This window comes from Athalia rosae, chromosome 3, assembly GCF_917208135.1.
Source record: "Athalia rosae chromosome 3, iyAthRosa1.1, whole genome shotgun sequence".
Classification (NCBI taxonomy): domain Eukaryota; kingdom Metazoa; phylum Arthropoda; class Insecta; order Hymenoptera; family Athaliidae; genus Athalia; species Athalia rosae.
The window spans coordinates 10,096,463-10,218,358 of record NC_064028.1 but is presented as its reverse complement, the minus strand read 5'-3'; the positions used below and the strand labels follow the sequence as shown (position 1 = coordinate 10,218,358).

Sequence of the window (121,896 nt, the reverse complement as noted above, 5' to 3'; positions counted from 1 at the left end):
ATACCATTAATTTTCATATTTTATTCCTCACACTCGTCCTCACATTTATTTCAGCGCCTTTGAATTTTCCTTACATTTGCGCGACATTGTTTTCTCTAAGCGAGGAAGATGCGACCCTTCCGCAATTTTCAGCTTGGTATCTCTTCCGCTTCACGAGTTACGACTTACGGCCGGTCGATTTTAGTTAATTTTTTATATCGCCAACCTTTTTTTTTTTTTTTTTTTTTTTGTTTTTTCACGAGGTACCACAAGGATAATTTTTTTCCTCTCCGTTTTTCGTTACCCATAAATTTCTCCTCTCACTTCCCGCTTATACCAGATGACGAATTGATAATCGTTATCTCACGGTTGTTAACATTTCATCTGGTCCTCCATCGAAATTTCTGGACCAATCGACACGCACCTATAAAACGACGTTGAATTTCGGAGTCGGTTTTGAATCGGACTGGACTGGACACCGACCCGTCGAGATCAAATCGAACGCGTTTACGTGCGTGAAAAGATTGAATCAATTTTCATTCGACTCCGCGCGATGAAAATACCGCGGGTATATGATAACGCAACGCGGTCGAAGAAAGAAGTGAACGAACGGTGGAATAAAATGCGAAGAGAAAGTGGACGTTCGGAAAAGGGAAATGGGTGGAAGAGCGCGTGGGAGATGTACAGTCAATATTTCAAACAGCCAAACGCAGGGATGTTTGCAGGGAGCACGTTGCCTCCGGGGTTTAAATAAATTAAGGGAGGCTACCCCAGCCCGATCGAAATACCCTTTGGCAATTTTCTATTCGTGGTTTGGCTAACACGACACAACGGATTTGACTGCAGAATGACGACTAAACGGACGGATTGTTTGTTATTTATTGAGCGCTTTGTGTTTACCTATGCTCCATTCGTCATGTATGAATATCGTAGGGTAAATTTCGGATATACTTATAATATGGATTCCGATCGTATGATAATACTCCACCTTTACACGATATCGCTCGAATTTCACCGATCCTCATATACATATATCGGTACACGTATACCTCCTCTCTACCCATGATACTTCCTCTGCTTTTTACATTTTTTATATCGTTTCCACGAATTAGTTATATCTTCCAAACTCCGAGGGAGGTTCGCCTTGGGGGATCAATTTGAAAAACATTCTGCCATCTCGGTGAGTTTTTTTTTATACATATACGCTTGAGGAAGAATCTGAGAGATATACGTGGTGATTTTATAAGATAACGTTATAGCCGGCAACTAGCCATCCTTGATGACCGCGCGTTTCTCATTTTTGCAGCACACAGCTTCTAGTTTTTCTTCCTTTTCTCAGTCGTTTTTCGACTGCACCTAGCCCTGCACTTCTACTCGACCGCAAGTTTAGAGTTAAAGTCACGCGCTCCTAAGCTAGCAATTTAGCGACAGATCCTCTTTCTTTTCCTCCTCCATCGTCGTACGGTAAAGTTCTCTATTCTACCTCCTCCATCTTTCTCATTTCATTGCTGCACGAAGTGCAATACCAATCTTCCGCAGCGAGGAATAGGGATGTCCTTCTTTCTTTGTATGGGAAGTCGGTGAAGGATCCGAAGTCAGTACTACATCTTTTAATTAGTTCCTCTGTCTCCCATCCTAACTGCACCTTCGGCAAACTAGAAAAGACGTATGTGATCCTAAGACGTTTATTGCTTCTAAAGTATCCCGCTAAGAATGTTTTCAAGTGCAGCAAAGATTCTGTCTCCTCGATATATTAGCTTTTTTCTTTCCCCGCGCACCTTCGATTTTTTATCCCACGAGGAAATTGTCCTCGAATCACTTGAGCTGACGCGGGTAAATTCTCTGATTTATACACACCTATGCGCGTACACCTAACTTTTTTTTTTTAACCGTAGTAACGATCCGCGTAGCAATTCTATAGCCGTTAAAAAATTACCTGGGTGTTATTAAAAGAATATTGCTTTCCATTTTTGTGTTCAGGTTTTATAATATAGCCGGTACACGTACGCATGACCCATTTACGTCTGTGGCACCCGTGTGGGTGTGAGTAAAAATATAGGTGTGTCCGAGGGATGAAAAATTTAATTGGCTCTTGAAAAGGTTGAAGCGTACGTGTAACCTGGAGGGATATATACCGCTATATGCCGCTGCTGCTGCCGCTGCTGCTGCAACGGTGATCAAATACGAACGAAAAAATATTGAAAAAAAAAAAATCAGGAAGTATATATGAATAAATATAATAGCTGCAGGCCTGCCCTGAACGAAAAGCAATTGCAAACGTGTTCGAGGTATAAAGGAAATTTTTAAACGCTGCGCAAACTTGTACGGTACGAACCAACTATAGCTTTTTCACCCGGCTTCTGAATGACGACGTTGAAAACAAAATCGCCAGAGAAAAACGGAATTAGCATAAGATGGAAAAATAATCATGATTCATTTTATAAAAATACATGAAGGAAACTCATTGTAAAACAAATCGCGATTATTTATTTATACGTTTATTTGTAATAAGAGATGTGCGTGCTGACCTCGATGTCCCCTATTATACGATGAAAATATGTATTTTTTCTCGTAAATTTTGAAGAAATATATTTTTTCGAATCGGTTATCGATCTCCTTGTTAATTAAGAGATAATTTCAATCTGCGACCTTCGCGAACCTCAACAACGGTATTGTCGGTAGTACCTAACAACACAGCGGCTGGTCGGCTTTGGAATGAAAAATAAATTTTCAAACCCAATTTAGAGATAGGTGAAATTGTGTTGCGTGATAATCGGTGAGTAAATAACGTTCAATTTATGAATTTGTAGAATTTCAATAGAACTTGAATGCGGCCTCGACGAATTAAATTTTGTTCTTTTTTCAAATGAAATACCAGATGGATCTGTAGACTAAAAAAATGACTTATTCCAGGTAGATATTTGTTCTCCATTGATAATTTGTCAATTTCAACATGTGCGCATATCGTTGATTCGGATTTGAATTGTATTACAATTCAGCAAAACAGATCGTAACATGCATGATTAAAGTTATCAGCTAGTCCGTTCTCTTGTCCTCGCTACATGTAATCGGGTGGACTTTGATAATGGATTGATAAAATAGAGTGGAGTTCGATTTGGAAGGAATGTTTTAGAGCAAGTCATTGGGTATTATCACATTATACTACCGTTTGGAGAAATAAAACTCTCGTACATGAATTCATGCGTGGCTCGAGGACGTTGACTTTTCTGCGAACATATGTTGCATCGATTTCATCTGCAATGTTTCTGAATGAATTATGAATAATTCATACAAAGTTATTATCCGAGGTCAATATTAGTAGTAACGTTATGTAATAAATCTTGTTTACTTTATACGATTTCTTATTTCCCATTATTGAGACACTCGACGTGTTAGCGAGAACCTCGTGACACTCATCGGTTTCAGTTCAATACCAGCTTTCTTATAATCGCTAGAAGAACGTTAGGACGTTGTATGTACGGACACAAATAGGATCAATACGTAACAGTTTATTCAATAATGACGACTCGTATGATGATTATGGCATAATAATGATGATGTACCTATAACGTGCGAATGTATCTAGATATCGCAAATATACACGCGTTTTAACAGATACATTAATGTTAATTGAATGCATTTCTGAAACTAATGAAATTGCAATCTCTAACAGCAGTTCATACTCCATCCCCCACGCGGTGAACCGCAGACATTTATTTAATCTTTTTAATAACTGCCCTCGTGGTCGTGTTGTACGTCTGGTGCATGCAGAAACTTCCATGTAAACTCGTATGTGGAGAGAAGAAAAAGGAAATATCTCCTCTGCATCAATTCAGTTGCACGACAACGTTCGTCGCGATCACGTATACGTGTATCACAACTTTCAAAATGCAAACCTGTCTTCCTTCGAGCCGTAAAATTGGCTCGTTTTAATTTCGCTTGGATAAATACAGTTTTATTTCCAATCGCGAAGTGAAAGTTATGATAGAATCGATGAGTCTTCAATGAGAATACCCGAGTGAAAACAAACATCATCTGAAATTTGACTTTGTATTGGACTCGGGAAATGTTATCGCTCATCGTATATTCGGAGAGCCCAGTTGTCTTCGAATGTCGAGCGTGTGAAGACGTATTTTTTTGGACTCTCGGCCGTCAGATTGTCCATCTTTCGACTCAACCGAGACGCCAAAAGAAGGCGTGAAAGTGTCGGATCTTTTTAAATTTGCCGGTTGTAACGCCGCGCAGACGTAACACGTTTCTATTTCGCAGTTGCAGTATTGTTAGTGTAAGCTGTTCTACTACAAACGTGCCTTCTATATTCTCTCGAATAGTTAACACGTCTATTATTATCAATGTGTGCAGGTCGATGTGTTTAAAAGACCAAAAGTGCAGTGGTCGTTGTGAACCGACGTTCAAACATACGCAATAATACGAATACACACTAACGTCCCTCCCGCATCATGGGCGACCAAAATGAACCGGAAACAACCAGAGTACGTTACAGACGTGCCAAAAGCGTTACTAGAGCCGAGGAAATTCAGATGGCAGAAAAACGGGCGCGATATTCACAGCCGGACAAACCGTGAGTTGAATCAATTGTGAATAAGCTAAGTCGCTTTTGAGCTTTTTAGGAGCGAATACTCATCGAGAAAAGGATGAGACACTGTTTTTTTGGCGAACACGTACGATGGATTACAATTGCGTTTACTGTGATTTTTCGACTTGAATAAAGATTATCTGTATCCAAACAAACGCACACTTTCGGTTTTATAACCCAAACCAGTGGAATGAGCCTCGGGAATCCATTTCGCAAGTTGTGCGGAGAAACGCTGACTGGTTTTCTGGTGCCGACCGGCTACGGCGCAACTCCGTCGAGCAAATTCAGGTCGCATATGTATAGCTTCTCCTATACTACTGTTTTGTTAAGAGCGGGGGAAATATCTCTCCCACTACTAAAAACGGCTCTTGTATCGTAAGCTCCAACTGTGAGACCTTGCAATCGATTCAAAGGTCAACTGTTGCCCAGATGGTATCCTATTTTACCTACGGTGCGAATTGAAAGCTCACATTATATGTATATTTATTCCTTCGTAATGGGAGGATCGAGAGAAACACAACTGTGGAACGATTGATTTTTTTATTTGTCTTGTGCTCCGATAGATCGACTCGTCATATTTCTCCAGGATACATTTTGTTATCTCGGAGTGACCAGTTCTTACGTCTTTCATTGTGAGATAACTTATCAGTTGTATGCGGATAACGTATCTTCCGGAGTTTTCTCCTTTCTTCATTGAGGTTCTTGAATCCCGAGTCAAGCTCGAAGATAGTTTTTTAAAAACTGTCAAGTCTTAGAAATCTTCTGGGACGTTGCGTTTTTCGCAATTCTGTATGAATTTCCAAAAAAATTTACGGAGTTTCGCCAGTATCTCCATAAAGTTCGGACAAAATTTTACGAAATCCCGTAAAAAATGTTCAGGAAGTCTAACGAAATCCGATGTCGAAATTGTTGAAATCCGGTCAGGTAGCGGAAGCACGGAATGATCCGGAGTATCGACCTCTCATCGAGCGTATGCGTCACCTACTTGAATTCGGCAAAGTCAAGTGCTCGCGACCTCTACACTTCCAGGACGTCGTTGCATAATTCATGGCGAACATTTCGTATGGAAGAGAGCTATACAGTGGTCAGTGGTTCAAGGTCAAAGGGCCAGAACATGTAATATACATGCACGTATTTCCACATAGCTGTTCGCAGGTGAAACTCATATTCCGATTTCCATACTACCACCTACCAACGTTCCATGGATGTCCCCCATTTGCATATCTGAATATTACTCATTAGACGAGATAATTCTATACTTGCGATACTGCGGAACAAACATCGTTGTATTATGAATAAATAAGCTATTATAAATAACCGACGTTATCGTTGCGAGTACAAATTCACTAAATACATGTAAATTTGATTTTTATTTTATCTAGATGCAGCGGCACGATACGATAAACTACATGGCATACATTTCCACAAAACTTTTCGTAACCCCGTTTCTTTGATTTTTTTCTCCCCTCTCAGCCTTCTCCGGTAATTTTCTTGCACGCCCATTTCTCACGAGATAGGTATATTCTTTATATTGTCAGAACTCTTCAACTCTTTTCTTCACTTTCTATTCTTTTTTTTCCTATTTCTCTAGCGATGTATTTTCTCATCTCGTTGTTGGACGTTCGTTTGTCTTCCTTTTATTAACGCGCGGGGATTGTACGAACCTATAGAGTTACGTTATGCCGCTGCTGCTGCTGCTGCTGCTGGTGCTGGTGCTGGTGCTGCTGTTACACTGAAGGGACGCTAAGAGAACAGTAAAATCTTTACCCCTCGACACGGTATAACGATCCACAAACAAAGGGATCCTTTACTAAGGCAAACTTTCTTCCTACTTCTTCTCGAAAGAAATAGAGAAGAAAAAGGAACGGTAGAACGGAAGAGGGAGAGAGACCGGTAAAAGGAAATAAAAAAGCACAAAGTCCGAAACGATCTTCGCACCTTAGTTTGTTAGTTACGAATTAACGAATTTCGTTGCCTATAGCTGTTTAGTAAACTATATGGGCGATATTACAACTACTGCTACGTATAAATACTGGAGGAAAGAGAGGAACGAAATGTTCACCGGAATTAAAAGAACAGCCAGGTGCACCTGCACTCCTACTTAAGTAAAGTGAACGAGGAGTGAACTAATTATTTCTAAATTATGCAGTATACATAAGTATATATACATCTTCCGTCAGAGTTCCTTGTTCTTAAAATCCTTCTCGCTTCCTTTCTCCTCTCGCAGATGATTTTTTTAGTACGATTCTTTTTATATTGCACTTACGATTGTCAGTGTTCGCTCGAAAGCTATACTTCAGGATTTAATTATTCCGTGCATCAAATTTTAATTATTCTAATACGATATTACTGCACCTATATTTTTCGTTTTATTAGACGGCACTCTCTCTATCCATGGTCGTTCGGATTCTTTGCTTGTTTCCTTTTCATTACAAATAAACCCTTATTTTTTCTTTTTTACTTGAGTCGTAAAAAATTTGCAAGATTATACGAGGTGTGAACGCCTGCCGTATAATATTAACGCGATAAATGCGAAGTCATATGATTTCTGCTATGGGTACGTCGTTCCGTAAAAAAGCGATGAAAAAAAAGGGGATATTCTCATAGAATATCTGTATATCTATACGCGCGTGCGATAATATGGATTTTCTTTTTTATCGTTCGTGGATTTTAATTCACCCAACTGCCCTCGCTCTTTTTTACGCTGCAGCCTGCGACCGAACCGTCACGAATAAAAACAAAATGTGAAAGAATTTTTATACATTTTTTTTTCTTCAGATACGGCTTTCTGATCTATTACTATTCGATGAAACGCAGTCGAGATATTTTCCGCCAGTTTCGTCTACCATATTTCTGATTTATCTGTGCACAAAATTTCAGTCACCGGTAAAGTATGTGAACGAAATGAAAAAAAGAAAAAAAAAATGAAAAATTGAAAAAAGTGGCGTCGAAATTTCGGGGGCTGATTTCTGGGTTCGATGAAAGAGTAGAGAGCACAGGCGATGAAAAAGACGAGGTAAAATAAAAGGAGAGGAATTTTAGAAGAATTACGTAAGACCATATTCGTGGCTCTTCCGCGTATAATAATTTTTTATGCTTCGTACGGTTTTATCTGCAAATAGTACCTACAATGTTTTCTCTCAGCTAGTTTTATTTCTTCGATAAATACTTTGTGTAAAATTTTGCGGAAGTTCGAGATATTTTTTCCGGGTTTTTTTTCTGTTCGTTTTTTTATTTACTTATTTTTTTTATTTTTTCAACGAGGGGATATATTTGGAAGTAGGGAACGCGATTTAAAAAGTGGAAGAAAGCATTAAGAAATTTCGCTTTTTCTTGCCTTCTTTATTTTCGCAGAGTCACAAAGTTTTGCAAACTAATTACCAACTGGCTTTTAGGTACGAGCAGATGTTTGACGATTCTATCTCACGGTTCACTCAGTTGCTGCGGTTCTCGGTTTTTCCTATCTTCTTAATTTGCAAGATATATAAAAAAATTTGTTTTTAACATTCTTGATTCATGTTTTTCTCGTTTTGTCGTAAGCTTATTACTCAATTGTCTGGGACTTTATAAGGTGCAGTGATTCGATTTAATACCCGCGCATTCCGCAGCAGGTGTTTTTTTTTTTTGTTTTTTTTTGTTTTTTTCCATTTTTCTTCTTCGTCAATTTACCTTGCACCGCAATGTGTGCAATTTCGTTTTTATTTCCGTGCTATCAATTCCCACCCTAATTCCTGATTTGCATAATTAATCACCCCCGTACCTGAGAAATTGATTTGATCGTCTTTTTGGGTATAACACAGTCTGTACCTGGTGAATTCGGCGGGGTTTGTATTTTATGCATAAAGGCTACTTATTCCAAAAGGCGAAAAAAAGTATACACGGCGAACTAACTATGAGGGGCCGGACGAAATAAATAAGAAATGTTAAAAGGTCGCTTAATTTCCCCTTGTGAATCATGCATCGCAAGTCTATGTGCGTACATACCTAGGTATATACTTATGCATTATACGTATGGCTCTTGAGTTGGAGATTCGAAAACTTGCCCGGCAAGTCTGCCACCGAACACCGTAGGTACACCGACCGACGCCCGACGACGACGACGACGCCGACGCCGACGCCGACGCCCATTACATACGTAATACTGGTGTATCCGTCTATCATTTAAATATTCAGGTTCTTCCGGTGTCAGGAGAATTGCCCTGCGGTTCTGTATGTTCCTTCACCTGCACACGTTTTCGTGCATATATAATGTGTAAATACATACCTTTATACACGGTGTGATATATTTATTCTCACTTTGTAGGTGAAATTTTTAATAGGTACTTTTTTTTCGATGTTTTCTTCTATGTTACACCGATTTAGGGGTGCAATGGGAATCACAGAAAAAAAATAATTTTCCCTTCACGTTCGATGAAATAATTAGAAATTTTTTTTTTCAATTCCTGATTTGATTTCATCCAAAATTTTTGGTTCGTTTCATTTTCTCGAGTGTTATTTTCATCGCCGGACAATAAGTTGTAAGAGTTAAATATAATATTATTCCGTTCACGGATAGTTCTAGATTTTTCGTCAATCTATTTTAAAATGGTGACTCGGTCGTTTATCGTTTTTATCATTTTTCAAAACGACACCCTTTACACGTATGTCCTGCGGTGTGATACATATGGCACCAGGAGACGTGAACGCGGACTTTAAACTTACGTATGCCGTATATAGCTGTGCACCTATGTACGTGCACTCACCTGCACACTTACATAGGTAAATACATAGCTATGTATGGATATATTATACATGTGTGTTCAGTATTTCGAGTAGGTACATGGGACAGGTTTCTCCTTCTCTGTTTCGCTCCACTTTACGCTTCTTTTTAGTCCCGGAGTCGCGCGGCGTCGGTCGCGGCGGTGGGGAAAAATCCCCCTTTTGTGGACTCAACCCCCGTGAGCCCTTGCAACTCTCGAGACGATCCGGAAACAAAAGATTTCGCACCTTTATCTTTTACGAGGACCGTTTTCAGATTCCCCTATATCCTCTTTTATATATATATCTATATACGTGTATAGGTATACCTATCACGTCCCTATATACAACACCCTCCAGATCTGGAGACTCTCCACTTTTATTCTTCCCGCTTTCTTCTATTTTTATTGTTTTTCCTTTTTTTTTCACGCTTTTTTCTCACTTTTATATCCAAATTTTCCCGATTGTTTTTTTTTTTTTGCCAACAAACCGAATTACAATTACAGGAAGGTGAGGCGTTACTCTTGAATTTTAGGGTACCAAATCACCTCGCAAATCACTTCGTTTTCTCTTCTTAATTTCATCTCGCTGCTTGCTAACGCACATTTCATCTCACTTCACACACCTACACAGTTACATCATTGCGCTATTGTACGGCACGTGCAAGTTCCGATCTGACCGGAGCGCGATAATCGTGACGTAATTTCTCATCGGTGACGTCATTCCGTCAGCTAGACCCCGCGGTCAGTTGTTAGCTCCGTTCTAATACCTCCTCGCTTCATGCTGCTCGCGTACTCAAACTTATTTTAGTTCTATTCCCCTAGGGCCCAGATCTATAAGATATACATATAGTGATAGTAAAACGGCTGTATCAACTCGCGTAACGTTCTGCCCCCTCTGTCGCTATTTTATTTTATTCCGCAACGGTCGTATACTCCGTACACTCACGTACAATGTATAATGTATAATACCCCAAATTGAGAATTTCTCGATCGATATATTCCGTGGATATCGATCACCCTCGGTTTTCCTTTTATAAATTTTCCTCATTTCAGCCGAAACAAAAGCCAGAATAAAGAAAAATAGAAGAGTTTCCGATTATTTATCAAAAAATTATTATCATCATTGTTATTATTACGTTATTATCGTCGTCGGACAAAAGAACGAAGCTGGAGAGATAAGCCTGGGGCTAGCTGTGTTGTGTACGGTATAGAAAATAAAGAAGAAGTAGAAGGGGTTTGCAGTGTGCTAGCTTATAGCCGCATTGTCGGGGGTTGCAGAGGCTTTTCAAAATTCATCAGGAAAAGACGAAGCATTGTTGGAGCGCGATGCGGCCCACTCTCGCCAAAGTCGAGTCACAAGCCGGCCGGCCAGAAAACACAAGCGAGGGAGTACGAGAAACGAGAAAGTATAGTAAGATAAGGGAAAAAAGGAAAAGCGGAGGGAAAAAAATACGATACCGATTCGAGGTACGTCGTGCTTTGATGCTGTCGGAGGTCATTATTGTCGTCCAGATTATAAAAGGATTTCGTGAGCGATCGAGGGTGGATTTGTATGAATTTTTGATGAGTTTTAACGAGTCGACGTATAGCTGCGCAGTCGCGATGACCATTGAAATGGGAGTGAAATTTTGTTTGGTAAATAAATCGTTTATTTTTTCTTCTTCTTCCAGATGTCACAGGCCGAGGGACAGCCTTTTTTCGTGGACTTCGGAATTCGACAATTTCACCGGTTTCATAAACTGGGGATTTTTGTTACTCGGTATCGGAGGATTCAGACTCCTGTTGGAAAATTTCATAAAGTAAGTATACCGTACAAAAATAACATACAATCCTTCCGATATTGGGAAATACATTTATAGAGTACGGATTCGATACACACGTAAGCTTCGGAGCCGGTCATCGACGAGGGAAGAAAATCGTATTATTTTATTCAATTTATACTTATTTTTATTTCACGTTCTTTTTTTCCATATCGTTATTCCCGATCCCGTTAACTACGTAAATTAATACGATATCACGAGCGTTGGGTAAAAGTTCTTTTTTCGATGGGCAAAAACACCGATACTTTCATATACTTGCGGGAGTGTAAAAGTTTATTTATTCTTCATTCAAGTATATTGTCTTGTTTTTTGCAATACCTTTTTTCTTCCTCTTCTTTTTCCACCCTATAAGGGTATGAGAACTTTTAAGCTGATTAATTAAACTCTTGATATATTTCTCTAAGAATCTCTTATACTCGACTCTTATTTTCTCTTCATACTGTTTCCAGCTTACCTCACATACCGAAAAGTTGTTTTTTCTGTTTATTCATTTTTTTTTCTTGTTTCTCCTCCGTTGAATGTCTATAGTACATACCTGTACACAGGTATAACGTAGGAATGAAAATTTTCGAAGCCCATTACGGTCGTTATTAATGATAATAAAACTTAGCTGCCCTTTACAAATTGCTGGCAGATTTGTTTTATTAAAATCTTTGCGAAAGGAGAAAAAAGATCGGAGTTTTTTCTACTTATGATTTGTTCATTCGTGTGCGAAAATATAATTAGAATTCGGAAGTCACACGTTGATTTTTTATCGGGGTCAGTTGAAAAATTGGATCTTTCGACGTGGAATTCGTGAAATTTTCACCCAAAGTGTAACGGTGCTCTCTTGTAATTACAATATTATACTTGCTCTTTAGTTTAGGCTCGACTTGCTGGCTCGCTGCACTACACAATGTACTATAGATGCTCCGACATTTAATTATACCACGCTTAAAAGTTCCTCGAAAAGTTTTTGAATTCCTTAACAAGAAAGATAAATTTTTGTTAAAAATGGAAACCTTAATATATAACCTATTCAAGACCAGCTCCTGCTGGTGCAACCTAATTTCTAACTATCACAGCTTAACAACTGCGATAAAATATACTTTAACTAATTATCTATTATTCATTTTTTACACACTCGTTTCACCGAACCAAAAAATTCGCGTAGTAGATGATAAAAATTCAAAGTTCAGCGATGTAAAGTGTAGACATTTTATTTTCCAAAAATTGTCAACCCCCCTACCAGATAAATTTTCACCAATTCTTTCGAATCTTCATTTCGACGAAAGTAGAAAAAAGTCAAAAATATTATTGCCATTCCAAAAATCTTGACGCGCGCTACATCTCTAACGGTAGAGGTATACGGTATCGGTCAATTACTTCGTACAGCAATGCGAGCCACTCCGGCCACTTACGGACCGGCATGTCCTCTATGTCACCGATAACAATCCTGCACGCGATCTTGAGTATGGCAGCGATTTCCGCAACTCATGATGGAAATTATCCTCATGCAGGAAGCCGTCTGAGTGATCTGCGGCAAATGCTTCAAATTCACAAATTCCCCCCCCCCGTAATTTCACTCTGTTGCTTTTGCCCCAGCCGTTCGCGCCCCCATTCTCCTACCAATTTCACAAGCCACACACAAGCCGATCTGATCAATGAAATCTCCAAACATGGTTAACCCTAGCCGATCATACGCGGGCCCTACAATCGCGCGCTAATTAAGCGGGTTAAGTTAAGACGGGATACAACCGATCCGGCTCTGATTTCTTTTCGTATACTCTGCGTCGTTCGATCGATTACAGTGTCGACGGGTTGGTAGTATTTCTCATCATTTTTGAAAACTACTTTTTCGATAACGATTTGCAGTTAATTGCGCATGCGGTATATCGGTCGTAATCGTTGGACCGTTTAAAGGTCGTCAAAATAATCCATGACATTGCAGCTTTGCTGAAAATACTTTAATTACTCGGAACAATAAGACTCATTTATCATGATTAGCTTATATAAAGCCTATGTTTAAGCTTTTCTTCTCCATTAAATTGCGCCTTCCTTCGCGCTTTCGCGTTACGTAGCTCTTGTTCTCACGCTAGCTAGCGCCGTCTCCTCATCCCATTTTTTTTTTTTTTTTTCTCTCATTTTGTTTCTCTCCTTTTTTTTTTTTTGGCTCTACAGCGAGGAAGATTCTTTCACATTTTCGACCGAATTGGACGGGACAAAATTTATTATTTATATACCGGTATATGAGAGAGGTAAAAAAAAAAAAAAAAAAGGAGAGAAACACAAGAAAATCGCGAGAAAAAATATAAAGACGAAAATGAGAATGTTCTTAATCTTTTATCATGAGTATAATAATGATATCTTCCGTGATAAATGAGAGAATATTAATTACTATAAGGCTATCCAGATTTACCAGATTTTATTCATCGTGTTATATTTGACTTGTGAATTTCAGGTACGGAATCAGGGTAGATCCTCGACAGTGGTTTTTTTTCCTGAGCGGAAGTAGCGACGGCAGTACAGAATGTCCTTCCATCGTCCTCATACTGTGTAAGTAAACGTGAATTGTTATTACTATTTTTATATCTCAATGCGGGAAGTAAGTCGAACACCGCATCGTCAAAAATCTCTTGACGAGCGAAAAGAAGTCGGACCGAACGTGTGACTGAAAAAAAAAAAAAAAAAAATAACTAAAATTCGAGAAAATTTTGCAACAATACAACGTACGTATAGATACCCGACTGATTGTGAGTTGTTATAATAATGGGGGGGGGGGAGGAAAAGGTGTTGCCAAGAAATCCAACGCCGTTTTCAGTCAGCCTCGCCCCGTAGGATTTTTCTTTTTTCCTTTTCCTTTCATATTTTTAATCTTTCCCTCATTTCACTCCGAGTCTGGTGGATCGGTGCCAAAAATCCATGCAAGAATAGTAGCGACGATGCGATACGGTCGGTGTTGTCGTCGTCGTCGTCCTTGTGCAGACGTGTATTAAGTCTCACATTCGCATTGTGTTTATCCTTCGCCGTTATTTTCTCTCTGCATGCCGGTATAATATTGCGAAACAGACACTCTCCGGTGGGTGGATAGATTTTTCAGCTATATATGGAACAGCGTCCACGTATAGGGGCGGGGGGCGAAATGGGGTGTAACGAACCTATCATTGTTCCGATGTAATTCGTCACTTGCTTTCTTTGTACCTTTGTTTTTGTTTTTTTTGTCTTAAACTATGGTGGACCTGGTCGCTAATTACGTACAATATTTAGTTAGCTTCCTCAGTCGGACGAACAATGAGATGCCATCGATAATATCAATACATAGGTAAACGAGTATGTCAATGAAAATAAGCGGTACGTAACTGGTATGAGATGTGATGTACAAGAGAAATAAATCATGTAAATAATTTGGCACGATAAAATACAAACAAGTTGTGAAGTAAAAAATGACGGGGTTTAGCAATAAAATAAAATCCCCAAAGACGGGCTCAATCTCCTGGACGTATTAACATCTGGTAAAGTAAAGAGTTCGAGCTACTTACCTCTTAAGTTTTCGTGCGTTCTTCGCGACGGCTCAGGAATAATAGGAAGAGTTCGCCCAATGTCCAGTTCTTCCGGATTCGCATAATTACCGAATGGAACCGATACTCCCCGATTTACCCTCCACCCTGGCATCGTATCATTCTTTCACAGGAGTAATCCAAAAATTTATTGAAAAAAATAACTAGAACAGGTTGAATCGAAAAACGCATCCTCAAAATTTTTGCATATCATCCAGCGAAACGGAGATTGAAAATAGAAAACGCAAAACTTCCGAGCGTTGCGATGGAAGCGATATTCTTGGGAAACCCTATCGCGTATATAGCTGCAGAGTTTCAGAGTTTCGAAATCACTGCGAAAGGTTTCTTGATCATTAGAATTTCGTCGCTGATGTTTGCATTCGGAGATCAGAAAATTTTCCAACGATAAGTCGGTCTGAAATTAACTATAAATAATTTGTTGTTATTATAGATTTAAATAATGGTTCGAAATTTACATAATAGCTGCAGTAAAGTTTACATCTAGTTTGTACGGATTAGTCGATATATAATACCTGTATTATAATATCGATAGCCGCGTGTATAACTTTCGTATAATCCTCGTGGCAATCAATATCAATTTTCACCCATAGTTGTTCGGCATAGTTATAATTATATATAAGGTTTTAACAATAAATTAAGCATTGTCGCGTATATAAAACCTACCAACAGTAGGTTCTCAGCGGCGTACATATATAAGCCATTATCTCGTCGTGAATAAGCGACTTCATTTATGAATTTATCGGTTAATTTAACTCTCGGAGGTGTCTCGTGGGACTTTCTTACGCATACACGTGCATACGTACCTCCCCTACCTACCTACCCGTGTAACCGGGTATACGCGTCCTACGTGTATGGGGTAGATATTACGACAATGACAACGATGCCCCCGACGCGACGCTCTCTCCTCTCAGTTTTATACCATGAAAATATATGTACGCACCAGCTGGCGTTCCCTCACCGATCGGTTAGCCGCTACCTGAATTAGCCGAGCTTACTTTTTCCTTTCCACTTTTCTCCCGCGTTTGAGAAATGTAGAGAAAAAAAAAAAAAAAAAAAAAACTTATTAAAAAATCCTGACAGAGTTTAGAAACCAGCGTGCATCGCATCAAGGTGCAGAATATGAATTCATTTAATAGCATTTCCGCGAGCTTCTCCCCCCACCGTAGCTGAAATCACATTACATGAGCCATAAAATGATTCAATTTTTTTTATTCATCCGTTTTTGATTTTCGTGTGGTTCTCTTCTACAGAGATACGATTCGAATAACGATTTTATTTCATCCAGTCGGTAGTTATATACTCTTTAAAATTCAACAATATTCCCTGTTAATTAACAACTATCTATTTAATTCGTGTGTAGATAGATCCGTGGGTATATATGTGCACGTACGGATGAGGTTATATTGCTCATATTCCTGTGTAACTTATTATATGATGTTTGTGGAATAATTTGCGCTCGTGAAACGCGAATAATTTTATTACAATAAAACGTGCAACTCGAATTGCAGCATCGCACGGTTAATTAACCCAATTTGCCGCTCGAATTTTCCCACCAAATGTTTTATTTTTCTCCAATTATTTCCTCCTTCCAGATCGTTAACCTACCGATTCGGTCAATTATAACTTATAATGCGCCACACACGTGTGTATGGATTTGAAAAATTGCTTAATTCGCGAGAATAATTAGCGCTCGATCGTAATCGGACCCTGTAAGGTAAACGTCCGTTTCTTCGAGCTTTCGTTTCGTTTTTTTTTTTTTGTTTCTCAATTTCATTTCCTGCCACAATTTTTCATCGAACGAGAATTACTTCGGCTTCGTTTAATCATTTACATATAGGTATACGTACGTACAATGCAGACAGAGTGCGTGGGAAGAAAAATTCGCTGAATTATGCAGGATGAAGTAAAAGAAAAACGGAAGTCTATATATTCCGGTGTTACAAAAAATTCGTACAAGTTCCATTCCTTGGTTTTTTTGTGCTTTAATTTATCCGTATGTATATCCTACAAAATGATGTTGTACATGAATTACAAAAATGCGCGTCCGCAAAATTATTATTACTAATAATATTATTTTTCAATCTCTCTGCGATGTAATCAAAATATATACACGCACATGTACGTGAACATAGGTTTCATGAATAAAGTGAAATGAAGCGGAGACGAACGAAAAAAAAAAGAAAAAAAAAGAGATTCATACGTGAATATTTGATAAGAACAGGAAAAAAAAAAAAAATGGAGGAAGCAGTCATCGGTAAAGATAGCGGACTGGAAGTACATTTATCGTATCTATGTGTAACAATATATACATGTATATAATAAACATTGTGCGTATATATATGGGGTGAGATAAGCCGAGCGCGTTTTTTTCACAATTCGTATATAAAGTATTATATCATATGAGTGTATATACGTGTGAATAACAGTGTGCGTACATAGGTGCGTGCATTGTACATCCTTTACGTGTGCTTTATTCAGATTTTATTTACTCGAAATTTTTTCTTATTCTTCTACTTGAAGTTCGAACAGTTATGCACACATAATCGATATATCTATGGTATCGCAACACTGCATATCGGTTCTCGTAATAATTAAGAAAAATTGGAAAATAAATAAATTGAATATAATGCGATTTGCACATACCTACACGCACGTTATATGTATGTATATACATAAGTATTATATTCCGCATGTGCTTTGCCTCCGTACGCGGCAGTTACCTACATTGGAAGCAATTATTTCTTATGGTAATTAGACAGACACGATTGCATCCATTTGTTTCTAGTTTAATTCAAAATCGTAAATCACCGATGTCGAGCAGTCTTGTTGCCGCTACTTGTTACTCCCTTTATAACGAATACATATACCACCTGTATAGGTATATATTCATACGTATACAGAGCGGACAACGTGAAATTGCGCACCCCATTTGCACATGCGCGATCGTCGGCATTTGTTTCGCAGAATGTCCAACAACACTCCGCTTTCAGATTTAGCTGTCAAATACAAGGACCTAACCTGAACTTTTCGATCAGTGTATTTCTGTCGACATTTAATTAATCTCTCATTCAATTGATCAATTTTATTTGATGCTATGCCACCCTACTTATCTGTGTCTGGTTTTGTGTCGCATTATTCACCTGACACAACATACCTCAGTCATATTTAACTACGGCGATCTCAGCTGTATTGGTGATCGACAATTTGACAGCTACAGCTGAAATCTGAGGCTGTTGGTACAACGCGCTAGCAGATGATAAATTCGACTGCCGTTTTGATTCACGCTTGCGCACAAAATCTGGGTGCGCAATTTCACGTTGTCCGCTCTGTATACATACGTATAAAATCTATACAAGTATGTACAAATACATACGAACGCCTATTTTATGTCGCTAATCCTAGAAAACACTTTCTCTATGTACGTACAATACAAATATGCTCCGGTGAATTAATTACCGTACCGCACAAGGGATAGATAGAACGATAATGAAATAATACCATGTACGTACGTACGTTTCGCATGTGTAGATACATACTTATATTCGTCGTAGAGAAATTGAAATAAAATAAATTTACTCCGGATAAACGTCCTATTGAAATATGGAAAATATTTTACCTGCGTGTACAGCGGATAATATTGTTTTATTAAAAAACTCTGTGACATAATTGATTCGGTATACGATATTCGCTCGTACGGACGTATACGTGAAAATGATATATTTTTATTCGAAATGGAACAACGAATTTTTCCCACTTCTCTTTTTGGTCACGATCACGATATTCGGGTAGGTAGGTACGCTCCGCGCGCAATATCTGATTACATATGTTCATATTTAACGATTAACGCTCAGATTAACGCCTCGCTGAAGCAATTCTACTTTTAATTCGATTACTACGGTATACCCCCTGCTACGTAGCAGATTAAGTAATCCGTATGCGGAATCACAAACGCAAATCTCTTTCACGTTTCGGGCAATCGTAAAACGAAGGGAGGAAAATATCGCGTTATATTTAAAGTTCACTCGAAACTGCAAACTTTCTGCTTTTTGTAGTTTTTCCAATATTTTTTTTTACTATCTTTCCCTATCAATATCACGTTTATTTTTTCAATAATCGTACGATATTCGATTCGCAGATATACTTTAAGTATGTATACGGGGATGATATGTATCGGATCTATGAAATAATTTCTGGATAAAGCAAAAATGATTTTTGCTGGGTTTTTTTTTTTTTTTGTCAAAATTTTAATTCAGAAATTTTCAGAATAACAAAAGTGTCTCATAATTTACGGTATACCAAGGGACCGTGATAAGTCGCGAAGCACGGTTTTTTCGATGTACAAAAATGATCGCTGTGCGCCATAGACAACTAGTGTATGCAATATAGCCGCGGTTAACGTGACGTGATAATAATTGAAGCGTGTTTTTCGCGCTTCGGAGGACGTATCGCAGTGTATCTAATGATCGCGTCAAACGCGGAGTGACGCGTTGTCGCTGATCACTCATCCCATCACGTACTGCACTCTAGTGTAGAGTGACAGACGCTGGCAAAAAATGTCGCGAATTAAGTCGACTGAGGCTGTACCGCAGTTTTTATTGAAAAAAAGAAATAAAGGAAGAGTAAAAAAACTCGTACGGCTCTCGCGCAATTTTTGAAATTCTATAAACTATTCGAACCTGGATTACGGAGGGACGAGTAGGAGTTTTGGTTTCCCAAGAGTTTTGTGTCTCGAAAGCGGAGAGAGAGAAAAAATAGATGCAAAGATCGAAAGATTCTCACAGATTTTCTTTCGAGGAAAAAAATGTGATAATGTCGCGTGCAGGAAAGAAAGCACCGTCCATAATGTTGATATATATACCCGACAACGATGTGTGCTAATTACGAATAATTATGTTCGCTAATTAATAAGCTTTACTCAACTACCTCATTATGTCTTACCTTCGGGGTTCTATACGTACACTAACTTTTAATGGCTAGAAAGATGTGATAAATTCGGTTAAATAATTACGAACTTTGATTCTTATTCCGATCTTATGAAAATTTCAGAATACTAGTATAGAATGTAATCACGGCTTGACTTTTTTCGATTTTGGGCTGAAAAATCAACATTTTTTTTTATCGGAGTTTATGCAGTGTATTCTTGTATATTTTGAACTCAGGAATCCAAAACTGAAAGTCAAATTGATGCTTCTATAAAATCGATTTAGTTATCCGCAATTTTTTCCCTTTTTTGGTACAGAAAAATTGAGTTGTCTCGATGGGATTAATTCGTAGCTCAATTTAATCAACAGATTCGTATTCTTAAAGTCAAAATAGGTAGGAAAAGCGTCCTCGATGTTTGGGCCGAAAATCTTCAATATTCTAAGACTTGTGATCAAAAAATTGTACAACGTGTTCCGAAAGTTTTGAGCAGTAATAAAAGTTCATTCGAGATTCAATTTCACGAACTCGAGTTCAACAAAACCCTTATTTCTGGATTTCAACCTCACGTTCTGAAATAACAGTACCGATGCGAGGCAGGGTCGTGTTTGTAATTTGTCTCTGTTTTTATTTATTTATTTTCCCACCCTCGGAATCGTTAATTTTATTAATTTCGTTGTATGATTTGGCTTTATGTTAGTCGAGTGGTTTTCCAAGTTCCTTAGTTTGTCGTTCCCACGAAGCTTCTTAATAACTTTTAGTATACCTACTTTTACATTATTCAGAGCTAGTTTAAAATGGTTTCGAAATTTTCGTGTTCCGTTGTAGGTACAACCTCCCTTCCGCCCTTCTCCCCCATCTCCACCCCTCACCCCACGTCTTCCATCCCTCTAACATAGCCACCGCCGCTGCTTTTCCTTCCCAGTGGCTCAGTCGAGTCAACGCGACGTTTTCATATCGCAACTTGTATCTTTTAAACTTATTTAAGTTTTGCAATATTTTAACCCGCTCGAACCGAGTTTTCTCTTTAGTTTAATATATATAATAATACATAACATGTATAATGCACATATACACATCATGAATATATACACGATACCTCTACGCCTTGAAAATCTACGGAAACTTTTTTCTTCTTCTTTTTTTTCTTCTCTTCTTTGATTCTAATATTCCAGCACAGCGCGAAGCAGGCGGAACTCATTGTATAGATTCACTTATATACATATTCTTGACACTTTTTTCACCATCCAATGCACACGTGGAACCGACTTTCTATATTTTTTTAATATTTTCTGTTCCAGACTCCACAGTTCCCGTAGTCCTCTGTTTACTCATCGAGAAAGGATTGGCAGTGGTAAGTAGCGGGAAAAAGAAAAAATGAAAGAAAAATCGATTGCGTTTATATACGCGATTAGGGATCAAAAAGCTCTGGAAGTACGTGACTTCAATTTAGTATACAGGAAGACATACGTATATATACATATATATATATTTTTTTTTTTATACATCCCCGGTGCTTGCTAGGGCGTTTTTCCCTTGCGCAGAGTAAATATGTGCACACATAGTATGTATATAACTATGCATATAGCGTAGTTTCGGGCTTTTATCAAGACGAAAGTGAGCTTCGGGAAGATTTATTAAGTGTGTAAAAGTTTTGGTAGTAGGTACGTATAGGCTTCGCGAAGGTACCTTATATATTTTCGACGACCGCAACTTTGCGTTCGTACCGCTGCTGCTGCTGCACGTGTAGCTCCCTATACCCAAAAAGTTGATAGACGCTCTTTTCGATTGTTTTTCCAGCACAACTTTTTTCGTTCGATCTTATAAATGTGTGTAGGTACGTCACACATACGCGTATACGTATGCCGATGATGATGATAATTTTTATCTTAAATTTTTATTGGACGAAGATATCGTTTTGACTGAAAATTTTATTCGCGGTTTTTTCTTTCATTGATTTACAGATCTTACTTCGATCGGATCGATGAATTTTTTTTTTTTACCATTTCGCGTGTGTTCCGTGCCTTTCTTTAGATTTAATATACGCTGTTTTATTAAGTGAGACTTCACTTTATTAATATACAAAGTGAAAATTCCTCCTCAAACGAGAATCCGATATCCAATAAACGACCCTTCGTCCCTTAATCTGATTCCGATAGCTTAATATCTACACTTCAAGCAGACGTGGACCGCAAGCACAACTTGCTTCTGCGATATTTCCTTGCAATTTACTACCTTAAAAGTTGTGGGAAAATTGCTACCTATCGCAAAAAATTGATTACAAGGTGTATACGACTAAACGTGAGATTTTTAGCGATTTTGGAATTTGAATCGATCGTTTTGAAGCTTGCGCACTTCAACCCATTTGGAAACTGATTAAAATCTAATCCGATTAGCCCATTTGAAAAGTCATGTTTTAAATGGAATACGTAGAAATTGTACAATACGTATATTCCGTTGGTTGCTTTAAACTTCCTATACTCGACGTATGGATTTATTCATTTTGAGGGTTATTACGGGAGATCGAGGCAGATATTCCAAATCTCGAGCAAAATCTAGAATAATTACAATTCCGAATACATTACGAGCAGGTGAAATATTCCCGTTAAAAATATTCAGTTTTTAATACGAAACCTTTAAACTCTGCATTCGTTCGTTAGGCACAGCTAGGAGATCACGGAAAAATTCCGAGCTTCGATATTAAAAATTAAGTTTTCAAAAAAGTTGTTCCCCTTCAGATCTTGAAACTTTATTTGCCACGGGAGATTCTAACTTTCCGATGCTGTAGTGGAAGCTACGCAAAGTTTGTGTCATATTTTTTCAAAAAATTCCCTTTCGCATTGAATATTGGATGTCTTTGTAAATATGTTAGGATCGAAAGCGCTGATTGACGGAAGAGCTACTTTTTTCTCCGTTAATTTTATCATTTTCAATCGTTGAACAAGTGAAAGCAAAAATTTTTTTAACCCCAGGTGTTGAAAATTGAGAGTTTTGTGTAAAAAAAAACTTGTCGATCGCTTGTATAAATACTGTACACGTCGAAAATAATTCAATGGCGAAAAGCTGACCAAAAAATAACACTACGTTCATAACTTCGTGTGCGTGGCCGTGTTTGTATATATATGCATAGAACACATGTGTGATGCGGCAGACTATCCAATCAAACAAACCGATCAAATATTGGCCTGACAATTGACCCCGTTAACCAACCTACGATAAAACAATATGATTCTGGCACTGGACCAAAATCAATCACGACTTTACCCCGCTGATGTTATATACATATATATAATGTGGTAAAAGTAAATTTTATGTATGTAGGGCGATATTAACGCAATTGCCAAATGCCTTTTTAATTTTTTCACCATGTTCTTTTCCGCTTCGCATAATAGCGCTGATTTTTTTTCATCGAATTCATTTGATTTTCAGGAAATCATCGCTCACGGACCCGGCATGGTATTCCACGTTGTCAATCTCATAGTCATGGTGCTGATGCCGATGGTGGTTATCCACGTCAAGGAGTCCGGTTTCAGCTTGAGTAAGTACGGAGACGGAAAGAATCCATCCGTGTTCGCTATTACGTTTGTTGCAAAATCGCTCTCAAAAAATTACAAGACGTCCACGCTGCGCACTAATTATGACACGAAGCTTTCTTCTCCTACGCGGATACGACTCCGTCGGCATTTTTTTCCAGCTTGAAAATATTTCATAGAAATTCTTTCGCGCGTATTTATCAAAGATCAAGGTAAAAAAGTACGAAGTTGAAGGGTTGTTCGCGACGTTAAAAGTCGTAATTAGAGGAAGAAACATCCGAAATGATACCCACGTTGCGCGTCTGTGTGATTTCTTCTCATCTGCCGGCGTCTAATCGTTCAAAGTTTTCCCTTATCTCGAGTAACTTTAAAAGTCGACGCTGTATTGCTACGCGTTTTTTTTTTTTTTTTTTTAAAACTTGATATCCAGCGGAGGAAAATATTTTCTTCTTCGTACAAAAATAAAATATTCACGTAATAGGTATACGTATATGGACGTATGTTGTGCGTTTATTATACATTTGAAAAAATATGGCATTTGAGATTTTTTTCCGCGAATAAAGTAGCCGTTGTCGCTTTCACATCCTGGCCGGTATAAGGTTCCTATAGATATCCTGGTACGTAAGAAGCGAGCAAAAGAAATATAGTGCAAAGATTTGTACCAACTATGTACCCAACCTTAAGCGCTTCTTAAAAGTTACGGAGTCCCGCACGACGGCGACGGCTTTGGCTGATACTCCATATATATGTACATCGCTGCTTTTACTTCTTCTTCTTCTTCTGCTTCTTCTACTCTAGAAGAAGAATATTTCTAGTGCATTTCCGAGAAGAAAGTAAAAATATGTTGCAGTTAGATTTTTACGAATTTATTTAAATCCATTTCGAATGTCGTCATGATTCAATTAACCAGACCTAAATTAAATTTCTGCACTGCCACTCCTCGTCCGAAGTAATAAGAAAAAAAAAAACAAAAAAAAAAAAAGAAAGAACGAAGTGTGATAAATAAAAATTTTCAAACGAGAAAGTCAAAGGTCGGAATTATAAAAGACGAAGTGTAGGATAAATAATTGAATGAATAAATGAATAATTATATAAATAAATTAGCACGCTCTTTTGAGAGGTTCGGATAATTTATTCCATCGTCACGACGCGGATTTCGCATAGTATCGTAATGATTTTTCGGTCTACCTGTGTACCTTAAAACCTTACGTACTTTTTTTTTTGCTACTTTCGAACGTGCCTTAAACTCTGGAGAATTTTTACACAAGGGTAACAGGTGTCGTCGACTTCGACTGCGGAATTCGTCCGGTGAAACTGAATAAATAATTCACCGTAAATCCAACGATTTGGAATAGGTGCAAGGAGCGCGAATCAAGTGGCACGAAAAGAAATACATTAAAAAAGTGGAGATTGTACTTCTTTGTGGCAGCTGACTATTTTTTTTCATGTACAGAGCTGGCTGCTCAAAAAGCTTGAAACGATGGGTGAAATAGAAAATAGGAAATAGTTTCCCAATTTTCTCTCGGCATTTGTTCGAGAATCGTTCGGTACGTGTATTATACATATACAGTGATACAAAGAACTTCGCAGTTGTGCATAGCTCTTCCAACAATATTTTATTCTATTTTATTTTCTTATCTATTTTATTCTATTGTCAAAAGGATTTTCTGAAAACCTTTCACGTTCTTGTATACACTCATCGCCTCCGTTTCATCAACCTTATACGAACCTCTATATCTCATATCGCCACTACACGTCCAGACAAAGACCTCGAACGATCAATGATCAATCAAATATATTCACTTTACTTTTTCTCCCCCTTCGTTTCATATTTCTCCAGTGATATCGAAAATCCGATAATGAAAATTCTGAAAAAAAGGATTTTAAATTTCGTCAAAGTTTTTCAAGCCTTCGTTAAATAAAACGTAGCAGCCGTACGGTTTTATTATAACACGTGTCTAAATATCGCGGGGCGTGGACTATATTTTACGGAGAGCCAACAAGAAAAACGTAAAAAACGAAATAAAAAATAAATAGGAGAGAGAGAAACAAGTTGCACACGGTTATGTATTCGTAGGTATAAAGTTGTAATGGCCAGTGCAATTTCCTGATGCTGGCGCATATATACGTAGGTGTTTTCATACACGTGCGCTCATAATCCTCTGAATTCCTTTGCCAGTTTCTTAACGTCAAAAATCCTGCGGATCCTGGCACCATGGACCCGTGTACACTCGCGCATGTGTATGCGTTCACCAATGTTGGCACAAAGGTGCAGTAATACTTATCGAGGTACCCCATGCGTAAATGCAAAACTTGGCACGAGTTCCGGGCAATCGCGCGACCTTTATTTGAATCGGAAATATCACTTTTTTTTTTTTTTTTTCTTACAACGCCCCCTCCGTAAAAAGTCGAAAAATCCAAACAACAAATGGTTGTAATTTTTCGGAATGGAATCGCGCATCGATTCGTCGTATGGTCATTGAAAATGATGAAAGAGAAGAGAAAAAGTTTTTTTTTGTAAATTCGCGACGGTGAGATTAAGTTTTAAAAGTTGCATCGAAAATTTGTAGGTTGACGCCCATTGGAGTTTGTACGTTGTTTGGAGGATATAATTTTTTATTATCCCAGGCGGATTTTCTGACGCTGCAGCATATCATATCGGTTATATTGTGAGTTCGGTTCAAAGTTCAACTTGAAACTAATTTTGAAAGGATTATCCGGTGTAAGCGGTGTGGCGTCTGCGTTTGCGGAAACGAGCCACTTAACTTAACAGGCTGGCTGTACTCCAGATATGCTTCTCGGTTACCTATACATACACACGTATAATACATCTATATTCAAATGTCATATATATGTATACGTAACGCGTACGTGTGTACGTGTGTACGTGTGTATAGAATTTCTCGTTGAAATGAACACGGAGGATCTGGAGTCCAGGTCGTATAGATTATATCGTTTTGCGGGATATGGCTGGATGTGCATTCTTACAATTCTAGCAAGTTGCATACCATGAAAATCTTGTACACCGTGCAGTTACCCACTTCTTCATGACGTTATGGACACAAAGCGAAAACTTGGAAACGGGATGCATTTTGCCGTCCCTTATTCCCTCCTACCTCCCTCTCGCACATATCGCGAACCTCGGGGGCTACTTTGTGGGCGTTTGGCTCGGTGATAAAAATCGACTTTCGAGACATCAGCGATATCATATGCTAAGATATTTTTGGTACGGAGGAAAATAGTTTTTGCGGAATGACGAACGAGATAAACTACATGTTGTACAATCGTAACTTTTTTCGGTCGAATTTCACCAACGGAAATTCTGAAAATTTTCAGTGTTGCGCAAGAAATTACGCTAGAGATTCGAATCAACGACCAGAGCTTTCGCAAATCGCGTCAGCTCTAATTTGGATATTTTGTGTTCGTAATCTGTCCAGAATATAGAAAATTCTTAAATTTTTTTACTCAATTTTTATTTTTTCTCTATTCGGAAACCTTTATAATATAGGTTGATAATGGGCTTGAAAATGGAGAAGAATCTATAAGTCCGCGATTTAATTAAGACATAAACAATGCAGGGTACAGAAATTTTCCCCCGTTAATGGAAATATCGGAAAATGTGCGAACGGTGCAAACTTCGAAGGCATACGTATATATGTATATTATATACTATGCGAAAGAACGTGCAGCATTCATTAAATCGCATAATACGAAATCCCCGCTGAATAATTAATTTATGATATCCCACCATAAGGAATTTCTTTCTCTCCTTACCCCCTTTACAAGATATATATATATATATTTTTTTTATTTTCTCTCTGATCACCGATTCCTAAGTCCAACGAATTCGAAGATATTTTTAAATATTCACGTATATGTATACCTATTACGAGATTTAAAGTTTTTTTTTAAATCTAATAAAATATTTATAAAAATATTAATTATTTCTTTTTTGCATCATTTTCAGTCGGAGGAATGTACGTTTGTATGCTGTACGCAATTTTATTTTTAAAATTGTGGTCGTACGTTCAAGTGAACATGTGGTGCCGAACAAGTAGGCGAAGAAATGGCAACTCTCAAGGCAGAATGCGGAGGCAATCGCTCTCCTACAACAATTTAAAAGGTCAGTACAAATTTATCGAGTAAAAGATCAAAGATGGTAAAAAAAAAAAAATGGCAACCCCCTCCTTCAATTTCTTCTGGTCAAAAGAGTGTTTCCGGAGCTGAGTTCGCGGAGCGATAACAGAAGGTAAAGAACACGTTTCAAGCGATGGGAATTTTTCACGCACAAGAAATATAAAGTTTGAATAATTTTTTGTTTTTTTCTTTGTCGGTTTTCTCCCCCTCCCCGCCCCAAAGTTTCATCCGGTTCAATCGTCGATTATTAGTGAAAAGGGTATTTATGCAAAAGTATTAGATAGTTTACGTATGCGTGCGGAGCCAAACTCATCACTTACTAGTTCATTCCCTGAATAACCCGTAATCGCGGGCTCTGGAGTAAAATTGCTTGTAAAATTACACGTTTTCATAATAATTCCTTGCGAGAAGTCGATAGTTCGCATGGTGGTTAGTGCACGGGGTGGTAGTCGGCAAAGGGTTTTCATCACGTGATTGACAGCCACCGTGCTTCTCATACCCGCAGCATTTGCGAGCATTATATGTTAGCTGTGGTGGATTTTGTGAGGACAGAAGGATCGAGTCTGCCGAAAATACCTTACGTATACACATACACGTATACGTATACACGTATTATACTTGGGCATATAATACAATTATTACATACTAGACCGTAGTGATAGTTTATAGAATCCATCAGCCTAAATGCGTTTTCGTCACGCGAGGTCAGTGTAGTTTGGTTTTGCGCTATTATAGTTACGAGACATTAAAGCTCAAATATATTTACCTATACATATAGCCCTCGTCGTAGACTGCGCTGTCAAATTACGTAACGATCGTTTCACCCTCCTAACCACGATACCCGCGGCCAACGGTTGCTGCGAAAGTATCACAATTGCTTATTTCATTTCTCTGCGGATAACAGGTGCGATCGGTGCGCGGAATTCCGCACAGACTTTTTACCGCGGAATCGATGCATGCGGAATTTCGGGTTACTGTATGTGTATATAGGTTCGTCTGCGCGGGGACGGACACGGCGGAAACGACTATACGTATACGTCCCGTGCAGAATCCGTGTACTTCCGGGATGTACTTTTTATCCACAGCTTCTTACGAGATTGAACAAATCTCACAAGTTCACCCTACCGCTCTCATTCGCTAATTGTAAGTATTTATGGGGCATTCCGAGATAAAAGGAACAAAATAAGGCTGAGGATAAGAAACTCCGACTTAGCGTTATACCTAACGACGAAATTGCGCGGGGCAATTTTCACCAGCCAATTATTGCCGCGTCGATAAATTGTTGTGTCCCACATAAAACGGCGCTGATACTACCGATTCAGCTTTTTCTAACGCGTCTTCGCAGGTTTTCACTCTGCTTTTTCGTTCCTTAATTAATCGCTTTCTATTTCTGATTTTCGAGGATCCCTATTTATATATCAGCCGTGTGGGACAGTCGACTCTTTTGTAATAATTATCGCAAAGATAGGACAACGATCATGATAACAATGACAATAATAATTTTCTGTTTAACCCGCTATAAGCTCTCTTTCCATCAATCGCGCTACACATTAGCTTCAAATGCGTACGATGGAAGGCAATTTTGAATATTGTTGGTATAATTGCGAATCGACACGCCGAGCGTTGAGTTTACTGCATATTCTGTATAATAATAATGATTAGATTATTATAATAATGATAAGCATCGCCCGTCATCATCATCGCCCAGAATTTCAGAGAATTTGATTCATTTTACACGCTACGCCCATTATACCCGATGTATCCAAGACGTCAAAACTTAACTTCTGTACCCACACCTGTAACTGTACTTATATTATATCATTACAGCACATCACGAGAGCACTTTGAAACTCCTCTGTATACATATAACGTCTCGTAATATCTCTAACCAACTGTGCTGAAGTAATTATCGAAGAGTAATTATTATTTACAATTATCAGGTATCCGTACTTCGCTCCGTTCAGCCGGAGACCTGCGATAATTATTCGTTTTTGCGTTTCATTTGTTCCTTCGTTTGTCATTTGTTTACTCATTTGTCCATTATTATGAAAAACTCGTATTTCATAATCGTATTAACGTACGGAAAAAGTAGAAGGTCAGATGGAATGCGAATATAAAATATGAAGAACCAGTGAAACGTACGGTGCGTCGGGTATGGAGGTTTTGGTACAATTCAAAAATTACATATGAAAAAGGGAAAGAAATTCTATATCATGTTTATGTAGACTACAAAAATTCCACGCGAAACAACATTTTGCGCGTTCATTTCAATACACGGTCGTACAGATGCATTCTGATAAAAATTCCTCCATATGTTTGTTTTGTTTTTTTTGTTTTTCTTTCAATTCGAATTTGCTTATTGTTTATATCGCTATTTTGCTAAACTTTTTTGCGCCCGGTTTCCGATATAACCGTCGTAAAAGGATCGTGAAAACCCGGTGAAAGTCGCGTGCGAATGGCGCGAATGGTGAAAATGCGAATTCGAACGACGCGAACGTGAAGAGGAATATATGCAAAATGTACGCGGAGGTATAGGTGTACGTATGTGTGTGTTATATAGCAGGGGTTTTCTCTCCCTATCTTATTTGAATTCCAGATTGGATTATCTATCGGATTTGGATAATTGAAGGAATTCTATCAGTTCGCCTAGTCAGTTTCTCTCATCTCTTCTCTGCAGTTTTCTATTTTTCGTCCGTCTCTGTCTCCGCTTTTGTATGTGCTTGTCTTCCTTCTTCTCGTCCCTCTCTTCTTGTTCTTTTCTTCTCTCTTCTTCGCATCTGCCACGCGGATCACGGTTATATACTCGAATGCAGATTTGATACGATGCAACGTATATAACTCCGATGTTTTTGTCTCCTAGTCAGCGTTTCCATTTCCAGTAGCTATTGCGTCACTTTAAATCTTCGCCTATTTCCTGTCCCTACGACTGCGACTCCAGATGCAACCGAATTCCTGATCCTTCTACCGCGTGTGCAACGCCTCTTTTTTGGCGGAATATGATTTTATGCCTGACATCTGACGTTCGAGTATATTGTACATGTGTTATATTCTACTATACAAATCAAAACGATATTAGATATTCCGAAGTTTCGACGTTTCACGATTCCCAGACTCTCCTCCTCTTCATACTCCATTTCACGGTTGAATGGATTTGAATACCTTCGCGTCTCTCGTTATGTTGAAAATAATTATATACCCTGCCAACTATTTTCTGTTATTAAGCAAAACAGCGAGAAAAAAAAACAAAAAAAAAAAACACAACAAAACAAAACAAATAATCAATGAACCAAAAGGAAGAAAATGCAGAAACTAATTAATAACACAAGAAACGTGAATAAAACGAATGTGTGCATAAGTAGTATCTGGAATACAGTCGTTGAATATAAATTATTTTTGTTCTCTTCGTCCGATAATCGATATCGCGTTATTTTTTATTTATTGTTAGCCATTTCTAACGATTCCGAAGTGTATAGGGCATACCTATTTATATCGTACAACATCGGCGAAGCTGCCATCAGATACATCGCGTCGTCGCCGTCGTCGCGTCGTCGTCATACTTGAAAACGAGCAACGCGTCGACTTATATCAGATTCTCACTTACAGCTGCTATGCTGCCGCTGAGGAGCTCCGCCGTGAATCGATTCGTGATCTTAGGACGAGTGGAGAGCGCTCTTCTGCGTTGTGCTTCTACTTCTGGTTCTAGTTCTACTTCTACTCCTACTTTTCACTCTTTGCCGGTGAAATTGAATGGGGCCCCGAGTCTACCGGAGGAAGTACTTACCCGCCGGTTCTTCCGAATAAAATCCGATATTTTTCGAAACTGTTTTCACCTCCTTTTTTACGATTTATTTATTCATCTATTTATTTTATTCATCGGTCGGTTTTCATTTGTCTATTTTTCGCTTCGCAGATTCGACCGTGAATCGAGTCGCTAGATTTTTGCCCGCGAAAAATTAATTTCAAAATCTTATTCGACCCGATCCCTACGCTGATAATAATGATCGATTTTCGAATCCAAAAGCGTTTCGAAATCTCAACTTTTCCAGCGTAAAGACGAACGCGTTCCGACCTAGTATGGTAAGAAAAAGCAAGTTGTTGGAAAGAAAAATCTACAAGAAAAAAAAAAAAAAAAATTAAAAAACACCGAAAAAAGCTAGGTAAAAAGTTGGCACAATGCGGACGAGCTGCAGTTCTCCCAGTTGCGTTTGAAACAAATATTTTTTAGTTTTTACTTTTCATAACTTACGTTTCTGTTTTCTGTCTAAAGAAATGTATAAGATTCTAAAAATGCATTCGTACAGCAGTATGCACTTGATACGTACAAAGTACGTATACGTGTAGCTGTAACTTTCTTTTGAATGGATATTTTACTCTCAAAGATGTAAAAGTAGCAGCCTAGCATCGGCGTATAGGTATACCCCGTACACATAAAACTAAATTTCAGGTGCTTCCCTTTTCTTTCCGTAATTCCAACTGAGTGGTTCTCCTTCTACTTATCGTATTATACCGAAAGTAAATGCACAAACAGAACGAGTAATTAATACAGTATAGACTGATAAAAAACTTTACAACCAAAAAATAAAGTACAAGTATACGCGAATATAAAAAACAAGCAAACGCAGCTTGCGGATTTGGACTCGGTTTTGAAATAAAATCAGCCTACGGGGCGCTCCGCGGGATATCGATATACCTCGTCGCGGAACGTTTGTAAAAATAGAAGGAAAAGGTACCGCCTCAAAAAAGGAATCGAAATAAATAGACGAAAAAATGTCGGATATCCAAAAAATAAAACAGAGCGGCGATGCACCGAGATTAACTTCGATTATTTTTACACTAGAATTCGCTTTGCCTCTATACCTGCAGTTCGTACGGTACATACATGGTGATGTCGTGTACACGTATACCGTGGTGCTTCTGACTAAAAGGCAGGCTTTGTTTTGTTGTTCCGTTAACAAAATTGAAAGACCTTCTGCCTCACTCTTTTCAGCAACGTACGCCGGAGCTCTCTATCCTCTGTATCCTCTCTATGCCCAGCATATGCGCGCTTTAAAGGTAAAATTCCACCCCGTTCGTTGTAACGTTCGAGAAATTTACTTGATCTTTTAAAATATTTCTCTATTTTTATGAATTTTATTTTTGTTTTCTTTTTTTTTTTTTTTTTTTTAATCGTCGGTTTTAAAATATCCCGTCATCACAGTCGGGAGCTAATATCACAAGCACAACCACGGGTTTCAAATTTTACAAAAATTACATCGTCGTCTTATTGTTAGCGGCGAATGAGAATTTTGTCGAACTTATTAATTAATGCAACAAGATCGTTCTCATTGTTATCGATTCATCGATCGGTTGTCATCGATTTACCGCTGCGATAATTCTATGCGAGGAGGTGAGAAAAAATTTTCCTTCAAAGAAACGAACAATAAAAGCAAAAGAGATGAGAATTCTTAGAATATATTTATGGATCACGGCGTTGGGGAAAGGTATTGTTAATTAAATATTTGCGTCTTTTTTTTTCACTCTCTATCTCGCGCGCAGCGTCCGAGGCGAAGCAGAACGGAAAGTCGGTGAAGAAAAATGGAGACGAAACCGACGGAAGTACGGAGCTGGTTCAGTATCCGGATAACTTGAATCTGGCCGACGTCTACTACTATATCCTGGCGCCGACTTTATGCTACGAGTTAAATTTCCCGAGGACTCAACGTATCCGAAAACGGTAAGATACTAGGATGCTGCACATATCATTTCGTGCGTGATATTCCGAGTGTGAGATCGTCGCGTTCAATTTCTATCCTCACGCCATAGATTTGAAAAACGAAGAAATTAAAACTGATAAGAGAATCGGATATTTTTTCGTTTTATTCCTTTCATATTCAGTTCTTTTACCATTTTATTTCCTATCTCGTTTTATTTTATTTCTGGCTCTATCAACATCAGTATCGGGACGACGTTAACTGTTGAGGAAGGCAATTTATTACCTCGCAAAGCCCGTTCGATAATTCAATTTTGTTTACACGGAGTAAAAAATCGCTTATTAAACCCGACGCCTCACTTTACAGTTTTTTTCAAGCTCGGAAACTAGATTTTCTTCCATTTTTTTTTTTCTACTTGCAGTATGGCATTTGATGTCAATTTTCCGAGACCTTGTTCTTTGATTTTCGCCTATAATTTTTCGGAGCGCGGTAGATTCGAAAAAAAATAATAAGAACTGTATCCATTGGATCGATTCGATAAAATTGTGGTTCAGATTCTGACATTCTGAATATTCAGATAAAAGTTTAGAAATATCTTCCCGATTTTATCCTCATTTCTTTCTTCTTTTTTACGGTTTGAATAACAGTTTTAATTGAAAGTTTTTTTCCTTCCAGATTTCTCATTAAACGGATTTTGGAAGTTGTCGTCGGTTGTCAAGTGGTGATGTCGTTGTTTCAACAGTGGATGATACCTTCGGTTAAAAATTCATTGATTCCCTTCAGTGTGAGTCTTACTTTTTTTGCTTTTCTTCTCTATACTGTACACAATATACCTTTCGTTCGCTTCCTTTTTTACACTTTTTCCTTGTAATCAATTTTTCACGTAGTCTTTCACTTGTCACTTGGGGGAAAAAATGTTGAAAAAGGAAGAAAAAAATAATTACCCCGTATAACATTCTTATTATACAGCGAAAATTTTTTCCATTCAATGGTACATCAAAACGTGCGCGGTAAGGGGCGAATGGGGATCAATTAAAACAAAAGACGACGAAAACAGGAAATTTGTTAAACAAAAATCGAATAGCTACCGAGTCATAGACAAACCAGGTATCTTATTCAGTCTGAAAAGTTTTCAGGATGAATCAGAGGTGCAATGTTCCTTCTAAAATCCGTGAAAGGAAGCCTCCTAGCGCTACTCTTTGAAATACTGAACACGACCTATACAGCACGCGCTTCTTTTCTCTCTGGTTCTCTATCTTCCGAAGGGGGATGAAAAAAAATGAGTGAAAAAAACGAGGAAGAAAGTAGGAAGCGTTTTCCAACCTTGATACGACAGCTGCTGCTCGTCTCTTTCATCTTGTTCTCTCTTTACCTTTTCACCTAACATCACTTTATCTCAATATATAAGAATTCTTTCCCCCCCCCCCCCCCTCCCTTATTTCGTATAGATGCGTTTGATCAATGAATTTTCTTCATGTCTTATGAATATCACGTCTTCTATTCGCACCTATTTTATTGGCCGATCGTTTCGAATAAAGTACGAGAAAACTGCAGTGCAGTAAAAATTTATATCTTACTGAGACCGGATTTTACGAACTTCTTTTATTTTTACTTTTTTAATACTTTTTTATTCAGTCCTTTGATCTGAAATATCGTTGCATCACCTAGTTTTTTGACTTCCTGCTCAAGTTTCAAGTACCCCCAAAATGGCAAGTTGAATTCCGCCGTTGTTTTTCGATTTTTTCGGTTTTCACCTATGAACTCATGGAAATGGTTCATCGGATTTCGTTGAAATTCATTTTTCTTTCTATTTTTTTTTTTCAAATTTAATTAGTCCTCATCCAATATTCGAATCAACACATTCATTGGCACTGCTCATAGGTAAATCTATTTTTATACGTTTATCGGAGCATCACCGATTCGATAACTCGAAAGGGTAGTGCGTGTAACTCCGCGAGTCGCCCGAATCGAAATTAATTTTTTACTCCGTTTTTTCGTATCCCGGTAGGTTCGAAATTCAAAGTCGAGTTACTCATAGTTATCGTTTTGCTCTCCTCCGTCTATACGGACGCTTAGTTGATTGTCATCAAGGCTTTAAATTGATGACAGAAAACCCGTCCGAAGGTGGTATAGGTTGCATATTAGACCTTAGTACGTACAGTTTGAGAAAGTTGTATAGGTTTTGCTGTTTCCATACAGCAAAGATATTAACCACTGTACACGATGCCCTTCCCATCCCCCGTACAATGTCAGCTTGAAGAGAAGATAACTTGTAAACTAGAAACTATTAACTATCAACTCACCACACCATCTTTGTTATAGATATACGTACAAAATTCTCGTTCACTGTAAATTCAGACAACCATTATATCCAAAGATTGATTGCCCCTGCGCGTGTTTCCTAGAATCCAATTAGCGTTTGTATGTATTATAGATTCCCACTGTACGTAGTCCGTGTCCACGTGCGCTAAATAATTTGTACTATCTAGCCGTGGGTACGTGAAAAATTAACCGACTCTTTCCCAAATTTTACATTTCCATTCACTTATTATTTAAAATCTTTTTTTCTACGCTTATAAATCGCCGCACACAACGAACCTTATACGCCCAGTATATTTTAAACCTTGCTGGGCGGCTAACGTGCAGAAATTGTGAAGCTTTGAGCTAATGGAAAGCTTTCAGGAAAAGATTTCTAGTATCGTAATAGTAGTAGTAGTAGTAGTAGCGGTGGTGGTAGGAGTGGTCGTCGTAGTGGTAGTAGAAATAGCAGTGGTATTACCAGCTACCGTGGGATTTCGAACAACCCTTTAATTATTTACGTTACTTACCACTTGAACACGAAGTGTCCGTGTATATGTGTACGTATAAAGTGCATTCAGCGTAGAAATGAAAAAGGAGGAGAAAATTCAACACGGTGAATGAAAAAAGTAGAGGAAGCAAAAACGGGAAATGGGGCGAGAGATTAACGGATATATACGCACATAGAAAATCCCAGCTAATGATTGACGCTCGAATGAATTGAAGGATTGAAAAAAGAAGGCGATCGATTAATTGATCACATCTTTCACTCTTTCAGCCCCCTCTTTGCCGCTCGCTGCATGACGTTGCTTAGAAATTTGATATTTATTTCTTAGAAGCAGCACGACGACGACGACGAGCGGTGGCGGCAGAGGAGGGACGAGGAATGTCTTGCTTCTTGCCCTCTTTTCGATTTATTAAATCGTCTTATTTCTACCCACATATACACCTAGATTGGTGTATACGTACGTGTATAGTATATATTACGGGATACGTACACATCAAATATGTCATGGAATATCCTTTTATTACCGACGTGGTGAAACGCGATATTAAACTCGGGAATATTATATGTATAATAGAATTTCGTGTGCCATCTTCCAAGCATCTCCCTGATGCGTGACTTACATTAATTTTATTTATGTATTCTATATATATATATATTCATCAATATATATATATAACATGCTAGGGTGTTTCATTTTTAGGCGAATTTTTTTTTTTTTATTTTCCTACCCGAAAAACTGATACTTTATAGAAAATGAAAAATATCCCCGTTAGAAAACAATTCTGAGCGAATTGAAGCCTTCGCTCATCCAAAAATTCGATTTCCCGTTTGAATAATACGACAATTTTTTGTTTTTGGTTTTAACTCGATGTTTCGGTACTAAAAATTGTTTTTCTCGAAAAGTGTGTATAAAGCTTTTGCATCACATTAATTTCGCTACATAAATGTTCCAATAAGCTTAAGCTCTACGACCAATAGTTTTCAAATTACAGAGGCTCGAAAGGTGAATGTTAATAAAAATTGACTCCAAATCCCCTGTAATTTTGAATTTATTCATTTTACGTAACGAATTAACTTACAATAGACAATGCAAGGCTCTTGAATTATTGATTTTGAAAAGTACTTATTCATTTACCCCAATTAAATATAAATTTTCAATCAATAATTACTGTGGAATCATAAGACACATGGAGAAAAAACACACATGGAATGGGTGAAATTTAAATTGGATTAAAAAATGAACGGGCTACAAAAATGGCGCTTTCTGAAATCATTAATTTAAGCGCCTTATAGTTTCCATTATGAGTTAATTTTTTATGTAAAATTAATTAATTCAAATTACAGGGGAATCGATGTCAATTTTCATTAACATTCACCTTTCGAGCCTCTGTAACTTGAAAACTATTGGTCGTAGAGCTTAAGCTTATTGGAACATTCATGTAGCGAAATTAATGTGATGCAAAAGCTATATACACACTTTTCGGAAAAAACAATTTTTATTACCGAAAAATCGGGATGATACCAAGAAATTTTCTGTCCCTGTTATTTAAACGGAAAGTCGAATTTTTGGAATCATCCACTTGGAATTTTTTTTACAACGAGGGTATTTTTCATGTTTTATAAAGTATCAGATTTTCGGGTAGGAAAGGAAAAAAGGATATTGCCTAAAAATGAAACACTCCACCATTTGTATATGCACGTATGATATTGTGCAACTTCCACGTCACACATCGTCGAATGTCAAATTTGAATGTCATTTCTTCGAAGCAGAAATTTGGTGTCATGAAAATCGGGTTCAACGCGCGAATTCACGTGATATTCTATTTACTACTAATTTCGTTCGGATGGAAATTGAACGACTGCTTCATCAATATAATTAGGTATTATACGCGCATACGGTATCATTTATACCTTGATAGAAGCTCTTTATTAATTATCCGCGACAAAGGACAGGTTGTAGTACAATATGATCTAATAAAAAATATCTCAAAAGATCAACGCCAATACATATCCATCTGCAGGTGTCGGTATACATTTGGTACATTTCTATTACGGGGTGAAATTATTATCATTATCGGTATCTTCGCGACTGCTATTATCACGCACACATTCAGTTTCAATCTGTCTCCCAAAGTGCATTGTCTCCTTACTCTAGCTCTTACAATCGCATGCTATTGAATACCTAAATTATACACGTATTATTAAAATTATATTGTTATTAATATTTGTAATTCCTTTTTTTTTTTTTTTTTTTTTTTTTTGCTCTTAATTTAATTTTTACTTTCCGCAAAGTAAATGATGTATTCGTATATATTATGAGAGTACATACCCCACGTCCGGGTTGGGGATTTAAAAGATTTGCATTAATTTACCTCGACTAACCAAAAAATAACTTGCAGATTAGGTGTACAGTAGGTATGACGACAACCAACAAACTTTTCTCGTACGTTCTGGTACCGTTATACCAAATCTACCTTTCCTCCCCCTTATTTTTCTCTCTCTTTCTTCGCCCCTCTTTACGTTAGCATCTAAAAGACGACGCGACTGGTACGGAAAAATAAATAGAATGAAAAGCACTTTAGACAAAGCTTTAAGCAGTGCAGTCTTCGGTACCATCCCCATTTTTTGTTTCGTCTTTCCGTTTGGTTTAATTTTTTTTTTTTTTCTCCACTCTCCACAGTCCACAGGGTGAAAATTGCCTGACTTAATGCTAAAAAAATACATCGCTCAGGTAAACACGGGAACAAAGATCTCTGATTATTCCGAAGTTTTCCTCCCTTTTTTTTTCCAATTTATTCTCCGTACTTTATCGATACGTACAACTTGCGAAATAATTTTGCACCTTCAACTGTGCTTGTTGTAACTGTATTATTATGGTCGTCGTCATTATTATTATTATTATATATTATTGTTGCTGTTGAGAATTTTCCGGAATTGTTTTGTGTTTCAGAATATGGACGTAGCTAAAGCTTCGGAACGTCTCCTTAAGCTTGCTGTAAGTATTTTCAATTGTTTCTATATGTTCTATCCCCGCAGGGAACAAATATTTGTCAACTCCTTGTCGAGTTAATTGGATTTGGTGGTTCGATTCCTCTACCCCCGAACGACTGCGAAATCTCGAACAGTTTACTCGAAATTTTATACGTATTTGTGGGGTGTCCCATTTTCATCCCCAGCAGAAAAAAAAAAGAAAAAAAATCATCCGTTCATAGTCGTGTAAATCCCTCGTTCAATCGTTTTAAGCAAATCATGTTGTGAAGCTGAAAATCCTCATCCTGATTCTGCATATGGAAATTTTTGTCCGGACACGAGTTGTGGTAATTTCTTGTTTTTCTGCGGCAATGTTGATGGTTTCAGTCATTTCGGGCGTCGATTTCACCCCATCCCTTCTGCAAAGGGTTTAATAATGTTGCATCGACAAAGGAACGGTCAACTTTTGGTGCCGGAGGCGGTTTTCTGTACTCTTTTCTATTCCTTCTTTTTTCTTTACTTTCTTCTTGTTCTTCTTCTTCTTTATTTTTTTTATTTTTTTTTTTTTTTTTTATCTATTTTTCTTTCGGCCACATACACACGCCAAGATCGCGTATAAAAAGACTCGGCGCGGTTTCCAAGAGCTCGATCTTTTCCCTGAAGCGAGAGAAACTTACTTCTCTCATACTCGCCCTTCCTTGTCTACCTATGTGGTTTTAATTCTGTTTCCTTGCCGTATCTATACGTGTGCACGTACGTGTGGTACATACATACGCGTCTATTGGTATACCTTATACAGTAAACGCGGAAGTTATTTGAACCTCTTCCTGCACATTCCTTTTTCTTAGTTCTAGCTCAAGCTATTTTATCCAGACTATCATCCTATACGTATATGTATGTGGTACCTACTTCTTCCCTTAGCGACATTACAATTCTTCTACACTTTGTACTCTTCTTGAAAGTTTTCTTTATGTAATATATATAGGTACGTGTACGTATGTATACGTATACCTCGTGTGTTATATGTATGTACGGTGTAACGGGTTTACCTTAACTCCGTTTTAAAAACTTAATTTTTCTTTTCAACACCCTCTGGAGGTTCGGTGCTAAGTTTTATGGATGATGAAAATCTATGTTGGAGTTTAATTTTTTTTTTTTTTTTCTTTCTAAATGGTAATTAATTTTCTCTCGTTTTCGGTTCGCGTTCATACAGATTCCGAATCATTTGATGTGGCTGTGTTTCTTCTACCTAACTTTTCACTCCTATTTGAACCTGATGGGTGAATTACTGCACTTTGCCGATCGTAACTTTTACGGTGACTGGTGGAACTCTAATAACATAGACACTTTTTGGAGGAGTTGGAATTTACCGGTACACCGATGGGCTGTGAGGTTCGTACACGTATACCTTATTGATTCCCTTCTTTCAAAATTTATTGAAAATATTCGTGGATATTTTGGTTCGATGAATTTTCCTTTTCACTCTCCATCGTCATTGTTTTTCGTTATTCTATCCCCACGTGCGCTCCACGAATAAACGGCTCAGCTAATCAGCCTGAAAATAACCGCGAGCTTTTAACTAAATTAAGTAAAAGAGAAAAAATTGAATACACACGCCGTAAAAAGAAACAAAGAGAGAAGAAAATGATTTTCGTTTCCTTTTATGTTTTTTTTTTTTTGCTTTTTCCTTCTTTCGGGATTCTTATTCTTCTTATTTGCTGGTGGAACTCGAACGTGCGATATAAAAATTAAGGGCAATTTTACCCAGTCAAGTTTTCTGGCGACGCAGTTGAGACCTCTTAAATGTTGATTGCCGGTTGTTATACCCACCCTGGAAAACTGGGTAATCGTTTTGGGTTCCTAGACTATACTGTGCTAAACTATGCTATTATGTAAGCCTGCAGGATGAAAAACAGATAACGATGACGATGCAGCACTAGTGGCGGAAACAGAAGTGAATTATTTTTTTTTTCTCCAAATTCAAAGTTAAATCAGAAAATTATTTTCGCTTCGGTGGGCGAATTTTTCTTTTGGTTTTACTATTTACGAAGAAGCTCATTTCGGGACGTAAGTCGTAACGAGCAGCGAGTGACAGCGATGATTCTGAAAGTCTTGTACATTACAAGGTAAACGTCTTATTAAAGTGAAAGAAAAAAAAAAAAGGAAAAGAAAGAAATGGCAAAAACGTTTGTTCCGCATTTTTTTAACAAGAAAATACTCGTCTCCGTAACGTTGTCATCGTCGTTGCCTTAATATATAAATTCGAGAAGAACAAAAAAAGGGGAAAGAAAATTAAAAAAAAAGTACTTCCTGGTACATAAAATTATACATCTACCTTGTACTCTGCAGTACTTCAGAAAGGAAATAGAGCAGCCCCGAAGAAGAGAGTCTAATTATTCTGATTTGTTGAGGGATTCGTTCTCTTTTTTTTTTTCTACATTACTTTTATTTTCTATTAATTTTTTCTTATTATTTCGAACCCTCAGACATCTCTACATACCAGTGGTTGAAATGGGCTATGGAAAGACAACTGCCAGTTTGACCGTCTTCTTCATCAGCGCTTTTTTCCACGAATATCTGGTCAGCGTGCCGTTGAAAACATTCAAAATTTGGGCGTTCATGGGAATGATGGGTCAGGTAATAACTTTAAAACAAAGAGCAAACAAAAAAGAAAAAAAACAACTTAATTTGATTTATTTGCGAGGATTAATTCCGCGGAATGGAACTTGTTGTACAATATTGATGTATTTTTCCGTTTCTTTTTTCAGATTCCGTTATCGGCTGTCAGCAGATTCGTAGAAAAACGTTGGGGTGCTAGATGGGGAAACATTATTGTTTGGTCTGGTCTTATCATCGGACAACCACTTTGCATTATGATGTATTATCACGATTACGTTGTCACGCATTTCGGCGAGGCATTGATCAACGACTATTCCATTGTCTAGCGGAGAGTGAAATTTCCTTTTTTTCACACGCGAGTTAAAAAATTGTCAAAACCAGCGTCGCTGTAATATGAACACTGATATTTCCTTTGAATTTTTGTTTCTCTTTTTTTTTGGCAAATTAAAAAATGCGAGCGATAATTATCGTTTATTTATCATCGTATATTATATCAAATCCCTAAAGAGATGGATCATTAGCGTTAAGGGATGACCAATTGTGTTTCTGGTTTATAGGATTCGAATAATTTATCGAGCTTTTGAACAAAAGTGCCTTTTATAACGACAAATTTCTGTACACTTTATTGCAAATTACGTGCAAAAGCTCGCGGTTACTTACCATTTATCATATCAATTCGTACATCGCTGCAAAGTTTGATTTTGTAATCGTTCTTATTTTTTCGTTCGTTTTTGTTTTATCAGTTTTTGTATTCGTTATATGTACAATGCATATACTGAAATAGGTATGTAATAAAAATAAATTTTTTGTACATCGCGACATTATTAGCAATTGTCAGCGTCTGCGTGTACGCCTGTTTGCAGGGGTAATATTTTGTGGTGACCACGTACGTACGTACCTACGTATGCGGTTGTTATGCAAGTGCTTTTTGCAAGACGGTATATTATTTCTAATTGCGAGATGAATCTTATTCGTATTTCGCATTTTGTGCTTTATCGCGCTTGCGTTGAATGCGACGAGAACATCCCCTATATGTATATACAGTGGGGGTGGTGGAACCAGTTCGGATAGGTATAAGGGGCGAGTGCGCCGCGACGCCTCTGCAGTAAACGTCGCGACGCCCTAACGTATACGAACACTGTTCGGAGGGTTCAAATACTATTGGTAAACACGAGGTATAATAAGTGCCTGTACATTCATTGATAACTGCGATATCGATATACGTTATGTGTTATAAATTGTGAAAATATGAAGAAAATATCGTTGTACTTATGTTTCTCTGTACATCCCTGTAGGTTTATACGCAAAAATTGTTACGAATTTTGCGAAATATAACCGGAATTTATTTATCTCTTTTAATTTATTTCTTCGCCATTCATATGGAGTGACCATGTTAAGCTTACGATTAATAGTTTAATTTAGAAAAATGTGAAGATTTTTTTTGAAAAAATCTCTCGTCTACTGGACTTACACACCACTGTTGCAGTGCTTCGAATTTTTCGATTTAGGTCAGTATCAAGTTTCAGAAGACACACAATTTTCATGGTACGCGGCGAAGTTCTAGTTTTCACATTCACTTTGTCTTTTGCTTTTTTTTTTTTTTTCTTTTCATTGTTCAGAAACTCTTCGCAACTCGCTGAGCTAATGAAGGGCTCAAGCTGATTAGCTTCTTTTCTTCTCTTGCGGCGTCTCCAACCTAATTGTGATTTTTCTCTCTTTTTTTTTCTTTCTTTCTCTTTCCTCTTCAAGCTTCTGGTGCACGTGTTGAAGTTCTTCTGCCGGCTGTGAATAATTTCTGCAGTTCTACTTCTACAATCAAGAAATAGAAGATTCCCACTTATTGCCTTATATTGATCGCTGATTATTAATTGACCTCATTTTTCAGAATTAAATTTGTTGGATTTCATCTAAATTCATCCTAGGCTTAAGGGTAGGAAAAAATGAAGCGATAAAAATTTAATATCGTCAAGCCGTTCGCGACGTTCGTTTCAGCGCAATTGATCGTTCTAATCTACATATATATCTCAACGACAGGAATCGAGTTTCACGTGCTCTTTACGGGTAAGAAAAAAATGATAATGGTAATCACTGTCTGACGAGACGGACTTGATAAATTATTTCGAATCAATCAGGTTATTTCCGAGTAAGATGATAACGAGAATTCCGAAAAGAAATTCACCCAACCTTCCGCTGGTCGTTAATAAAATTTTTCAATTTAGACACCTCCAAATTACGACCTGCTCGTATTTCAACGTCGTTTAAGAATGTTTTATTTCATTTGACAGTAAACAAAATGACACTTGGAATTATTTATCCTTCTTTCACGTTACACCACATTCCTCTATTTTATTACACCAATTTACGAAAAATAGGGTCAACTTCTTTCTTCTCCTTCGCAATTTTTTGATTCCTTTATTTCTATTTTGAAAGTAAGTATAGAACAGAACAATGAATCGGATATAAAGAAAGAGATCAGGAAGAGGGTTTGATATAAGGGTAAAATAGAGGGAGAAAAGTAGCTAACGATAGCGCGTGCTCAACACGTGTTCTCCTTATCTGCACGTTTATTCTGAGCCGTTAGGAACTTCCTGTAAGAAGAAAAAGGGGGAAAATTTGAAACCGAGTTTTCACTGATTTATTTCTTTCCTCGGCATAATTTCTTCTATTTTCTTTTCAGATGTGATTATCGGGATCTTCAGTCTCTTTCTGAGGCTTGCTTTTCATTTCTTTTCTTTTTTTTTTTTTCAAACCGGTATTTGCTTTTTACCAGAAAACGCGCCCATAATTTAGCAGAGTTTTTCATAATTATTATTTTGACGATATTATTCTTATTATTAATAATCTTTTTTTCTTGTCTTATCCTAAGCTGCTTTTCGAGCTTTCCCACCGTTATATCCGTATCATGATACCACTCAGACAATTTGAACGAGATTTTAGGAAAGTAAAAAAGGAAGAATAATTCGGTATAAGCCGCTTACACCAAGATCTTCGAAATATATCAAGGTGCGGTGAAAAAATAATGGCAAACTCTGCAATACGCGAACCGAACAAGACAAGGAACAAACAAACGGAAAAAAAGGAAGAAAGAAATGAAAAATTGAAAACGACTCGAGGTAATTTGATTTTATTCTTTTATTTTCCGGTTGTCAAGGCATTCGAACAGCTGGACCGCTTTGATCCGGCCACAGGGAGTAGGGTACCGTTTTTCTGACGTTATATGGTTATTTGAAAATGAAATTGTATAGGTACCGCTATAAATAAATACGATGCTGGATGATTATGATTATCGTTATTTATTATACATTTTTTCTCTCCGTCTCTCTTTCTCTCTCTCTCTCACTCCTTCTTTGGTTTGTTTTTCGTTGGTAGAATTTGTCAGTCGAGTTCAAGCGCTGATCGGTTGACATTTTTCTCCGAGTAAATTCACGTATTCATATCCCATAACGTATAACGTTAAATAATAAAATTTTTAGTTGCGCAGGTTTGAAATTCAGCGATGAGATATACATACATATACCTACACACACACCTATGCACGCGGACTTTTCATTTCCATCTGAGGGGATCAATGCTTACGCTTCAACGCTTCAAGATTTTCATTCAAAAATTGAAAATCAAATGGATTGCTCAGCGATCCGTCCATGCGGACTTATTCTACCGTTACTTTACCTACCTACACCTACCTTTTATTTCTTCTCTTTATTCTTATTCTTATTGTTATTATTATTGTTATCATTCGATCGTATATTTTCAAACCCCTTATTATAAAAGTCGTAAATAATTTTTTCACTTTTGCACATCGTTTTTATCGTTGTTATTATCAATTTCTTTTTCTTTCCCCTTTTTTTCTTCACTTCCCTTCTCCACGATTGTTCTTGTCTTCTTTCTTCTTTGGTATAAAAAAAAAAATGGGCCTATTACAATTATTAATTTATGCAGCTAACACTTGTATTTCTCAGTTAATTTCAAACTTTCGGATCTTCTTTTTTCTTCTGATTTTTTTTTTGTCCCCTACCAATTGTAATATCGAAAGGAAAACAAGAGAATTCAAGAGTAGGAGAGAAAGAGGAAGAGTCGAGTGAAAGACCGAGGGAAAAATAATTCTAATTTTACCGGCGTCGCGAACGCGTGCAGCGGCGGTGCCGAGGAAGCTGCCAGGGGTGGTTTTGTATGTGGTTTAAGTTGAGGGGTAGTGTTTCTGGTACGGCGTAAGACTTCGACTCGGCAGGTAGTAACCAAGAAGTGGTTGCTTATTGCTTCAAGGAACTAATTAGGAGGAGAGAAAAGCGGGAAGTAGGGGAGGAGCAGGAGGAGCAGGAGGAAGAGGAGTAGTCTTTGCTTAGTTAGCAGGCCGTAACGGCGTAACATCATCATCCCCAAACCAACCAACCCTCCACATCTCCAAACCGACATACGTACGCGTACGCGCGTATATGCATGTATTCGGCACATAATATATTTACGTACGTAGTATCTATTCATCTTTCATTTAATTCGACTAGTTTACGTATTCCCTTTATCAAAATGAGACGGGATATCTCGTTCCTACGTACGTGTACGGCTGGTAAATTGTGCAATGGACGTCGTGCACCGGATTCGCGCTTATTGTAATAATTTTACTTCCTTTTAATCATTTTCATCTCATTACAGAATTGAATTGATAAAAAAAAAAAAAAAAAAAAAAAAAACAAAGGAATGGCCGTGTACTTAGTTGTGCAGCTTCTTATTGGGAAAGAAAAAAGTAAAACATGATAATTTGAATGAAAATTGCGGTGGTATAAACTTTTATTTCTCTCTTTTTCAAACTTTTGTTCCACGGGCTTGCGACCCTATACTGCCGCTGGACGTAACAACGACGTCGATAAATTGAATCATAAATCACGCCATCGAGATCACTTTTCCCCAAACTATAAAGATATTATTACGAGTACAGTACCGTATCGGTGTGGCGTGTATACGGTGAGCGAGCTTTTCCTAGCTTCTTTATGTTCAAAATCTTCTACACGTGTCCATAAAATGAAAAACTTTGTCGTCACGTAATGACCATTTCCCATGCATCGTGATAAAAATGATAATGAATTTTTCTCGAGTTTGTATAAAAATTTGAAATATTTATACCTCGAGCTTTCGCAGAAGCGTATTTCACAAAAATTCTGATACCGTTACAAAAAGGGGCGGGAGGGAGGAGGGGAGAGAAAAAAAATTGTCTAATTAGTCTTGCCTTTAGAGGGTAAAGAACGTGAGTAAATTTGTTACGGTCTTTTACGTTCAAAGAAAATATAAAGTAAAAATAGGAAGAGGAAAAAAAAAAAAAAGAATCTCGGTAGCTTGTCGCAAAATTTATTCGGAACACGGTGTGAAGCTGTAGATTTCAAGTCTTTGGTATCGTACAGGAATATCATATTATAATTAGCGAGATATTCAAATTCAGGGAATTCTTTCTTCGACGAATTTCATCGCAAAGCACCTCAATGCACGATTGATTTTTCATTTTTCAGGTTAGCCGGTTGCAGCGAACTGAATTATTTTTGTACGTCCTACGCAGCGTCGCGAAGCACCTGACGATTCGTAACATCGCACAATCGATGAATAAAAAATAAAAATGATAAAAGAAGAATAAATAAATTATCGGGTCTCGAGGTGCGACGCCCTTAATTATGGCCGGTAAATTTGAACCGGGTGATTTTATGTAAAGTGAAATAGCTTGAACGTGCAGGGTAAAGATAACGAATGCGTTGAATGTATAGGATCTTTCAAACAGAAGCCATCGTTGATTACACAGCCTGCAGTGTTGACAAACGGGGGATTTTCAGAGTTGAGGATAAAAGAGGGAAAGAGGGAAAGAGGGAGGTAGATTTTGCTTTTGCTTTACACGTTAACGTAAAGTTTAGTTCGGCGAGTCGCTGCAATCAGTAAATTTTAAATGGACAATGTAAAGCCGGCAGTCCAAGGAATTAAACGTGAAACACATAATCGGTAAAAGGAAAAGTTTGGTGAAAGGTGCCCCCGACAAAATACCGTTGCAATTATACAAGAATGAGAACGGAGATAAAAAGCTCCGGATTTATGAGAAACGGATAAAAAATTTGAACCCAATAAAATTGAAAATAAAAAAATAAATAAAAAAAATATAATAAAACAATGACGATTTTGACAATGAAAGTAGTTAGCGCGATATTCGCATCTAATTGATTTCACAACGTTCATTTGTAACGGGTATAATGAAATTAACAACACTACAAATATTATTCTTTTTGAGGCTAAAGCAAACTTCGCGTGAATAATTAGTCGAAAGATATTCGTTGGTATTTTAAAAGAAATCTGATGGAACGTGAGTTTTTCAACTTTGTCGTGACAGTAATTGAATTAAAAGAAAATTATTCAACAAACAAACGCATACCCCGAAAATTCCCGGCGGTTGAGAGGCTGGCACAAAAAACATCGTGTTGGAATAATTTTTTATGAACCGATAAAACTCAATTAATTGTTTGAATATTTTGTCGCATCGACGGGTATCTCGATATTGAAAATAAGATAAAACATAATAATTCTAATGGACCACGTACACGTGAGAACGCGTTCCGCGGCAGCAGCGTCATCGTCATCGTCATCATCGACGTCGAAGAGTAATCCGTCAAAAATGGCGTGCGAAAAAGCTGCCAGGCGTCTCAGGGCACTTTTATTCAAAGCATCGAGGCTCGGAGTTCCAACGAGCGACGTCGCTTCCCTACCATCGGCTAAAAAGTTGATCCCTCAGAGAGATCACGGATGGAAAATCGCCGTATTTCTGATCCTAATGTTCGGGGGAGGCGTTATTGTCGCACTGATATGTACAACGAGAAGAGGATGCTCGAGGATCGAAGATATCGTGAGTACGAATTGCAATAAACAGTCATACCCTCTGTCGTGCCGAAAATTTTCTGAAAGAACTTTTCAGACAACCGCCATCTCGAGTAGGAGATCGAACCTGGAGATTTTTATCCTACATTCTCAGAATACGACGCGTAGTTGAACACTTGCGACAATGAAAAAAAGCGAGTTATCTTGAAGATTTGAATTATTAGGGACGTGTTGCGCGGTGATAGAGGCAGTAAAAGATTCTTTCCTGTTCCCCTTTTACTTTATTTTTTTTTTTTTTTTTGTTTTCATATTGCTTCGAGTAAGTATAATAACGGTAATTCTCTACGATATGCTTTTTAACGTCCCCCATTTTGTACGTGTATATTTTATACGAAATTCCGAACTGTTTCCAACAAGAGATATTACCATTCGAGAAGTTCGTATCACTTTTTAAAAAGTAAACAAAGAGGAATTCCCTTTCACTTCAACCCCCTTCATTTCCCCCCCCCCCCCAATTCCTGCACATAGGAATTTACGCGAATGTAATGTGTATTTTTATATAGAAAATACTTTGTGTTTTATTGTATTTTATTTAATGCGATGATATATCGATTTTGAATCGTTCAATAATTCTTCAATATCGCGGATATAGAATAGTTTTCGAAAAAAAAACAAAAACAAACAAACAAAATAAAATAAAAAGTGAAAGCTCCGCAAAGCTTTTGAGACGACGATGACGACGGCGAAGAAGAAGAAAAAGAAGAAGTAGAAGAAGCACTGGCGAGTTTTGACGGCGTCAATAATTAATTGAATAATCCAAACGAGGAGTTTGCAGAGTCGAGATCTCACTTAGTGGTTTTCTAACGCGTTGCGAGAGCTCGTGGCAGGCAAAGAATCTTCTATCTATATATGATATATAAAGTTATATTTTGCCACCAGCTATGTACGTACATACATATACATTGTACAGAATCCACCCTTCGCTGCAGTGCTTTTTCGAGGGTGAAAACTCGGAGGAATGGGTTGGAAATTACAGATCAAGAGCTTCTAAACAATTACGTTTCCACTGTATAATACGACCAACCTGTACGTCGCGAAATTCAAGGGATGAAATAGCCGAACGCCGCAGAGGAAAATGGTCGAAATTGTGGCCCGTTCGTATTGTATATTCCATATTCTATTCATACGCCGTATCGAGTCGAGGTCGAAATGAGTTTTCACGAACCGGAAGTTACCGCGAACCTACGCAACCGCATAATTATAATTTGTTGAAAAAGAAAAAGGGGAAAAAAAGAATTAGAAAATATTATTCACTTTGCCTCACGATTTCTCCATCGCATTCCGAAACAAAGCGGAAACTACGCTCGTGCACGTATAGTGCATATATATATATTTCGGTGGTGTTTTTGTTGTTTTTTCTTAATTTCCTGCCCGATGCCCGAAGGGCCGCAGCGGTATTGAATCGTGAATCGTTCAGAGTTTTGACCATTTTTCGATACCCGGACCAAATTTTTTCATTTTCTCTGCTACCATTTACGTATACATATATAGACGTATGTATCGAAACTGGTACCAAACTGTATGCAAAATGCATGAGAATGTTACACATATATACGTGAGTATGGATGTGGATATACAGCTGTACGTACAGCCGACAAAGTTTTCGGATGAAATAAACCGCCAAAAAGCGCATGAACAGTACAGGTAAACGCGTAACGTAATATCATTAGAAAACCTCCTGCAAATTATAAACAGCAAAAAGTAATAAAATTTTCACCTGAAATTCATTGGAAATAAAAAATATAATCCTCGAGTCGAATGCAGGGAGATAATTTTTTCTCCTTTTTTTTTTCCTAAGGCTTCCGTGCTGCGAGTACAGGTATACATATACGTATATCGTACAGGTAGCGGAAAGGTGAGCGTATTGTATCAGTTTATGCTGCAGTAGGTGCCAATCCAGCAGTGTCAAATGCTATTATATACATAGGTAAATACATGTATCTGCTATAGATATCGCGTGTATATATAGGTATACCTGTCGTGTCTATCAGATGCATGCTTCGGTGCTCCGATCTCTTCAAGCTTAACGTTATTACGTAATACTGAACTATGTTATACCTCCCCTGACTGCGACACTGTACGCGCGCTATCGCATAGATTAAATTTGAGTTTCTTTGTCTCTTTGTTGGTTTTTTTTTTTTTTTTTTTTTTTTTTTTTTTTTTTTTTTCCGCTTCACGCAGTATCTTTCTCCGCGCGGTAGCGCGGAACAGAAAACTCGCGCTTTCCATCGAATTCGTTGGAATAAATTTTGGAGAATAGTTTTCTTACCTGAATCACGACGCGTCGAAATTTCGATTCGTCCCCTGGATCGTTTATCTTTTCGAGCTGCGAATTGTTCATCAGAAGTGTAGGTAAGATTACACGTAGTATGCACGTGCGATGTGTAACGTATTACGTATACATGGAAAACGTGGGGGGGGGGGGGGGGGGGGGAAGTAAAAATCAGTCGCTTCGGGCAACTTTTTGATGATTATTCCCGTGATCCTTTGTTTAATCCGCACTCTCGACGCTCTCGCCGAACACCAAATCTACTACAGATATACGTACGTATACATTTAAACGACTAGACGGGTGTACGTAAAGAAATGTACAGGGATATGTGGATGCATGTACACGCACCTCGTATCTCATATCCTATATACCTGGGTATGTATACCTGTCCATGTATACACCTGGTACGTACTTCGTGCAGTTCCTCATATTTAGCCGGGAGCAAGATTTCTACAATAAAGTTCGTTCCATAGTCCTCTTTCTCATCGTCGTCCGTTACGTGTTGTAGGGTACGTATATAGAAATATGGGGATGAGAATGGGTTGTACTTTTCAGCTTTGATCATTCTAGGCAGAGAAACTTACGCGTATACCTGCCTTATATTTCGCGTACTTTATCATTCGGATTGTAATACTCGAGAAACAACGTGTTGTGCTCAGTTATTCATTTATTTATCTAGCTTTATCGTTGTTCTTCGTTTCTTCTGTTTTCATGTCGAAAGATTCAACGGGATTTTTGCGCGAAATGTTATGCGTTTACCAAACGAAACGTAACGGGCCTCCAAGATTGCCCGTTTCTATGGTTTCAAATGATATTCATGAAATTTGAATAATTCACTTTTATTATTGTTTCTAAAAGCGTAAACGCGATTAGGAGTTTAATTTTTCAATGGCGTACAATCAACGCCTATGAAAATTTCGGTGTTAAAAATCACGCCGATTGTGCTACAGCGTGTTTATATTCTTTACGTACTCCTACCGTGCCTATCTATTTGAAATATAATTATATCATATAAATGTTGTAATTTTATCGCTCCTCGTAAAAACTTATCGTTTATAGGGTTGAAAGTACTTCATCACCTTTTACTACTGTGCACGGACAACGAGTAGTATAACAAAATGATGGTCTTGTACACATTGTGTGCTATATGCATATATGTATACATATGCGGATTTATATGTACACAATTATAAATCAGTGTAGCTGAAATCTTATTGTTAATAACGATCATTGCGCGAGAGCTCTTATCCAAATACAGGCAACTTTGAAAGTGTACAGTTGCAGGTGTGCGGGTTTGAAAATAGAAATTTTACACACGGTCGTGGATAGTTATATAAAACATAGAATGTACATGTATACTTATGTGTATATATTTACATATTATGGGCTAGTTCGTACGAGTTTCGCCCTGGATATTACACGTAGTTATATTGTACAACTATATCGGGAAAATGAGGCGATAGCGTGCCGGATTTTATGTGGAAAATTTAGGGGGACGAATAAAAATCGTTTTTTATCCCCCATTTATTGTAACGATATTTATATTTTCGATGCGTGTACGTATGTACATATATCTCGTGATATATAACTGGCTTTTATTACAAATACAGTGCCTCGTGAATCATTATAATATTTATGCATGTTATACGCATGCACACATTTTGGATCTTCGAAATCTCGCGTAAAACCGTCAAAATTTTCAAAGTATCGAAAAGCGAATAAATTTTTTTCCCTACTTTTTTATCGTCGATACGACGATTCGTATGTAATTGTAACTAAAAAAAAAAAAAAAAAAAAAAAACGCAATTATTCTTCGGTGTCATGAATATCCCTGCAATTTATGCCTTTTACCCCGATGTAATTCCCCGTCAAAAAAGGTGAAAAAAATTGAAACAAAAAAAGGGAATCTCGATGTTCAATATTTGACTATTTCAAGAATATTCCATGTACTATATATACGCGATGTTGGATTATTATCTCTTTTCACTTCTTGTCTGAGATGAATTAGGTTTTGAGTTGGTAATTGGCAAATATATATGACATGGGGTGTATATATGTACAAGTATGTACTTTTCACGTCTGTATGTGTGTTGTATGTAAAGTGGTCCTGATTATATAGATGCGAGACGCGTTTTCGGGTGATGGTCGTCGCCGAATGAATTTTAAGACGCGGAGGCTAATTAACAGGATTAATTAGAGCGTTCTCCGAACCGCCCGGAGGTGCGGTACAGAAGTTTAAAAATATAATTGCGAGGCCAAGGTTTTTAAGAAAAACATAACGATACAAAAGCTTCTCCATACCTTTTCATCCATCCGATGTACCGTACTTTTCAACGGTTCCAACGCCACCGGCGATACGTATAAGACAAAAAGTACGATTGATCTCAATTTTCTAATTAACTCGTGATCATTGCTCGCAATGAATGTGAATGTGAAAAAATCGAAAGAAAATAATAACGGCTCATCCGGAACAATCAAACGAATCTACACGGATATATACGAGTGGGTACGCAAGAAGAAAACGCGAACTAATCGAGTTGTTGAATTTTTCAGTTTAATGTATTAATTACAATTTCAAAACGTGAAAGTTTACGGTGAGCTGGTATTATTTTATTAAGGGGTAGTACGCCGCGCGCATAGGGTCAGAGAGATTAACGAGAGACTAGTCTTCTTGGCACGCGAAGAAAATTTAACCTCCCTAAAATTCAAATGTCTACAGCATGCGGAGGATGAGGAGGAATAAAACAATTACAAACAATTCAATTACCCTAAATCGCAAGAAATAACTTGAAGAAGTTCGCAAACGTATCCAACAGCCGCGATTTAGTGGAATGGGGACGAAACTTTTTCAAAAATTATACACACATATTTATCCTCACTTATTCTCTGATCGTCGGACAATTTTCTCCGATGTCGATTATTCCTTTCACATCTCTCAACTGTTATCCATATTTTATTCCACTTTTTTTCTTTCGCTCATCTTTTATTCAATCTACTTCGGGAGCGTCCGAATTTCATCATCGATGCGCTTGGTATATAAAAATCATAACGAAATTATTGCGAACACACACTGCAGTGTGCGTGCAAAAGAATTTACGATACCCAGTGTTTATATTTATGTACTCGCGAGTTCGATATAACGGATAGGCATATAGGTCGTGTCACCGCTACCCATGGTGTAGGGGGTTGTTACATAGACCATGATGATAATATCGGCGGAACTGGCGCCTCCAATCATTTCCCAATTAGCAGCTGATTGCGTACAGCCACCCCCAAATATTATCTTCCAACCATCTCGATACTCCAGCACCGCGTATATCCATACCCATATCGCAATATACCGGCGAGAAGACAAAAAGGCTGACGATGTTTTTTTTTTCTTTTTTTTTTTTTGTAGGTTTTTTTTTGTTTAGCGCCGATATTCACCCGCAATATCCGGAGTGGCTGATACGGCACGCATTCTTTCATTACAGATATTTATTGGTGTCGAAACCCTTTGTGTTCCCTGCCGCGGAATACGAGGAGGAGAAAAAACCGAATTTTATAGTTTTATTAAATCGTTCTCTCGTTAATTTCATTCGTGGAATGATAGTTGCAGCTCACTCAGAGCGACGAAAAAAGGAGGGCGGTTCTCTCGACCTTTTGTTTTTTCAAATATCGTTGGGATCTTACGGAGAAATAAAACTCCTCATTCCGTTTGTACCCGCTGAGATATAGTATTATTATACACCTGCAAGCTGCATAGACGGCGTTTATACCGCACCAGGTAATTTCACCTGATCGTACGTGCCGCTGATTTCCCCACCATCCATTACCGCGTTCACGTCGCTGATTTCAACCGCCACGATCACCATATATTCAAACTCTATAATGTATGTACGTACATGCGGCGTTGTACGCGTACCTCCCTAGATTTCGTGAGGAATGATAACGATGAAAAAAAAAACCTAAGACGAAATGTGTTTTAATTTTAATTTCAAATCCTCTCTGTTCCAGAATCTGGCGACCTAGCCTCGTCGAACTGGGAATCTACACGATGCACCGGTTTAGATCGACGGACGTTATCGGAGAAAAGAAGAACCGATCTTACCGGGTCGCCACGCTCGCTCAGATATTCTTTTCTTCGTTCAATTTTCTTTTTATTATTTGAAAAATAATTATTTTACCATCACGATGTGTATGAATCGAAGTAAACTTTGAATTGTATAATATTGGCGAATTATAAATTATAGTTATGACGTAATAAAGTTGTTGCCAACAACTAAAATACGAGAATTTGAAATCAGTTTGAAATTCTGCACTGGACAGCTACGCGTAAGCTATACCCCGATTTTCTCGTTTCATTTTTTCTTCGGAAAATGAAGAGATCGTGAGGTTTTCCTGTGGTCAGATGAGATAGGAGAATTTTCTCAACTCACGCGTGATAAACTTTGCTCGAAAAATAGCCCTGTGTATACGTACTTTGTGTTTCACCATCAATTTTCCGTCGACTTCGATCGCCTGGAAGCCTGAGAAATAAATTTCATGCATTTACTTATGAATGTATAGTTATATAAATAAATCTAGATCATCCGCATTATGTAATTAATACAAGTATTATTAATGTAATATCGATAACTACCGCATAACTACCACACGAGAGTACAGAAAATAATAATAATAACAATTATATTATAACGATAAATTAACGAGCGTCTTAGCTCCGTGTAATACATACATAATGGAGATTTAGTGATATTCGATTAATCGATCAAGTGTAAAACAAATTTATAAGCGATAGATATACCGACATTATGTAAATTGATAAATTATTTTGTAAATACGTGTCGAATAATTTATAATCGATTGTACTTACCGAACTAAAAATCTTTTGTTATTTATAACATGTGCGTGGGTTGCAGGTGTTTGGAAAAATAGCGTTTGTATATATGAATAAATAAATAAATCAATTCATCAATTTTTAATTGTCTGTAAATCTGGGTTCCAACGTTTGTTGTTTTTTTTTTTTTTCATCACAAACTCCCATTATTTTTCCAACAATTTCGATCAACGAACGGCTAACAATAAGTATACATAACGTGTGATTAATATATCATACAATCGAGCACATGAAACTGCATGTGTTTCTGTTTCTTCGTATGTAAAAACACCGATTAAAAATTCATCCCTTGCCGTAGCATTGCGTAAACAAAATTGTTTTCTGCTTGTTTAAACAATATAACCGTTTCACGTACCAGAGAAATTTGAACAAATGAAGCGAATGTAAAGAGAAGGTAAAAAAAGGAAAAATAAATAAAAATCCAAATAAAGTGTGGGGCATAGGGTGGAATACTTGTATGTATATATGTATATATATATATATATAATTTAATATGTATGTAATTATATATGCATGTGTATAGAGGGACCACCTTGATCTAAAGACCGGGCGGTGGCAACGCGACGCGCGGCGCGCGGACGAAACGCAGACGGTTCGTATTACGTATACCTATACAATAAGCGTGCGGGGTTATTTCATGAATATTTCAGAGGCTAGCGTTCGCAATAAATACCGAGAGCTGCAGTATTATATTCTTGAGGCGATATATATACGAGGCGACCACGAGACACAGCAACAACAGGAGCAGCGAGAAGGCACCACGAGAAGGAACTCAAAATGCCGACGTCGACGCGGAATACTAATTGATTGCACGGAAAGAAGACCGCGAAATTAACCGGTACCCACGATATACGTACAATTATGTCGGAACATTTCATAAATATTAATTTTCCTACGCATCGACTGCATGCCATCTGAGAGAAAAGAGTGGAGGGTGCCGTTGTCTACCGAAATCGGTCTTGGTAAGAGACAAACGCGCGGTTATCGGCGACCGAAGGAACGCCGAAGAAACGATCGAACGAATCCACCCGGAATCACGTCAGTTTCATCCGAACGTAAAGATCGCCGGTCTCGCATCTTCCATTCAACTCTACCGCGAAAACCGCGGTCGCCTTCGATCCTTCGTAGCGGTTCCAAATAAATTTACACGCAAAGTAAAATGATTTTCAGAAAGGGTTTATTTAACAAACGAGGTGGCAAAAGAAAATCATTTTTTCGTATCACGTTTCGCGGGAGAATTTTTCTATTCGCTAGTCGCCTTCCCGGGGCCTCGCTCAACTCTACCCACCCCCACGTAATATGGCAATGAGCCCTGAAATAAAGGAAACTATTTCCATATTTACCGTATCTATATGGATACGCTTATTACCTACTTCCGTATCTCGTGGAAAAGAACCTCTGCAGCTTCGCTGTATATACCCATACGTGATCATATAATACGGGATATTTAATTTTTTTCCTCCCTTTTTTTCTTTTCATATATATATATAAAGAAAAATCTCGCTTTTCGTGCACTATCGCTGTCCGTCTCTCTATCTTCGTTCAGAATAACCGCTCATGTATACGGTACTAAAGTACGTCGGTACATGCACAAGGTATGTGGCACGATTTCGTATTATACACGTAGATTTTTTTTGACCGTTCTAAAATCATATGAAAAACTACCCCCGCGAACAGTCTCTTCCGTTTCATAAAACCGACTTATTTTATAGATTTTTTTTCCTCGTTTTTCCAGCGTTCCATGATTTTTCGTTTCCTTTTATTCTTTGGGTGAGTGGACGTGTATAATAATAACGTTGGAATACACGTTGGAGAAAAATGAAATAGAATTAAAAAAAAAAAAAAGAAAAGAAAGAAAAAAAAAAAAAAAAGAAAATGAGATCACAAAACGTTTCAGACAACGACAGCTGTAATAATACGCGGGCGACTGACGTATGTACGTACGTGTAAAAGGTACGTGAAATTTGATGTCGCTAAAAAAAAATAAAAATAAAAAAACAAAAAAAAAAGGTAACAAAAGGAATAAAAATGAAAAAAGAGAGAGAGAGAGAGAGAAAAAAAGGATGCGAAACAACGCGATACTAGGTGAAAATATCAGCGAGACGGTAAACCAGGTCGTTAGATGAGCTCTGTACCAGTTTTTATTTATTCTTTTTCTCTTTCATTTTTTTCATTTTTTCACTTTTCACCCACATGCCTCCGCAGCGTATCACGCACGTATATTCCCTCATTATATCTATTCAGATAACGCATACGTACGTGGGAAAAACCATATACACCAGTTATTTTACGACCCAATATAAATTATTTAAAAATTGTAACGTTTTTCATCCCCATCCGGTTCACTTAGCTTGAATATATCGGACTAAAGAAAGCCATTTACATTGTGAACGCGTGTATGTGTGTAGTTTGCAGGTGGAGGAACCAGGTATAATCATATAGGTGCAATATAAATATATATATATATAACATATAGGTACCTGGAGATACATACATAGAGACATATGTACATAGATATTATACCGACGCACCATCGCGTACCGGCTTTGCAACCATCTACAAAATTGAAAATAAAATATGCATTCACCGCAGACTCTTTTGCTCTCTGTATCTTTATCATGTGTGTATAATGTATTTTTATATATGTATACTTACTCTCGATGTACATATATATACATATATATATAAATGTAGACAGTCGCGTGTGTGCGTGTTTTTCGTTTTTTTGATTGTGTTGTTATCATTGTTACACATTTGATTTTTTTTTTTCATTCGTCTGTTGCGTTATCACGTTCTTCCCTCTTGTACAATTTTTACCATTTAGATTTCAGAACATCTAACGTGTATTCCTGCACGAGAAATTTTTCCATCACTTTCGGAAGAGGAGGTAAGGAAAAGTGATGGGGGGGGGGAGAAAAATTATTAACGCACAACCCGGCTAATCATCGTTCGTTGGAGATTGAATTTAATTATTTATGTGTTTTAGGTATACACACGTATCCCTGTATATGTAGTGTAATCTTGAATATTACACAAAGTACATGAGTATACATATAGATATATATATATATATATATATATATATTACCTATGATAGTTACACGCTCATAAATTTCTCTCGGGAAATCCGAAGGAATTATAACTTTTCTCTCTATAATAATAAATATTTTACAGTTCGTAAAAAAGTTTCTACGAAAAATAATACGATCCACAGCTGCTGTACGGCGGTGCAATGAGTGAATGCAACGTAACGAAGTGAAAAAACAGAATATTGAAGGGTTAACGATAATGAGCGTCTTGTCCGTCATTTGAATACCTCGCAAATGCGTACGCGTTACATTGCAGGAACAAAAATACGGCTTACTCTGATTTTTCATCGTTCGGTCGATAAATCAGGTACATCGTATTACGCGCGGTTTTTTACGAATCGGATGAAATTTGGAACAACCCTAACTTGCGCCTACTCGCGTTCTTATTTATAACTATGGAATTCGAAGTGAAGTTCGCGTATAACACGATCTGCTTTTTTTACTTTTGAAATTCAACCATACGAACACGTAGGGTGGGTAAAACAAAAACCCCATACTTTGGCTAGACGACGTACATAACTATATCCATATAATACGTAGAGAGAAAATTCACGTATACACGATACATGACTACACTACACGTATATAGGTATGTAGGTACGCAGACAGTTTATTTCATGAATTTAGCAACGTGGTTCGCGGTACTATACTCTCGTTTCTAGAATACAAATTATTATGTTCCTCTCCCGCTTCATCCTTCTTTTCGTTTGTATTTTTTATTTCATTTCATTCCTCCGCTCTTTATCGTTTCTCTTTTACTTTTCATCTTATTCTCTCCGACTCTCGGAGATCTTGCGATCATTACTATTAATAAAGATTGGGGATGCCCATATGTACCTTAAACATACATATACGAAACGCGCTCCTGGCGCCCTTATGAATAAGTTATAAAACCACGCAAAGAAAGTTTGCAGTTCTAGTTTGGTTTTAGTTGAGTTCAGCTAAGTATGTTGTACAGCAGTGTATACCTGTGTATACGTATACCAGATATTTCAAAAATTCACGACAACAAAAATGATTTTTCATCTTCTGTTTTCTACCATGCAATCTCATCGTTCATTCGCTTGTATAATATATACTTTGAAAATGATTTATCAGTTTCAATATTTTGTTTTGAAACAAAGACCAAAAAAAAAAAAAACAACTTTTCCATACCTCGCTTATGCATAAAAGTAAACACAATATAGATGGGGAAAAAAAACGAAGCAAAGTAGAAAATTTTCTAAAACTTTTTCCCGATCGAACTACCGGAAACTATCAAACAATTAACTAAGCTAGGAAATTCAATATACCGCGAAGCGCATGTGTGCAACCGCAAGCTGCACTTACGACGATCAAAACTATTTTAAATAGATGAATCTATATAGGTATACATATACACGTGTATATCAAAATATATCCTACCACATATTATATAGAATTAGTCCGCTAGGTTCGTCTGTACGAAAACCGAGTTATAAATAATTCATGAACGCGCGTTTATACCGCGCGCATATGTATATTATGCACATACACAATACGCGTATATACGTACGTACGTATTACCTAGATCTATAGATGTGTGTTAAAACTGCAACGGAAAGCAATAACCTAAATCTAATCTCGAAACTACGATGTGCTTTTCTCTTTTATAAGTATTCGGCATCGGCTATAGCTATATGTACAGTTAGTCGTGTATCGCTATGATACACAGAACGAATTCAACTCCGAACTTTTATAACGTTTTATATTAAAAATCGAGCAGGATAAAAGGAAGTATGATCAAATATATTAATATCGACCCGTAAGCTCGCCTCTGTCCCGGGAATCGGGCAAAAAATTTTTAAATCTCGTTTCACCCGTTCGTTGTTCACGATGCTCGCGAGTCGAAAAATCGATGCTTCGCAGGCTTGGTTTCTCCAATTTTTCTTGTCCCCCCCTCGCATTGGGATCGCAGATGCCGAATCGGTACCGATTTTCCGAATAATTTCAGCGTAAAGCATCGCGGCGTTGATTTTCGGACGAATTGATCCCCGCTCCTCTTACGCTCGCTACCCGTAGCGCGCTCGCGCTTGCAGCAGAGAATAGAACGGAGTTGGTGCTCTGCGGTGCCGGTAATAGTGAAGGGAATGAAGAGAGAAATGGAAGAGGAAAGGGAAGGGGGGCGAAGGGAAGGGAAAGTTTATTCAATTTGGTCCTGTCAGATATAAATTGTAACCTGCAGGACATTCCCGGATGACGCGCTTCTCGCGGTTATTTAGCGGTATAGCCGCGTTGTTGTATCTGCTGCAACGAATTTTGGAGGGAAATGATTTCCGTACACATAGTTTTCCCATTTTCCTCTTTTTTGTTTTTTCTGTTTGTTTTTTGGCTTTTTTCACATCACCTGTTTGTTTAGTTTTTACTCATCTGTTGGCGGGCTCGCCAGATTTTCATTTGTTCAATTTTGTCTACCCTTTCCCCGACCATTTTCATTTTACCTTTTCGAATTTGGAAATTATTGCAGGTGAGAAAAAAAAAAAAAAAAAATCAAGAAACGCGAAATCAACGATGGAAATGAAAATCGCACCGATTCCTCGTGTGTCATTTGTTCGTTTGATTCGTTTTTCATCATCATAAGTTACAGATGTATACGATACGAAGAAAATAGGAAGATATTTATTCGAAACAGCAGATGTTGGTAGGTTTAAATAATATATACGGAAAGTATATGCATATCGTCTAACGTATGGTATCTACATAAGAAAGTGGGAGGCAGGAAGAGTTTGTAGTGCGCATTTTTATGTGGGATTTTATGTTGGCAGCATTTGTTTGGCTAGAGATATATTTTATAGGCTGCATACTCGTAATCCTGGCTCTCTCAGTTCCAGACTCCTTTTTCTTCCCCCCCCCCCCCCCCCCCCGCCCTACCCCTGCGCCCTGCCCGCCATTTTACAACTATATGTTCCATGTCCTGTGTGTGTACTTGGAGATTTCGTTTTCCTCTTTCTCTTCTTGTTCTTGCTCTTGTTCTTGTACCTTCTGCTTTCGCTCATCCACTTCTTCAGCCTCCTGTATGTATACATAAGTATTTCAGCTAGTACCTACTTCTTCTACCCCATACTTTTTTTTCTCTTTTTATCTTCATTTTTGTTTTTGGTTTGTTTTTTGTTTGTTTTTTGGTTTTTTATTTGCCCAATGTCTTTATACCCATATCCCGATGGGAAAAAGAATCCTGATAGCTATTTTATAAGACCCACTTTCAGCGGTGCTGCAAGCGGATAAGCTGTCATCTCTTATCATCCCCTACTACTCCCTCTCATACTTATATAAAAGCTCCGCTTCTTTCTCATCGAAACCTAGTTTCTCTATCGATATGTTTTAACCCCTAAAAAAAACCTAAAACCGTAACACCCGCCTCCCCCATCATCCCCCATCATCCCCCTTCGGCACCGATGGCTCATATCGTACCAACCACCACGTACGTACCATATATGTCTTTAGAAGCTTATCTCTCGCTTGTTATCCTCACATCAGAAAAAACCTATTCCTTCATCTCCTTCCTCTCCTCCTCCTCCTCCTTCTTCTTCTTCTTCCTCTACTTTTTCTTTCTCGCTTCTTTTTTTCGCGTGATAAACGATACGGAATCAAGTTTCACTAAAATTTCAAGTATCCCATACTTTCGGGGTGTTTACTATTTACGAGTTCACAAGATAAAACGCTCACCCTGACGAACACGAAGGACATGGATGATAAAAATATGTGCGAATCGTAGAGGGTACGAAGTGACGAATATTTATATCGATGTATAATTTCGTGTGAGGAGCTCAATTACATTTTTTTTTTTTTTTTTCATCACGAACGACGACAGGGAGCGGTAGGAATGAAGAAGAAAAAAAAGTAAATCGCTTCGGGTTATGGCGTATCCATCTACGCGGTGACGAAGGAATGCGCCAAAAACGTATGGACATTTGGCTCGCGATACGAGGGTAGTTATCACTCGAGAAATATTTTATTACCGGAAGTTGATGTCCCGTAGGATTTCGTCAGACAGAGGTAGCCCGGTGTCGCGCGCCAGTCGTCGTTTTGCGCGACGTAAAAATTGCCTTCTACATCCATATAATACGACCATTATCCTGATATATGTATTCAGAATTCTCTGCCGCAATTTTTGAGCCTTGTCATCTTATATTATGTATGATAGAACGTACGCGCGCAAAGGGTGGAAAGAACGTACAGTCATACACGCGATTCTCATGTACGGTAAATAGACGGTAGATGTACATAGAATACATGACTTTATAAATCCTCGTATAAAGGTGAATTAGAGAAATCGTTGGAAATATTTAATACTTTAACTTTAACACTGCAGCGTGAAAGCTGCTGGATACGCAAGATAGGTCTTAATACTATATTGTTCATTGGTACTATTTTGCCATAACATAGTTTTATTTCTACGAATATTAAATATACATATATATATAAGTACGTAAAGCTCGCGTTCGAATTACTCTACTACGGCATATTATACCATAGGAGTGAATTCTCAATGGCGTTACTTTTAACATATAATCTGCAGCAAGGCGAAGGGATTAAAATAAATACCCGGAAAAACTAATTATTTTTATTTCAATAAATCGGGATGAAATATTTACTCGGTTGTTTCTCTTTTTTTTCCTCTTCGTTTTTTTTCCTCCTCTTCCGTATTCCAGATCCATATATACGTATACGCGTGAGATGAATACACCGTATTTTCCATCGGTGTACAATTTTTTAATTTCGAAACCGATCCGAATTCGAGATTTATCGGAATCTTCTATCACCTAGCGTCGCGCGAAGGGTGGGTAATTGATTTAATTAGGAGACCGTGATAAATTGACCCTCATTTTTCGTCCCGCATCAAATGTAACGGGCTCAACCGCAGTCACGTCGACGGTGCTGAAAGTCAAACTGCCCAACGCTTGTCACATCTGTTGCAAAATGTATATATACATATACATATAGACTGAATGTTATTCAAAATATATATATATATATATATATTATACCTATGCACGCGGACTATATGTATACGTATATCTTCGATAATTGGCAGTGCGGGGCCTAAATTATACCTGTATTATAGTGTACGCAGCTATATCGTTGTACAAAATGAATGACGTTAAATTTAACAATGTCAATTTATCGAAGTGGTCCGTAAACCACGCGCTGATTATTTTACCCTCAAACTTGATGGATTCGTCTATTATACGAGCATTATACTAGAACTCGGGCGATCCGGAAATTGGAATCGTCGAGTTGGATTTGTAAAAAATGACCTATTCGCGTGAAATTTTGTGCGAATCGAATCATTTCTCGGATTCAGTCGGTTAATCCTTTCGAAGCAAATTTCTCGTCGTCGTTCGGAGTTTTTTCTTTTTTTTTTTTGCTTTTTCTTTCGTCGAAAATTCACGCATGTGAAGGAATAAAATTCAGAGACTGGACGCTGTTTTATTTGACACAAGTTCAACTAGACGTTTTATGTCCTTTCGCATACAAGCGTACCGCGTGTGCGTATACAAACCCTCCACATGCATCTACGTGTATACGTATGTGTATGTATTTTATATAGGGCGTATGTAGGACGAAGTTGCGTCTGCTATATTGTACTACCCATGCAATTTCCTTGGTGAACGTGACGCGATAAACTTTGCCTAAAGTAAGTTAAACTCGGAGAGAGGCGAGATTCGAGCTTAGTCGAACTAAACTCACTCACTGTACGGTGTATTCGTTACCCACGGAAACCCGAACCGTCACTAAAAACGGATTTAACATATTTCCTATTTCCCAGACTCTAAATTAATCGAAAAATATTCCCTATTTCGCAAATATTCCGTCAGTACAGCAACAAAAAAAAAAAAGGTAAACATGAGAAAATCGAGGGTCGAATTTTTTGTGGATTCCACAAATTTTTTATTCCTCCACCGTTCATGGGAAAACAAAATAGCGCAGAGCACGAGTTCACATCCTATACTAACGTTAATTTTTCACATTTTTTAATCGTTGAAACAAATTTTTTCAATTATTACACACGTTGCTGTTTCACATTAAATTCGACGCTAGAAAAATGATGCGATTTGTATGATAAAACCTATCTTATCAGATAAACGACCGTTAGCGAGAAGAAACAATTGGCTGGGGGTCATTGTACGTTCATATCCCACACATATTGACGGGTATACCTGTATATCACTACGTGCGATTATATGTATTTCGCTTTCGAATTTAATGTTGAATAATAATATTCGGCGTTCGAATTATCGGTGAGTTTTGTCCCACGTCACGTCATTGTTCAACTTCGCGAGGCGCGAAAATTTTATATATATATATATATATAAGTAGGTACATGATACCCATGTAAATGTGTAGTATGTGTTAACGGTGCTTTTCAAAGGGATATATTATATACTACCTATGTACTCGCGAGAGCGTCGAGTGAGTAAAGAGTACATACCTTCACATACCGAGCACTGCCACCGTACTGTACGTAACAAGAGAAAGAGAGAAAAAAAAAAAAAAAAAAAAATTCCTGCGACCACTTTTCGCAGTATCGGGAACGCGGGAACCTTGAATGAAAACGTACATAGAAATATGTACGTATAGGTGTATACCGTATACCGTATTGTTTCGAATCGGTAGCCCGTCACCTTCTTCCCTTATTTCATTTTGAGGGTTGCTGGATACGCGCATATCTGTGGGTGAACGAGAAACGGGCTGACCGACAATTATATTTTAGTGCTTTATTAATTTTTATCACAATAAAGATCACCTAATGTACCGTATTTATATACAGCTGGGTGCGCGGTCGCGTGACATTTCTTTTTTTTTTTTTTTTCTCTTCATACCCTCTGACACGATTTTCATCTTTTACGCGGGGCATTCCGTGACGAATAACCTATTCTGTCAAACAGAGCATTTTCCATTTTTCAAATACTTTATTTCTGCGTTCAACCAGCTTGAAAAGGAAGTTGTTCGTCATTTCGGAAAAAATTCACACTCGGTTACGACGAAGAAAAAACTTCCAATCGCTTCTGTTTTATGATTTCCTTTTGCTCATTAAACTCATTAGTTTAATTAATAACCTATTCAATCTTATCGCTCTATTTCACGCTAACTCTTTTCGCGATTTTTCGAAAATTAATTCAAACTAAAATATTCAGCTCGAACGACTTATTGGAAATGAAAAAAAGAGAACGATGCTCGAGCAGGAATAATTGAATAAGTGACTATAGTCTGTAAAACTATGAAACAGAAATCGTATGAAAAATGTGAATCGTTCGGAGTGTAAATTTTGCTCGATGCCCCTTGTGAACGCCGTTGATAGAATATAGATTTTTTCCACAGATTTTTGTCACACCTCACCGAATTTTCAGAAACTCCTAATTTTGAATCCTATAAAAACTCCCAATTTTCGAATGCATCACACCCAATTCGAAGGTCAAAATAATAACATCCTACGTTTACGTATCGCGCCCCGAAATTTGTTGAAAAAAAATTTCGTCCGGCACCCACACGGCTATCATCTCGTTTGTTTCGCAGCTGGTTTCATTATACGGTTATAACGATTCTTATGGCGAACAAAGAGATGAAATAAAAAAAAAAAACGAAACGAAACAAGGAAAAAGAAGTAAAGAAAATCGCACTTCACCACCAACATCATACATAATACTAATGATGAAACGAAAAGTTGATTACACTCGTTATTGTAATTATTATTGCTACTATTATTATACGTACAACGCGTTGACGGTCTCGTCCATCTCCCCTTCGATCGTTTCGTCGGGTCATATTGTTGAATAATTATTATCAATAATAATAACAATGATAATTGGTTCGTTAATTATATTTTTACTTTATATTCCTTGTATGAATATCGCGCTTGTATAAATTTTGACGTGAGTGTTCCCAAGTTGATGTGTACCGTACGTACGTTATGACGTGTAGTTTGTATATACGATTTTAGACGTGTATTGCAGTAACTAATTTTGCGAGGGGGGGGGGGGGGGGGGAGGGGTGGCGAATATAATAATTCTGTTGAACGGGTGTGTGTATTGTTGTTTCCGGATAAACAACAATATTTCGACAGCGGAGAGTAAATTTGAATATATGGCGCGTGTATGTAATCCACCGGAAAAAGCACCTACGGTGCAAAAAATATTCGCAATAAGGTACACAGGTACGTACGTACGTTGAATGTTTGAAAATCTTCGATATGGAAAACAGAGAAAATTCATCCCTCGTAGGGAGAGAATCGGAATCAATCACTCTGTCGAGTACATGCAACTCCGCGTCGCGCCTAGTCGTGCCTACCGAAGGATGGAATGAAAAATTCAACAAACCGGATCAACGACTCGAAGGAATAAAAGATCTGAGGAATAAGTGAATCAAAATCGATTCTCGTCTGTTTGATTTTGATTTTGAAATCGAAGATTATTTGAAAAAAAATAAAATAAAATAAAATCCAAATAAAAAGGTAATCGGCGCGGGAGGAGAAGATTTTTTCAGTTTTCCCATTTTAAAAAACAAAGAGTTACGTACACGCGAACTGTTTTGGCAACTGTAAAATAATACCTCGTCGAACGCTTATAGTCGTATGTGTTACACCTACACAAGTATTTGAGCTTTCGATTCAAATATTACCTATATGGAAATTCAACAATCTCTGATAACTGGATGTGTTGTATCTACACGGTTTTACATCGTCACTATATAGATATATATGGACGTACGTAATACCGACGACCTGATAAATAAACGGATGATTCCCTCCTAAACGAGCTATTACAATATTTGATATGTACCTAATCACGTGAATTTATCCATATTATCTATATCGTTCGTAATCGTCAGCGGATCTTTCTTCTTTCGTAAAATAATCGAATTCTATAATGAAGTAAATAATTTAACAAATTTTTTTTGTCCCTAAAATATAAAAAGAACGAGAGCAGGTCTGAAGAAAAGAGTTTTCATCGCGTATGTAAATCAATCTCTGTTTAGTCGAATGAACAATCGGATGATTTTCATCTTTTCGGGATAAGAAAATCGATCACACACTCGATGTATCACGTATATATTGATTTCCCTTTATTACTACGTTGCACCGTTGTAGTATTAAAATATTCATTGAATAAGCATTCGTAGTAAAAATTTATGCGTCCTTTCTTACTTTTTCTTTTATATCGTCTGTTTGGTCAACATCTCTATTCGGTTTACCTTTTATTCGTCTTTCTTTCACGCCTATCGTGCATATTATACTTGCTAGCCGCGTTATGCGAAACCCGATAAAATAACTCTTAACACTTAACAATAACAAGTTTTTTATCGACGCGTTTTAACATTTATCGTTATTGTCATGATTTTATTCTTCAGATTGCCGGTGTTTTTTCTTTTTCCTCTTCTTCTTCCTTTTCTTTTCTCGCAGAGCGTCCGAAATGTATAACATCGTACAACACGAATAATCCCTCGAGCTTTAATCGCCCAACCGTACAAGGGTGAGAAAATATCATCGATCGACGCGGTTGGAATCATGCAGCGTCTTTTCTTTTTCTTTCCTGTTCTACGTTGTCTCTTTTTTTTTACGTTCGGATATTCCGAGGTTTTCAAACAAGGAAAAAAAGAAAATAACAGAAATAAATTGCGACAGTTTTAATCGAAGGGAGTAAAAATTTCGCTTCGGAAACGTACCGAGCGAAATATCGTACAAAAATTAATTGTCTCGTTCCTCAAGCTGTGCTCTATTCCGACGCATACATACGTATATGATACGTACGTATAATACGTCCGCACGTATAGCTCCGATTCACAAAGCAGCTTGTGCTGTTTGCTCGAAGCTTACGCCCGATGAAACTTTAATCTCCTTCGTGAATTTAATATACAATCTAATTGGCTTTCAGAGTTGCTCATCTGAAGAACACCCCCCCTGTATAGTGGTATATACAGCATATATATATATATATAGTGTACTCTAAATACCGTTGCAGTTACGTGATACATTTCACGCATCTTTAATCCCAAGATTTTTCTTCCATCTCGTCTACTTATTTTTTAAACGATTGCCTCACTTCCAGTCATCATATATATTCATCGACGATAAAACTCGCGTGTTGAAAATAATAAAATTTTTATTCCATTCGTTGCCGTTCATGTGTCTCGCTGCTTCGAGTGGTATGAAGAATAGATACACACGAGAAACAAAAAAAAAAAACGAAAAAAAAAGCAAAAAGAAAAAAGTTGTAAAAAAATAGGTAAGTTTTTTGGAGCAGTCGAGTAGGTACGGTAAAATATTGCCCCGTACGAACTGCAACGAGACGCCGAGTTAAAAAGAAAAGCTTCTTATGACAATTTATAACGCGGAAGTATCGCTGGAATATACCTCGCACACCGTATATGCGATTCGAGAAAACAAATGAAAGGGATAAAAGAATGAGAATTACGGATGTTGCGATCAGGTGGGACACGGACATGCGGTGTGCGTAGCATTCGTATCCGCGGTAAATACGTTGAATCGTGCAGCAAGGGCGTGGGTGAGAATCGCTTGTTCGATGAAGCGTGAAAGACAGCGTCTGTCTGAATTTTCAACCCCCCCCTCCCCCCTTCTACCGAAAGAACGGATTTTTCGCGTGCAGTGATGCAGGTTGGTGCACCAGGTCGTTAGTTCAACGGATATATAATATAAGGTGTATTTATGAGTTATGGCTGACACTTATACGGCTTACTTTATCGTCTAGTCAGCCCTCGTGCAGTAACCTACTCCGCTTTCCGCAGCTCGCTATGTACATTTACTGAACCGCTTTCGTTCCTTTTTTTTTTTTTTTTTTTCTGCTTCCCGTTCCTTTCATTCTGAAAAATTCCACTTTTTCACCCGTTTCACTCGTCAGTGTTGATTCGGTACAGATACTTTTTTTTCCAAAACTTTTGATTCCGTAGTGAGACATGGTGAAACGAGGTACGGTGAATTTAAAATCTTACAATATTTATTTCTTCGGGAGTACGGAATCGATCATCACTCGCAATAACGATTTGAAAAAGTTAGTTACGAATGGAATGTAACCCTCCTTTCTTTCTGAGTAAAATCCGGGATAATGAGTAAATTGTTGTCCAATCGATCGATAAAATTTGCTCTATCCTCGTCTAATAATTGTGGAGAGATTTCTGGAATCGGGTGAAACAAAGAGGGTAGAAAACTTTTTGAAAAGTCAATTTTCCGATGCGCTTTCGTTCTCATGTAGAATCTAACATCTTTCATTTTATCGTTCCGTATCATAGCGCCGGCAATACGTTTTATATACCCACACGTACACGCGGGTATACAGTGTGTGTAGGTATGTATCTATCCAGCGGTGAGGAATTTTCTTGAGTATTACTTCGATACAGAGCGAGATGCTCGAGATGGCGAGAAGGGGTGCGGAGGAGGGGGAGGTAGAGGGGTTGCGGTTTTAGGATCGTCCTCTGATCCCTCGTTGGATGCTTCCGCGATTTCCTCTCTTACAATAAAGTACACTCGACCGCACCGAGTCTTGACTTTCAATATCCGACATGATTACATCCGGCCAACAGTCGAATCATCCAACTGTACGTATAGACGAATAGCGTGAAGAAAGACGACGATAACGATATTAACATTGATAACGACACCTCCCTCGCTATCTTGTGGTAAAAAGAAAATATTCTTTTTCAAATTTAATTGCTCCTCATTTTACGCTATCACTTTACATTCCAAATCCCAACGATCGTATAGATACTTGCAGTACATTGATCTTTTCGTAAACTGTGACCGACGACGCGTTTGTATAAGCGTATGGGTATACGTATACCTATAATATAACAAGTACAGATTGACCCCGTTGGTTTTATAGTTTGACCTCTGCCCTCAACCTGATCCTCGTTCTCGTCCTCGTCCTATGAACGTATATATACCTATATATGTATACATGCGGTGCGTTGCTGTCGGAAGTTACATAGGACCGGTTTTACGACGGTCCTGCAAGCTAAGCTTCCAGATGACTCTGTCGTCACCCCCAAAATATTAAGCCCAACTCCCTGTAGAGGTGGTACGGTTCGCGACCCGCCACCCTCTCTTTGCCTCATTTTCTTTTTTATTTTTTTCTTCTCCTTTTTCATTTCTTCATGTCTTCTCACAGTGATCGCGTTGAGCTTCTTCCGCAACTACACGTACGGCCGTCTCCCCGACGAGGCCCAAAAATTTTCTAGCTTTTTCGGTAGAGATGTATATTCGGGGATTCCTTCTCAATCTTCGACGAATTTCCTTTCGTCTCCTTCCCCACGACCCCCGCTTGACCGCCCGACATTCATTTTTTTTTTTTCTTCATCTCATCCTTTTTTCGTTCTCACCCTCTTCTTCGCTCTTTCGCTTCCTATAGCTACTTCTCCCATCTTTCTTCCTCTCTCCAATATACTTCCGAACATTTTGTGAGGGGAATTAGGAACGCGGTGGGTTCGTCATTGGTCACCGAGTTCCTCCCTCCGTCAAAATTAAATCTCGCGTATCAACGTTTCTGGTTTTTTTTTTTTTTTTTTTACCTTTTTCCGGACGGTTATCCTTTGCACTTCGTTTTGCGACTCAGCGGCCATTTCGGGTCGAGAAAATTTGGAAAATCGAATGTCCAGTGGAAATCGAATGGTAACAATCATGAAACCATGAATCATCCCTTCGAAAACGAAATTTTTACATCCCTCCTTATTTCTGTTTAGTTCTTCGATGATTTCCGTCGAACGATCTTTTCGCTACGTTTTTTCATATCGATCACGTGAAATATGACAAGGAACAAAGAGATATGCGATCAAAGATAACGCATCCCCAACAACCCTTGGCGAGGGACTTTTCTTACGATGTTTCAAATTGCTATTCTACAACTTGTGATGCATCGCTTGTATGTACATACATATGTATATTATCTGGTTTGAAATTTATAGTATAAGTGTAAAATAGCTCGGTGTCTTTTACCGCTTATAAATAGTCGCAATTAACCTTTGAAACGTTAAGGATATCTTCGCCCTCCAGGCACTGTTTTCTTTTCATTTGTTTGAAATTTATCGGTTACCACCCGGGTTCCCCATGTTTCACGATTTCTCTCTCTCTCTCTTTCACCCACCGTTTTCTCTACCCTTTTGTTTCGTTTTTTTTCTCCTCTCCCTCTTTCTCTCGCTCTCCCCGTCGTTCTTCCTGCTCGTAATTCGTCCTCGTTGAGTTTCGCTCTCGGTTTTCTCTACTTGAGTCGACTCGGCGCGTCGTCGAGAGTTAGTTTCTCTTTTTCATCCCCTCTGCACCCGGCGCGCTTTTTTTCTCCTGCTTCCTTTTCTTTCAGTTTTTTTTTTTCATGTTTTATGTTTTATTTTTTTATTTCAACTCTCCTAGTTTTTATTTCTTTCTTTTTTTTTTTTCTTCTTCAATTCTTCCCCTCTTTTTCACTGCATTGGTTTTTTACCGCCACGCCGCCGCTACGGTTTGAAGTAGACCGCGAATCAGCCGGAATTCCGCGGCTCTGCTGCGCCGGGAAAAACTCTTTTCATACACGTGTGTACAGATCTATGTGTCTCCCCGCGTTATATGGTACGACGTATATGCAACGATTGATCTTCGACAATTTTTAATCGAAGGCGTGTCCCTCGAACTACTCTACCCCCTGCAATTACAGTTCGCACGGCTAAATGCTGCTGCCGCCGCCGCTGCTGCTGCTGCCGCTTCCGCTGCTCGGAATTCGCGTGAAAATCGGGAATCCGTCCTCCGCAGTAGCAGCTGAGATCCTTCGAAATACCTATATATAAATTTTATCTATACATGGCGCATATATATATATATTTGCCTATACACACCGAAACCCTGACAAACCGGTGCAAGCAGTCATTTATTCCGTGACGTATCCCCTGGCAACCCTACACGGTACATAGGGTACACACGTATGTACCTATACCCATGTAGATACGGAGTGTATACCCACGGCCGAATCCGTCAAATCTCCGTACATATCACCCATGTAAACGTGAGTTGTAAAATGTTGGAATTTAGATTTAATTACGTATCCTCTGATCATACGTGTATTTTTTTGCATAGAATTTTTCGGTGACCGTATTTGTTCGTTGGAATTTTTTGACAACGTGGTTGAGTTATTTATTTTTTTTCTCATTCCTTACGATTTTCCGTTACCACGAGATAAATTACCTCGTGTTATATTTGTGCCGAATTACCTCGTGTAGTCGATGCGTCGATGTTATCGTAGTCGCGTCGACTTTATACCGTTTTTCCTGCAGTTCCGTCGAAATCGCTTCCGTCCCAAAAACCACCCTTTGGCATCGTCTGAAATAACATTAATAATAATAATTCCGGTACACGAAACCTCCACAACTACCCACGACTTGTCCGTACCGTTGAATTTTTTCGCTTCGGGAGGAAGCGCGATGTACATTTTAACGTGGTACAAAAAACAAAAAAGAGCAAAAAATCGAATTACTTCGATCGATGAAACAATCAAAAAATTCGTCGATGAAATTATACAGTTATGACACCGTGATGTATTCACATCTATACGGAAACAAGAGCAGATGAACTTCGAGTTTTTTTCAATGAAAATTTTGGGCTTCTCCAGCGACTGTTAAATTATTTCTGTACAGCTTGAACTTGATGTGTTCTTTTTTTTTCGATTTTTCAATTTTCAATTCTACCGAGCGGTAATACTTTTGGTCTCCAAATTGGAATGAAGAAACAGTTGCGAAAGAATTGTCACCCCGAATACTCCCACACGAATTCGCTTCACAATTAATTTCCCCCTATGTATCTCACCCCTTACAACGTATGTCGTACACGAGTACGAATGTGTGGGAAAAAAGCTTTTAACAAAAACTTGTCACTTAGTAAATTTCGTCTCATTCCGTTTAATGTCTGCCTTTTATTGGGACATCGCGGCCGTGTATCATGTAGGGGATATTTCGTGAGTATCGTGATTGCTTGTCGAGCTTGTAGAGCGACAATCGCCTCCGACGAGAGAGAAAATTGGGAATTCGAAATATTTCATTTTTGCACCGAAGTTCAAGAGCTTCTTTTTTCTACAGACTGCGGAATGTTTTCCGTTGTAAAAACTGAAAACTGCCGGACCTACCCAATCAAAGACGGTCAAATTTGCGGTGAAAATTAACCCGTGGTATCGTCGCGTGTTTTCGAATACGAGAGAAATTTATCGATGCAATTCGCGAACGCAAACTTTGTACAGTTATATCATCGATTGTCGGCACGGTAAATGCAAAATATTTTTCAGGTCAAATCCAATCCGATCGATGCAATTTTAAATATTCGAGCCGAATATAAAAATTTCTACCGGGGTACAAGCGGTTGTAAACGCTAGTGCCACCCCTCGGACATCTCGTGAACTTATTCATCTTCATCCCCTGCTGACTCCCCCTCGTATGCAATCCGAATTGCATTCCTGCACAGCCCGCCTAGATTGCCATACGTCGGGCGCCGTGCTACCTCGTTTTCGATCAATACCACGCTGTTAGTTCACCAAAATTCCGACCCGCAGCGACTCCGTAGATTGAGAAAAAAAATTGATTTGATTTTTTTTCTTTTTTTTTTTTTTTTTTTTATTTGAACAAAATGTTCCAATCGAACGTAAATCAATAATAATTTGTAATGATTGAAAAAATTGAGATGGGATGAAAAAAAATTCGATGCAACTGAATGAACAAACGTCACAGTTTATACGAATGTGCGGTACAGCATGGTATAGTAATTGCACCTAATGATCAGAAGTCCGCAAGACAAAACTAATTAGCTTGGATTATTAGAGACAATATGGCAAATTGCGCTTACTCACCGTTAAGGTATATAGCCACGCAGGTGTGTGTGTATCCGTATATAAATTTATCCATACATATGTCTATGTATTGAATGAATCTACCCGGCGATCGTGCAGCAAGATATATAGGCGCGACTCCGCGGAGCGTCAGCACACGACTTTGGTTCATTAATTATACCGACTTACGATTACAAGATTGCCTTAATTACAATTACACAATCAGCTTTAGTCAATCGATATTATATTACACGCGGTAACGCGCGTCTCCCCGCGCTTCACCGCCACCGTACCAAAGAGACGTGAGATACGTGTGAATGAGGAATTTAAAAAAACGAAAATGATACCCATTTTTAATTTTTGTGAATAATGACTATGTAATAGATAATCGAATTGATCAAATCGGGTAAAACATGCCGATCGATTTTTATCGATGATCAGAGATCAAGATGTATGAGAACCTCGCAGACGATATGAGATAATTTTTTCTGGTCTATTAAGTTTTCTAGCGATTCTTCTTTTTTTTTCTTTTCACTCACCCTGAAGTATCTTGACCATTGTAAGAAGAATCTTCAGAAAAAAACGAGAATGAATGAGAAACAAAAACTGGTAAGACAGGACAACGAGGTTTATTACTAGGTTATTCAAAATTTACGATTAAAATCGCAATTGCCTTCATTTTATGACAGTTCGCAATCATTATTCATTGGTTTTTCAAGACACCTGCAGTATGAGCAGAGCTTATAGCGCAGCACCTTATAACAGCAGGTTATTCAGTTATGTATTTCTGTACGGGAAATTAATTCAGTCTCTGCTGCACCCTCGTCGTAATCGTCATACATATGAGCGCCTCTATTTTCTCGCTATTTTCTTTTCACATTTTAACAAAAATCATTAGTTATTATAATTCTACCCACGCGTAAGTAATCTTCATGCGTATGTGGGAATATGAGATGTGCATGCACATTTTTCCAAAGTACAATTAATCATGCCCGATCGTATAATTATTACCATTATTACATTTGATTCGCTTGTGATTCTAATGATTCGAAAATCCATGCCCTAATCTTTCTATTTTTTAGTCCGTTGCATCTGATATTTTTTTGTAATGATAAAATTTTGGAATTGAACATGAACTTGGTCGAGTTTTTTGTTCATTCATGTTTCGTACAGTAGTCGAAACAAACGATAAATTTGACGATTATAATATACAGTAGAATTAATTTTTGTTTTTTTCATTTTATCAAAAATGATAGAAAATGAAAGATGAGGAATACCGTTGTTGTCGATGTGGTGAAATTCAATTAACGAAACATGTTTTATCCGGAATATATCCAAAGTGATGGCGAGTCGGAGAATAAGTAGGTATAGTTAATCCCCTCGGAAGAATTATTGAGAAATCTCCAAGATCGAAAATTATATTCAATGATGATCGTACAGATATGATTCGTTACGGATACTTAAGTAAATCCAAGAGCGAAAGAAAGAGAGGAACAGAAAATCTTCTCCTACTTTACGGTGTTCCTCGACGACCGAAGATTTTTAGACTCTCAAAAATCGAAAACTTTACAATTACGACGATGAAATAGTAATGTCGGTAATTTAATTATTGCAACTGCGGTAGCCGTCTAATGGTACCTATATCATGTACAAGTGCGGTTACGAATAGTAAACGTGTGTAACAGGACATGTATAAGTACACGTGTATAGGTACACGCTCGTACATATATATATATATATTGTAAAATATAACATAGGCGTATTTATTATACTTTTAAGTCTTTGTCTTAATGCGCATTGTGTGCAAATGTCCATTAACCTCTTACGGCGGATTATGTAATGACTTCATTCATATATAAGTCATTACACTTTGTAATTATAACAGAACTCCGTACACCGGTGATACTCTCGACCGATGCTGCGCACATACCATATATACATATACATATATATATACGTGTGTGTATCTATATATACATTCCTATGTACTGTATCGCGATGCGCTTTTGCCGGCGTTATTGCTCGTGCACTCTTGCAAGATTCAATATGGACGCCGTATACGTACGTCCTGCAGCATCAGCCTCGTCAGCAGCCCAGCGAGAGATCGGAACACGGGACCAAGAGGACGACGACGACGACGACGACGACGCACTTAAATTATTATCCTATGACTAAGATTAATTTGGTGGTGATCTCGACTTGTTGCACGTTACACATATACTACACGTATACGTGCACCTATATATATTACACAGGTGGTTAAAAATTTAATTTTTAACGACGCCCTCTGAAAATCTATGTTAGTGTAGCGTGAAAAAATCGCATGTACAGTATTCGTAATAATGGAATCTGCAAAATGATACACGAATCGGACCTATAACGCACACGCAGTTTGCGGGCATTGAAACGATATTAAAGTTGTCGCTAGTGAATTCCAATCGACATTTATTCGCGCGCATATAGCTGTATATTTAATGTATGTATAATATAATATCATACACGCCACACGAAGTTGCACATACAAAACAATGACTAGTCTCTAGGCCAACGTCTGGTGCCTACACTTCCGGTTTATCGTGGGTCGAAGACTCGAATTGGGACATTCGTCGGGGGGAGGGGGGGGGGGGGGGGATTTGAATACACAAAGCTATATGGTTAGGTGTATGTATTGGTAGATACTCGCATACGTAACAGAGGCAGTGAGATGATTCACCCGTAATTGCAACATTATGTTCAGGACAGACGTCAGTGTCAAAGAACCGGAGAAAACAAAAAAAAAAACAATTAAAAAAACTAGAAAAAATGTTGAATACATGTAATTCCGATTTTCCATATGACGGATGCGCGCAGGATCGGTTAGTCAAATTTTACCCGTATTGAAAAAAAAAAAGAAGAATTTAATAAACAAGTCAAGCGACCGTTTCGTTAATTGATTTGCAATATGTGCGGCGAATTATCGGTAATCACGCGAATATAAGAACCGCGAGAAACGAATGAAATAAAACAAAGTCAACGAGAAGAATTTAAACAAAAAATATCTCTCTCTCTCTATCTTTCTCTCTCGCCATCTTTCGAAATAAAACAAAATAAGAAAACAGAAAAATGAGACACGCCTTAGAAATAACATTAACAGGCTATTGTCTCATCCTGAGAACATTGTTAAGTGTCTCTTTAGCAAGGAACTATGTGGCATATAATACATGGGATATATTTATATACGTGTACATATATGTACAATATAATATATCGCGTTTTCTGCACGATGCGTTAAACTGGATGACGCGCCCCGACCGCGCCGCACGGGCGCCAGGGTAGTAGGCAGGGCATTGAAAGTCGCGTAGAAAACGATCTAGCACAGAAGACAGACGAGTTCTGTTTTGTTTTACTTTGCTATGAAATCATTTTATTCTTGCGAATTTCTGCTTTTTTTTTTCTCTTCTCTCAAACGTACAAGTAATTACGTATGCCCACATCGCCACTGTACCCGACCAGGGAAATTTGGCTAACGATAAAAAATCGAACCCGGACTGAAAAAACGAAAGATAAAAATTGAAGAAAAAAAAAAAATCGAAAAATTCCAGCTGGTATTGAGTTGAGTGGAAATTTCATCCTATTTCACACTGTAATAACTGGAGATGATGTTGCATTCGCTGCAAAGTTTACTGTACTATATTAACAACTCGAAGCGTGCGGTTGCAACGATACGCCGCACTCCGTTACAGCGTCTATAATCGACACGAAATGTTTTTATGAATAATTGTTGCGTGAACGAAGATCGTACTAAGCATTGCACAGGTTTGTCCGCGTTTTCCTTATTCTTTTTTTACTTTTATCATCTACTTTTTCTGAATATTAAATGCTCTTCCTATACGCGACTTATTACCTTACTCAATTATAATTCTATGGAATGAACGAACTTACGTTGGAAAGACACGCTGCCGTAAAGCTTCTGGAAAGCGATAATTATGGAAGAAAGGGAAATGAAAAGGGAATTAGTTCCTCCTATTAGTTTTTGTCCTCTAGGGTAAAAAAGCCGAGCGATGATTGCGTGTAAATGATTTAGATGTCCGCGTGTCATGTGCTAGAATATCCAGCTACCGCGGTAAATGAAAACTGGTGAGGTGAAAACTGTAACTAATCGAGATATATTACTCAATCCCATTCATCGGGAAATTATGATCCTGATTTCGAGGAGGAGGTGAAAAAATAAAGTAGCCTCGGTACTCTTCTTCTTCTTTGGAATCTTGGTGGCTGGTGAAAAATCATCGTTACAATTTTCGTCGACCGACGGATTACTCCGATGCAGTGTTGAAATAAAAAAGGAACAATAATCGAACAATAAAAAAAAAAGGCAAAAAAATCATATCCAGCGCACTTCGAAGACGGTGGAAACGAAAAGGCGAGAGACGGTGAGAGAGAGAGAGAGATAGGGAGATGTTTCTTATCTTGGTAACGATGATTCACAAACGGGGAGACACCCAGTCGGCTAAAGTTCCTTCGGAGCAGACAAGAAGAAGGTGTCACTTCTCGTATGCATATAAGTAGGTAAGTGCGACTCATTATACATAGACAGACACGTTTGCATAGCGAGTGCCCACGTTCTATTATCAGAATATGTTAATCAAAACCCTTGCAACTTTCTTATAGGAGCTCACGAGGAAACCTGTAAATAAATGGGGAAAAAATCAAATAAAAATCAACGAAAGATCGACTCGATCTTTTTTTGGCTCCGTCCATTTTTTCATAACATTCAAATTCTGCGATCCAAGCATACGAACGCCAAAAAAAAAAAAAAAAATTGAACATTTTTTTTGGATCATTTTCCTAACGAGCGCTCATATTTCGTACTTGCGTGTATTGCAAATTCATATAATCGGGGCCAATTCGATTTTCTTTCATTCCATCTCGTTGGGTATCCATCCAAGGAAATTTTCGAGCCCGTAATATTATATTATTGTTATAGAAGCAACCATTAGTCACGTGTATGGCAGCGGGTACCCGGCTGCACGGATCAGCGTCTTATAACAACGGCGTGATGACTGTCAAAAGTGAAAACTAAACGCATCCCGTTTTTTTTTTAAGTACCAAAGCCGCCGACCAGCCGACCAGTCTCGCACGCCCAACCGAAACCCGATCGTCGTATAATTATTATTGCTACGATCGTAATTATAATCATAATAAAATTATCATCGTCTCCCTAATTACTGTGGGGTCGAAAATTTTTCAATCGGATTTCAGAGCCGTTCGAATATACGCGCGCGGCATACGCGTTTAATTTGAGGAAGTTTGAGAAAAATTCGTACGTAGCCTTTACGATCGGGATCATGCGCTCGCCACGAATACACATATATACATATATATATATATATTCAGCGTTACGACAAAACAAGTCGTAATTCAATACTCTATAAGATAATTCAAATATCCTAGGCGTTCCTAGCACGATACGTATTGTAGTATACACCATATGAATGAACGAATGCGGCGCCAAGTGAATGGAGTGCGTCTGATCTCGTGCCTACGCATTTTATATACCTACTTATATCACATGTGTGTAGATACCTACGAAAGCTGCGATCGTACGTTTAAGCGTTTCAATTTATAATAAATAAAGTCTTCTATATTTCAAAATAATATTTATCGCCGAGATCCGTAACTGGTTTGCGAATATTTAGATCGCATTGTTCTCCACCATTTGACCTATCTAACCCTGTTTAGTTTTTTTTTCTTTCCATTTTGTCCCCGGGATTTACTCGATTCGGTCGATTCGTCTTCGAGTCTTCGATAATCACGGCGATTAATCGATCGTTCGTTTTACCGAAAGGGGAGAAATTCTTTCTCGCCAAATCTTAGCCGAAGGTAGTCGGTAGTTGGAAGTAAAATTGTATTCGAGGGAAGTATCGAATTTCGATGAATTTTCCAGTTTCGTTATCCTTGGGCTTTCGTCAGGCGATGCGATCGTGAAGATTATACCACGCGGTTAATTTTCATCTCATATCGAATGGCGATTCGATTCCACGTTCGAATCGAATAAAGGTGTAGGATTATCAATTTGAGTTAGTTAGTACAGTTGGCAATGACAATTGATGTACGATCTCGTTTTTAATTCGTTACGGATTGACCTTTATATACGGCACGATTGTAAATCGAGCAACGGCCACGATATGCAATATTCTCCCTTGGCTCTTTATTTATCATTATTTTTTCGTTTATTTTCCGCCGTACATGATTTCGTGTCTACCTTACGATTGTACTCGTGTGCGGTGCTCTGAATCATACAACATCACATGCACGTTACATACGTACCTACGTATCGCATATCGCATATTGCACCACGTCGCTGTACGCGCGCGAGTTGCAGCGGTACGAGATGCGTAATGGTTTTTCTTCTCCAATTCTTTGATCGCCTTGGGACAACAAACTGCTGCAATACAACAAGCGAAACGCAACATCAGAGGCAATAGATTTCAAAACCGACGGTTTGTAACTAATTGTCTACGATCTGACCATATCCATATAAAACCGAGGGACGATTTCAATGCTGCTGCCGCTGATGCCGATGCTGCTCCTAGATGAGCGAGGAAATAGATCGCGAAAAGAATTATGTGCCTGGTGCAGGAATGGAGAGCAGATTTTTCATTCGATTCACGACGAGTGTATACGGTGTTCCGCAATAACGGATTTATGTGTTATAAAAAACACGAAATGGAAGGTACGGAGTAAAAATAATAATTGTTCACTCGACTATAGGAGGAATCGTTCTGAAATCGTGAGAGTGGAGAGAAAATTTAACAAGTCCGAAGTCACGTAGATTCCCAATTTTCGCACCCTTTGATTTTTGGATTCTGCGCAATTAGCGAATTTCTAAGTTACTAATGAAGAAAAACGTCCAGCGATGTTCCAAATTTTGATATCCGACATTCGAACACACCTTGTTTTAATACATATACAATTTTATAAAATATTATTCCGTAAAAATAATTCCGTAGCATGAGATAATCACCGGCTTACATGCCTGAATACATCCCAAAGGCTATATGCCGGATGACGAGCAAGATTTAGGTAATTAGTGCGGTATGAGCCCTTGATTACTAATTACTTAAGGGGTTACTCGTCCATTACTAATTAGTAACACAATCTCTTTGTAGATCACGAGATAAATTATATCCACAAGATCATTGCTCTCCATCGAGTCGTTAAAAGGAAATAGTCAAATAGATAAAGTGGTCAAATTTTTCAACAGATTTCCGATTCCAAAATTTTGCAATGATTCATTGCGTTTGGATTTTCGTTAATTCGGTCACTGTTCGACCTTGAAATTCAAATGATCGCGCGTCGCAATTAAATTACAAGAAATCCACCGTATATGTATCTACCATTCATATACGTACACATTTATTTATATATGGTTGTTAATTAGTTTCGTGTAGAGAACGGAAATTGAACGCCTACGCCCGCAATACATGCGAACGTACTCTGAACCTCAGACATATGTATTCCATTAGGATCCACATTGCATCTATTTACCTGTCGGCCCCAGTACATACAGGTACATGAATAAATGTAACACGCTCGTCCGATTTACCTGCAATTTCGAGACAAGACTTTATTATCAAAAAACACCGATAAGTTGGATGATGTGACTCGCCATGAATGCAAAATTCGTATACCTGTGTAAAATGTACATAAAAAAAGAATCGGTACGTAATTTATCCAATTGGAAAAAGTGGTTGGAAATTTTTGTAAAAACTCCACGTTTGAATAGACTGAAAAAAAAAATCGAATCATCAATCATCACCTCGTAGAAGCCTTTGTTCTATCCTCTTTTTTGACGATCTACTCCAGACGAGGTACCGGCGGATATTAAGTGAGAATACAAAATGACGTATACAAGTTAAGGGTACGTTAAGGTATTAAGGTACAGTATCCACCTAACTATTGGTCCAGGTTATTTATGTGACGTGCCATTACAAACTCTTAATTGTTTGACTAATGCGCCGCTAAGTGCGGCGTGACCCGCACGCGAGGTCCGGTTCAGAGGTCCGTCTGCGGCTCTCGCATATAATCTACATACACATATTCATATATCTATGTATTACATCAACAACATACGTACATGTGTTACATACTCGCACGTGTACGAGTATGCGTGTGCATCTCACGCACACGAGACACCGCGAGGATCCTTATGTACGCGGCTCGTGTTCAGAGTTGATGTCCAGGTCGTAATTAGAGAAGACGTAATTGTTGGACCAACCGCCGCGTGCGCGATTTTCCGTATCACGTACGGTACCGTCAGACATCTGTTACGTAGTGTGTGCGGTAAATATATCATAGAAAATATAAACCTATCCGCCCGACATTTTCATGGTGCGACAACCGTCAGGATAGCGCAGGTACACCACCGCGTCGGATACGCGGCAGTTTCATTTTGAATAACGAAATTTTCTCCCAAAAAAAGAAAAACAAAAAAAAAGAAAACAAAAACAAAAAAAAAACAACAAATCTGTCGGCATTTTTGAGGATTAGATATTTTCTCAACGGTGCGAACGAGATCGTAATGTAACCGCGATTGTATCTAACGACCAATTATAACGTCAGCATCGGTACATATGTATAGGTATACCATATAGTATATGCGATGTAGGTATAGGTATACAGGTACACGGTGTGTCGAGGTATACGACGTAGGTATCGACTCCTGCACCGCACCTATTATCCGCGATCATTATCTACGGGCGTTTACTAAACGATTCACACCACGCGAGAATAAAACAGAAAAAAAAACAACTAAAAACTAAAAAAGAAAAAAAAAAAGAAAAACCAAAGAACCTGAGTTAAAACTGAAACCAGAACCAAAAAGGAAACCGCACTAAATCATGTATAACCTGGATCACGTGGTATTATAGGTATTTGAGGCAACCCCGACCTAAGACAAGGGGTAGAAGGTATAATGAAATAGATTTTTCACACCTGCCGAAATTTCGTCCGTTTGAGATGGCGAAAAAATGCGATGTAAAATCGAAGAGGAGAATAGAATAAAATGAAAGCTTATGGGAGATTTATACGTAGCTGGTGGTTGAAAAAATTATGTTGCAATTCATTTGCTCGAAGTGCGAGATAATGTTATAATGTTAAACCGCGCGTATATTATGCATCTAACATATTGTATACATCGAGTATATATGTTGGTCGACCTGTTCGTGGACAGGTGAGATCGCGTAGGAAGTGTCTTGTTTATAGTCATATCCTTTAAGAAATGTTGACGCCCCTTTTCACGAGTTCTCTCAATGTACATTTTGAACCGTGTAGAACGTTTCTTGCACGTATAATATTTAATATCGTACACCAGTGTATAATACGCACGCGTATAATTGATGCGTTTTTAATGTCACTAGGGCAAACAAAATGTCAAATTGAGAGAAAAAAAAAAAAAAACAAAAAACAACAACACGAAAGACGAAAATCAGATACCGAAGAAAGTAGAAAAAAAATTCAAATGTAAGTAATACCTCTTGCCGATGGATTCATTTGATTTATTCCGATACAATTAATTACGTGAGAATAAAAAAAAAAAGGATCTCGGAGTGAAAAACATTTTTGGCACAGTCATGCCGAAGGTAGTTTTTTTTTTTCCTCTCATTTTCCGAAGCCCAGCTTTTTTGAAAACGGAATTAACGAGCTAGAGATTATACGTAACCCGGAGATCCTATGGATCGATTAAAAAGATCCTTAGATCCTATATTGAAGATCGGCAACCGTGAAATTTCTCGTTAAACTTAAGACAGACGGACAGATCTGAAACGGAGGGCTGTCTTAAATAAAACGGCACGTCCTTTAAAACCAGCTAAAAGATAACTGATTTCAAGCTTCGTTATTTTTCGACACCCTGTTTATAATTAGTCTTCTTCACACCTTGTCCAAATGAAATCGATCCAAATCCCAAGCTCGGAGATAACGAGCTCCGAACGGGATTAGCGAAATGCACACATTCACGTCTCCAGCCAAACGAAACACCGATCTTCAGTTTGATGATCGAAATCAGAAAATTTTAGGTCAAAGAAATTGAAAATCGTATGCCAGTCACACGAAGTCTTATACGGTACCGGGCTGTATTATACCACGTAACAGACGAGGTAATTATTACGTAATGAGGGAGTACAATCAAGTATCAAATGACCATTATCGGTTCAACCTTGACTCATTCGATACAAGTAATCGCTACCGTGTTGGTGAACAAGAAAACAGTAAACAGGAAGAAATAATAAACGCGTACTTTGACATTACGCAGTGCGTGGTGGACATCTTCAATTCCATTCCACCCTCTTCTGCATCTGCATTCTTCGTATCGTCGAATGTATTTTCTTTCTCTCTTCTTTCGTTCCGCTATTCGTTCGACTCTTCTTTTGCCGCATTAATTACTCTCTATCTTTCGTGTTTATTTATTTCTCAGTTCGAGTTACATTACCGTACCTCACCGGCACACACAGCCGGATCATTGTACGTACATCCGTAGCGCAAAAACAAGTTCAAACATCACGCCACAATGACGCTCGATATGACGTGTACGTGTGGACGCGGAACGAGAAGTGTCATACGATGCCGTAAAAACAGAAGAAGTAGAATAAAGTACGAAGAGAAAAAAGAAAGAAAAAAAAAAAAACCATGTCAAAATACGCACCAAAGCGAAATCCGATGTGCAACGTGCGTCTTTCGCAATTGACAAGAGAGCCACAACCTAACCCGCGTGTTTACGATTACGTCAAAGAGTAATCGCTATGTACCTACTACGTACAATTTTCAGACGTTTACATATATGTATTGTACATACCTGTATACGCGTATCTCTTCGTATTCACATACATACCAGCAAAATTTTCTTATTTTCTCATCTTTCCTTTTTGTTATCGTACGATTGTCACGTAGTTTCTTCTTGTCGAAGACGAAGTGTGCCCCGTATGAAGATGACGCCGTTGATCGGGTTTCGTGTTACTTTTAACGCGTGAGCTTTGAGTTTCGAAGGCCAATGGACGTGCAAATGTCCCTCTACGTGTAACACACGCGCCTCGAATACACACAACACGTGCATGCAATAAGTAATTCTTGATCTGTATTATAGTATTATGACTCGTGCAGTCCGATGCGGTACGATGATATGATACGGATTAAATATCCCTGCGAAAGCATTCCCGGAGGATAAGAACGACGAGTGGTTGGCAAAAGGAAATAAAGGAGAAGAAAAACAGAACACGATATACGCTGCGGATCACCGACTGCAACACCTTATGCGTATGGAGGTCACGACCTTCCGGAGCGAACGTGTACGAAAACACCTTATTACTAAACTTTCGCGATATCCGTGGCATTGGGAAGCTTCTTTATTTCTTTTTTTTTTCTCTCCCGATTTCATCGGGATTCGCTTCGATTTTGTGTTTAAATACGTACCGTTATGAATCGTGGGGCGATGCAACGCACCTTGTTATTCTCTCCCTCCTTCGCTCTCCCTCTTTATCATCATTATATATTCTCACCTCATCTCGTTCGACAACCGAATCTTTTCAGATCCGGCGACTCACCGATTTCCATTGTTGTCGATCTCGCATAGTTTTCTCCGGCGCGGCCTCTCGATTCAAATCAAACATCAGGTTTCCACCGTGGATCGACACCGGCAGGTGCGTCGATACCGATGTCTCTGGTACAACCAGCTAACGAATTCACAACTTTTAACCATCATCCCTGTCACTCGACGTACAATATTCCGTCTGCGGCATATCTCGTTGTCAGTCAATTCTCATTCTTTTTCTATTTCTTTTATTCTTCATTTTTCATTTCTGTCGTTGCTCTTTCGCCCTTATCCTCATCCTCCTGCTTCCATCGACCAGAAGAAGAGCTCGCCACACGGCTCCACGTCGCGACGTCCGGAACTTGGGGAAAGATAATGAAATTATGCCGTTAAAAAATCCAGTCGGGTGGTTCGATCGATTTTCCTCTCGGAATCGGTATCCGAAAGATTTACACGCGATCGTCGATGTCGCGGATGCAGATACGTACGTACACACCGCATACAACGTGTACGTGGTTTTCAAGGATCCGCTGTGGCAATTTCTCCACGCAGACACAGTCGGTGAATCGACCCCCGCGCAAATAATCCATTCACTGTTGGAGCCAGTCGGAGTCGTCGTTGTTGTTGATAATCGTAGCTGCAGCAGGAGTAGCATAGCAGGAGCAGCATGACTCAAAGGTTCATTCAAACCCAGGCTTCGTCGCCCACGTGACAACCCTATTTGCATAGATTTCTATGCGCCGAACGGGAGAGAGGGAGAGCGAGAGGGAGAGAGAGAGAGAGAGAGAAATAAAGAAAGAGAGAAAGAAAGAAAGACATGGGGACATGGACATGGACATGAACACGAACAGTACCAGCGGCAGCACCAACGGCAGCATTTCTTATCCTCCACAGACGCAGAAACTTTATATATATGCCAACTCACCTTTATAGCTACGTTAGTCTGAAAAGCCAGTTACCTACGATATTCTGCAAAATTTACATACTAGATCTTTCTTATCGATGCGACGCGTCGCGTGACCTCTCCGGCAGGAAGATCAGTCTCGGGATGTTGGGATACGACGACCGGTAATCCGGACGACAAAACCAGCGCGTACATTTATACATTTGCAATATAACAGAAAACCGGCTACTTATGTACATATATACATCCGTACGGAATACCGTGGGCATTGCTACGAAATTGGAAAGTAAAAAATTGACGAAATTCATCGGGTGTAAGTCGGACGGAAATCATCCGAATGACGTGAAATCGAGTCGAGTATCAGCGAGTAGTTACTCGTTTCCGCATCTTTTCATTTCTACATATTTCTTTCTCTCTCTCTCTCTCTCTCCACTCTTAGAATTAATAGTTCACCTGTCCGATTGAAAAGCTCGAGCTTGAGTTGCTTTTATAATAAATGATAAAGGATTCTAAGGGGTCACATTCATTATAATATGATGCGCGCGATTGTCCAGCGCGGGGCGCCTCGCTCTATGTATGTACGTACGTTGTGCTGGACAGGATCGAATTGTTCAGGTGGTTTCCAACGAGCCAAGATTCTCTTTTTCGTGTTTTTTTTTTTTTCTTATTTATTTTCATCGCTGCTTATTCTCTTTTATAAAGACGGGGCGAGAGAGAAAGAGAGAGAGAAAGAAAGAGAGAAAGAGAAAGAGAGAGAGAATCACGTATATTAACTTAAAGAAGAGGTGATCACACGCTATTCACTATATCTGCATGTATTCAGAGTAGAGATCATTAACCATCTATTATACTTATATGTATATCCATAGAAGAAACTATTTCAAACAGTCATTGAATGATATTCAAATCTACGCAGCTTTCTAACCCTTTGCCTTTTTTTTTTTTTTTTGCTTCACTTTACTATTTTATCAGAAATCCTAGAAAAGGAAACAAAGAGATGTGTATAATATGTACATACATGTAGATGGTTCATTCGTGATTCAGAAATTTTTGCAGAGGAAATTCACACCCCCGTTATTTTTACCAACATGCATCGGCTGTCCCTTTGATAATCCTACCTATACGAAACCAAAACGGGTTAAAAGTTCACGCCACGCCTCGATCCTTCCTTCGCGCTACCCCAATAGAAAAATTCTTGAATACATTTACGGTGATTTCTCCTCGTCTCTATAACTAGACGGAAAGATATTCCGTTATACACCGAATATTTCGAGGCCCGTATTTAACGGGGAGAGAAAAATGTATTTACAAAATATGAATATAACAAACGCTCGTGTACAACGCGATCCCGTTTTTTTATTTTATTTTTTATTTTTTTTTTTCTTCTCACAGTAGAGCGGACTTCCGGCGCCCTGAGATACTTGGATGAGATGAAAAACCGCAGGAATATCCTCGTAACATATATCCTCCCTACTTCACAGGATGTAGACAGTTATGGACTGGCCTCTTTTTTTGAACCCCTCCGAATAGAGAGAGAGAGAGAGAGAGAAGAAAAAAATGATGAAAAAGATCCGTTATGATCGCTCTCGCGGCTTCATTTTTGTGTGTAAAAAAATCACGTTTTATGGGTTTTAGGTTTGAACAGACTAACTATTTGAAAAAAAAAAAAAAAAACATTTTTTCGATTATTTTATACGTGCGTACTGATTTTATAGACCATTTTACCGACCCCGAATGCTCGTTTGAAAGTTTGAAGAATTTATTTGACAAAATTCAAAAATACCACGTCTAGCAACGTCCAGCTGATGTGGATACGTTGAGGGGGGGAATAGGAAAAATGGAATGAAATTAGGGGGAGAAAAAAGTCATAATAACAATGATAATTGTCGATATGGTAATTCAAATCCTATGCATGGGTTGTGCCTGAATTGTCGATTATCATAAATATATTTATTAGAACTGAAGAATTTTATTTGAAAATATTTCATGCTTTCCTCTTTTCAAATCTACAAGTGATGATTGAGCACCCTTCAAACCTCTCCGTGAAATGTGGTATTAAAAAACGCATAAATCTCAACGAATTCTCGATTAGAAACGGATGGATAAAAAAAAAATATCCAACGATTTTTTCTGACACTCCTAATACCTGCTCTATGGGTAATACTGTCATAGCCGTAAGTATGAGTTGATTATATTGTTCGTCGAATCGATGAAAGAGAACTCACAAAAAAATGTCGAATCAGTCGACAGAAGAAATTCAACAAGAAATTCTAGTTACGCGTTGCCAGAGAGGCGCTTGTTTTGAAAAAAAAACAAAAAAAATAAAGATAACGGAAAAAAAAGTTGATTTTAAATATTGGTTCGTAAAAATGTACGTTGGCGTAATTGACGCGAAATGCCCCATACATAAGATTTCTGGTGGATCGTAATGAGTCCGATGTCTCAATCATAGAAAATTGAGTCTAATTCGCGTAGCGCCAATTTAATCTTTCGCGAGGAAGAGAGAGAGAGAGAGAGACGAAAAGAAAGAGAGAATAGTTTAGCGTGATGTCGGTGCGCAAAGTAAAGTTGATTACTTGCGCTCGCCGCGTGTATTCCGAGGCATGTGTGCATACCGCGTTGCACACGGGTACGGAACACGTGTATCCACAGAAACGCGACGACGTACACAGAGCTTGATAATATTCGCCTCCTCGACCGCGGTGGTTTCGTTTTATTTATTTACATTTAAACTATCCAACGTTGCAGTTTAATGCTACGTGATATAAGGGAAGGTGGTTCACCGTAATGAGACACATTTCTTACGCTAGGCAACGTAGGCTTTGTGATCATAGCCGCGGCGTTGCTCCCTCCGCAGTACCTCGCTCATCTCCAACGTGTAAGAGCACAGGGCGCACGATATATCCGTCACTATTATTCGTGCAGGGAAGAGAATTATAATACACTATACGTACCTACGTACGTACGTACGTACGACGAAAAAACTAAGGAACGTGCGCCCCGAACAGTTCCCCAGCGCTAAGGACTGGATAGATTATACACGTATAAACGGTTATTAAACATGCCTCCTTTACCTTACCCATCGCGAGAGAGGGACTCCGGGTCAGCTGAAACATTCTTCAGAAAATATCACGTGCGGCTGGCCTCAACGGTCCGGGGGTAATTATTATAACTAATTGTAAGTTTAAGGAGGAGGAGGACGAACTGCCCCACGCGGTCAGCACCGATTCCGGGCTCCACGAGCAGTTAAAAAGTTTCTTCGTGTTTTCACATAAACAATACACATGCGCGTCGTACGACGGACGCGTGATCGGTGTTCTCAAATTGAGACATTAGTCAAGTGTCGAGGTAGGTCGGTATGTGAGCTTGCTCAGGTCGGGCACCGGAGGTCAAGAGTTCGTGTAATTTGCTTATTAGTTAGGAAGAATAAATAAAAAAAAAAAAATGGCGGCTTCGCGCCCCCCAACCTTCAACCTTCCTCCCTGTAACGATCTGCGCGGAGGACGGAAAAAAAAACACTGTTCAACTGACATCGAAAATAGGGCATGTATGCTCACCTATTTCGGCGATGCGAAGATCGTCATCCCCTAGGTGAATTAAACTGTAACGATCAGGATAGAAGAGTATAACGTAACGGGTTAGGATTGGAAATTTGTAAAATCACTTAAATTCAATTTCCGGTTATCTGAACGGTTCGATCGCGATCGTAGAGTAGACTGAGATTCCTCACGGTCGTTGTTGAATAACCCTATTTTGTAACGGTGCCGTTATTCCCGAGCCACCACCGAGCAGTTGTTAGTTTAGCTCGTGGGCATCATCGCCGGACACACATCAGCTGCCACCCACACGCCCGAGGACAAGAAGATCACCCTAATAGCTGACTCGAAGGTGTTATAATAATGGCCGATATTGATTCCAATCGTACCTTATTACAGACTTCATTTTCCTCTGTATTCGACCGATTGAAAAGGATCGAGGGGGGAGAAAAACCAAAACTGAAAAGTAACAAAACCGCGCTGGATAATCACATCTCGGATTTTCGAACCGCCGCAGTCGACGGTGGATTCAAATTTTTCACGTTTAACGAGTGCTGGGAAAAAAGGTGAGAGAATTGAAGGCGGATAAAGAAGCCCGTGAAGTGGTAGACGATTCGAACGCGTCGCAAAGGCGACAATTTGTTATCGAACGAAACTAGCCATAGAGGTATATTCCCGGTCTGTCTGTTTTCAACATGTTCTATGTACGTCTTGCCGTTCGATCCTTCGGTGGTCGTTTATAGCCGTTCTATACAAGGCGAAGATCTCCGGAGATTGCGAACGCGCGACACTCTCGATTCCACAGGGAACAAACAAACAAACAAACGTACGAACGAAACGATTCCTCTCTTGCTTCGGGTATTTTATACAAAGTGAAATATACGAAATATCATTCGATCTCTCGACAGCTGTTAACTTGCGTAGGTTACGCTGCCTCACGGACAATAAAACGATATCAATGTTATTCGCGAATTTATGGATTCGAGTTACGAACAATCGATAAAATTGAACGAAATTTGAAAGTAACGAAAAAATGTACTTTGTAAAAAAATTGGGCTGTTGATAGAAGGAAAAAAAAAAAATTGAAAAAAATTGAAAAAAAAAAAAACAAATCCCTACGACGACGCCAGAAGCCCCACGAGCATAGTGACGTATTTTTTAATGACGGGTTCTCCTTGACGGTGTGGAGATTTTGAAGGTCGTATTAAACCGTGTTGAGCTTGTAATAGTTATAATAATGATTCGGGGCGCGTGTTGTGAAGGCTATAAATCCCCGGCCTATTACAGGACAGATGCGCGCTTCTTCTTTTTCCTCTTCTTCATCTTCTCCTTCTTCTTCTTCTTCTTCTCCCTCTTCTACTTCATAGCTGTGCGTACATAAGAGTTTGTTAAAGTCGGCCAAACAAGAAACTAGCAGCTTTTCAAAGCCAATAATTACACCTTAACCGGTGGTTATAACTTACTGTGTAGGTACCGTACCGCGTACGGTTCGGTATTAAAGTCCGAGGAGATCGAAGGAGCGAAGAAAGTGGCGGTAATATATCGGGGTATGCCCAACGAGAGGGAAGGTGCTGACCCCCTTTCGTAAGATATTCCGGAAATTACGGAGATTTCTGGAAAAAAAAAAAAAAAAAAATTTACACGCGCCGTAAAATATCGGAACGCGAGATAAACGAAAGATGAAAAAAACACGTAACCGACTTGGTAAACGCGCACGACAAATGAAGGATAATTATATCAGATCTGAATTCGATCTTTCACCGCTCTATAGACCGGAGAGATCAATTGTACGGGTGAAATTTGAAAAAAAAACATATTCGAACGAGAAACGTACACCTGCGAGAACTCCCACGAAGCACCGGAGAGCCTGTTGGTGAAGAATCAGTGCAAAAAGTGGCTGCACCCACTCGAGAAAAAGAGGGGGGTGGGGGGAAATACATGGAAAAAAGATTGAGGGAAGAGGGGTATAATAATGATCGAATAAAAACGGACCTCGGTCTGTCTACCATTAGTACAATATTGTATGGTTTCTGTTTCTGTTTCTGACGGATATGAAAAAGAGAGTGGAAGTTTAAAAAGTCACATGTGGGGAGATCCCACAGTTCTAATTACACTTTTGGTCTCGATATCCCGCTGCGAAACGGTTGGGCGTAGATTGAGATATATTCTAATTATTGTTTCTTAATTAAATATCATTGTTAATGATCCTCGTGTCATTTGAAAACAAATGATATACCTACGGCTACGAAACGTGATGCGCCCCGTGTAATATATCATACATATAACAATATATACGGCCGAACTTCAAAACTCCCACCGATGCCGAGAGTTGCCCGTCCGTTTAACGAAGACGTCTCACCGATTCGACGTCGCTTCGGATTTTTTAATCGCAAATTGACGACATCGAATCAATGATTTCAAATTCCAAAATTCGGAAATTTCAAATCACCAAATTCGCCCGTCCCACAAAACTCACAGCGAAATAATTTGAGCTTTGAAAATTTTGAAAATTTTCAAAATTGCAATTCGAAGTTCAATCCGGTTGTACGAAGCGCAATGATTCCGTTCGTAACACTGGTAGCTTTGTTGGCTCGGGATCTCTTCCATACGTATAAAATCGCTATGTATAACCTCCTACATAGCTGGTACAGTATAGAAAAGGTAATTACCTGTTTGCAGAAGGAAACTCAAGGAGTGTTATTATGGTTCTTAGCGATTCGCTTTCAGTTGGGCACGCAATCCTCCTCTAACTCTTATAAGTACGTTCTGGTATGAGTCGGTTATAATGCTTCAAACTGCAACTGCAACAGCAGCAGCAGCAGCAGCAGCAGCTTCTGCTTGAGAGTTTGACCAAGAAATCCCAACCGGTTGCAGGGTTTATTTCAACGCCGTCGTATATACCTATGAAACAGCCCCGCGAGTCGTTGCGGAGAAGTTACTCTCGAAGAACGACCAGCGAAGATTGAACGCCGTACGGTTCGAGTTTTTCGAAAACGAAAAAGAAGAAAAAAGAGGCGTCATCGAGTCAGGCAGACTTCATTTTTTTCTCCTTTTTCCTTTTTCCTTTTCTCCCGATGAACTACCTGCCGAGAGTCGGGATATTAACACCTACAGCCACGTTCACGCCGAACTGGAATTTTATCATCCCTGAATTATTCATTTTCAAAATTCCTGAAAAATGAGGAACAGAGGGAAGGAAAAGCGAAGCGATTGCGAATGACGAAATCAGTTTGTACGTATGTATCATGTACATGTTTATATCGGTGCAGTATAACGACTTGTTGATTTTTTTTTTTTATTTCCATGTTCTCCACCTCGGGATTGTGTTCTCGTTTTAATTCTCCTCGATGACCATTTATTTCTCGAGACGAATGATCGACTGTACTATTTGATGTAATACATATGTAATTAGGTATGGGCACATATAAATATGTATAGCTGCTATACACGTATATACATATACGGTATTGCATAATAATCAGACGTGACTCGGTTTTGAGATATTTAGTATCTACACAACAATGATGATGATAATAATAATTAACATCATAGTATATTAAATAAGAGCGTATAGATATATTATACTCAATGTAACACAGCTTAAGACAATAGCGACGTAGGCATATAGCAATAAAATGAAACGTCTCGACTTTACAGCGGATCGTTCGAACGTCTAGCGTCATCGTCATCGTCGTTGTCATCGTAATCAGCATATGAACGCAATCGCGTAGGAAGATTTTACTTTTTTTTATCTCCGCAGCCATTTTGTTAAATCAAAATCGTGGTCGTTTAGAAAATTGATTTTCCTTCTCTCGATAGCGTATTTTATCCATTGACTCGTTAATTTGTTGTTATTTTTTGATTTTTTCAATTACTAACGATCGCGGCGTGACGTTTGGTCGCGTTGTTGAAAATCATTATTTACATCGTCGAATCGAATGAATTAAAATAAACTTAGTAGGGTGAACAATAATTAATACTTTGCATAGGGTCGCGCGCGATCTTATCTGGACGGAGAAGTGATCGGTGGTGATCGACAGCCGAAGCGCGCGATCGTCCGATCTATGCGATCTATCAGTGATTTAGTGATTTATCGTGCCAAGATGCCATCTATCATCCGACCGCGTGACGTAACGGCAACTATATAACATATACAGATATATATGATTATGTATATTTATATATACGTGTATCGTACGTACGTATTCTATACTCCTGTTCGCCACTAGCATAGCTTCGTTGCGGTTCCTGCTTCGGAGTTATGCTCTCATTACCGCCCCTCACCTCCTTTCGAGCAACTCCTTCGTAATCCTTTTTCTATTTCTCTATTTTTCTCTTTCTCTCTTTCTCTTGCTCTTCCATTATCCGTATCTCGAAGGTTAGAAAAGATAGCAGTTAACAATCTTCAGCTATGGGGCATTGCGGAACCGACTGGAACGCGATTATATTAGAGATAGAAGAGATAGATTAAAATGAGGAACTTATTAAACGTATACACATTGCACATGTATATATTATTACTTCCTATTTTCTCCCGACTACCAGAAACTAACGAAATGAAAATTTTAAATTATCACCGCTAATCGCAACGCGTGAAGAGAAAAACCTTTTCTTTTCTTTTTTTTTTTTCTTCAAAGAATAAAAAAGGCCTATAGCGCTCCTTCAAAGGGTACGCGTATAGGTGCGTACAACCAATTTAGAAAAGGGTCAGCTCTTGAAATCTGCGTCAAAAATAATCACCTGCAATTTGTTATTCTCATATACCCACACCGGTCTGATTTTACGGTCATGTTAAAAACTATAATCGAGAACCAGAAACGAAAAATAATATAGATATATATATATATATATATATATATCTATACACCAAAACTATCTACAACCTGAGGTGAAAATGAGGTGCTAAAAAATCGTAAAATCTCTTTTTCGGACTATCCGAATTGTTGCAGCTGCAGCAGCGAAGTTTGCATTCGATAATTATGATATTTAAAATCGTCGCATCACTCATATCGATATACGACCAAACGAACTCCCAAATTTCTCAATCGCAAGTCGATCGTCAGCCGAGAAATAATATAATTATTACTCGCTACGTACGTATACCTGCTGTACAATTAAAACGGACAAATTGATCCTGACTGATGGTTCCGGTTTAATTATATCTGCAGTTCATATATATATACGCGCGTTGAGTTGGCGCTCAGTTATTTAATTTGACCGATCAAATCAAATTAGAAGTAATCAGATGATTTTTTTTACCACTCTTGTTTTGTTTTTTTTTTTTGTTTTTTTTTCTTTTTTACATTTACTTTTTTTATTTCCTTTCTTGCAGAGATTGTATAATAATTGTACGAGAGTTTCAATAATCACTGCTGTCCTAATTTCGCAATATAGTATATATCAATTGATCAAAGGCTAATTATTGTCATTCTTAATCGCCATTATTTCGAAAGTGAAGGAAGGGAACAAGAGAGAAAAAGAAGAAAAAAAAACCGTTAATACGATAAAATAAAACGAGACGAAGAATCAAATTACCACCTGATACGCTAATTTGAGATTGCGATCCCATAATACGTATACGTACAGATGTATAATACGCGTGCACAATTCAGTTGGTTTGCAGCTGATTGTGAGCGAGAGAAGCTCGCTGCTAAAGAGTCTTAGAAAATGGAATGGGCATTGCAGCGTTATATGTACGTTTTGTGTCCTTAATTGCCCTCATTATCCCTAGCATCAAAAGGTTTCTTTACGATATTAAGTATGAAAAGGCATTCTCATTCAACCGCTAAAACGTAGCGAAGCTATAGGTATATACGTGTATAATATACAGTACATATTATTTCGCTTTTGATTCTCGCGAAGCGAACGGTCGCGGCCGCGGCCGCGGTCGTACGCTCTGCACCATTGTACGACTCTACGCTGCACGATGCACGGCGAACTAGAGAAAATAAAAAAAATAACGAAGAAAAAAGAAAAATTAAAACGACTATCATCAACCGACGTCGAGATGAACTCTCACTCTCACTCTCTTTCGCGGAGAGAATAAAAATAAGCGAATTCGAATAAGGTGATAAAAATGAACGGAGTATCAACGTGGAACAACGGAGAAGCGAAATCGAAGAGAAAAAAAAAACTCCTCCTCACAGCTGGCGATCGATTACACGAAATACATTTCATACATAAATAAAAAATTACCCAACGTTGGAGATAGAGAAATGACAATGAAATATAATGAAAAAGGAATAGAATAAAATAAATAGAAGTGAAAAAAGAAAAGTGCGTACCACCCGCGCCACCCAAGAGTTTCGAGTACTTGAAACGGGGGCCCCCGGGGCTGTGGCCCGATTAAAATGAAAACAACATGCCAGTTAATTATTATTCTAATTTTATTATCGGTCAATTTGTTGCGGACACATTATGATTTTGCGTATCCGTGATAATATACGGATATGGAAAAATTGTTGCGTAATCTCTACGAACGTACCGCAGATATATTGTATTTATTCAAGTTCGGAACCGAAGAGAGTTAACGAATTTTTTAAATGGACCAACTACTTGACGCGAGTTATGAGTTGGTGGGACCGAACAACGTGACTCAATTTAACATTGAAATATATTATTTCCGCAGTTTCATTTCGCCCTCGCCCTCGCCCGCGCGCCGTCCGCCGTCCCGATCAAAGCCACCAATTAAACCAATTTCGTAATAATCGATTTAATTTACAACCTGCGACTCGACGTAGTTTCGATCTACACGCACGTAACTAACGTGTTTGCGATCAACCGTTCGTAGTAGACGTGTAGTAGTAGGACGCGGACGCGAGTCGGTGCGTAATTAAAATATTTGTTCAAAATTAAAAGGCCGCATAGCGATAATTCGACGGGGATCGGTAGGAACGAAATAGAGATCGTTACTTTAATTAAAGTACCTTTCTTTCCTTCTCCCGTTCGCATAAACCCCGCTTACTTATGCAAATATCGACGGTTAATTCCGAAAGATCGGTTACCCGGGGTTATACCTGTTTCAGCTTTAATTACACCGCGGGCGAATAATCGTGACGCCAAGTTGATAGTTCAAGGAACCGTCCCTCCACTTTTACGTACAGATGCAGCATATTCTGGATGCTACGGCAGCGGCCTAGGGTACACTCGCCGGATGTATAATTATCAGCGATCTGTGGAAGCCGGTTAAACAATTTGCATTGTATTACTTCAACACTAACGTCGTTACCGTCTCAATCCGCACCCACCGAACTCTTTCGCAATTTTCAATACATCCATCGCAGACGCGCGTTATCTTTGGGATTACCCTCGATACGGAGGAGACGAAAGACCAACAAAAAAAACTGTGATTATCAAAAACCGTAAACAGAATATATTCCTTATGAGCGAAAAAATTCAATTCTCAAGATCAGTCTCAACACCGAGGGAATACGCCTTTCTTCCGAATAATTGCGTTGAATTTCGGACAACTGGTATATCAACCCCCCAGAATCTAGAATCCTGAATTTCCGGAACGAGTGGAGTATATTTTATTTTTTTTGTTTTTTTACAATCAAATTGGTTTCACTTTCTCAAGGATACGCCCTTTCGATTCTCAGCCCCCGATACGGTTTTATTCGAAATATTAAAATCAATAGAAACGAGCTATTCGTAGCGCACACCTATACGTACAGAGCCACCTACATAATTCTAATCGAGGAGAAATTCTCGGTTATCTAAAACGCCGTAAGGTTTTCTATTGTACCGGAGCGTTAAGCCCTCGATGGGTTCCTTCTAATCTGAAGATCTAGAAGTGTAACTTTTTTATCACTCTGCCCAGCGTTACCAGTTTGTTACAAGATCAATATATATATATAAGTCACCCGCATACACACGTACGCATCGTGTATATATGTACATATAAATATTATAATGTTATACTTGTTCGTAATGACCGGGTTTGTACAATATAATACACAAGGCGGGTATCTTTCTCTTTTTCTTTCTCTGCAGAGGTGGTTTCTTTTTTTTTTTTTTTCTTTCTCTTACGGTTTCTTTTTTCCGCCGACTCAAATTGCCACCCTGACACAGACTTACCGAACTTTCGATCGGATTTTGCAACCGTCTCCGTACGTACGCAGTGGCCAAAAGTTGAAGGAAATATTGAAATAAATGGATTTCAGGAAAAGTGGAAGAGTTGTGAGGATAAAAATTCAAACCGGAAAAATGAAGGGGGAACTATATCGAAGATCCAGGTATTATTTGTGCGTCGATGTGGCGTACGTAAGCAGGGTATTACGTGTGGCGTACATGTACCGATGTATGATGAGAATATATAAACTTGCCGAGAGATCGATCGATCCGGAATCAGCTGGGGGGCCAGTTGCAGGTCCTGCGAGCATTCTACATAGCAATGATTTTCATACTTTCACGTACGAAAGGTGATTGTTTGACTAGGGCCAGCGAGGTCTGCTCCTTGGAGCATGAACTATCGGGGTAATTAAATTTATATTATATCAACAACCGTAGTCGGCAGGTCGCTGTTTATTTATAATAATACATATATATGTTGTGTGTCTCTAGAACCTGTATGTAGTGTACGTACAGGATTTCGTTATTACCCCAGAATCGTACGTATAGATAACTACATTTCACCTTGTTCTTAATAATGGAACAGATTAAGCGTACGGAGCAGATCCGTTTTTCACCAATTTGTCGCCACCCGATGCACAATGCAACGACACCGATAATCCGTATTTACAACTATCGTTCTCGAGCATGGCTCGATCGATTATCCCGAAACGGCACGATCGCCGGGACGGAAAATCGACAAAAACCGGTCCACGTGATTTTCCCAAGATTTTTAAACCGCCGAGAATCAGTTTCCACGTGCGAACTCGAAATCTCGAATATCTAGACAAACAGAAGAAGAGAAAAGAAATTTTCGTACAAATATTAAGAACGATAAACGGCGACGGTTACGCTTCTTACGGTCGCTGTATTTACGGATCGTTTTAGATAAGCGCGGTGATTGGCTTATCTCGAAAAACAATCATCGCCCCCGGTTATAATTGGTACGCGCGATCGGTGATGGTGCAGTCGGCGTCGTCGTCGTCGTCGTCGTCGTCGTCGTCGTCGTCGTTGTCGGCTAAGAACTTTTGTCGTTGGTTTCTCTAAAGGAAGGCGCCTCGTGCTTCTTGTCCCCTCATCGAAGTCTCCCCAAGCCCGTACCGCGAGCTGCTCCTCAAGAAGTCATAAATCTTAAGCCCTAAATCGTTAGTCAGAATAATAGTCGCGACGTCAGGCTATACAGGCGACGATCCGATGTCAAGCAACTGGTACCGATCACGCCGACACTTCTCAGTTATCTGACATTATTTCTATCTTCGCTTACGCCTCTTGTATATTTTTTCTCTCTTTTTCTCCATTCTTGTTTCTTCCATTTTTTTATTTTCTTCTTCGTTTTTTTTTGTTTTTTTTTTTTTATAATCTATGAGAAGAGATTGACGTACAGAGATTAGGATATTTTGATCCGAGTTATCGATATATACGCTACGCTCTCAGAAATTCACTCCTCATATTTTCTCTATTTTCATTTTCGATACATACCGCAGGTATACCACATGCCTCGATCACCTCCGGATCGCTTTCGTGTCTTCTTGTATAAAACTGGGTGGAAATAAATTTTCGAAATATATGTAACTTTATATCCGTAAAACTGGGAGATAAATTAAAGTTTATCCTTATTATAATGGAATCAAATCTTCCAGAGTATGCGATCGGCGTGGGTGAACGATTTTTATTTATTTATTTTTTTTCACACTTTCCGATTGCGTAAATTACGTATAGAATAATTAGATATACTATACATACCTACTCAGGGATTACGACGCTTTTATACGGGGTGTCCGATAATTTTATTCGATGAAATTTCTATCAGTTATCGCGCAAGCTGCCGTTTCCTTGCGGCACATGTAATTGTGTCAAATCAAGTATAATAGACGCACGCGGAACAAGCTATTATACCTGCAACAATAATTTATTTGTATTCTTTTATTTCACCTATATCGCGATATAAGTATACCGCTTATAGGTGTTGTATACCTCGCGGTACTGTAACAACGATCCTCGATATCAACTTTATACTGTTATATACAGCCACTACGTTTTTCTTATCGGTAAGAATTGATCGGTAATTGAATGAATTATAGGCTTCACGGTTGCGCAGATATAGTAAAATAAATAGGTGTAAGAAAACCGGACGTTTCTACATCTAACCTCCATGCATTTACGTGTTACATATATATATATATATCGCGTATGCACATTATCGGTACACTCGTGTAGAACAATTGTTACGCGCTTACCTGTACGTGGGATAATTTTCGAAAAGCGATCGTCAAAGAATTTGTCGATCGTCAAAGGAGTCGAGTCGACACGATAGCTGGGGATAAAAAAAATAGCGCGAAGTAGAAGAAGCAGAAGAGAAAAAAGAAGAAGAAGAAGAGGTTCAGAAAAGGAGAAGTTGTCCGTAATGAAAAAAAAAATTGATAAATGGAGATGAAGAAAAAAAACAAAAGAATAAAGATGAAAAGTAACTTATGCAACGTCCCGCGTACGCGCAGTAAACTTGGCTATTAATCCGACATTCACGGTAGTCCGAATAGAGTGAGTTTTTAATTCCCACTCCAGCATCCCTGAATAAATTCACCATCTTTTTCCGGTTCAAACACGAACCCGTTACACTCGTCTCTCTCAATCCAGTTGACGTCTCGCAACGATCGAAAGGCGTGGCATAATTCAATCAGGTTGAACGCACTACCGTTAGGTACGTCTTGTATATCTATGAACTGCTGCTGTGCGGGTGGATTCACCGAGTCATGTAACCTCCAGACTCGAAGCTATATCTGCTTCTGCCTCTCGAAACGCGACCGATAATCAAACCGGAGAGAATATCATTTTCTCTCTATTACTTTCAAATGGAAGGTAAAAAATAGTTGCGCCCTTTTCGATATCGACGTTGCGATTCCGGGGCGAATATTCTCCTAGCTCCCGATCACACGTCGCACGGTTTTTCCATCGAGTGGCAACAGGATCAGCGTCGATATCCGGGACCAGAAGTCGAGGTCCGTCGCCACGTAGAGTCCTACGGTTTCGTTGTTATTATAAGGCGTTTGGTTCACGGCCCGGCTTGTCCGATTGGATAATTTATGGTAGCTGGATGGAATTTGACCGGTGGTCGTCGGAACGGACTTATAGGGGTAACAAGAAAAATAAGAGTTCTTATCAGGTGCGGCAGGTAGAACGAACACCTCTTCGAGCGACGCGTCAATCGTTTCTTAATTTCACCTCTCGACGCGATGGTATTTTGTTCGTAACGATATACGGAGCAGATCTATCGGAACATTTTTTATCAGGAACAAAAAGAGATTTGTTCTTTCGTTTCGTAGTTATCTCGAGTTAGACGTCATTTTCGGGTGCGCGCGGTTTGTGAGTTTTCCAAGTTTCTTTGATTCTTGGTAAGCGAATGCTAACGGAAGTCCGAGGGAGCGAGTGATTTAACGAATGAATGAATATAAACGAACGATCGGATGCATAAAATGAGGAAGAACTCGCGACGATAAACGGCCGATCGTACAGCTGGTGCGGGTTGTTTGCATCGATCCAACGATTTACGCGATTCCGTATTATAGTTATACGGTAGAAAGTATTGGGAGGCGAAGCCATCGACTATCAGAAGAAGAAGAAGAAGAAGAAGAAGAAGAAGAAGAAGAAGGAGAAAGAGGTGGAGAAGAAGAAGGAGGAGGAAGTAGCCTTGGGAAGACCAGGGCTAGTCTGGAGTTGTTAAGGTTCGCCGGGCGCCGTATAAAATGCCGTTTGGGCTTGGCGTCCGGCCGAACACTGAATCTCCCCGACGCCCACCTTGTGTCATCGACAAACTTGTATATATACACACGTATCCCACAACATCGGACTATTCTATTTATATACAGGGTGGTACTACGAAACATGACGAAAATCGCTGACCGTCCCGATTTTCAATATTTCCCGCCAACGAATGAAGAAAACAACGATTGAAGAAACCGTTCGTCGCCTCCGACGTCCCCGGTAGATCGGACCACTTCAACGCCTATCGATATACCGCGAACCTGCGATCGCCCGTAGATCGCAGCGCTGAATTTTCGATACGGATCTGAGATGGCGAGAAGACGCACGCGCCCTCCCCCCTCCGCCGTTATCGCGCCGCAAAGACCACGGCGAACGGAACGCCGCTGAAACGAAATGTATACAGAATCCAACACTTTGCGGTGGAACGTCAAGATAATGCACTATGATATACCGTGAGTCCTTTAAGAAATCGGTAGACGTGACGTTCTACCCGGTTACAGGTTTTAATATACCTCTACCCGCGGCTAGGCTATAAGGCTATCTGCGTACCATCATCAAAAGCTCCGAGCAGCGAAGCTTTCCCGACCAGTGTGCACTGGCCGGCGACGCTAAGAAAAAACTCGCCGCTTTAACGGCCAGCCTTTAGGCTCCTCCGGCCGTTGCTGCTGACCAATATCTTGTTCGCGGCTGGCGGGTGTTTAGCTACGGAAAGCTAGACAAATCGTCTATCTACTTCGCCGTCCCGCCGTGAAGACCAGAAACCCGGTGCAAATCGCTCTTCTCGTATAGGCTAACAACCGCCGCTACCACCACGACGACGATTATACATATACCACACGGTGTCCCTGTTAACATACATTGAATTTATATATTATATTATCATTACATCCCATTAGATTTCATATACCCTACACGAGATCGAATCACCTGCGGTATTATTATACTTATTAAATGATATTACGGACAGTGATGGGGTGTAATTTTTCGATTGTACACCAAAATCGATGGACTCTCATAGATCAAATCAGCTGCTTCAATTATAAATCAATTAACTCCCGGCATCGATTGGTGGTTCATGTTAATGAGAAACCGTTAAACCTGTCCGAGTGTATACCTCCGTTTATTTATTTATTTTGTTCTCGGTTTTTTTTCTTTTTTTTTTGGTCAGCCGTGTGCACCACCATCGATATATCGGTAAAAGGATAATGGTCTTGTATATTCTCGAGTTTATATATCCTGCCCTCGGGTTATAATAATAAACAACACGATATCACTGGACATTATCTAATGCCATCTAATACGCGCTATCAATGTCATCGAATAATTCAAAAGAATCAGATTCATCGTCATACACCGTGGTGCGTAGTGGAAGTTCGGACGAAAAACCGATTTCCGTACGTGTAAATGACTCGCGTGATAGAAGAAAAAAACAAAAAAAAACAAAACAAGAGAAAAAAAAAAAGCACACGCCTCGCGGGGAGGAGGAATGAAATTCGGTAGCGGCGGAGCACGGGTAGCAGTTTCGGCAGGACACTTCGGATATATATACATACTTTAAGCCTATTAGAAGGTTTAGTCGTGAAAAGTAGAGCTGGGGATGCCGACCGCGTGGAATCGATAGCCTATTAATGAAATCGGTTTATTGGCTTTAGACATGCATGTCATTTCTTATAATCTACCTGCTACTCGAGGCAGGTAGCTCGTAACTTTTAAGCCTCAACAACTTCTGTTCTGTTCTCCGGAGCGGTCCATTTCTATTCGTTAGTTCACGGTAGCCGTACGCGTTACACGCGATATCGATCGAATATCATCGGGCATATTTTTTCCGCGGAACGGATATCGGGAAAACCCGGATGAAAACGATCGCCGATTTCGCCTCTTCGACTCGGTTGGTACGAGGTCTTTCTTTCTGTCTCTCGTCGTTGTTTGCAACCGGGTGAAAACCACGATACGAGTCGTATCGGTTAATACCGATACAATTCCATACGTAATATACGTGGTGCGGACCGCGTCATGCTTCCTAATTGCGTGTCTCATTGCCGGTGCAGGCTTTACGGTACAGTTCTGGTTGTAGTCGATCGTGGTATGGGTGATATATGACCGACCTAGAGAGGCGGTAAAACCGTAGAACGATCAGGACCACCGATCGCAGCCACTTGTGCTCGTTGGGTATACGGGTGAACGTTGATGATAGGCGGTGCGAGCACGGACACACCGAGTAGAGCAGAACTTGATCCTGTCAAAAATTTCTGGCTCTACTGGTAGCTCGATATAACCGAGTACACCCCGGAGGCTTTCGCCTTATGTTCGTTCGTTCATTCGTTCGTTCGTTTAAAACCTAAAGCAACTAAAGCAACCGGGCAAAACAAGCCGGCACAAGCGGTTAGTTGTAAACTTAACATAGATCATAAGTCGTAGGAGTAGATGTATAAACTTTAATTTCGTAACGGAGTCCAGGTATTAACCGTTGTTTAAACGATCGCCCGCTGCTGCTGCCGCTGCTGCTGTTGCTGCTGCTTGTTGCTCGTTGGCTGCTGCTGGCAGAAATGCTGCCGCTGCACCAGATTTTATCTAAAACACAACATAATCCCTGATGGATCATTCGACTGCGGGGATCGGTTGTTTATTTTTTTTCATTTTTTTTTGTTTTTGTTTTTGTTTTGTTTTTAAAACGCGCGAAAACAGACGATGCATAGGGGACCGTACATGTGAATTGTGGGCTGCCACCGACACTGACGAATTAAACAGATGACGCTTCGGGGTAGGATGAATTACACGAGCGTACATACAATTTTTACGGAGAAGATCGTGCGAAGCCACAGCCATATGTGGCGTGATCGAATTAGGCGTCGATAATATTTCATTAACGATTAGACGGGACGACGTACTACTCTTCCGGGACCATCAGGTGGAAAGTTCCACATTATCGATACTCCATTGTTGTAGAATAGCGAGGAGAATGTTGATGTCACGGTTCCGTAGCCGGGGCAGAGTGCGACCCCTGGAAGAGCACATGGAAGTGAAAATAAATATTATTTCTTTTTTCCCGATACCCGGACGACGGAAGGTTCCGGACCGCGTTAATAAAAATAGAAATCACGTTCAATTCTTCGATAACATGCAGCCACCGACGAAATTGATTTCGGTGACTCGAGGCGAGCGCGACTGGCCGAAGGAAGTAAGAGGGGATGTGTTACGACGAGTACGAGAGATAGATTGAGGATTGAGAAGCTCATTGCACACTCCGGAGCACTTTGCTCAATTGTCTAGAAATCCTTCGTGACGCACATCCGCCTTGACGATGAATCAGTAGCGGTGGTATATCCTCTCGAGCGAATCTGCTCTACCGGATCATCGAGACGATAATGCGCTTCGTGGAGTGTTGTCGGCAACGGCTACCGCGGTAGCGAAATCATTCGACGCTGCAGTGGCTTGATTCTTCTCCATTATTTATTTTTTTTTTTTCTCACTTCCTATTTATTCGCACCGGCTAGACGAGCTGCCCCCCCCCCCCCCCCCCCCCCCTCCCCGGTTGGATACCGGAAAATCGTAACGCTCGTTCGCTGCAGGTCCTCCCGGTTTTGAGCACGTGACGTTACCGTGGGACCGAAACTACCCCGAAAACGCTCCGTGGGGTAGAGATAATGCGGCACGCGACATATTGCCAATCTCCCCTATACCGCCGAAATATCCGACCTTTGATTCATCGTTCGCCGCCGCTCTCGGATGCTATAGGTGAATTGTCGCTGGCCTCGCCTATAGTATATCGACATGAGAACAATTCTCGCAGTGGATAAATATTTGAACTGTTCCAGAGCTAATTTTTCGAGAAAAGCAGTCCTCTTCATCTCGTCATCCGGATTTTGAATAAATTAAAACTCCCGCGTGTTCCGTGGGTAAAATAGAAAAAAAAAAAATGAAAAAAATGAAAAAGAAATATTAATTTCACGCATTTGTGAAACCCGCATCTACCCAGGTGTAGGGTTGTGCGCGGTGCACGATGTGTAATAATAGTTGAAATTTTATTCGATGTCCAGACAACATATTCGGAGTTGCGGTAGTCGAGAGCCGTAACGTAAGATAGCCATCGGAGTAGCGTTGCCGCTACAGCCTTGCCCGTATATGGCTTTATTGAACCAAATTGGTTGAAATGGTTTAATAAAGGTGAATATAAATTCGGTCGAGTAGGTATTCGGTTAACTTCTGATTAACAACGAAGGTGGGTCGATGCGGGAGATGAAATTATTTCCAAGAATTCGAATGGTGAAAAAATTTCGGAACGCAGAAAAAAAAAAAAAAAACAAGGAGGGGGGGGAGCGAATCATCCCTCCACCCGCACCTCTGCCGACGCGTCGCGAGTCGTGTGACGTTTTCACGTGTACCGCGAGGTTCGTTAAAATTATTTCTCACCGAATCGAATATCGTCGACGTAAACCGAAACCCATTGGTGGCCTAGCAAATTAGCCATCAAATCCAGCCGCTTTAACTCTATATCATCATCGGTCGTCGTCGTCATCATCACGTCTCACTACGCAACGCCCAGTTATTCCCAAAGGACCGAGTTAGTACGGGGTTCGATTTCGCACGGGGCGCATTGACGCGGACGGAAAAAGCAGAGGGGTGATCGCGAGAGAGAGAGAGAAAAAATAAACCCAATAAATCTCACGCGTGTATCTCACAGGTCTCTTTATAAACTAGACCTGCAGCATATGCCCTCCTCCCTACCCGTGCAGTCGATGGGGTCCATTGTACTATAGAGTTTCACGTATAATAATAACAAATCAACGTCGAAGTCGACGCGTGTGGGAAATCCACCACCGCCACGTAACGTACGTACCGAAACGCACGCTCACCTCGAAGGAACAGACAGCCGCGCTGGTCGGTGTGCACGTCGACGAAGTGGTCAGATAAAGTGGTTTGACTATACGCCAAACATAATTAGCTACGACCGTTCGAAGGGTATACACGTATACATGTGCGTAGGAAATTTTCTCGTTTCTCTTATTTCATATTTTACAATGCACTTTTCTCTTTCACTTCGCTCATTGTGCTGCGAGATTTTCGTATCCGGCAGACGCGTTCTCGTTACGTTATACCTGTTATTTGCGATATCGGAATCGAAGGCGAAACCGTTCCACCGTACGGGGTGAGCGCGGCGGCTGTAATAAAGAGACACGCGCAACTAAAACAACGCGCGTGTGTCTCTCTTTTTTTCAACTGACCGCAGAACGCATGCAACAGGGCTTATGACCGAGAGCGTACGGTACCGTAAATTTCGCGGAATCCGCTATCGAAAATATCACGCAAGACATAAAGTGGTCAGTAGCTACCAGTTCGCCGCGGCTCCGGGTATTCTCTCGAAAACGATTTCTTTATTGAACCGGAGATAGGGAGTGAGGTATGCTCGCGTAGCTCACCCGCCACTTGTCCGATACCCTCCTCGCGATATTTCACGATTATTTTCATCCGGGGTAAAGTAAGTCCTCCGTCAAAATGTTGAGCGAAAATAAACGGCGACGAAATAAATTGGTTCTGGTCGTCTCGTGTAATACCTACCTAGCTGCTACCCGGCGGTGGTCTTTCGCCGCGTCGTCGTCGTCGTCGTCGTCGTCGTCGTCGTCTGGTGCGCGTTTCTCTCTCTCTCTCAGCTCCGTTGTAAATCGAACGTCGGTGACGCACGTCGGTAGATAAATTTCGGACGGAAAACGTTGCGAACTGTAAATGCATCAAGACGACGGACGCATCGTACGAAGGATAGCCGGCGTCCGGTCGGGTTGCGAGAGTTCCTTATCTCGGTTTGGCAATTGAATTATCTCGTGCGGAGCGCGGAGAGCCGAACGACGTAGGGCGACCGGCACTCGTGTCACCACGTGGCAGCTTATGGGCCGAGATATCTGCAAACAATGGCACCACCGGTACGGCGGCCAACCACCACCCTACACCCGATAAGAACCGTGCAGTTCCGCACGCGTGTTACTCGCACATCGACGTATATCTATATATATATATATATATACGCATCGTACAACCGAGCGTATTACGTGTATACCTACGCAGGAACCAGAAGTTGGGAGTCAGGACTCTCCGTACCGATCGCATTGTCCATAGGCACTGCACCGATAAACTTCCCACGATCGTCTCTTCTCCGTAACAAATTTCAGGGGGGGGGGGGGGCATTCGAGTTTAGTTCGTAACGCGACGACGGGGGGAGGGGGGGGGGGGGGGAGAGGAGATTCGTAGCGTAGGAAAAAAAGGGGGTCGCGGGGGCACGAGGAACCTGACACCGCGGTCTGGTTCAAAGGTCAAGAGACGCGAGCGTCGAGAGCGATGGCAAAATTCTGAACGGCGACGTGATTTCGGAACGAATTTTACATCGGGATATTATAACCAAGACGCTCGATTGGGTTATTGTTTTTTTTTTCTTCCGACCCTGCGAATTCTTCCACCGCGCGGTGGATATACATCGGTCGATGTGAATTTGGAAAAACCGGCGGAAAGAAAGCGAGCGAAAGTTGCGGAAAGGAACGATCGAACAAAAAACGTCACGATGCAGAATTGCAGTTTTAGCGAAAAGAGGACTCGGACAATTTTTTTGTCGTTTCACTTGAAATTGAAATGTATGTCATTGCAAAAAGAGAGATAGAGAGAGAGAGAGAGAGAGAGGGAGAGAAAATAAAACATGAAAAAAGGACACCGCCTGTATACTTCCATTCGTACGATCGAATGAATATAAGTTTATTAGGATCGTTTCGGAACCTGGGTAACAAGTTGTTCTCATGGGTCCTCGGTGTACATTGTTACGACGAGTATTATAGGAGCCTTCAGCCCCGAAGTGTGTAGCGGCGGTAGCATATTGCCGGTGTTGACAAAACCCATGGGGGTCCTATACGCGCGGTCCCATGTAGGTATACACTGCAGAAGTCCGTATAACGCGCATCATCCCTTCGCCACGGCTGCTGGCCCGTATCACTCGGCACCCCCGTAAAACGGTAAGTTTCATCCGCGCATATACATAGGGTGGGAAGCCATGACCACCATCTCATTACCGGTTCCCATGGGTCCGCAGTCGACCCCAAATAGACGGTCGTGTGCCTCGCGGAGATCGACGGTGGAGAAGAGGCGGAGGGGAAGAATTTTTTTTTTCACCCAGGGTGCGGGGCACCTATGGGACTGCGGGGTGTACATCGCATTATGTAATTGTAATGGGGCACCGTGCGCTTCTGATTTTGCGTGTGAACGTCACGGGTACAGCGGGACGCTATGTAAACTTGTATTCCGTCAATTGTCGCCGGCACCGCAAGCGGGCGTTAGAGGATATGGAGAAAAAATTGAATTCGCCCGTTTTCGCCAGGCCGCCGTATTTCTTCGATCCAGCGCCGTTCGTTCCTCCGGAGGAACACCGCCGCGGCGTACAACCGCGTCGAACGAGATAACGTGAATAATTATTACCATTCTCGCGCGCGTGCCCGCGGCCATCCGCAATGGCATTAATACTATACGGGTATGTACATTGAGTCAACGCGTTCGCAAGTGGATCAGCACTGTCAACGGCTTCGACGCGTACCTCGATCCTTCATTTTTAATTAGTACAACTTCATTAGCCAACTACCGGCTGTGTATCTCGACGACGAGCGACGCTGTGTGTGCGCGTGTGTGCGTGTGCGCGCGCGTGCCTGTGAGTGAGTTTCGCGTACACGCGTACTTCGGCGGCCACATAGAAATGTCGCTAAACCACGCCCACAAATGTGTAAGCCGCGGTAGTAACTACTGAATAAACGACAAAGAATCGACGCCAACTCCGCACACTCAGTTAGTTACTAACCTACCTATTAGCAGATCGCGATTGTATAACGATCTGTTAAACACACGTTATAAGAGAGAACTAATTAATCCGATGATAATGTGACCCACTTGTTTAACGCTAATTACTACTCGCCAAATGATTCTAATCGACCATATCAAAAGTTCACCCTTTTTTCAACCCTTTCCCGGCAAAGCGAAACGAATGAAGAATAAAATGCTGTCTTCCATTGTTTCTACTCAGGTCAGCTCGATATCGGTAATCAATCGGGATCTTCTTCATCCAGCGACACGAATTTACGAAACAATATTAGAGCTTATCGGGTAGGATAAATGGTAAATAACACCACGATCAGGAAACTCCAACTTTGACTTCAACTCTACTCCATCGACTAGGGAGATTCTTCGTATTTCCTCATAACCGAGGTGCATTACCGTAAGAAAGTGTATCGAGTTATGTTACGGACACGCGGGGGGGGATGGGGGGGGGGGGGACTATGTCTCTGTGAACACATAGCGCCGGATAACCCGAGTGGTAACAGAGTCGCCCTAACGAGCTGAATTAATTTATACTCGGTATACTACCGGCGGTGTCTGCAGTTTCTATCTATCCTCTACTTTTGTATTTCGTGCAAAGGTATATATACACATATATATATATATAATACAGAACTGCTTTTGAACTGGTGATCGTATATAATGGCGATCGTTGCCGCGCGTTTCTCCCCGCTGCTGATTATTCGATATCGGACGATGCACTTCCGGAATCTCTCACGTGCGCGAGCGTGGTGAATTTATGAGAAGAAGAGAAGAAGAGAAAAAAGAAAAAAAAAAAAAGAATGACGATCCGAAACTCCCTTCCGTACGCCGGTGTATCGCCGAATAGCTGGACCGCGTACGATAATCTCTGCTCAGAGGTCCGTGAAACTGAAAGATAACAAGACGAAATAATCAGCGTGACTTCATAACTATTGGGCCGGTGCTTATCGGAGAAGTTCGTTGAAACTCGGACAATAATTTTCACGGCCCGATCCGCGCCAACCGACAATAGGGCACGCGACAACCTCGTGCTGCAAATGACAGTTGACTATCGGACACGTGACTTACGACGGTGAAACGAACGCCAACCGACGACGTTGCTCGCTAGGAACACAAATTGCGCACATTGTGCGAAGCATCTGTATCGAAAGATATTAATTAGCGTTTTTAATTAAGAGAAAGAGGGAGGGAACTCGTCGGACGGACGGATGGGTGAATTCTCGGGGATCCTATCGTGGACTCGGCGGGTATCGTTTTTATTTCTCTCTCTCTGAGGGATTTATCCGTTGTCGGCCGAAATATCGCGTCGGTACGAATAAAAGGCGTTTAAAGGCGGGAGTTAGTTTGCTACCTGTCTACTTATTGCAAAGATAATTGTAGGAGAAGGTAGCAAAACGACCGCCTCTTGACACGTATAAAGACGCACATAAACGTATCCATGCATCGCATTTATACCTCCTAAGCTTACGATGGTAAAAACAAATCGCAACACGAAGTGGGCAGCCAGCAGCGGCGCGGCAAGGAGCAACGGCGGCAGCTCGGTTGTAAAATGTACAAGAGAGAGAAAAAGTGGGAGTGGTTCTCGGTTAACACGGTCCATTCGTTCGACTCTCCTCTTTCAGCTAGACACACGATACACATACATCAGAGTTACCGGCACGCAATGCATCACGGTACACTCGCGGCAGACCCCACGGCACCAGAAAAGATGACCGTATTACAGTATCCGCCAAGCGCCGCGAAATCCCACCGCAAAAAAATGCAGAAAGCGAGGAAGAAGAGAAGAAGAGAGAAAAAAAAGAGCGACAAATAGGAGCGCGCGGGTAAGAGCTGAGGTGATCACAGTTTTGAGAATGAATCATGTCGGTCACTCGCGAAGTTGACCGGTCGCCGTTTCAGTTGATTCGTTTTTTGTTTGTTTTTTTTTCTTGCGTTTGTTTCGTTTCGTTTCGTTTCGTACGTGTACGGCTGAAACTGGACTTTATACCCGTATATCTACCTGGCTAATGCCGGGGCAAGAGGCGCCTACGAACGACAATTCCACTAAATCATTCTCCCCTGTATTTTCCTCCGCTTTATAAAGTATAATACTTGCGAGTCGAGCGCGTGCGCGAGCCCGTGAGGTTCATACGAGAACCCGACCTGCAACGGACCGGACAATGTTCTATAACATTGTTATAAGTTACCTCATTGTTTCTCGTCTGGCACAGCTTGACCGGCAACGAGTTACGCGCTCATTTCGGCGCCAACTTCCTACATGCTTCAGACCAACTGCGAGATACTTTTTTTTCTTTTTCTTTCCATTCCCTTTCGAATGGGGGAAACAAGAGAAAGAATCCTTCTGCAAGAAAGTCGTCTCATTCGTCGAGTGAACTGCTCGAAACCGAAAACAAGTGGATTCAATTTTTTAGGAATCACACCGAAGATGGTTGAAAGAAATTTTATTGGCATAAAAAAACTTTTCAATTTTATTCAGGCAATTTTCGTTACTACTTGATTTTTTTGATCTGGTTTCGAAAACTGAGCAAGGAACATCTTTGAGTAAAAATTTTAGAATTTTTCTTCCCAATGATGTGGAGAAGTGAAAATTGTAGCTCCGATCAGACCACGCGTTGAACTCTCCGTCCGCGCGCCGCCCGTATAACGAGCGGTGTGAGATAAAAATGGTAGATAACTTCTGATAAATCTATAATTCCTTCTTTTTTTTTTTTTCGTGTTTAATTTCTGCATATATCTCGTTATAATTATACAAGAAGTTGAAACTTTGGGCGCGGTACAACGGGGTGAGATTTGTTGTTTGTGTTTGTAACAACGATCATTTAAGAAGGAGGTTTGTCGAGTACAGTGCCGGTTGTCTGGTGTAACTGGCGCCAGTGTCTGATCGGGCGGGAAACTGATAATTTACTCTACGCAGACCTGAATGACGGTATACGTATCTATGTATATATATATATATATATGTATATACATATATATGAACTTATATTATATGTATAATATACATAGAATATCATAACATATATAGCGCAAACCGGTTCACCACTATACGTTAAACCGCTGAATCCATTGTGTGGATATCAGACAGCCCTAAGAATCCGTTGACAGCTGTTTCTCAATCCGGCGATATAAATTATGCGATCAGTATTATCGGTACATAAGAATTGCCATAATCGTGGATCAACCGACGATCGTTCCTTTATATACCCAATTTATCAAATTATTACGTGGACGTGTTATGTTATTCGGTTATTTTATTTTTACTCCTTACAGTCTCACGGGAGGAATTCAAAACCAGTGGCAATAATCGTGAACGGAGGACTTCGATTTCGATATTTTTACAAACTGAGGCCGACTCATCATCCGACATGTCGATCGAAATCGTGAACCATTTCAGCTTTATTCTTAACGTTGTACACGCGAAGAATGAAAAATTGGATCAGTTGAAATAAAATTTGAGAAACGAAAATGTCGCAGCATACGGCGTTACCGGAGCTTGAGTAACCTATGGTTCAGGCTAGATGAAATACAGGCGGCACACACAGCGGCGGCAGCCGCACGCTTAACGAAGTGGGTTCGGTAATTGTTTTGTTCTGTTTAAAGAGCTGGTAACGCGCCATTACTGGTTTTACATTGTAAAACACTTCCCATTGATAGGACTTCGCTGCTCACCGATCGCAAGCTAATGCCGCTGCTGGTGCCGCCGCCGCTTTCGTTTTTGTGTATATTTTGCTCCCGTTCCTATTGTTCGATTATACGAATGTAAAAATCCACCTACTATACGCGTACACCGCAAAGGTGTAACATATATATGTATAGGTATGTACAGCACATAACGATATTCTATGGAATTTATGATACAATTAATTTCGCTCGTATCAAACTCACTTCCGCCTCGATGCTTCTCGCCGGCTGATCTTAATTATCCTCAAATTTCACTCCTTCGTTTCGCGTCGTTTATTTTTATTTCAGCAAATTCTCCCGCGCTCTAATAATTTATTTCGGATGATTTATATCACGCGATATTGACCGTGTTAATCAATCACCTCACCCTATCGCGATTCTCACGCGTGCCCGGTTAGCGAGGACATAAAAAACGGTTGACACTAGTTACCGGATATACCTGCACTTTGCAAGACAGGGTAACAAACTTGCATCGCCTCGAGCGACAGGTAAACATAGCGTATATGTCCTATTCCCGTTCAATACTCATCAACGAAATTATACATGGGTCCGATTTTCAACCGCCTTCGTTTACTTGAATTTTTTGTTTTTGTTTTTTTTTTCATTTTTCAATATAAAAAAAATATTACCAAACCGGTGGTATCGATAAGCGTCGGTTCGAGTTGGCGGTGTAACTTATTTTCAAACGGTACTGGGTCGAAAAAATTTCCGAACGAAAGAAAAAAAAAAAAAGAAACTCATCCCGATCACGCCAGAGCGAAGAGCGTCGTCGTTCGATCACGTGGTTATATATGCTGGAGGGGTGGAGAATAAACGTGCAGACAGGATGGCCTGAATACTGATTATGCCGCTGTATAACCAGAGGCGACGCCTCCGTAATTAATTATAATAATTAGAAGCCTGATTATAGTACATATAGGATGACACAAGAGCTATACCTATAGAACAGTATAAGCTTCTAATCATGCGATAGGTATATATGTATATGGTACGCGAAGCCATACCCCGAGTCTTGTCACGTTGCGGTGATTTATTTCGCACTTCTGCGATCATTATAAAACGAAGCAATTTTTTCATCTACTTATTTATACGGGGTAAGGTGATCAGAATATAATCCCTTCGGGTTTTTCGACCGACGAAGTCTCGACCGGCGTAATTCGTCCGTACAATATTCTGAAATTCCTATACATCGACGACGGGATATTCCGTCCTAAGGTTTATGTTTCGTCCGAGGAACGAAACGCCTATATTGGGTTAAAAACGCGTATAGGAATGAAAAGAATAAGATAAAATACGAGGGTGAAAATTGAAAACTATGTATAATTGAATCGAATCGCTGGGTATAGGTACCTTTCTCGGATCTCCAGAGGGGTAAGTTCATCGACACCGTGATCCGTACTGTATGTCCGATCATCGCGTAGGATACGTACGTGGCACGTATACATAGTGTACCAGATATCGTGTTTCAATCGCGTAATAATCTCCTCGGAGCAGCTAACTTCTTCGAGTTGCAGATATACGTACATATATATATATATACGTACGTATGTATGTAGAGCAGTTGATCACCCGCGTGCGGTTCGGACTAACGAATCTAATAAATTGTAAGAACAGACAGCCATTAACGTAGTATTTCATTCCATTATAAAATTTTCAAATGCGGTTTATGTATAAAATACACGTACGTACAGAGATATATACCTATACAACGAGTGGGGGAGTATAAGTCGGCGGGATCTCGAAATGAAGGCGTGCGTTAAACGCGTGAAACGTACAGGAAACAAACCACCGCACGCATAAGCGAATGCATACAGGGTGCCTGCGAAGAAACGAAAAAAAAATCAATCGCCAATTTTGCAAAGACGGCCGATACCGAACACCCGAACAAAATTCTCTCCACCGAATCTCCTTTTTTTTTCATTTGAAATTAACAAAAGTCACTTCTCAGCGTCGTTCGCGTCAGCGTCCGCGATTCTTTCAATACCTCAATTTCTCGACACCGAACGAAGAGTTCGCGGAAATTTTCACGGACGAAACGAAAGACATTCGTTTCCCCTCGGGGGAAATCGGTGTCGCGGAATTACGAGGAACAAAAAAATTTTGGCCACCCTGTATACACGCCAGGTAGGTATACGTATAGTATACAGGTGCATACGTACGGATACCCGCGTACATTCGTATATATATAATAATTTCCTAGCTCTTTCTGCACCTAGCGCGCCGATATTATAATACTGGACATTAACATACCACCGCACATACGTGTACGCCTATCGTCTACACGAACCAATCGGCTCGGAAACGGTCGGTATAAGTTACGATTTATAGGATGCCACACGAAGGATCCTCGCAGGAAACTATACTAATGGGACTAGTCCTAGGAGTAGTCTAGGTGCGAGTTCTGGAAAGATGTAAAAATCTACGTTCCGCTGGTAGTTGATGCAGCGAAAAAATGAATCGAACGAGTAAAAAAGGAGCGTGAAGTACACGGGGGAAAAAGAAAAAAAAAAAAAAAAAAAGAACCAGGCGCACCCTCGAGCCTTGGGGCGGTTACCGGGGAGCACGCGCGACTTCTACTTCACCGCGAATCGCAAATTAGTCGGCCGATGAAAAATGAAAATATCCGAATTCGCGATCGACGAGGGGCGATCGATTTTCAAAATTCCCCCTCGCCCTCCTCTGGTTCCTTTCTTCGAATTACTCGCCTCGATCGGAACGCGTTCCGGAATAACGCAGGCACGATAAATAATCCGGATTGACATTTTACTCGACAAATTGCCGACGTTATACTTCACCCTCGCGTATACAGATATTTATATCTATATGCACGATGTGTACATAGGGCATGCATTTTAAGACGTCGATAACTCACCTCGGTAGCCAACTTGCGTATATGACGGACGTCCTGCCGCCGCATATTAACCGAACGTTTGTTGTACACTTACTACACAATAATGCATACGTGCGGGTGGATTTCGCGCACGACCGACTCCGCGTATGCGTTACGTGTAAACACATATGAATATCACGCGCGTACCGCAGCCGCGTACGATTGTATTGCGTGTATCGCGAGATCGCGACGACAAGTAGTCCCGCAGGGATCTATGGTGACGTCACGGACACGAGCGAATATACGTAGTTTCGTACATATGTATACCCGTGTGTATTATTGTGATATTTGTATCACATGCGAATATCATAGTTCACACATACCCTACAGTCGAGCGGAGTCGAAGTTGGTCGACTTTGGGCTTGCCCGATGCAGTCAGTGAGTCACACTAGCTGTTAGCTTGCAGCTTACACTGCGTTTGTTCGGAACGTAATCGCGTCCGTACGGAATCTGAATCGGGATCGGGATCGGATGACGACTAGATAGTAGATACCGAAAGTAAGAGCCAGACACGCGCCTTAGGTATGAAGAAAGAATGAAAAAAGTATTAAAATTGCTGACCCGAGAAAATTAACGTGCGCATAGCTCGCACTGTATGCTGTACTGTACTCGATTTTGCCACACGATATCCGAGGCGGGTCGGTTCGTCGCAATGAGAAACTGAAAAATGGAGGTATCGCAATTTTTAAACGTTTCAGAACGATAAATTGACGACAATTCGATCAATTTTAAAAGTAGACCAATATCGCTCCCATATTGGGATTCCTGAGATCGAAATAAATTCAGGAATACCATAGTAACCCCATTGAAAGAAAAAATGTTGATTTTGGGGTCGAAATTCAAAAAATTTTTTCAATGGCCTTATGAGGTCTTCTCGCGTATTTCTAGCTCAGAAATCCGAGTCTGCCAACTAGAATGTTTCATCTATTGAAACGATCTAGTTACCACCAAATTTGATCTTTGCGCGGCTTACAATTAATTCCGTCATCGACTTCGCGTTCCCTGAGTAAAACTATGTATATATCTATAGATGAGGAAACGCTCGAATGATTGGACGGATTTTTAGTCCCAGAAATCGCATAAAGCCTTCTCAAAACGTCAGATTATGTCCACATATGAAACGATTTATAGCGAATTTATATGTATATATTTAAGCAAAGTATAAAGTTGGAACAGTGGTATAATAATTCGAGTAGCTCGATCTTTCCGTTCTCCGTGTTGTCTGGGAATGTCCCATGAAATCGCGTTGTTCGCAATTTAAGCGGTTCGCGTTATCGAACAATGCACCGCGCGCCGGTAAGACACACGCCTTCCTCTTTTAATCGTGTTTTCTCGTGTGTTCGAAACAACGTATACCTACACACATACTATACATATATATACTTCCATATGCCCCCAACGATTTAGTATACGGCGTATATACGTGCACGTACATGTATATATATATATATATATATATATTTCTACGTAGTGATATAAGAACGGCGACGTATTGGCTGGGCATAAACCTGCTGGACCCTGACGTTATCTACTTCCATTCGAGTAATAGAGACAAATAGTGAATTCAGGAACAGGATTGTCCGCCGCACCGCTCTGCTGCCGCTATTGCTGCCGCTGCTGCTGAATTGGCTATTGAAACTTCGTTGAGAATTGCCGCTATATATACGTATAATTGCTGAATATTCGCTGATTCCATCTGCAGACCGGGAGAGACAAACGCGAAACTGTACGGGGAACTGAGTAAAATGAGTAAAGAAACGAACATCTGAAAACGACTCCATTTTTCATCGCACTAGGTTACAGGTTTTTTCGGGCACCCCGGTGGAAGATACGGAAGAAAAATGCAAAAACCTGTATTTCGTTTTCCAGAGATGCAATCTGTTAGAACCGGTAGCATAAAACGTGTGCGGTGAAACAAATATTTTTTTTTTTCAATTTCTTTTCTTTCTCCCGTCCCGCGCGAAATTGAAACAGATACCCGAGTCCGATAAAATCATCTGGTTTTATCGATTAAAATAATAACGAGCCTTACGTCAAACACGCGCCGTTGAAATTTTTAATTTTAATTTTCTTTCTATCGCCTTGTTTGCGCAAATTGCTAAAGTTTAATTAACAATTCGCCTTATCTACTGCACACATTCGAGTTACGTACATACACAGAAATCAAACAACGTGTATTTTCTTCAGTCTGGTAGAAACTAGAAAGTCGTTGCACGCTTTCGAGTATCCAATGTGCGCATATATCGCTCGTATATAATACGAAAATATGAAAAATTCCATCAATAACGGTCACTATTATAAGGTTCCCGCAAATCAAAAGATTGCATCTCCCCGCCGCCACCGTTGATAATAAAAAATCGGAAAACAAAACCTGCGCACGCCCCGCTTCGAAACCCGACAACTTTTATGTAAGCATCGGGTACATGTAACAACCATCCACGTACACAACACATATGTAATACACATGCGGATAAATAAACGACGACAAACCAGCGATCCGGGCTCCGTTATTATTTTTGCTCTTATCATTATCGTCATTGTTTTAATTTTGTTGTTGCGATTTTTCCAAGTGTGCAACTGAGCCCCGCACGAAACTTTTACATAAACGTGTACGTACGAATAAATACATCCCGTGATATTGGTATGAAATAAATACTCGTGTTTATGTGTTCGTGTTCGCGGCGGTTCAGATTTATAAGAGAAATTGCAACGTGCGTTTCTTGGTCGCGTGCCCAGGAACTGTGTTTTAAACTGTTGACAGTCGCGGACTGATTAGAAGCAGGCTAGAATTTTAACGGTACGTTATTCTTTGAGGTTGTAAATTTTCACACTATACCGTACGATTATCATTATTATCACCCGAACGTCGGCGTTTTCGATCGGACTGTACGGCTGTGAACACGTCGCGATGAAAAATTGCATTTTAATCGAAGGGGAATTACGAATATCGCGATTTGAATAAGATCGATATCGATTTTTCTCTCCTCTCTATTAAATAGATTCCTTGACGTAGGTGGCGGTATTACACGCGAGCTTGATAATGATGAGTGAAGACGGTGGGTGATCAATTATTTAATTATTTTAGAACTCATCAGTCGATCTCGTATGTATCGGCGTTTGATGATCCGGTGTTTGGACCGTTCCAGTGCCTTATACAAAGGCGCCGATGATAGAGATCGATATAAATCGATACTCGAACGTCGCGAAGCATGATAATGACGACGACCATGATGATGATGATGATGATGATGATGATGATCGTGATTACGAAGAAGATGATCCGCAGGATTAAAATCTAATTGGATCAAATCCGACGATCATTTCACATCGGCAATCGCCGGACCGCTCCTCGTGAACGATATCTTTTGTCAGGCAACGATTCGAACAATGAAATTAGTGAATCCCATGGGTGTGATTGAAACAATAATTTTTAATCGAAAAATTAGTCGTCAATTGAAATAACTGAAAGCGAATCGATGCGAAATTCTTCATTTATTTTTCTCCGTTTCGTGAAGTTTGCAAACCGACACCGATCACCCTAAAGAAGGCGAGACAGCAGCTCGCGAAAAAGAGTCTTTCAAAATACTTTAGCATTCCATAGGACCATTTTTCACTTGACATAATGGTAAAATAATTTATCAGGCGTAGGAATATCGATCAATTAAATACTCTACACCTAATTAAATCGCAGTATGGTGTATATATTCTCTCGGAGGTTATTATTTATTTGCTTACTATTTACTTTGATTATTTATAGATCGTTAGATTAGCAAAGACTCGAATGTACATATGTACGTACGTACGTAGGCACATGTGTGCACATGGCACGCCAAACGCGATAGAGATTATTAATTTCTAATACGAACGCGATCCGCGTGCCTTATGGAATATACCATAATTATATCCACTCTCGTGGAAGGTAATGGACGTACACCAGAAAACAGGTATAAACCAATATACGTATACTCTCATCTCATCTATACGAGCGTCTTCCGAGGTACGTATAATAAAGGGCGTTGGGCGACAATTCGCTCGTTATCTCGCCGTCGATTCGACGCGCGACGGACATTTCTCATAGCTTTTCACCCCCCCCTCAAATTTTCAATCTTCAAAAATCAATGTTCGATCGACTGAAGTACCTTCAACGTACTTTCGTCGAATCAAATGCGATTCGATCGATCGATATCCCCGCGACGACTAATCGGAGCGTATATTTTTCGGGTGCTACAGGTGCCGCGATGGTCCGAACAAAAATAACATCGAAGTAATTGAAAATCCGTGGGGGATTATACCCCGTTGGAATCGACCTGGAATGCCCGGTATATATCCGTGTATAATATAGGTATGGGTGTATATATATATGTATATATATATATATATATATGTATAGGAGGTGGCTACGTTACATGCATGCATGTGGGGGAGTCGATGGCGGTCAATGCCACGTACAGAAAGACAAGTCCGATAACCGCGAGAAGCGTTGCTCCTTGCTGCCGCTTCTGCCGTTGCCGCTGGTGCTCCTGCAAGTCTGCTGCGTGCTCGAACGAACAGCATCCCGAACTCGTCTTATAATCCTAACTTGACCGCGCGCGTGAACGATTTTATGGCTTATAAGCCGTTCCTCTACTCTCCGACCGCATACATACATTTATAAATTATAAATATATACCATACGCGACGTACGTACCTACGCGCGCGTATATACATATATATGTAACAACGTCGCAACGAGTGAAAATATATACATATATAGATATAAATCCGCGTCTTACTTTGTCGCAATCAACCGCGATAAGTCAACAAAAAAAAAAAAGAAATATGTATAAAACGATTAGAATTATCATCAGCATTTTTGTTCCGTGGTAGTCGATCAGTCTTTTTCTCTACCTTTTCTTCTTTCACACCTTTTCAGACGGAATCTAATTCGACGAAATTCATTTTCAGTCCAAATTCAGTTATTTTATTCCACTTCTCGATTTCGAGACTGATTTCAATCTTTGGGGATGAAATTGCTTGATTTCATCTGGACAGAGATTATTGCCGATCCGCGAAATATTCTCACGATACTTGTGGACAAAAAGGTGTGTATCTAATAAGAGTTATTAGTAGCATCAGATGATAGATAGAATATAGCGTATCTCTGGTGCACGAAGAAGAAGAATCTCTGCCGTTTCATGCTTCTCAGAACATTATGTATACCCGCATTGATAATCGCTACGTATTTTATAATCTCCCTTTGATACGATACACAGGTAGGTATGTATATACCTACGTACGATACGACGTAGATCCAAGATCGGAATCG

At 39.5% G+C, this 121,896-nt stretch overlaps 1 protein-coding gene and 3 long non-coding RNA genes across 8 annotated transcripts; 3 read left to right on the top strand and 1 right to left on the bottom strand.

Moving 5' to 3' along the window:
• The first annotated feature begins 3,485 nt into the window (after positions 1-3,485).
• Positions 3,486-42,716, top strand: LOC105692225 (diacylglycerol O-acyltransferase 1). 2 transcript variants are annotated; one of them, XM_012411289.2, is made up of 13 exons: positions 3,486-4,264; positions 4,342-4,561; positions 10,986-11,114; positions 13,576-13,670; positions 20,914-20,966; positions 23,042-23,150; positions 27,113-27,268; positions 32,818-32,995; positions 33,648-33,756; positions 38,729-38,773; positions 39,962-40,140; positions 41,235-41,385; positions 41,517-42,716. In XM_012411289.2, exons 2-13 carry the CDS (start codon positions 4,440-4,442, stop codon positions 41,691-41,693), a joined length of 1,503 nt encoding a protein of 500 aa, XP_012266712.1. In that variant the 5' UTR covers positions 3,486-4,264; positions 4,342-4,439; the 3' UTR covers positions 41,694-42,716. The 2 variants fall into 2 exon arrangements, with proteins under 2 accessions (XP_012266712.1, XP_012266711.1); XM_012411288.3 differs by having other exon boundaries at positions 3,486-4,561.
• Positions 42,717-42,881: 165 nt separating this feature from the next.
• Positions 42,882-47,487, top strand: LOC125500406. Its single transcript, XR_007277784.1, has 3 exons — positions 42,882-43,428; positions 44,234-44,480; positions 46,866-47,487. It is a non-coding gene; the product is annotated as an uncharacterized LOC125500406 (long non-coding RNA).
• A 13,902-nt stretch (positions 47,488-61,389) lies between these two features.
• LOC125500206 lies at positions 61,390-76,100 on the bottom strand. 3 transcript variants are annotated; one of them, XR_007277442.1, is made up of 3 exons: positions 74,332-76,100; positions 72,684-72,818; positions 61,390-61,537 (listed from the first exon to the last, which is right to left on the bottom strand). It is a non-coding gene; the product is annotated as an uncharacterized LOC125500206 (long non-coding RNA). The 3 variants fall into 3 exon arrangements; XR_007277443.1 differs by lacking the exon at positions 61,390-61,537 and adding an exon at positions 70,617-72,279; XR_007277441.1 differs by lacking the exon at positions 61,390-61,537 and having other exon boundaries at positions 70,617-72,818.
• Positions 76,101-80,525: 4,425 nt separating this feature from the next.
• LOC125500223 lies at positions 80,526-88,465 on the top strand. 2 transcript variants are annotated; one of them, XR_007277464.1, is made up of 2 exons: positions 80,526-83,811; positions 88,170-88,465. It is a non-coding gene; the product is annotated as an uncharacterized LOC125500223 (long non-coding RNA). The 2 variants fall into 2 exon arrangements; XR_007277463.1 differs by having other exon boundaries at positions 80,526-85,631.
• Positions 88,466-121,896: the final 33,431 nt, after the last annotated feature.

Excerpts from the sequence above, each read along its gene's own strand:
- LOC105692225 (XM_012411289.2), top strand. The coding sequence starts at position 4,440 with ATGGGCGACCAAAATGAACCGGAAACAACCAGAGTACGTTACAGACGT. Across the intron at positions 32,996-33,647 it reads ACTCAACGTATCCGAAAACG|ATTTCTCATTAAACGGATTT; the intron begins GTAAGATACTAG and ends TTTTCCTTCCAG. Across the intron at positions 38,774-39,961 it reads AACGTCTCCTTAAGCTTGCT|ATTCCGAATCATTTGATGTG; the intron begins GTAAGTATTTTC and ends GCGTTCATACAG.